The sequence below is a fragment of the Haliotis rubra genome, unplaced genomic scaffold (genome assembly GCF_003918875.1).
Source record: "Haliotis rubra isolate DU_JTF1 unplaced genomic scaffold, ASM391887v1 Scf274, whole genome shotgun sequence".
Taxonomy (NCBI): domain Eukaryota; kingdom Metazoa; phylum Mollusca; class Gastropoda; order Lepetellida; family Haliotidae; genus Haliotis; species Haliotis rubra.
The window spans coordinates 1110932-1255110 of record NW_025766825.1 but is presented as its reverse complement, the minus strand read 5'-3'; the positions used below and the strand labels follow the sequence as shown (position 1 = coordinate 1255110).

The following is a 144179-nucleotide window of genomic DNA, read 5'->3' as shown; positions in this document are numbered from 1 at the left end:
AGATTCTGTTGTACAACTTTGGCACGCTTAAAATCGCTGTGGAATTCCTTGCTTTCATCATGAGTCTTCTCATGCATCACCAGAGGATCATCCGATAAATAAATATGTGCAAAAGTACACAATAAAATTCCATCATGAAGAGCCTCCACATTAATCAAACCCCGACCTCCAGAATTGATTGGCATATATAAACGGTTAAGAGAGGAACGAGGGTGGTGGGCTCTGTTATCAGACATGATCCTTCTGATCAGGCGGTCAAGACTCTGGATGTCTTGTTTCGTCCAGTCAACTACTCCAAAGGAATAGGAGAGGACAGGCACAGCAAAAGTATTGGTGGCTTTGACCTTGTTACGAGCATTTAGCTCTGAGCTCCAGATTTTCTTTAAACGAGATTTGTACTCGGCCCGAAGTTTTTCTTGAATTTGGGCATTCTGTAGCTTGTCTCGAACTTGCATTCCAAGATAGGTGTAGGCCTCATCTTCCACAAGATGCTCAATAACTCTTTCCCCCTGTAACTTGACCGATCCACCATTAACTACCTTGCCACGTTTCAAATGGAGAGTATTACATTTGTCAAGTCCAAATGTCATGCCAATATCATTAGAAAAGGATTCGACAAGGAGAACCTGTTCTTTCAAATTGGTATCTCCTTTGGCAAGGAGCTCGATGTCATCCATGTAAAGGAGATGAGTAAGTGGTGTTGGGGATCTGTGCTGAGGAGGTCCGGGATGGTAACCCAGCTCTCTGTTGAGCAAAAAGCTCAAAGGATTTAGAGACAAACAAAAAAGCAAAGGACTGAAGGAGTCCCCCTGGAAAATTCTCCTTCTGATTGGAATAGATTCCGAAGTCCGCACCTGCCCTTGCGAGTACATCTCAAGTTGAGTCGACCAGCAACTCATTAAAGATTTGAGTAAATCAAGTAGTCACTCCGGGAGGTCTTATTATTATTATTGTTATATTATATTTATTATTCCGCCGATTTTTTTACCAAATCACACAGATGCGCACCGAGGTGTAGATATTCCCCTTAAAAATCTCTAGGCTCTAGGTCCAATAGCAAAGGGGAGATAATTCAAATTAATTCCAAAATTTCAGTTTGACAGCAAATATCTCAAGAACTAATTGTTCCAACACTTCCAAATCTCTTGTACAGATGCACAATCGAATTCCCAACAATTTTGCAGTTATATTTGTTTTCAGTTTTGGGCCATGTTTTTCAGTAGAATTCTGAGTAGTTTGCTCCCGAAATGTGCAAATTCTGCACAAAAAGTGCCAGTATGGTAGATGAAGGCTTGGTAATTCCAGAACACTAATTGTTATGACCGTAGACCCAAGAACAACTGAGATACAGCCTTTTAAAGAGGGAACTTTTTCTTCTCCAGAACTTGACCACCGCGACCCCGGCTGTATTTGGAAGATCCGCTCGCCTGTCAAAAACGTGTTCTGGCTCCGTTTTGGACGATGATTTCTCAGATATCCTCAGATACAATAGATAGAACTAAAGCCGAGGAGCCCTCATCGTTGCCTGCAACTCTATTTACACCATGTGTTTACGACCACCAACAAACAGTGGTCTTACCATGTGTTCGTTAAATTGTGAATGGCGCCATTTTGCCATCATCATTTTTCTACCCATGACTGCGGCAGCGTGTTTGATAAGCCAGAAACAGATTCAGCATCCTTGCCTTGGCAGTTGGATGTCTTATAAATTGTCACTGCACCTAAAATACACATTATCAATACATCCCAAATACACTATGTCGAATTTAATAGTATTCTCCGGATATGCTAAAACACATCAGTTGTCGATGCTGTCGTAGCACAAGTTAAAATATGGAATTGAATCAGACACCATTATTGTCACTGGTTCGTCAAGTTTGGAACTGTCTTCCACATGTCTGTCATTACATGTTTTAAATGCCTGCTCGGTAGCATAACCACCAACGGTTGCAAACACATCAGATGTCGATCATGTCCTAGTACAAGTTAAAATATGGAATTGACATCATTATTGTCACAGATTCGTCAAGTTTGGAAATGTCTTCCAAATGTCTGCCATAGTTCATATCATCAAACATATTTGCAGTGATAATTTTGAAACGCCTTCGCAGAAAGTGCCTACTTGACGTTACCAAAAGCCAACGGCATATGACTCGACAAAATATAAACGTATTTGGAAATTGAAGTCTTAAACGTTTGGCAAACGTTTTGTCTATCTGAATCATTATGTCTATTGCGAATGTATAACAAATGCAGCGGCTTGAATAGTCTCGTATATGTATGTGTATGCATGTTACTGCATTTGTGCTTGCGTTGAAATTCCTACTACTTAAAGAGTCAGATATGGGGAGCACAGCCAGTTCATACTCCTTACTTTTGTATCTTGTCCATACGCATGAATGTTATCAATGGGAAATGTACATACTTCTAGACATGTATTTATTATTTATTATCATTCTGCAAACTACTGACTTGACCTTATCATTTGATTGATGTGACATTTCATTACTATTTTTAAAACGGGCCATGAATACTGTAGAGGTACAGTCCATAATGAATCAGTGCATGTCGACTGGAAGAACTGGTGCTGACAACACGGGGGGGACACACTGTTATAGATAAAGTGACCATATTTATTGTGAGTTTTTAGCTAGTTTGCAGAGGAAGCGTCTTTACATTTGGACGTGGTGTTTCTCTGGCATCACTTCATGATGAAGTGTCTAGGTGACAGAGGGTCCATGCTTCTGACATTAGCAACATATATTGCATTGTCAACGTGCTGGAAGTGCAACTTTTTTGAAAAAGGTAACTGGAAATACAATTCTGTCACAATTGGGAACATTGGTTTTAAGTTGTGCCAGATAAGATGTATTGAAATAGGATGCTGTTTGAGTTTTGAATACGGCTTGGAACATCTAAGTTGCCACCTACTCACCACTGAACCAAGGAATATCAAGAAGAAGGCAGGCTACACATTTCATCGTAAGAATCATGCTGACGTAAGTTAAACACATGTTCTTCTATTGGAATTATATATAATTATTTATTTTAGTAAATGACGTGGAATTATGTTAATGGGTACACTTTTTTATTTTTAGAAACATAATTTCATCAATACAAGATTATGAATTTGCAATGTTTGTTTTTTTCGCATGCACTTTTAGACACAGTGTGTACTGTGTTAATTTAAGGAATTGTAAATAGGACATTATAGGAATTGTAAATATAAATGACCCGTAAATATCTGGGTTAGACTTGGTCTTCAGCAACGACACCTACATAACAATATGAACAATACTCGCGATTTATATACGTTCCAAATTGACGAGGATATCCAAACACACACATACAAAAACAATATATGTTTACAGGCACTCTCACATGAACTGCATACAAATCGGATGTATTTCAGCGTTATCCACACCATATGTTCAGGCACATAGGAAACATGGCCTTCCTTCATATAGTATTCCCAGAAATGATTGAGAAAGCTGTTTCGGCAAATATCTAATACATGTCTATAGACTATACACATTTTACGTTAAAAGAATATGTTGAGATATGATTCTCTTACAGTCTTTTCAGGATTTTGTGAGACCTTCTTGCCCTGCAATACACAAATAATGCGCCAAGGTACACTACCGATCAGATTTTGTAGGAAATCGTGTGACAGCGTATCCCAATATTCGACCACCTCTTAAAGAATCAGATAATCACACCCTTCTCAAAATCATCTAGAACAAGCTGTCTTTCGTCATATGCTGTCAAATCTGTCATGTCAACAAGGGAAGCCGTCTGCTACATCAGGACAGATAACTCTCTAATGTAATAAGGGTCATTATTAAGCTTTCAAGAGTTCCTTACTACATAATGTAACACCAATCATAAAATTCTATTACCAGTAATAGGAAACAAAAGACATTCTCATTATAATCATACAGTTTTTGTACTTCTCACCAAAGGTTCCGACCAGCCCTTGTTTAGTCAATCCTTGCAGTTTCAAGTATCGATGTGTAGTGGCACTATCTGGAAAAGCAGTTTGTGTTACAGGTAAATATCTCATTCTATTGATGATGTTGAGAACCATTGTTCGGATTCCTCGAAACTATGAAAGCCAAACAGTGCCACTTTGGTAGCAGAACTAAAGTATTGTCGAAGGAAATTTTTCGTTATTTCATTTTTTGTTAATATTTTCGAAATATTAATTCTTTTATAAAATGTGATATTTTTTAGAAAACTCGTAGATTTGACGGTTCTTCTAAACTCCACGTTTCAATAGAGTTCTCGGAACTTTGTAAATTCAGTTATTTTCTCGTAATTTCAATTATTGTCTCATCAGTCCAAGTGTTTTTATCAAAACTTGAAATTTTGTGCAAATTATTGAAAAACTATCGGTAAAACAACTATGAGTGGGTCACTACATCCAGTGATGACACCCGGTGTTTGTCAAAATGGTTGCTCGTCCTTTAGCATCCGCCACAATTTTCAGTAAATGCAAGTATTTTTTATTGGTCGCCATACTCATGGACACTCCTACCATACTAAATTGGTCTGTGAAGAAATGGTCTTGGTCAGACAATCCAGTAATCAGTACCATGACCAGTGATCCATGTTTTCGTGGAACGACACCATGCTATCAAAGAATTCCTTCCATCACAAACCTCCAAGGCAAAGTGTTATATAGACGTCCGGTTATTCTTTTTATATAATTGTCATTCATTCATTCATTCATTCATTCATTCAGATGGAAGGCAGTTCTCTCCTCAACGATACATACCAGATCAGCTATGTGGCCAGGAGTGGGGGTCGGCTGACCACCAGCTCAATGATGCTTTCTGGGAGGGGGACATGAACATTGTAGAGCGCACCTTGTCAGAAGGACAGATAGACATCAACAGAAGGGACGGGAGGGGGCGGACACCATTGATGGTGGCAGCGTGTGCAGGACACATGGACGTGGTAAAGCTTCTTATCAGCAAAAGAGGTAAAGAGGCACTTGTTGCCAATAACGGTAACAACATTCTCCATATGGCAACATGTGGAGGACATGTGGCGATAGTAAAGTATGTCCTATCACAGAAGATGGTGGACATCAACAGTAGAGGGAAGGACGGGAGGACACCCGTGATGATGGCAGTAGCCAGAGGTCACAAAGATGTGTTTGTCGTTCTTGTTAGTGAAGGAGCTGATTTGTCATTGGGAGATACTAATGGAAAGAACATCCTGCATTACGCCTGTGCTGGGGGGCATGTGGACATGATTAAATATGTCCTTTCACTGAGCAAGGTGGACATAGATAGTACAGCAAACGCCGGTCTCACGCCAGTCATGGTGGCAGCAAGTCTAGGAAACAGAGAAATGTTTGACATACTTATGAGTAAAGCGTGTGATGTGTCACTGGCGACAAGATCAGGTTCCAACATCCTCCATATGGGTTGCTGTGGAGGACATTTGGAGATGGTTAAGTACATTATCTCACAGGATCTTGTGGACATTAACAGTAGGCGTTGGGATAAGAAAACACCACTGCTGATCTCGGCAAAACTGGGGCATGGAGAAATGTTTGAATTTATCGCCAGTAGAGGGGGAAACATGTCAATGATGACAAAAGCAGGCAAGAATAGCCTTCACCTACTCTGTAAGTTTGGCAACATTGAGGTTGTGAAGTTTGTTCTTTCCAAGGACCTTCTGGACATTAACGCCAAGACCAAGAAAGGGGAAACAGCAGCTATGATTGCAAAACGAAGCAGGAACACTCAAGTGTATGACTTTCTCGTGTCACATGGTGGTCAATAGGTAGCCTCATACGAACCATTGCTCCATGATTTGTCATATTGTACCATTAGTGGAGATAAATGTGTCATACACGTTGCCAATGAACATTGCATAGATTGATGCTCATGGTGCTGATCACTGGATTGTCTGGTCGATTATTTATAGACTGATGCCATGCAGCTGGAATATATTGCTGAGCGCGGCATTAACAACAAACATGTGTACCCTCATGTGAACCATTACTCAAAGATTTGCTGTAGTTTACAATCAGTGGAGATAAAAACATTACAAAACGTTTCTTCCTTATAAAGGCCACAGGCCCAAGTACAAAAACTCACAAAATAATAATGATAGTGACAAAATGGTCAGATACACCTTTTAAGCACTTCTTAACCTTAAAGCGTCTTTTACAAACTTTCCTAAGTTAATTAGGATATTCACTTTATCAAATAGAAGGATGTTTCCAGAAATCTTGAGGAATACACTTTTGTCTTAAAATAGAATAAACTTTACATATTAACAGAAAATGGTATTCATCTTTTATACATCCATTCATACATACATTACAAAATCGCTCATCACGAACAATACCGCAACGTCTACCAACGTTTATCATTAAAGGCACTTCCCCAGATCTTAGCAACAATAAATGCCTTCTCTATTCGCGACCCTTTAGAGTGGATAAATAATATTCAACTGTCAATAGAGATTTATATTCTTGAAAGAACCATAACTTATTTGATTCACAAACTTTAGAAAACAAATCTTGCTGGTGGCAATCTTTAACTCTTTGCACAAACTTATTAAGAAATAAAGAACAATTACCAACTTCCTGAGAGATCCAAACAAATCCAAAACCATAAGAAAAAAGTACCATTTTAAACTTCGAAGCCCATGTAACACGATTACAGTCGTCTAAAGATTTACAAAGAAGATAGCTTTGCTTAGGATATCTATGATTAGGCATTGGTAGCAACTTTAAACAATACTGAATACATCTTTTATGACAATCAACAAATAAGCCATATCTACCACATTCATCAAGTGGAGCAACATAAGAGACATAACCACCTACACCAATAACATATTTACAAAACTTACTATGAAAACGCTCGATGCATTCAATTTTTAAATGACCCCACACTTCACTAGAATAGAGTAAGATTGGCTTAATCTAAGCATAAAATATTAAAGAATAAAAAAATTACACGATGCCAATGAACATTCATTCCCTGTTATCTATAGAACCATCCTTCTTCATTAATCGATATGGCAAATATCATAGATTCAGATCGTGCTGTTTGGTTCTGATGACGATAGTTAGTGGAATAACCGGTGAAGATCCGTGTTAGAATTGGTTTTTAACGAGTCATGTTTGTCGTAAAAGGCGACTAACGGGATCGAGTGGCTAGGCTCGCTGATTTGTTTGACACACCGTATCCCATTTGCGTAGTATGATGCTCATGATGTTGATCAGAGAGAGAGAGAGAGAGAGAGAGAGAGAGAGAGAGAGAGAGAGAGAGAGAGAGAGAGAGAGAGAGAGATAGAGATAGAGATAGACATAGAGAGAGAGAGAGAGAGAGAGAGATTATTGACCTATTGTTGTTTTAGGCAAACGTTTGGAAAGTTGAGTGGAATATTGAGTATTGTCGGTTATCATGACAAGGTTAACTCTGACGGAGAGGCATATGGATATTCGGCTACCGCTGCACCCTCACCCATGAACAGGCACGTTTTCAATCTGTGATCACTACGACATGTATGTACGAAGTGCGAAGAATCACAATAGGAAGTGTCTGTGTGTACATTCCTACGTGCCCTATCTTTGCACCTTACAGTCTACTTGGCTGGTTGTCAAATAGGGAGGTGCTCATTACCAAATATTAAAGTGAACCGATTCAGGTGCAGACCTTTTGTCGAGATTCGTCTAAACGCTGTACAGCAAATGTACGAAAGCCTAATAACTCCACTTTTTTAACGCAACATATTTTCTCAGCAACATTTCTCGTTGCTTCGATTATTTTGTCAGTGCTTGGAAGCATTTCCTCTTTATTTCATATCATGAACAACATGAGCATCAATCTACACAACTGGGATACGATTACATGTGTCAACCAAGTCAGCGAGTCTGACCACCTGATCCAGTCAGTCGCCTCTTACGACAAGCAAGGGTTACTGTAGACAAATTCTAAATTCCTAATACAGAGAGAGAAGTCTTGACAAGGCCTCTGCTTGATTGTTGCTGCATTATAAAAGCAGGAAATTGTACACTACTAATTCTTAACATTTACAGTGCTGGACCATTTACATTCTGAACTGATATTGTCAGAAATTAAGCAGGAGATCCTTCCTTAGTCACCAGCTAAAATTCAGAGTTGTATTAATTGGAAACTTTTTATTACCAATAATATGTCTCAATGTTCTGTCCAAAATAAACTGGACCCGTGAAGGTCCGGGTTAGAATGAACCTTCAGTAACCCATGCTTGTCGTAAGAGGATACTAACGGGATCGGGTGGTCAGACTCGCGCACTTGGTTCACACATGTCATTGGTTCCCAATAGCGCAGATCGCTACTCATGCTGTTGATCACTGGACTGTCTGGTCCAGACTCGATTATTTACAGACCACCGCCATATAGCTGGAATATTGCTGAGTGCGGTGTAAAACTAAACTCACTCACTCACCCAAAATAAACTGAATATTTCTGAAGAATTAACCAGCTTGGAATGGTTCATACAACATGTTATTTCATTCGATATGTACTAACAGACTAATGACAAAACACACCCCACCTTGCTTTGTCTCACTTTGCCCTCTCCAGTAGGACATCCTGGCAGACTTGAACACCAGCATGAGCATGGTAACACTGAGCCCTGAGGGGAAAGTGTAAAACTGATCCTCAATCATCATTGACTATGTGACATTGAATATTAACCACCACCATAAATGAAACATGAATCTGATATTTTTGGTTAAAGTGCACCACCCCAAAGGATTCATCAATGTAATACTTTAGTTATTTTACATATAGTGGTACTTTGTATGTATATACGTTTATACACAATAGGATGTAATTAATGTACCATTGTAAACCTAAACATTGTGATAACCAAGAGCTGTCATTGGACCAACAATGTCCATACCCATCTGAACTTCACTTGTTGAATAATATTAACATACTTAGACCAAAAGAATATTATCCCAGTGCATATATACACAAGTATGTAAAAAAAGAAGCGATTCAATTCAAAACAAGTCGATGTTGGAATGAATTAATTATAAAGCAACATGCTAGAGTTTTATTCCTCAGGACATGCATACATTTGGTAGGTAAGACATCATCCTCCACGATTCTCTTTTTGCATGGGGTCTCAGAAGCCTCTGGGTGTGCTTGTCTTTGTCGAGGTGATGGCCTGGGCTTCAAGGGCGTGTTGATTACCGAGACTGGGTCGGGAAAATCCACAGTTGGTCCACGGTCACCTGGCAGGATATTTATAAATCAACTGTAGTTCACACAAGCACTACAACGGCAGTTTAAACCTATGCATAGGTGCACTATTCACACCATGTAACCACTTATACATTTGTGGGGTTTTGTTTTAAGCAATTGCATTAATTAACGATATTTACAATATTCAACTTGTACATTGTATCATATTCATACGAAACTCACCTACGAAAGTGTTTGGAACAAACGTGTGTGCATCGTGATTTTTTGGGCATCAAATCCCTCTCGACCACAGGCTCTCGGCCACCTCAAACATTTCCCCAGTTGACTCTTCGGCTTTGGAAAAGGAATTAAAAAAACACGTTTTCCATCTCATGGCGATCCTTCTATCTGTTATCAGACTTGCAAATTAAGAGTAGTGGTAAGGCATCTTCAGCTTCTCTCGGTATACGCGTCAGACAGCGGTCGTTGCATAGTCAAACACGATAGAAGGTTTGACAGCCGTTTGTTTTGACAGTTTGGCCGCGGTCACGTGGTTTTGCAAAGGAACATCACTCTAAACGAACTTCCGTAAAACTGGAAAATGGTTTATTGGGAAGTTCTATGTTGATGGTCGACAATGAATAACTCTGAAATGGTGATGGTACAATTGTTTCTGGAAAAGGTCATCACACCTCCCCTCCACTCCACCGCCAACAGTTACAAACACATCAGATGTCGATCATGTCCTAGTGCAAGTTAAAATATGGAATTGACATCATTATTGTCACAGATTCGTCAAGTTTGAGAATGTCTTCCACATGTCTGCCATTGTTCATATCATCATATTTGCAGTGATAATTTTGAAACGCCCTTCGCAGAAAGTGCCTATTTGACGTTACCAAAAGCCAACGGCATATGACTCGACATAAAATAAAAGTATTTAAGAATTGAAGTCTTGAACGTTTGGAGAACGTTTTGTCTATTGCGCATGTATAACAAATGAGGCGGTTTGAATAGTCTCATATATGTATGTGTATGTATGTTACTGCATTGGTGCGTGCGTTGAAATTCCTACTACTTAAAGAATCAGTTATGGGGAGCACAGCCAGTTCATATGTGGACTCCTTACTTTGGTATCTTGTCCATACGTATAAATGTGATCAACGGGAAACTTACATATACTTCTAGATATGCATTTATTATTTATTGTCATTCTGCAAACTACTGACTTGACATTATCATTTGATTGATGTGACGTTTCATTGCTATTTTCACAACGAGTCAAGAATACTTCAAAGGTACAGTCCATAATGAATCAGTGCATGTCGCATCAAGTGTGGTTCTTCTTTAGAATGGGAGAGTTGATATTGAGTTTTAGCTGGGAAGAGTGTTTACATTTGGTCGCTGTGCTTCTCTGGCAGCACTTTATGATGAAGTGTCTAGGTGACAGAGGGGCCATGCTTCTGACTTTAGCAACATATATTTCATTGTCAGCGTCCAGGAAGATATAAAGTGCAACGTTTTTGAGAAAAGTGACACGAAATGCCATTCTGTCACAGTTGGGTACATTGGTTTTAAGTTGTGCTAGGTAAAATGTATTGAAATAGGTGGCTGTTTGAGTTTTGAATACGGCTTGGAACATCTAACCTGCCACCTACTCACCACCGAACAGAGGAATATCAAGAAGAAGGCAGGCTACACATTTCATCGTAAGAATCATGCTGACGTTAGTTAAACACACGTTCTTATATGGGAATTATACGTAATTGTTCATAAGCAAATGACGTGGAATTATGTTAATGGGCACACTTTTATGTTTAGAAGCATAATTTCATCTCAATTCAGGATTTTGAATTTGCAATGTTTTTTCGCATGCACTTTTAGACACAGACTGTATTGTATTCATTTAACAATCAAATTTTAGGAATTGTAAATATTGTGACCCGTCATGAAGATCCGGGTTAGAATTGATCTTCAGCAACCCATGCTTGTCGTAAGAGGCAACAAGCGGGATCAGGTGGTCAAGCTTGACGACGTGTTGAAAAAGCCCAAATTCGTTGTTTAGAAATCTGGAATATTGTTGAATGTGACGTTAAACTATTGGTTGTATGGCTTTACAATATGTACATACGGTAGAAAACACTTTTTGTGACATCTACATAATCATATGAAAAATACTCTATAGTTACATGCGTACCAAATTGACGAGCATATCCATACACACACACTGTCACATGAACTGCAAAACATTCGGATGTATTTAAGCTTTATCCACACCATACCTGTTCAAGCATATACACGCTCGTCACGCCGAAGACCCGGGTTCGATTCCCCATATGGGTGTAGCAGAGACATTTTTCATGTTTTTTTTAAAGTCAGTTTGGTTTGTTTGTATAGAACTATTTTATAACTATATAATATAAAATGGTGTTTGAAAAAAGTCATAAAGAGGTCACACAAAATATTGAAGGTTGGTGGTAGTGTTCTAAAGATTGTGGTTTTATGAATATGTCAATCATCTTGACATTTGGTTATGTTTGGTAAGTATTTCAGATGCATTTCATTCATCTGAAACGTTTCTATTATGTTTATGATTCCGAAAAATGCTGGATCAAGAGTATGGTCACCTGACCCTATCTCATAGCTCCCAATTGGCTAATTTAAAATTCCCATAATTCCTATGTACCAATCCGGGTACTCCGGTAAAAATACTTCAGTATATCACAGCACAGTAACAAGGGAACAAGGTCCACTGGTAAATAGACAACATCAAACAGGTCAGTTAAGTACTTTAACATTAAATTAGGTTCAAGTGTAGTTGTTCTTTGATAACTTCATTAAATTAATTCCATTTTAAATGTTATTTTGTAATTTGGTATATAGGGTAATGTTGTAAACTAGCTAAAGTTGGTAAATTACGTTAAAGCCAAAGTTCATGTTGTATTGTAGTATAACTCATGTGAACCAAAGAGCATTGTAAGTACTGTTCTATTTTCACAGCCATTTTCTAAATGTATGTATGTGCAATGGTTTTCTGAGTGTTATGTGAGTGGAGAACAGAAAATATTGGTGAAAGCATTTTCATGTTGCTGAATGTCCTTTATGAGCAACCATTGTGCTCAGCTTTCCCTGTGTATATGCATACAATGGTTTTATGATTACGTCAGTGATGGTAAATGAATTGTCAATGATCTTTGTAATTGGCAGGTCACATATGAACACATGTAACAGCGCAACATGGTCTAATCATTAAGGCTCTATTCTACAAATGGGTAAGATGTATTTTCATATGTCAGTATATTTCTATTTTTTATGTACAACTTTTTGGTAGCCTTGGAGGGTTACCAAATAGTTATCTGGTTGTATGTCATGTTAATTGTGAATTTTTTTGTCTGTCGATGTATGTGTACATATTGTTTTAATTTTTACATTATTTGGGCAAAATGTGTTGTTTGGGAATGAATTTTCTCCTTTGGTGGCACAACCAACGTTGTGCATATAGTTTCATGTGATTGCTATTTCCCTTGACAATTTGTATAGTTTACATGTGTAATTGTTAGACTACATAATTAATTGTGATAAACTAATTGTGATACTTATGTATAAACATTATGTTATGTGTTAACATTTCTAAGAATGTTATGTGTGTTTCAGGCTGATAGAGATATGACTAAAAATTCCCCCTAAACCACACCTCACCCCCTACAGCGAGTCATGTGATTTATGAATATTACTTTTTAAATATGTCCTTTCCCTGAGCAAGGTGGACATAGATAGTACAGCAAACGCCGGTCTCACGTCAGTCATGGTGGCAGCAAGTCTAGGAAACAGAGAAATGTTTGACATACTTATGAGTATAGGGTGTAATGTGTCACTGGCGACAAGATCAGGTTCCAACATCCTCCATGTGGCTTGCCGTTGAGGACATTTGGAGATGGTTAGGTACATTATCATAAAGGATCTGCTGGACATCAACTGGAGGCGAAGGGACAAAATGACACCTTTGCTGATCTCGGCACAACTGGGGCATGGAGAAATGTTTGAATTTATCGTCAGTAGAGGAGGGAACATGTCAATGAAGACAAAAACAGGCAAGAATAGCCTTCACCTACTCTGTAAGTTTGGCAACATTGAGGTTGTGAAGTTTGTTCTTTCCAAGGACCTTCTGGACATTAACACCGAGACCAAGAGAGGGGAAACATCAGCTATGATTGCAAAACGAAGCAGGAACACTCAAGTGTATGACTTTCTCGTGTCACATGGTGGTCGATAGGCAGCCTCATATGAACCATTGCTCCATGACTTGCTAAATTTTACCATCAGTGGAGATAGAATGTGTTATACACGTTGCTAGTGAACATTCAGTCCCTATTAGCTACAGAATTATCCTTCTTTATTAATCAATAAAAATTGTCAAATATCATAGATTGATCTCTTGCTTCTGATGACGGGACATATGCACGTGCAGACGACGCACAGCCAGTGTGGTGGAATAGCAAAGGGAGATAAGTATCGTGCACTCGATTGGTTTCGACAGACTAAGACAGATGAAGATTTACAACATTACAGACACATAAAAGACACATTTATACAGCGCTATAGTCCATACCATCTAGAGGCATGCACAGAGCGCTTTGTTTTTTCAGTAAGACTGAATGAGTTTACTTTTACGCCGCTTTTAGCAATATTCCAGCAATATCACGGCGGGGGACACCAGAAATGGGCTTAACATATTGTGCCCATGTGGGGAATCGAACCCGGGTCTTCGGCGTGACGAGCCAACGCTTTAACCACTAGGCTACCCCACCGCCCCTTTTTCAGTAAGAATTGACAGTGAGATGACAAACGATTATCAGGAGAAAGAGTGTATACCACAAGAACTTCATTAAGGCTTGGTTGAAATCCACAGATAACATTCGCATTAGAAAAAAAAACTATTATCTTACATACAATATAACATAAACATGAAAATAGGAAATACAGGCATTATGTTTTATAAAGAATGGTTTGTAAAAAGGGACCCGTTCCATTAATGATTTTCTAGATACAAATGGACAGTTCATACCATTCGAAACCTTTAAAACCGTTTTTAATTTGATAACAAACTTTCTAACCCACACAGGTTAAACTCTGTTCAAAGGTGCTACCGAAGCCAGCAAATAACAAAATATCTGCTGATGACAGACTGAGAAACATGCAACGTTGGACAACGATATTCGGTTGTGTGCCCACCTGCAGTGTGTCACGTTAGTGTTCAGCATGTTGAATACATCGCATGATAAAGACTGGTATTTCCTCAACGAATGCATACTTTTGATGAAGTGTTTTTGAGCTTGGGGTTCCACGCAAACAATATGCGTTCCCTCACCACCGAGTCTGAGTGGCAGTTGTATTTGTGGCATACCACCCCATGCCCCTGGTCAAGTGCCCCATGTGCTTGACATATACACCACGTACTGTCATGACCAGATATTCCTGTTGGGTCATCCGTGAAGATCCGGGTTAGAATTGATCTTCAGCAACCCATGCTTGTCGTAAGAGGCGACTAACGGGATTGGGTGATCAGACTGGCTGACTTGGTTGACACATGTCATCGTATCCCAATTGCGTAGATCGATAGTCATGCTGTTGATCACTGGATTGTCTGGTCCAGAATCGATTTTTACAGACCGCTGCCATATAGCTGGAATATTGCCAATACGGCATTAAACAATGAACAAACAAACAAATCTATATGGTCTTGCAGTTTCCCCTCAAAACAAAATATCGCCAACGTTTTTGCATGATACAATCCTAAACTATGATAGCTGTTATAAGAGTGAGTGAGTGAGTGAGTATGGTTTTACGCCGCTTTTAGCAATATTCCAGCAATATCACGGCGGGGGACACCAGAAATGCGCTTCACACATTTTGCCCATGTGGGGATTCGAACCCGGGTCTTCGGCGTGACGACCGAACGCTTTAACCACTAGGCTACCCCACCGCCCCGCTGTGATAAGACAGTTATATGTATTTTATTCATCTCTATGAACGTCGACATGTTTTTGTACTCAGGTCGTGACAGTCACGTTACCCGAATGACCTGAAGTAAATTCTTCATGCAATATTTACAGCCAACGTGACTGAAAGAGCGTAAACGTTTCACGGTGATAATCTGACTGAGGTTTGACGGACAGTTAACTACACATGCAACACGGACTAGTGAGACAGACAGCTAGGCCACCCTATGCTTAAAACCTGCTTTACTAAACAATAAAGGGGCGATGGGGTAGCCTAGTGGTTAACGCGTTCGCTCATCACGCCAAAGACCCGGGTTCGATTCCCCGTTTCTGGTGCCCCGTGATATTGCTGGAATATTGCTAAAAGCGGCATAACACCATTCTGGAGCTTCATTTGTAATGAAAAGTAAGTGTAGTGGGGATGGTGAAGGGAGACTAGAAGAAAGTGAAAATAACCAGCAACACTTTACAAAACATTCTTAAAGAAATCAAGAAATAAAGAATTGCAAAAAAACTAATTCTCCAAGTCCGGTCAGAGGAAAATGACAAACATGATATTCACAATGACGAAGATCAAATGGATTTGAACCCAAGGTGATCAGCTCCAGGAAGACGTTTAACCATCGCTTCATCTTCTAGAAGAGGTAAAAATGTTTTTCACTCTCGAGGTTAGGGATTCTTTGGAAAGGTGACTCGCCTTTGTCAAGAACAAGAAAGTAAGATTATTAGTCACCAACTTCTACATGCCAATCAAACAGATCAAACAGATCGTTTGTCAATAACGTATAGTGCCGTAAGTAGGTCACGGCACTTTGCGAGACTTTACTACTTCCGGTGACAAACAACGTTTTACGGCAATGGCGATAGCACTGTTACAAGGGCATGTGCTGGCTAATCATATTCGACACACGCTGTCTGACTCAGAAAACTATGACATGCAACAGGCTACGAAAACACTTGGACTATGTTGCATGAAAAGCACGTGTATATCTGTCAACGGCTGTGCAGTCAAGCGTGGTAGTACACTTGGTCCAGTCTAGTGAAGTCAGATTTTGCGGTAGCGCAATTCGGAACCAGAACTGGTTCTTGAATACATGCATGTCACCGTAAATCTTGTACCGGAAGTAGCGCCCCGTGAGACGCACGGGCCCTATACGGCAACAAACATAACCAGAAACCATTTTCACGAAGCGTATGAAACTTACCAAAATATAAAATATTACCGCCATCAAAGAAACCGATACGGGGAAAGACAGCTGATACGGACATAATAAATCTCTCCAAACGAAAATAAACAGATACGGAAATCACTTAATATTAAAACAAGCTTGAAATTTACACCGACTCCAAATCAGAACAAAGAACATTTTGTAGACGACTGAGATTTATGGAACATTTTGAAGCTTCTGAAGAGAATGGCACTTTCAACTCCCAGAAAGATAAGACGTCAAGCGTTAGCTATTGATCTAATCGACTCGTGAGAAACAAAAGTAGGTTTAATCCGAAACAAGAGACAAATATCTGGATGAAGTTACAGATACTATCGAGACTTTGCCATTGAATACTTCCAACAGAATAAGACACATTTTATTGTATGTGTAAAGAGAAACACTAACAGGAATTAATAAATGGTCGTTCTATTGTAACCAAAGTAGAGTAGAGTGGTTGTTATGGATATTGTATTTTATAAAACCAACCTTTATGAATTATTACATAACCAGGAATGCTATCGAGAAACTAACCGAGAGGAAAATGCTGTATTTCAGTAAATATAGCTTATAAAACATTATTCTGATAAAAACATTATTCTGATAAAACATTATTCTGATAAAAACATTATTCTGATAAAACATTATTCTAATATGTAAACGATGTCCCCTTCATAATATGAATAGATTAATTTTTCTGAAACAGTTTCACGCATGTAATGTGTTCATATTTTACTGGTATGAAATGTAGGACATCTGGACAGGCTGAATTTATGGCTGCAACGTCACAACTGCAGGTACGTCTATCACGCTGAAGTCAGATATACCGGGTCACCGGCATCACGAACAACATTCATGTCTGTCACGACCACGTGTGGTCATGTACACAGTCGGCTGGGTCAAAGTGTTATCTGTTACGGTTTTTCAAGGTTAATGTTCCGATACTTGTGTAGGGACGGTGGGGTAACCTAGTGGTTTCGGTCAAAGTGGTTCGTGTCGCCGAAGACCCGGGTTCGATTCCCACATGGGTACAATGTGTGAAGCCAATTTCGGTTGTCCCCAACGTGATATTACTTAAATGTTGCCAAAAGCGGGGTAAAAGTAATTAGTGATGCCACACTGGGGTGGGGCTGTAGGGAGGGGGGTGATGTTAGTGATGACAATAATACCAATATTAGCTATTTGAATCGTTTGTTAAACAACTGTTATCCTAAGTTGAATAGAATTCTAAGATTTAAATGTTCAATTGGCAAGGTAAAATTATGAGGATTCGCAATCTTAATTTCACGTTATCTGATTTACTTTTTCGTTTAAAGTGAAATTCATCGGTACGTTTTCACTGCAAACAGATTATATATATTCCGACATCTCCACTTTTCAAACCAATACCTGAGTTCAAACTTGTCGTCAGGTTGTTACACTTGTATCTTCCCAGAAACAATTGTAACCTGCTTTTATTACAAGTGCACGTGACAGTGTGTGTATTTGAAAGGATAGGAGGATAATGCTGGACAAAAGCTGAAATATGACGCCTCAGGCAATTGCATGTGATGTCAAAGCAATATTCAAAACATCGAAATTCAGCCATCAGCATCTAAAAATGGCTCGAAACTGAAACATGTTGTTTTACCGAACAAAGAAGTACCATTGTGTAATATCACAGGGCCGTAATTCTCGAAACGTTCGTATGCCTAAGAATTCTTAACTTTGATCGTAGCCAATGTGTTAAGAATGGGCTTAAGAAGTTCGTAGGGCTACGAACGTTTCGAGAATAGCTAGCCTGGGCCGTGAGACACCTTAATGTGTTTCGAAAACACCCGGTGTCGTCACTGAGTCTCGGTAATCAATTCATGTCATGTTCATCACTTCCGGTTGATTTTCGATGGACTGACGTTTTATATTTTCAAACACGACATTTTCATAAGAAGCCATATTGCCCATCTCTGTCCCGATCCACAAAGCGTTCGTAACGTTACGACTTATCGTAGGAATGACAAGTCTTTAGGGATGATCAACTTCTTTATTTTATGATAAGGACGTTTCACTATAGATACTTATACCGTTTTCCTCATGTTTGAAAAGTGATTAATTCTATTTATCATTTTCACATGAATGTTTCCCTTTAAATGTATCAAAATTAACATCAGAAACTTATTGAAATTTTACATACTGGTATAAGCATCTAAATTATACCGAAACGTAGCTATTGCACAATAAAGAAGTTGATCATCCAAAAAGACTTGTCATTCATTTTGCTTACAGCTTCTAGAATGCCTCTCAAACAGTTCATACGACTTAGTGTAACTCAATCATTTATAGTACTACGAAAGTTTCGTGGATCGGCTCTCTGTTTTGCATGTCCATTATTTTCATCGATGTCGCGTTACCGCTGTTGTTGAACTCATGACCCAGCTCCTTCTATCAATCTACCCAGTTCCCGGCTGACGTCGACACATGTTCTTAAACTGTTACTGACAACGCTGATGACATGTACACCTACATTTAAGCAGTATGCATCTATCAAAGCCAAGTAAAACAGTGTAAATTGCAAACACTTATAAATCGACCCTACAAACAAGCGGGTTAATGAATCATCCCCGACACATTACGTTAGCGAACAACGCACGACTCCGGATCGTTCAGGTGGATACGGAGGCTGGAGAAGAGGATGATTTTGACGGAGACATGTTTCATTTGAATACATGACACGTTTTCATGGCTAACAACTTCTTTTAATTCTTTATACGACGTTTCAGAGCTAATTCTTGCTCCTTCATCATGTGAGCAAGAATAAGCTCTGAAACGTTTAAAGATCTGATGAAGGAGCAAGAATTAGTTCTGAAATGGCGTAAAAAGAGGTGAGGTGAAATGGTGTTTAACGTCGTACTTAAGAATATTTCGTTCATATGACGAATACATGTGTGTGTATGCGTGGCTGCTTGTACTGGCCCAGACTTCGGTTTCATAGTGCTAGCTCACTGAGGTACCATGCCGCAGTGAAGCATGAATACCCCACTCAGACACATTAAACCGACTCCGAGCCGACCTTGTTGTACCCATTAATGCCGAACGCCAGGCAGGGACCAACAAGTACGGAGGCTGAGAATAGAATGGTTGTGTTAAAGACATTTGCTTCCCTTACTGTTTCAGTGTTATAAAGTAATATATAAATAGTGAGTGAGTGAGTGAGTGAGTGAGTGGGTTTTAGTTTTTCCGCCACTTTTAGCAATATCCAAGCAATATCACGACGGGGACACTAAAAATGGGCTTCACACATTGCGCCCATGTGGGAAACCCGGGTCTTCGCCTTGACGAGCGAACGCTTTAACCACTCGTTTTTTAAAGGAAATAAGCTAAGTGCCATAAAGTTTAACATAGACTAAAGTGGAAACAGTATCAAGCATGCGCCAATTAAGTCTTATGTTTTTCTTTCTTTAACACACATAGGTCAAAAGAAGAATCGATATTCTATAACATTACATACCAATTTGAGTGAGTGAGTGAGTGAGGTTCAAATTATTTACAAACTTGAAGGGACATTCTTATAAAAATGTTTACCGATATGTAATTGTGTGAATGAGTGACTAAATGAGTCGGTAATATTTTTTACAAACCTGTAGCTATATTCTGAGTAACCTCAAAATATATCATAATGAATAATCTACGTTCTGTAATGACCTACCCGTGACGATCAGAGTTAGAATTGTTCTTCAGCAACCCATGCGACTAATAGGATCGAGTTGTCGGGCTTGCTGACTTGGTTGACACATGTCATCGTATCCCAAGTGCGCATATCGATGCCACTGATGTTGATTGATCACTGGATTGTCTGGTCCAGACTCGATTTGTTAACAGCCTGTCGTCACACAGCTGAAATATTGCTGAGTGCGGCATTAAACAACAAACAAACAAACAAACAAACTGTGCACCTTACAAATCTCAAGCGAAATACGATGTCGTGGGACACTATCACCCGATATCTTTTTGAGAAAGCCCGTGTGAAAGAAACCCTTTCATAGATCCTTTTCATAAAACCCTTGAAAACTCTCATGACAAATATAAAGAATAGTCATTGTGTTTGGGGGGTACAGATATGACAAAATTTAGCAAGACGCTTAAAAGATTCTGTGATGCAGGAAGGTATCAAAGCTAAAGTACTCACGGAAATAGAAATAGAATGGTTTTTGGTGTGTATTTGTTTATTACTCCATTAATAATGTAGTTTTAGCAAATATTTAAATAACTATATTTTTCCCAAATAGGCCTTTTAATTTGGCCCTCTCATTATCATCCAAAATAACATTTTACAGGTGAAAATAACAAAACATTATCAGCAAATTTAGAAACATAACTTACGTCACAATCAACAATGGGTGGTAACAACTACATGCAGCACTGTTTAGACTGGAACATGCATTTGTACGCGCGTTGCCATAGCGATTGTGCAATTGACAATCAAAGCTATGAATGAACTCGTAAATATAGAAAACTTTCAACAAGAGTACAGGCATGAAAAATGTAATGACAAAATCCCTTAATCAATTATTTTGTATATGAATTATGATAAAAGAAATAAAGGATGAATAGTATATGACGTTTTTCATAAAATAAATTATGTACGCAAACCTATGGAGAGTGTATCTCATGTGTATTTATAGCTTGCATGAGGAAGGTACATTTTGACTCAGATGAAATTTCAAGGGGTAAAAATGACACGATTTTTAAACTCATCTATTTCGGATGATTTTACAAAAAATGTTAAAAACCAAAGTTAGGAAAAACGACATCCATAGAATATTTATCAATCAAACATTAGGTGTGTTCAGAACTACGAAATAAACGCCAAAAAAACCAGTTTTGTTTCCGTGAGTACTTAAAGTAGTACGCCTCGGTTGAGTTCAAGAATTGTATCAAAATCCTTTACCACATCTAACACGTTTATCCAGTCCGAACCGTGTCACTCCAACATGTAACTACAGGGATGAGAGCCAAAGCATGGATGTTATTTATGACCATGGACAGTCAAACGGATGGTCCGGTGACACGTACCTACTAATTCACAATAATATACGCTGACCAAAGTGTTGTTGTCGACTTACTGCACAGAGCAAACCCGCCTTTATGGGGATCTAGTTAGACCGTGGCCAGTGATTAATCTTCTCCATGAAGCATGCATGTCCTCCCTGACATCAGTGTGTTCGCCATTAAGGCGAGTTTATAAGGCAGCATGTCATACCTGGTGAGCTATCATTTCTGACAGGTGTCCATCAAGCTGCTGTATATATTCGTGGTCTGGAGGAAACAATCCAGACTGGAATCTCAGCACCATGGGGCCCTCACTTGCACCCCTCCTCATCCTCGCTGTCATCTCTTGTGTTTGTAAGTTGCTTTCCTTCTTCTTTTTCACAGACCATCTCAGTTTATCAATGTCTCATCAGCTCTCTTCTGTTATCCTCTGTATCCATATCCATTAATAGTTTTAAGCCATTTGATTTTATTTGAATCCTGAATGGTTTTGCTGAAATCGAGGGTTTTTTTAACGAAGCAGACAGAGAATGCTCTATTTCATTGTGGTGTTAAATGCATTTAAAACCAACATGTGCATTGGTTTTTTTTTTTTCCTTTTGTTCTTAGGTTTAAAAACAAAATTGTAAATCAAAGCTGCTTTACTAAAATCATGGTTTTTTTGTACGAAACAGACTCTATAGACAGAGAACCATTTTTCTTTGTGATGTTTGGCGTATTTAAAACCAACACAACTTTTCATGAGCATTAATTTCGTTAATCCATTGTAAATCAATTTTCTTTGCTAAAATCATGGGTTTTTTCCTAAACAGACTCTTTAGACATAGAAAGCTCTATTTCATTGTGATGTTAGAAGCATTTAAAACAAACATGAGCATTGTTTTCTCCTTTTTGTCTTTAGATTTAAACGTAAAATATTTTTCAATTTTTTTATCGTATTCTAGAAGTTAGTTTTAAGCCATTTGATTTCGTTTAATCCATTGTAAATCAAAGTTTTCACGAAACTGACCCTATAAACATAGAAAGTTTTATTTCATTGTTGGAATCATTTAAAACCAACATGAGCATTGTGTTTATTCCCTTTGTTCTTTGATTTGAAGGTAATATAATTTTAATTGTTTGATCGGCATTCTAGAGTTTAGTTTTAAGCTATTGTATTTTCATTTAACCACTTGTAAATCAATTTTGATTTCACGAAACTGACTCTATAGACATAGAAAGTCAGTTTTCATTGTGATGTTAGAAGCATTTGAAACCAAAACAGCTTCACAGGAGCATTGTTTCTTCTTTGTTCGTAGATTTAAAAAGCAATTTCTTAATTGTTTAATCAGCATTCTAGAAGTTAGCAAGTCAGTTATAAGCATTCGACTCTATGGAGAGCTTGAAAGCTGTGTAAGAATGTACACCGAATCATCGCTGCCTGCAGTAAACAAGAACTTTGTTTATCCTTAAAGTTGAATGCTTTTTAAAAATATTTTTTGTTTTAGTTCATTTTATGAGCTAATGTTGTGTTTGTCATCGTTATGGCAGCAAATTCTGAGATTTTCAAATGTTCAAGTTTTATAACCAGGCAGGTGTTATGTAACTAATCACCAAGGATTATCTGATGATCAGTTGTTCACCCGAGGCTAAATGTCGAGAAAGGCGTCAATCACCGCCGTGTGGCTGCACCACCTTATGCAGGTTATCAATGTCATCCTAGGACTCGTGCTGTTTCTATAGCTGTAAATGTCACTGTCTTTTCGAACGGCACGCGATGTTCTTTACACCCAGTATGACAGTGTGTGCTTTTGTAAGCTGAGGAGATGATGAGGACTCTGTTTTTGTCTGTAACTTAAGAGAAGTCGAGAACCACGCGATGTTCTTTACACCCAGTATGACAGAGTGTGCTTTTGTAAGCTGAGGAAATGATAAGGACTCTGTTTTGGTCTGTAACTTAAGAGAAGCCGAGAACCACGCGATGTTCCTTACACCCATTATGACAGAGTGTGCTTTTATAAGCTGAGGAAATGATCAGGACTCTGTTTTGGTCTGTAACTGAAGAGAAGTCGAGAACCACGCGATGTTCTTTACACCCATTATGAAAGAGTTTGCTTTTGTAAGCTAAGGAAGTGATAAGGACTCTGTTTCTGTCTGTAACTGAAGAGAAGTCAAGAACCACGCGATGTCCTTTACAACCAGTATGACAGAGTGTGCTTTTGTAAGCTGAGGAGATGATGAGGACTCTGTTTTGGTCTGTAACTTAAGAGAAGCCGAGAACCACGCGATGTTCTTTACACCCAGTCTGATAGAGTGTGCTTTTGTAAGCTGAGGAAATGATAAGAACTCTGTTTTGGTCTGTAACTTGAGAGAAGTCGAGAACCACGCGATGTTCTTTACACCCATTATGACAGAGTGTGCTTTTGTAAGCTGAGAAAGTGATAAGGACTCTGTTTTTGTCTGTAACTTAAGAGAAGTCAAGAACCACGAGACGTTCTATACACCCAGTATGACAGAGTGTGCTTTTGTAAGCTGAGGAAATGATAAGGACTCTGTTTTTGTCCGTAACTTAAGAGAAGCCGAGAACCAAGCGATATGTTTTACACCCATTATGACAGAGTTTGTTTTTGTAAGCTGAGGAAATGATAAGGACTCTGTTTTTGTCTGTAAGTTAATAGAAGCTGAGAACCATTCAATTCTTTCATAATACTATTGTTAATCTGTCATAGCATAACTTTAAGGACCACCCTACTCTTTCATAAAACAATAGTCAATATGTTGTGGCGAAGAATTTGAAAATAAAATCAATTCTTTCATTCTAATTTAGTTAATCAGCCGTGGCATAAAGGTTAAGGCCATCCGATTGTTTCATATTCACTTAGTTCGTCTGTAGTGGCATTAAGTTAAGGAACGCCTGATTCTTCATATTACTGAAGTTGATCTGTCATGACATAATGTTTGGGAAAGGCCGATTCTTTCATATTCCTTTAGTTTATCTATAGTGGCATCAAACGCACAATGTTACACATTTTCGACAATATTTTGGCCGATATGGTACATAAGCACTCATATAGCTTAAGCACTCATCTTTTGGCCTATATGATACAGAAGCACTCATATGGGGCATAAGCACTCATATAGCTTCCTGTTGATGCAATGAAATACTTATTACCCCGTACGACGTGACTGAAATCGATAATTGAAACTTCGAAACGAACACCTTCCAAACAGAGAACACTTGCCATATTTGTCCAGTGCACAGATGGGATAAGATATCTTGGTCTCTGTTATTGGCGGCTTGTGTCAGCAGATATGAACTTCTTCTTGCGGCGAAGTCCTGGGTCCCGATCCACAAAGCGTTCGTAACGTTACGACCTGTCGTAACTCTGTATCACGAATGTCGTAGCGCCAAGGACGTTTCTTTGGATCAGGACCATGGTTGATAAGATTTGTACTTGTTCCACATAATGTTGTGGTAAGGGAAAGTGCACACTACTAAAACAACCATTAGAAGCTAATGACAGGAAGAAATTATTAAAGAAACAAGAGCCTAAAGGTGCGTCTACAAAATCAGCTGTGACTGTAACAACGCCTATGTGGATGGAGTTCTCGTCAAATAAACGCTAGAATGTCAGGCCACATAACATCTACCGCTAAACTGGACAGAAAATCACACCACATAAGTAATTGTGGAAAAGAAGTATTCGAGTGAATGAATTGGGTTGTGTCAATGATTGTCAAATGAGTGTGTCTGTCGCAAAGAGATCAACTGAATGACCAAATCTTATGGACATTTAACTGCATGTGAATACTTTTGAGTAGTTGACGTTTGACAAAGTATGTATAAATTTTAATGATGGACGTTCCACAATGTACGGGGAGGTGGGGTAGCCAAGTGGTTGGAGCGTTCGCTCGTCACGCCCCAAAGCCGGGCTCGAATCTCCACGTGGGTACAATGTGTGAAGCAATTTCCGATGACCCGTGATATTACTGGTATATTGCTAAACGTAAAACGTAAAACCATATTCACCCACTATTTGATTTATGTATCACAGCTGTCTTTTAAATCGTAAATGCCCTACATTTTTATAAAGTTTGTATATTTTCTTTAATAAAATGCATTTTTTAAGCATACACTTCCGTCTGCCCTATAGTTAATGTTTGTCGACTACGTGGATCTAGTGATACAAATCGCTGACTTGGTTAGTTTCGTGATACCTGAGTTTAACTGTGACCTTGACATTAATCTCTGGAGTGTCTGGCCCTAACTCCCTTATTTACAGACCGTTACATGGATGGAATGTGGCCGGGAGCGGCGTAAACAACTCGTGCTCATTCTGCAGGGCATGAGTGATGATACTTCTGTTGAAAAGAAGTAAATAGATAACCTATGTCAACGTGTGTAGAAATGTGAACACGTTGCTTTGATCCATCTTCTCCCAAAACCGGCTTTGTAGCTATGTACAGTCACATGGACAGCAAGACGTGGACGGGAGGAAATTAGTCAATGTCACACGAAGTTTCATGTAAAATAATCAAACTGGTTTCACCGAACTGGTTTCACCAGACTGCTCTGCCAGATCGGGGTGCGAGGTAGCCTATGTCACTATTCAGTGGAACCACACAAACGCAAAGAACCCCATGAAGATCTGGGTGTTCAGCAACCCATGCTTGTCGTAAAAGGCGATCGGGCGGTCAGCTCGCTGACTTGGTTGACACATGTCATCTTATCCCACTTGCGTAGACTGACACTCATGTTGTTGATCACTGGATTGCCTGGTCCAGACTCGATCCTACACACACCGTCGCCATGCAGCTGGGATATTGCCGAGTGCGGCGTTAAGCAACAAACCAATAAAACAAACGTAAGCAGTGAATGTTACTATTGCAAACTGTGACTTCAAATGAATTAAGTTTTCGCTATCAGTCTCTGTCTATCAGCTTCTACATGCCTTTCACATTGAGGGAGGGGGAGTGGGGGGGCTATGAGCATAGGTGTATGAGCGTTCGATGTTTCACATGGGTACAGCATGTGAGGACTATTCCAATAGTTACGTTAAACCAATTTCATTCACAAACTATTACTTTGGAAGATGATGAATTTGAATGACAGGAATAAAACGCACGTGAAACACACAAATAGAGATAATGTTAAAATAATTCATCCGTGGAGTTCTTGGTCATTTAAAGCTTTGCAATTCGCTGCGTAGACTTGCATCCATAGAGCAAACCATGAATTTGTGTTTTGTGCGGATAAGACCCGTGATCGTTGTAATCATCTGAGACGTGCAGCTACTTCGGCCATTAAATTCACAAGCTTTAGTAGACATAAAATACTATTTGGGGAAACGTAAAACAATACTGTCTTCGCCTGAATTATTTAATGTGTTAAATGTCAAACATTTTTAGTGTCCAGCATTCCTGGGCACAGATTAAGATGATCAAGGAAGAGATTTATACCACAACCACCTGTCACAGAGACAGATCCAGCCTAGGATTTACCGCTCACATAAATGCCTACCTCCTACATAAAACTCTACCTCTACATAAAAGTGTACCTCCTACATAAAACTCTACCTCTACATAAAAGCTTACTTCCTACATAAAAGTGTACCTCCTACATAAATCTCTACCTCCGACATAAAAGCCTACCTCCTACATAAATGTTTACGTCCTACATAAAAGTCTATCTCCTACATAAAAGTTTGCCTTTACATAAATGTCTACCTCCTACATCCCATGGTCCCTAGTATGGTCATCAGCCTTCAGTTGCTGGTGATCTATAGCCCGGTTTTATATTGTATTGTTGTCTATAGTGATATCTTTTCATGATAGCGTACTAGTTTTAGATTAAGAGCTGTGATATTCTAGTAGTTTTACTGTCCTTCGATGACAGGTTTATATTTGCACAAGTTTATATTGATATGAATTACATTGTTCTCGTCACGATATGGCTGAGATAATGCCGATGTGACGTTAAGTCTTAACTCAATCACTCACTCACCTTCTACATAACAAATTGCTCCTACATAAAAGTCTACCTCCTACATAAATGTTTACCTCCTACATAAAAGTCAATCTCCTACATAATAGTTTACCTCTTACATAAAAATCTACCTCCTACATAACAAATTAACCCTACATAAAAGTCTACCTACTACAAAAACGTTTACTTCCTACATAAAAATCTGCCTCCTACATTACAAATTAACCCTACACTATAGTCTGCCTACAACAAAAAGGTTTACCTCCTACATAAATGTTTACCTCCTACATAAATGTGTACCTACTACAAAAACGTTTACCTCCTACATAAAATCTGCCTCCTACATAAAAGATTACATCCCAAGTTTAGCTCCCCAATTAAAGTTTACGTCACACATAAAGGTTTACCTCCAAAGAACACTTCCCACATTAACGTTTACCTCCCACATACAGGTGTATCTCCATCATACAGGTGTATCTTCCACATACAGGTGTATCTCCCACATACAGGTGTATCTCCCACATACAGGTGTATCTCCAACATACAGGTGTATCTCCCACATACAGGTGTATCTCCATCACATACAGGTGTATCTCCCACATACCCTCCCACATACAGGTGTATCTCCCACATACAGGTGTATCTCCACATACATACAGGTGTATCTCCCACATACAGGTGTATCTCCCACATACAGGTTTGTATCTCCACATACAGGTGTATCTCCCACATACAGGTGTATCTCCCACATACAGGTGTATCTCCCACATACAGGTGTATCTCCCACATACAGGTGTATCTCCCACATACAGGTGTATCTCCCACATACAGGTGTATCTCCTCCCACATACAGGTGTGTATCCTCCCACATACAGGTGGTGTATCTCCCACATACAGGTGTATCTCCCACATACAGGTGTATCTCCCACATACAGGTGTATCTCCCACAGGTGTATCTCCCACATACAGGTCTCCCACATACAGGTGTATCTCCCAGGTGTATCTCCCACAGGTGTATCTCCCATCTCCCAGGTGTATCTCCCACATACAGGTGTATCCATCCCACATACAGGTGTATCTCCCACATACAGGTGTATCTCATACAGGTGTATCTCCCACATACAGGTGTATCTCCCACATACAGGTGTATCTCCCACATACAGGTGTATCTCCCCACATACAGGTGTATCTCCCACATACAGGTGTATCTCCCACTCCCACATACAGGTGTATCTCCCACTACAGGTGTATCTCCCACATACAGGTGTATCTCCCACATACAGGTGTATCTCTCCACACATACAGGTGTATCTCCCACATACAGGTGTATCTCCCACACATACAGGTGTATCTCCCACATACAGGTGTATCTCCCACATACAGTGTATCTCCCACATACAGGTGTATCTCCCACATACAGGTGTATCTCATCCACATACAGGTGTATCTCCCACATACAGGTGTATCTCCATACACATACAGTGTATCTCCCACAGGTGTATCTCCCACATACAGGTGTATCTCCCACATACAGGTGTATCTCCCACATACAGGTGTATCTCCCACATACAGGTGTATCTCCCACATACAGGTGTATCTCCCACATACAGGTGTATCTCCCACATACAGGTGTATCTCCCACATACAGGTGTATCTCCCACATACAGGTGTATCTCCCACATACAGGTGTATCTCCCACATACAGGTGTATCTCCCACATACAGGTGTATCTCCCACATACAGGTGTATCTCCACATACAGGTGTATCTCCCACATACAGGTGTATCTCCCACATACAGGTGTATCTCCCACATACAGGTGTATCTCATATCTCCCAGGGTGTATCTCCCACATACAGGTGTATCTCCCACATACAGGTGTGTATCTCCCACATACAGGTGTATCTCCCACATACAGTGTATCTCCCACATACAGGTGTATCTCCCACATACAGGTGTATCTCACATACAGGTGTATCTCCCATACAGGTGTATCACATACAGGTGTATCTCCCACATACAGGTGTATCTCCCACATACAGGTGTATCTCCCACATACAGGTGTATCTCCCACATACAGGTGTATCTCCCACATACAGGTGTATCTCCCACATACAGGTGTATCTCCCACATACAGGTGTATCTCCCACATACAGGTGTATCTCCCCACACAGGTGTATCAGGTGTATCTCCCACATGTATCTCCCACAGGTGTATCTCCCACATACAGGTGTATCTCCCACATACAGGTGTATCTCCCACACATGTATCTCCCACACAGGTGTATCTCCCACATACAGGTGTATCTCCCACATACAGGTGTATCTCCCACATACAGGTGTATCTCCATATCTCCCACATACAGGTGTATCTCCCACATACAGGTGTATCTCCCACATACAGGTGTATCTCCCACATACAGGTGTATCTCCCACATACAGGTGTATCTCCCACATACAGGTGTATCTCCCACATACAGGTGTATCTCCCACATACAGGTGTATCTCCCACATACAGGTGTATCTCCACACAGGTGTATCTCCCACATACAGGTGTATCTCCCACATACAGGTGTATCTCCCACATACAGGTGTATCTCCCACATACAGGTGTATCTCCCACATACAGGTGTATCTCCCACATACAGGTGTATCTCCCACATACAGGTGTATCTCCCACATACAGGGTGTGTATCTCCCACATACAGGTGTATCTCCCACATACAGGTGTATCTCCCACATACAGGTGTATCTCCCACATACAGGTGTATCTCCCACATACAGGTGTATCTCCCACATACAGGTGTATCTCCCACATACAGGTGTATCTCCCACATAAAAGTTTACCTCCAACATAACAGTTTACCTCGCACATGTAAAATATTTCCCACTTAAAAGTTTACCTCCTACAGTAAAGTTTACTTCCCACGTTAAGTGCATCTGATGCTGAGCACGAGTTAAATTTTATGACTTCTGTTAACACGTTTTTGGCGTGTCGCAAAAACTGCACATGAGAGAAGCTATCATGTCTGAGTGACCATCATGACCATTATGTGTCCACAAATAACTTGTGTTTCCTGGGTCGGAGTAGGTATTAATATAAGTTATAATGTCGTCAAATTTACATTACCGTGACAGGAGATTTGTCACCGGAAAATCCAAGTGCTTTTTCTGTCCGTGTTATACATCACTTCCTATCCCACTTGACACTTTTCTGTCAGGAGAGTACCTTTACGAATTCATAAGGGGTTATTTTTACAAACAGGTTTATAAACATTTACTTGATGTTATATATATATATGTTATATAAGAATAGGTCGTGTGATAAATAACAGTGTCTTGTGGTATGTCCTGGCTGTCCTTTTGCAAAAACAACGTTAACCCTATAAGGGAATACGTTATATGTGCCCCGTTGCCCGAAACTATTTCAGCGCTAAGATACACGCCGCCCCGATACTTTAGCATAGCTAGTGATAATTGTAGCGATAGTATCACTATATTGAAGCAAAACTAAGTAAGTTCTGTGCCTGGCCTTGTTTGGGGCTTTTTTGTTTGTTTGTCAGCTTGCTTGTTTGCTTGTTTGTATTAACGCCGCACTTATATTTAAGCTAATTGTCCGCGGTATGTAAATAATCGAGTCTGGATCAGAGAATAGTGATCAACAGCATGAGCATCTGTCCAGACAGTGGGGATACGATGACACGCATCAATCCATTCAGCAAGTCTGACCAACTAATCACGATAGTCGTTCACTCTTAAAAAATAAGAGATATTTTCTAAAAAATCAATTTAAAGATTTTGAATTAAACTTAAAGTAGCGAGTAAATGCTGGAAATATCATGAACAATACGAGAAAATATTCGCATCAGTGAGAAAATAGTTTTACAACGCAAATGGATCCAAAGAAGTTAACATAAAAAGATCGAAATCTTTAGATTTTTAAATACACTTGACGAAACGAAAAGTTAATCGAAATTACGAAAAAATAATCAAAGAAACGGGAAAATACTCGAACGTTCGAAGAACATTAGCAATTAATAAAACTAACGAGAAACTGGCACCCTCAGGCTTTTGCACTAATGAATATTGTATCTGCAATATGATGATATTTGACTGAAGCTTTGTTTAAAGACAATGCAACTGAATGGAAAGAAATTGCTTTGTGAAGTTCTACTTTGAAATAGTTGGGTTTAACGACGTAACGATCAATGCATTAAAACTGATTAGGAAAACCCGGTGGAGATCAAAGATATTCACTTATTTGCTTAGAAATATTCAGGAAACACACAGAATGGAACATTCAACTGACCTATACCTAAGGGACGTAACTCTGAGAAGCGAATTTATCATTTATTTCCTATGATACTTGAGCGCGTTCTTGCTTTTGATGAAATATATGTTAAGCTTACTGACATGTTCTAAATGCATCTGTTCCATAGAAACTGGGGGAGGTGGGGTATCCTAGGGGTTAAAGCGTTTGCTGTTCACGCCGAAGGCCGGTTTCCATTCCCCATATGGGTACAATGTGTGAAGCCCATTTCTGGTGTCCCCTGCTGTGATCTTGCTGGAATATCACTAAAAGAGGCATAAAACTCTCACTCACTCACCCCATAGAAGTTGAGATATACTGTACATACTGATATGCGGACAACTGTTTATGTAAAATACTTTCTCATACATATAGTTTGGCTTTAACTGAAGCATGAAATATAGCAAGCGCAGCTCTCTGAAGATAGATTATACTTTTTTATGACCGTCATAAATTAAATAAGATTCAGTACCGGAGACAGCCCTGCACGATGTGAAGTGGGTTGGCCATCTGTCTCCCATACATCACGTTGTAACGACACGCTCAAAGCAGCTCAGTAACATTGTTGTACAACACAGACTTTTATGCACTTACATATGTACGGACTACTGGACAATTGTGTAACGACATTTGGATAAGTGAGTGAGTGAGTGAGTTTAGTTTTACGCCGCTTTTAGCAATATTCCAGCTATATCACGGTGGGGGACACCAGAAATGGGCTTCACATATTGTACCCATGTGGGAATCGAACCCGGGTCTTCGGCGTGACGAACGAACGTTTTAACCACTACGCTACCCCACCGCCCCCATTTGGATAAGAAATACCTTGCTCTTTACCCCGGGGGAAGTGGTGGGCGTAGGGTGGGGGCTCAGTTCTTTGAGATCTCGCCATTCGCTATGCAGAGTTGCGTCCCTTGGAGACGCCAGAATCTTATGATTGTTGGTTCGAATCCCGTATGTTTGTACGTCTGTCAGAACCATATCCTTGCTCGTGGGTTTCGGGAAAATGATACACGTGTGAGACCAGCATTACTTCGGGTTTTCTTCCCACATTAAGCAGACACACCGTGGAATACCAGTTGATAACGGCGTTAGACCAAAAGTCACTCGGGGCGGTGGGGTAGCCTGGTGGTTAAAGCGTTCGCTCGTCACGCCAAAGACCCGGTTCGAGTTTCCACATGGGTGAAGTAGATTTCTGGTGTACCCAGCCGTGATAATGCTGGAATATTGTTGAAAGTGCCGTGAAACCCAAACTCACTCACTCACTTACTCATTCACCAAACTCGTTTCACCATATTCACTAGATCACAGTCTCTTGTATACTTATTTCTCCCCGACCGCGTCATACCAAAAGACGTTAAAATTTACTGGTTAGTCCCCCTGCCGTGCATAATGCTGGAATATTGTCCGCTAGTCAATAATGCGTCTGTGAAATTCATGCTTCACTGCGGCATTATATCATTCAGCGTTCAGCCTGGGCTCGTTCACCATACGTCGTCACTGAGATATATTCTCAAGCTCGTTAAACCCATACTTATTTCTCCAATACATGTTAGTTTTAGCTGCAGAACCTGCTTTTGGTCAATAGGGGTAACTGCCATTTCTCAGTCGAAAAGACAATACCCACAAACAATGCCTATAATGGCATTTGAAATGTTTGCAGATTTATTACAATTTAAAATGCAGGCCACCGGTGCCGTGATAAAGTTGGTTGCCAGTCGCATTTATTTCACAATACGTTCATGATTTACAATGAGTTTACGTCGCTTTAGCAATAGTCCACAAATACCACGGGTGAAGACGCCAGAAATGGGCATCACACAATGCACCCACGTAGGAAATCGAACCCGGATCTTGCGAGTGACGGGTGCTGAAACCACTAGGCTAGCCACTGTTATGACTAACAGTAAACAGTGAATGAGTGAGTTAAGTTTTGCGCCTCTTTCAGCATATGCCAGCAATATCACGGCGGGGGACACCAGAAATGGGCCTCACACATAGTACCCATGTGGGGAATCGAACCCGTGAGGAGCGAACGCTTTAACCACTAGGCTACCCCATTGCAAAAACTGTAAACAAAACTATGTCCATTAAGTTACGTGTGATATACAAATGAACAAATGTTTTGGGGTTTTTTCGTTAAGCTATTGGATTAGCAAAAATACGCAGTAAATGTTGATGTACAACTTCACGTCAGTTGGATGTCAAGGAAAGTTGTTTCCTTGGCTGAACCAAACTCAAAAGTTTATTGCGAGAGTAACGTGGGATGTATCAAAAACAAGCCCGAATCGTGACGCTGGGACAAGCTGTGACATTGAATGACCTCGACCTGATGGACGTGACAATGACGGTGACGTGACAGGACAGACTTTTTCTGTCACATCCGTCTTGTCCGCGACGGCTGACAGCTCCATCCGACAGCAACATCACAAGACACGCTTCATCATTATGGTGGCATCGCTGATGCTCTCCAAAATTTATAGCTTTTTTTTTAAAAAAAGGTGTTTAATAACCTTGATTTTGCATATTTTTGATGACATTTTTGCTTCTTCCTTTTTGAAGAGATTTCAGTACTTGATGCTTCGTGACATGTCAGTGAATGTGACTGACGCAAAAAGTATATTTCTATGTAAATTAGTTATAATTTTTAAATACCTCCACGCCTCCCCCAAGACTGTTTATTGCTTCCTGACAATTACATTGTTTCGCTTTCTGTTCCAAACAAACATCAACATCATTCTTTCTCAAACGTGAGCATCACATCGTAATTATTCATCAGAGCTCCTGGAAGCAGCTGTCATGAAGTGTTTCAAGTTCCTCATGTCGTGTTGATTAAGACAGGTGGATCATGTTTATGATAAAGTAGAATGAATAAATTTTTTGAATAAATATTTATATGTTTGTGTTTATTCACGAGATCAGAATATAAGTTATAATCTTCGAAATTATTGTTCCTTGATGCTGATGATGATTTATAACTGGAATATTGCAGGGGTGGAAATAACCCATTGCCCGACGCCCGAGTCCAGCGTTTTTTTTCTGTCGGGCAACCAAATTTGTAAATCACACTGTACCGGTGTCCAGTTGACTTTCCAATGTTAATTATGTTGTTTATTTAAAGAATCAACAAGAAAACGGCCGGTATAGTGGAAAAATCATCAGGGCAAGTGATTTTACATCTGCCACTGTACCGGAGTACACTAGCAATTTTAAAGTTATTTCCACCCCTGATATTGCTGAGTGCGGCGTTAAACATCCAACCACCTTTTCGTATGAACAAGTGTTACATGTGTATTTCTCTGTTCCAGGTGGTCAGAATGCCCCACCCTCAGGTAAGTTAACCCTTAACCACACCAACAGTTAATTAACAACACAGTACGAATATACCCAAGCTGCCTCCCCCACCAATAACATTGGACTTAACACTGGGAATGTAAGACATGCACACGATTCCTAGAATTTCTTACTAAAGCTTACCTTGACGTCTACCTTGTGCATCATCGGGGTAACAACTGGTTTCATATTAGATAGTTGTAATGTACATTCATATTATTTGTAAAAACACATTCTTACCCTGTCACTCAGCTATGGGGACCGCCAAGTGAATCCGAAGCACGCATACAGATTGCTTGCAATTTCAAAATTTTAAGGGGGTGGTGGGGTAGCCTAGTGGTTAAAGCGTACGTTGTCACGCCGAAAACCCGGGCTCGATTCCCCACATGGGTACATTGTGTGAAGCCCCTTTCTGGTGTCCCCCACCATGGTATTGCTGGAATATTGCTAAAAGCGGCGTAAAACCATACTCACTCACTCAAAATTTGAGGACGACAATGGCTGCTATATAGTATGTCATATGCTGTATTAATTCATAAGCAATAGCACACTTACTATTCCCACCCCCCAGGTGTAGGTCCCTCCATTATGATTTCGAGATGTAGCTACTTGAAATACACCAAGCTGTAGGTAGATATATACTGATGTACAAAAGAAAGTACACTCCTGGTGTTTTGAGACTATTAACACAACGTAAATATTTTGCTAGCAATGTTCCAATTGGGTACGATATCTATGGTGTTATTGCAACACGTACACAATGTTTGTGACTTGTGAGTCGCAATCAAAACACTTTTTTGAATATTATGCTGTTTTCACGAAAACATTTTACCAAAGCAGCAGGTGTGTACTTTCTTTTGAACGTCAGTTTAGACCCTGAGAACAACAGAAGCCACATCAGGGTGACACTAGAGTTACAATATATGCTGCGGATGTATTTGTACATGGTGCATGTTATGTCCACGTGCGCTGCGCATGTATCCCTGAATGCGCGTGTATATTACGATCTTGCATAATCTACACATATACTTACTTTGTCACCTGCAACATTATATAATTCTTCAATGATACTTCACACCAACATATACGTGCACAAACTGTCACATTGCAATACTCAGTCTGTGAAGGTATGTTCTAATTATTCCCTTTTACACCAAACTTATTGTTTAAATACTTTGGTCCAGAACAAAATTAATTGCAAAACTCAATTACAATCTTAAAGTTAACATGTTAACTGAATGTCTTTAACATTTGATGTTCATTTATTTTTCGAGAGCAAATGTTAAACTGTACTTTTCAAACCTCAAGCTTATAAGTTACCGATTTATAAATATAAGATGTTCATATGGATATTTGCATATTATTTGCCCATGTATCACTGCGTGTACTTGCATGCTATTTGCACCTGCATTAGGTTTGTTGCACGTGGTCATTGCACCTACTTTCCCTAACACTGTTTCCAACCATTTCCCACTGCCTGTTTTCTCTCTCTTCCATAACCACATGTAGTCAGCGCGCCGCCTTTCTGTGCTTCCTATTTATCGCGTTTTCTTTGTCTCCTAATATTGTGGAGTTTATAATCCGCGCATCACCATCTCTTTGTTCCTGGCACCAATGGTTGTCTCTGCATGTCTCTCATACATATATCCTGGCGTTTATTCTCCACACTATTCCCTAACGCGCTGAGCGAGCATGTCTAAACTTGGACATTAACCTGTTATATGAGTGCTGGGATGTAACACCATATATTCCCTACCTCTGCGTTATCGGACTAATCAGATGCGAACTGGTCCTATGGAATATGTTGATTCCAACAGGTGGCAGCACCAACTCAATGCCTGGTCTAAGTCGGTACCTGGAACAGCTCAGATTGGCAGCGCAGTTGCAGGCAGGTCGAATGGCAAGCCAGTCAGGAAATACCAACCCGACAGGACAGAGCCAGACTCCACCAGTGTCGAGCATGGGTACGTCGGGGATGATGCCTGCGAATGGAGGAATGTCCAACGGTGGCATGACCATGGGAATGCCTTCAAATGGAGGAATGTCCATGGGAGGGATGCCTTCAAATGGAGGAATGCCCATGGGAGGGATGCCTTCAAATGGAGGAATGCCCATGGGAGGGATGCCTTCAAATGGAGGAATGCCGATGGGAGGAATGCCTTCAAATGGAGGAATGCCGATGGGAGGAATGCCTTCAAATGGAGGAATGCCGATGGGAGGGATGTCCTTTCAAGGAATGCCAACTGGTAATGGAATGTCAATGGGAATGGGACCCAATAGCAGAATGTCCATGGCAGGAATGTCCCCTATGGGCAGAGGAGGAATGTCCATGGGAAGAATGTCAATGCCGGCTGGATCGCCAGGGGGCGGCATGGCATCTTTTCTAAGCAGCATGAGAGGGACCGGGGCTCCAGGTATGGGAAGACCAATGACGCAAAACTCGCGGCTGATGATGCAGATGACGCTGTATGAGAGGAAGAGGACCTTGCTGAAGAACATCATCAAGCTGTACGAGAACCACGGCTGTATTGACCCAGTCCAGAAGCTGCCCGATGGTACCATATCGTCCATGGCAATGAGCGCAGGATGCGCTAACAGTCCTATTGCTAACTTCACCTGCTCCCGCTATGCAGTCAACAAGTTAGGTGCGACGAATGTTCTTGCCCAGAGTGCAATGCCGGCTATGCAACAGAGCATGTATGTAACTCGACTTCAAGGACTTAGTCCCTACAACATGTTTAATGACTATCTCGTGGGAAGGAGCCCACGTGGTCAGATGAATCCTGCTATCTTCCGGATGGTCAATGGGCCAGAGGGACTTGGAACTGGTCCAGCGTTTAGCGGGGAGCGTCTTGATATGATCAAGAACACAAGGATGAGGCTCCTTCCCTACCAGTGCCAGGACATCGGGGCCGGAAACCTGCAGATGGGCATCTGCTGTCCGGGACCAGGTGAGCTTTATCTTTTGAGGGGGATCACATAGAGGGACGCCTTCAGCAATATGTTAGCAATATCACTGCGGGGGGCACCAGAAATAGCCTCACACATTGCACCCATGTGCGGAATCGAACCCGGGTCTTCGGCGTTACGAGCAAACGCTTTAACCACTAGGTTACCCCACCACCCTTGGTGAGACTAATGTCTTTTGTCTCTGAATGAAGAATTCTAGCATGTTTTGTTCACAAAACCATCCAGCATCGCAGTTATCTTTCCCTTTTCAGGGAATTATTTTCAAGCGTCTTGAAAGTATTAGGAGAGCAACTTGCAGTATACTGATGGTTTTGATTGATAGGCTAACTTGAGTCTTGCCTATTACTGAAGACCAATTCTAACCCGGATCCTCACGGGTACATACGTAGAGCTGGGCGGTGGGGGTAAACCGCCCATTTCTGGTGTCCCCGCCGTGATATTGTTGGAATATTGCTAAAAGCGGCGTAAATCTAAACTCACTCACTCACTCACATACGTACGGCAAAAGAGGATTACCCTTGCTTTGAACACCCCGAGACAGCACTTGTTGTCTTTCATTCATCTAAGCATGGGTTACTGGAGATCAATTCTAACCCGGATCTTCACGGGTAAAATTTATGTAGAAATGATACACATAAGGATGACATTTTTTGATGGATGTCAACTTCTTTATTATGAGGAATACGTTTCAGAGTATATGCCTACTCCTTCATCATGTGAATGAAGGAATGAAGTTAATTTGTTCAGAATCTGTATCAGGGAACAATATGCAGGGTACTGATATGACGTAGAATATGATTGATATAGGTACTGTTTAACCTGAAAAACGCTATGTTTCAGTGTCATTTGACCCTCAGCTTGAGATGCTGGTGTTGTCGGACCTCGTTCATACATAGAAGGGTCAACAGCACCATCGACGGCGACAGGAACGCCACCGGAACCAGGGGACATATACGAACACTGTGGACATCTACAACTTGTGTATATATACGAACACTGTGGACATTTTAACTGCGCATAACTGAACAGTGCTCAAGAAAAGTTCTTCTTGATTTAATAAATTAATAACCCGAACTTCAATCTGACGCTTCGAATCCAGATGGTCTATGTTTGGTTGGTATTAATACAGTCATGTCCTACACAAAGTGCTTCCCCATAATGCTGGTGTCATTTCCTAAGTTCTTCTGATAAACCAAAGAGTGTGTAGTATATCCAACAATGCAAAATGTAGGTATATCATATTTTGTGATATGTGTATGTGTGATAGACTGAATAGAGGTCTTCAAGAGCCAGTGCGAGAAACACTAGTACATGCGGATGACATGCAGGCTACCAACACGCTTGTAGAAACACAGCTTAAAGTTCTACTCAAGATTCATTTAAACATGTATGTCTATCATGTTTAGAAAGAATGTTTTATTTCTCTATTCAGATTTTGTGAATAAATCATGTGAAGTATTTACCTTGCTATGTTAGATGTATTTGTGAATACTGTGTCTTCTTTTGTCAAAAATGAAAAACCCAAGCACGCACGCACGCACACGCGCACACACACGCTCGCACGCACGCATGGACATATGTACATTCACGTTATTTCGGAGGTTATAGTTAGTGTGGCGTGACACGACCACGGGCATAAAAGGTTCTCTAAGTCAACAAGTCATGGATCCGAGAACCATAGCTCTTGATAATTATTATTCACGTACACACTCATCCATACAATAATTAATGCAACATACCGACCCTGAATGGACAACTAACAGGACAGAACAGGCTGGCCACCAAAAGGGCTGTTCGAGCGCCCTCGCATTGTCGTCCTTACCACAAATAGCCGAATCCGCCACAGTGCGCGACAGTAAACAGAGAATGGGAATAATTAGGTTCTGCTTTCGCCCAATGGTTTGACCGACTGTACGACGCAGCACACCGCTCGGCAGAGTTGTACACCTTAGCTGCAGAGTTATATTCCTTAGCTGCAGAGTTATATCCCTTACTGCAGACTAACTTCCCTTAGCTGCAGAGTAACATCCCTTAGCTGCAGAGTTACATCCCTTAGCTGCAGAGTTACATCCCTTAGCTGCAGAGTTACATTACTTAGTTGCAGAGTTACATACCTTAGTTGCAGAGCTTCATTCCTTAGCCGCTGAGTTACATACCATAATGCAGAGTTGCATACCTTGCTGCAGAATTACATCCCTTAATGCAGAGTTACATCCCTTAGCTGTGTCAGGATGCACTGATATGTCCCATGTTACTATCTGTTCTAAAAGGCGCTGGTTACAACCCGCCATTGCATGAGAAAAGTGTATTTCTGGATGCCACATCGGGTAACAACACTTAATTTTTATGAAAATTGTGTGAGCGGTGCTTGTTACATTTTTATGCAGCAACAGCTATATTATAACCTACCATACACAATGAAGTTACCCTTCAAGTAGAAATTAGTAAATATTTAGATTCTATGTATGTTGTGTAGATTTCTCAAAAGCATTTGATTCAATACAGAGACAAAACATGTGGCATATTGTTAGTAAGCATGGTCTTGCTTTACTCTTCAGGGAGATTGAGAGTAAAGAACCAAACATGTTGGAGAAAAAGGCATTCTGTTGTTATTTATCTATGTGATATTTATGACTGAACACCTGTACTATTTTAGACATTTTGTGTGTGTGTATATATATATATATTCAGATGATTGTCATGCTGGTGTTACACAAGATTGTTTCATAAGCCCCTTTCTGTTTACATTTTCCATTAACGTACTGGCATCTGAAATCAACTGTTCACGCTTTAATGGTTTTCAAGTATAACCAGGTCTTAAATTGAAATCTTTACTTTGCCGTTTGCTGACAATGTATAGCTTTTGTCAAAGTTAGTGATTGTCAACAAATGCAAATTAATACTTGAGAAAACTGATGTAATACTTGGGCCTCAAATGTCAACCTTGGCAATCTAAGAACATAATGTTTTTTGTTATGAAAGGATCAAATTCGTCTGCGTGACGAGTCTGTATCATATCGTCACTAGTAGACAAAATAGACATATAGATCCACTACTCTTGAAGTCGTTACAAGTCCTACCAGTACCTTCACTAATATTTTAAATTTGTAGAGGGAAATTTCAGCTAATGAAACCAAATTTGCAACATTTAAACAGTGTAGGGATTTTTGGGTTACATAGAATTTCTTACTCAAGCCTTCATTGAACTGAAGTATTTTTACACAAAGTTAACCAGCCACAGATAACTTTTTTACAGACTGTTGCAAGAATGAGTGATGATTAAATAGCCATAATCGAATTTAACAAATGTTCTTTCAGAACTTAAGACATTCCATTGTCACTCTTTCGGTCACACAGACAGCTGTTAGTCACACAGATATCTTACACATAACATTAGTTCGTGTCCAGTTTTCAATTCCTCAAAACTCAAACTTAGTATACTTCCTTTTGTCACTCGGTATTATTTGTGGTGTTTGGCACAGATATCTTACGTACTACATCATATCGTTAGAACAGAATGAGTTTTGTCTTCATGTTATATGTGAAATGCACATGGTAAATTTAGAGAACAAGCATGCTATAGTGTAAGGGATAACAAACAAGAGAAAGCATGTGTTTAAACAAATAATGTTTGAAAAATTGTGTTTACATACATTAATGATGAATATCCTAATAGCACTGTTGCATGGACTGTGTGGACAAACGCCCCATGATATACACTTTTCAACAAGTGTGTCTGGAGTGACCATATAATATGGACACATCAAGTGACGAATGGCATCACTGGATCAGCGTATACGACGTTGGTTATTTCAATGTTCTGGAAACAAAGTAACTATAAATAGTGAATATCACTACAGTATTTCGATGTCAAACTTATAAACACCAGTCGACAAAAGTCGTAGAGGCCTGCTGAGGAAATTTAACTTAAATCGACGTATGTGCCTCACAAGTAAAAATATCAACCATAATCGCTCTACCAACTTCTATAATTTTAACAGTAAAAGGGTTGAGTTGAAAAGGCTCAGCTAACCAGTTTCATAAACTGAGACATAAATAAGTGATATGTTAGATGACGGTCCATTAGTCTGCAAAGCTTTGGGATGCAAATCCATTATGGCTTGATTTTATCAAAGCAACATCCTAAACCCGACACAAAGACGTTATCCTTCTCTTTTTCATGCGAAGAATTATTCCTATATCTATCATTATCTATTACCACTAAACATACAGTTCAATGACCCTTGGGCTAATCAAAGGGAGTTCCTATATACATCATTATTGTTATAAATCATTAAACGAACAGGTCTCAGACCCTTGAAAAAAATCGGAGGCATCTCCTATACTGGACATTGTAACTAGTCATACCATTCTTCCCCTTCAGGAACTCCTCAGGCAGCTTCTGCAGGTGGTGCGCAGGGAACCGTGTCCTCCAGCAATGGACCCCAACCAAACAATCAAATATTTTCTCAGACCCCCCTTTACTCTCCCGATGCCTTATGCTCAAACAATGAAGAATGCTTTCCAACAATTAGCAAAACGGTTTCCTCCATCGGGACCCGTCGGTCCTAATTCAAGTCCATTTGGGGCTAGATCGAATCCTGCTGGTGGCTTTTCGGGTTCTAACGGAGCCAGTGGAAGTCCTTTCGGTACATTTCAACAACGTCAATGGCCTCCAAATATGCAGGCGCCATACAACATGATCCAGCCTAGACAACAGACTCGATTCCCTCAGCAATTCAATCCTTATTCCCAGCCTATGAATTTCAATAACGGTTTTGGGGGACCACTTGGGCAGTTTAATCAAATGCAGCAACGACAGCAAAGACAACAACATCAGCAACCAGCGCCCATGGTCAACCCAGCGTTCGCTCAGATGGAGCTCAAAGGAAAGGAGAAGCTCATGACCAACCTCATGAGCTACTACAAGAGTAACTTCGGCTGCGTTGAGGCCATGAAACACACCCCCAACATGATGCGGTTAGCAACAGCAGCGCAGTTCTCCAGTGGATGCACTGCCGCAGCAAATGACACCTGTCGGTTGGTCAACATGAAGAAACACCCCAACACTCTCATCGTCAATCGCTTCATGGGACAGAGTCAGCAGCAGATTCTACAGTTCCTGAACAATCTTAATCCCTTCACCGCCTTGTCGCAGAACACGGGTCCCAACGCTGGGATGGGTGGAAATATGGGTGGTATGAATAGTCAAATGGGTGGTATGGGTAGAATGGGAGGTCCTATGGGTGGTATGGGTAGAATGGGAGGTCCTATGGGTGGTATGGGAGGACCTATGGGAGGTCCTATGGGTGGCGGTATGGGAGGTCCTATGGGTGGTGGGATGGGAGGTCCCATGGGTGGCATGGGAGGTCCTATGGGCGGTATGGGAGGTGGTATGGGTGGGTGGGATGGGAGGTGGTATGGGTGGGATGGGAGGAGGTGGTATGGGAGGTCCTATGGGTGGCATGGGAGGTCGTATGGGCGGTATGGGAGGTGGTATGGGTGGGATGGGAGGTGGTATGGGAGGTCCTATGGGTGGCGGGATGGGAGGTGCTATGGGTGCTATGGGTGGCGGTATGGGTGGGATGGGAGGTGGTATGGGTGGGATGGGAGGCGGTATGGGTGGGATGGGAGGGGGTATGGGTGGGATGGGAGGTGCTCTGGGTGGAATGTTTGGTATGGGAGGCGGTATGGGTACGGGAAGCTCACCGAACCCAATGGCAGGTTTTATGGGCATGATGGGGGGACGCGGTGGAAGGATGGGTCGGATGGGAAGGGGCATGATGATGAGTGAAATGGCTGGAACAGAACTATCAGACTTGAGAGAGCAGTTACTTCCCTTCCAGTGCCAGGAAGTGGGGATTTCAACCTCGATGACTCTTGGCATGTGCTGCCCCGGACCAGGTAAGTTTGCCAGTCATTCATTGTAGTGATTGAAACCAACACAATCAGGTCACACCCATGTGGGGTGATCGCTTAGGTACTAAAAGTGAGTGAATGAGTGAGTGAGTGAGTGAGTTTAGCTTTACGCCGCGTTTAGCAATACTCCAGCAATATCATGGTGGGGGGTACTAAAACAGTACTTTGTAAGCAGCCATTGCAGGTCAACAGAGGACCTAATGACGACTCTTATTATCAGACTCTGGCTTGCTTTGCTGGACGCGCTATGACGTTTTTCGCTCATGATAGAAATCCATTTAAACGAAATTTCATTCATTTCCACCGCAAATAAAGGGTCAAAAGGTTTCACAATATGTGTCTGTATTTACGTCTAAGTTGAATTATTTAAGGTAAATGTTCAGCCATGCAACGTCATCACTTTTATACAGCCTTACGCTGACACACATCCCACTAACTTTCTTACACATGTATGGCGGAGTGAAAAAATAGCACCGTACACAGGAATGACCACAAAAGAATGTGCACATATGTATACCTTGATACCAGTTTTACGTTACAGGACCCTATAGAGGCGGTGGGGTAGCCTAGGTGTTAAAGCGTTCGCTCGTCACGCCGAAGACCCGGGTTCATCTCCCCACAATGTATGAAGCCCATTTCTGGTGTCCCCCACCGTGATATTCCTGGAATACTGCTAAAATCGGCGCAAAACCCAACTCACTCACTCGTTAGATTTCCACTAAAAATGAAGAAAGTCTCAGGGCTCTTTTTCATTATATTAATGTCAATATCATATGTCAGTGGGGATTATCTGAACTTAAAGCAGATCCAAAAACGTCATTCAGACGCCAAAGCTTGTGGGACAGAAAGCTGAAACGATTATTGCATGAGTGTTGTTTTAAGACACTTTTAACAATAGTCCAGCAATGTCGCGACAGGGGTACCCAGAAATGGGATTCATACAGGTGCATTCAAACATGGGGTACCGTCATTAAAAAGTCGCTTCGCACAGTCAAGCAATCAATCTTTATTTCATACTGAAAGGCCACAGGCCTGTAGTACAAAACAATCATTTATGTGTGGAAAGGAATCAATTCTTTCTGAGAATAAAAGCTTTGTGATGAACTTTCTAAATGTGTTTTACTTGAATTATTCATCAATGATATAAACTTATGAGTTTCAGGTTGTACATAATATATCTATTTCTTAACGACAAGTATGCTGGGCACACACATAAGAAATTAAATTCACCTTCGACACCATTTAAGTTGCACTTTTGACAGATTCTGGTTTTTTTCTTAATTCCTTGGTATCTCCCAGTTTCAATATATAAATCATGCGCAGGACAGCAGAATCTCGCCAGTGAAGATCTACAAATCCTTATGGTCAAAACTGAAATATAATGTTGTGTATATATGGAATCTTTTATCATTTAGTAGTGAAAGCATTTATTAGATGAGAGACTGGATGACGAATTTTGAAAGAATATGTCTTTAAGTATCAAATACATATTTTCTGCTTAACAGTTATATTCTCGTGTCCGTCATGAATGTCTTATGCAATGTATGTTTCTGACTTTGCAGTGGACATCTCCCCAACGGCACAGGCAAGTCTGAACGCAATAGCTCAGTAGACACCTGTGTCGTCCAAGTCTCGCAGTACACGAGATTCAGTGAGAGATTGCGAGAGTTCGTGCTGGTGTAATGGCGGAGCTTGTGCAGTGAGCAACGGATACACCTGAAGTGCTGTACAGATAGGGAGACAAGTTAACAGATTTCGAAGTGTCGACTTCGACACATCCAGAGCACGTTTGAGTTCTCTTCGGGCAGATATCGGTACCGGATGTAGAAATTAGCATAGAACAAATATTCTTACAATTGCACGATTTACCTGAAAATAAACTTTGAAATGACTTTGCTTGTTGAATATATTGAAATTGGCCTGGGTAGATTATCTGCAGGCTGCATTTAAATAGCTCGAATGTTGCGCGGTTGTCGTTGGGCTTGTGGCGTGGCTTTGGTTACAGGTGATTTTGTTTTCCATGTCATATATGCACATAAAAGCGACAAGACCCTTTCCATGTCCATAACAAAACTCTGCTAAACGCAGACTCCATTGTATAATTCCGGCTATATGATGAGCATGTGTTATGAATCACTATATAATAGTAATGATACCAAGATGAGCGTATCCTGCCCCGACAAGGGGACGTTATTTGTTGCACACTGCTAGCTACATGTTAAATAAGACTCTGTAACACAAGTGCTTGGTTCTATTTTAGGAACCCCAAATTCAGTTTGTCCAGTGTTTTACTCATTAGCTATCACCGTAATGGCTTGACGTGTGAGTGAGTGAGTTTAGTTTTACGCCGCAATCAGCAATATTCCCGCTATATGGCGGCGGTCTGTAAATAATCGAGTCTGGACCAGACAATCCAGTGATCAACAGCTTGAGCATCGATCTGCGCAAATGGGAACCGATGACATGCGTCAACTAAGTCAGCGAGCCTGACCACCCGATCCCGTTAGTCGCTTTTTACGAGCTTGACGTGTGAAGTTGGTCACAATACCAGTCACTGGATTATCTGGTCCACCGTATGGCAGAGTATTGTTATGTACGAGTGCCCTCTTAACGAACACCGGGTGTGGTCACTGATTTGTCAGTTATGAATTATGAGAAAGGATCATGTTCGTAAGTAGCCTTTGAGGGAAATCAAAGCACAATTTCCATCACAATTTAGCCTTTTGTACCCTATGTTTCGGCAAACAATCCTTATTGGTTGTCGCCTGGTCTGGACACTGAATTTTCGAAATGAATATTTCCTTCATGTGTTGTAGATATAGGATCATGTCAGTAAGATGCCTTTGAAGGAAATCATAGCAAGATGTAGTTCCCTGTTCAGAATACAGCTGCTCGCATTGTTTCTTAGGGGCGGTGGGGTAGCCTAGTGGTTAAAGCGTTCGCTCGTCACGCCGAAGACCCGGGTTCGATTCCCGACATGGGTACAATGCATGAAGCCCATTTCTGGTGTCCCCTGCCGTGATGTTGCTGGAATATTGCTAAAAGCGGCGTAAAACCAAACCCAGTGAATGAGTCAGTCATTGTTTCTTAAAATCCAAGTAAGATCATATACTTCATATTTTCAAATCACTACATTGGCTTCCCATAGCATCTCTTGTTGACTTTAAGGTCCTCTCATTGTCTACAAGTGTCTGCACAATCATGCGCCAGCTTATCTCAGGGATCTCACATCAGAGAATACACCCGAACCACAACTCCTCGTTCCCAGAACCTGCTCCTGATGCGTCTCTTGGGCAGAGACCTATGGTCATGGGTTCGAAAACCGATTTGCCCAGATCATGTTTCTTGGCTTTTTATGCGTGCGTGCGTGTGAGAGGAGGGGTTACATAGACTTGAAGGAACGATAAATTAACCGAACTTAACCAATTAACGAGAAAACACGTAGTTTCCAAATTATAAGCACGGAGAAATAACAAGAAATTTCGCCATGAAAACATGTTCTACCAAAGGGGCACTATTCTGGTATCTTAGACTGGTATTACAGGGTTTCTTCAGTGCCTTGGGGTTTTTCTTCGTCAGCGGAAAGATACTTTCTCGTGTATAGAAAGTATAGCTAGGCTAATATATGTTAGATTATATAATTGTAAGTATAGTTGTCCAAGACTGACTGACTGACTGAGTTTGGTTTTACGCGGCTTTTAGCAATATTCCAGCAATATCACGGCGGGGGACACCAGAAATGGGCTTCACTCATTGTACCCATGTGGGGATTCGAACCCGGGTCTTCGGCGTGACGAGCCAACCCTTTAACCACTAGACTACCCCACCGCCCCAGTTGTCCATGAACATCTAACCTATAGGCTTTTGTATTGTTTCTATGTTATATTGTTGCAAAATCTGTTCAATCATTCAGTATGTGTTACAATGTTAAACCAATAGTTCTCCCAGGTATATAAAAGTAGGGGCGGTGGGGTAGCCTAGTGGTTAAAGCGTTCACTTGTCGCACCGAAGATCCGGGTTCGATTCCCCACATGGGTACAATGTGTGAAGCCCATTATGTGGTTTCCCCCGCCGTGATATTGCTGGAATATTGCTAAAAGCGGCGTAAACCGACTCAGCATCAGCGTACAATGTCACAATGTGTACGAGTACGTAACAACAAAGGATAGACAGGTCAACACTGACCTCTTTATTGCTATATTCGCTGGTATTAAGGTACAGTCAACTCTACCCTGTATTACTCTAATGAAGATTTGATAACAAAATAATGTTAATCATGTAAATATTCCCCACAGCGTGGTCACCAGTGTGCTGCCCAAACGGTTTTCTGTTTTGTTTTATTTTTGTAATACCCACTTGCATTACTCTGGTTATATACCACCTTTCAAAACTTTAGACTCCCTTAAAGCACTCACATGCACTATATGTTATGCTTGTGGATAGATAGATATATATGGATATACATCGAAGATGAATTTTTCCACTTACTTGGGGAAACCAACTGCAAACCTTATGCAGATGGATTGCACGAGGATTATGCATCAAAATACTGAATCGCATGTGCAAATATCGTGCAAAGTTTTGGTGTAAAGTTTTATTAAGAATTCGCCGAGTTTCATCACTTATTGAACTCATGACAATAATCTTTTCAACGTACGAATTTGTTTTACAATTCATCAGGTCATGTGTACACAGTACCTTTAAACAGTATGGAATATTTTGCAAAATTTAGTTTAGAACAGTTGACTGAAATTACTTGATACATTTACACTAGAGAGTCTAAACTTTTGATGTGTCGTATATATGCCGATTTACAGTTGTGACAGAGCCTTGTTCTTTTCACCTCGTCACAGATTATCAAACTCTAAAGACTGTTCGCGTTCATATCTGAATCACCGTCACATTAAAAAAAACACTCACTTTACTCATGTAGGAGAGAGCACGTCCATTTGACATGTGAAAATATGTCGTGGTTTCCCGGTTTCATCATGTTTCTAGCTGTATACACCTTAATCATGTTCGTGGGCTTCTACACAATGGAACCTTAAACATCGGACCTGCATATCTTCCACATCCCTTCAAAATTAATCTGACACACGTCCAAACCTCCAAACCTTCAACATCAATCTACACACGTCCAAACCTCCAACCCTTCAACATCAATCTACACACGTCCAAACCTCCAACCCTTCAACATCAATCTACACACGTCCAAACCTCCAACCCTTCAACATCAATCTACACACGTCCAAACCTCCAACCCTTCAACATCAATCTACACACGTCCAAACCTCCAACCCTTCAACATCAATCTACACACGTCCAAACCTCCAACCCTTCAACATCAATCTACACACGTCCAAACCTCCAACCCTTCAACATCAATCTACACACGTCCAGACCTCCAACCCTTCAACATCAATCTACACACGTCCAAACCTCCAACCCTTCATCATCAATCTACACACGTCCAAACCTCCAACCCTTCAACATCAATCTACACACGTCCAAACCTCCAACCCTTCAACATCAATATACACACGTCCAAACCTCCAACCCTTCATCATCAATTTGACACACTGGGATCCAGCAAGGGCAGCGATAAACCAAACTCACTCATTCGGGTGAGGAGGTTCAAGCTGCCTGGGTAGTGTATGCATCTATTCAGGAGTGGATATAAATCCATACATGATCACTGATTATCAATACTCTGGTTATACTGCTACTGGCCACAGACCAGGATTACTCAACGGTGAAAGACCACGGCTAGCATTGCGTTGACAAACAGGTAAACACAAATAAACATGGACGGCATAGTTGCTGGAGCTTCAGACGTCGACGTGTCTGTTGTCAAGATGTCTCCATGGCGACTGAGTAAGTCCAACACGACTCCATTTGTCCAACCAAACCCGGTCTGAAAGAAAGAAGGATGATACGGAATATACACATGTACTCAACAAAAATGAATGTTAACACAAACTGTCAGTGCTTTTAAAAAGTTATGTACGCACAAAGAACAAAAATATGCTTCTGTGAGTGCATGTATCAAGGTAAATTATGAACGAACAGGCTGTTTTTCAATATCCAGTGGTGTAAGACAGGGCTGTACTTTAAGTCGTTCCCTGTTTATATTCTTTATAAATGAGCATGCAACTGAAGTACAAGATAGTTGCAGTCAGTAAGGAGAAGGAGAGGGAGAGAGAGAGAGAGAGAGAGAGAGAGAATGAGGGAGAGAGGGTACCTGAAGTACTGAAGTACAAGATAGTTGTAGCCATGGGATATTTGTTACACAAATGTACACATGTACTCAACAAACATGAATGTTAACGCAAACATGTGTTACACTGTCAAAGCGATTTTGGCAAGATACCAGGAAGCCATAACTGAATATGTCAAGAACAAGTGAACTTTATTAACGATTAAATACTAATACTCATTTAAATTCATCATCAGAATTATTTTGTACAGTAACTGCCAGCCAACCACTGTCAGCTCCCATTAAAGCTTTTCATTTCTATTTGTATGATGTATTCATGGCTATTTAAGTACAAAGATAGAAAGAAAGCTAGTGTTATATTTTATATTCTCCACTTGCATATAGAAGTATGAATATACATATGTACTCTCTGTAATACCGGTATACCTCTATTGTTGATGAATACCATGCAATTTTAGAATGTCCCTATTTTGATGATTCCAGAAATTCATTAAACCTTACTTTTAAGAAAGGCCAATGTTAAATGGTCAATTGTTTCCAAATGAAATGTTGGTCAACTAAGAAAACTTTGTACTTTTTGTAACACTGTCATGTCCAGGTACAAGACACTGGGAAAGTGAATTATAAAGTCACTTTTTTCTGTAAAATTATGTGAAAATCTAGATGTAAGTCTGTGTAAAAGAAAGTACTATGTACAGCTATATATTATTTGTAGCTTATATGCCTTATACTCAGACTACCAGCCCTGTAACCAAAATATATACACTTGTATAATCACTTTGATCTTTATATGCCGTTGTCTTACGGCCTGAACAGCAATAAAGTTCTGTTCTGTTCTGCCACAAGCGATTTCAGTGCTACAATGATCGTAAGCCTATATCAAAGGATGGTAGCCTAACGCCCACGATCACCACATTATATGCGAAGGTTAACTAAAACCCAGTACCAGCATCGGAGACCTTCAGTATTTTAACAAGAATAACGTCAGGCCTACCAAAGAACACTTTCCCACTGTGCAGAAAAACGCAGAAAAGCCCACATTAATCGTGGAAATAGCAACATAAACACATTACCTCGCTACTGAAACAGTAAAAACGGCAAGGAGAAACTATGAAACTGCAACATTTTTATATCAGCGAACTTTGACTTCTACTGCGCATGCGCATTACGATCCGGGCTTCTTTCCATTTTCCGAGCAACCGTGAATCGCCTCGCGTAGAAAAAGTATTAAATATGTCGAAATGATTGCTGTCAATCGTTTCATACGAATGGAAAGTAATTTAAACAAGTGTGCACACAAATATCATGATGATAAATGCCAAACAACACAATAGAAATACTTAAAAAGGAATGTAACTTTTGTCCAAGCTGGAAACTGTCAACATGCGGTCGAGACTTCCTCTTCCATGTGCGCATGCGCAAAATCGAAGTTGCGGGCTACTCGTTTAAAGTTGCCTTCGAGTTAATGTTTATGGCTATTTTCTACGATTTCTGCGTTTTTCTGCACAATGGGAAAGTTTTCTTTGGTAGGCCTGAACGTGGTCGATTTTACAGCATTAACTCCACACTCCTGCTCTTTGTTACCCGTGATGGTTCGGGTTAGAATATTGATCTTCAGTAACCCATGCTTGTCGTAAGAGGCGACTAACGGGATCGGGTGGTCAGGCTCGCTGACTTGGTTGACACATGTCATCGGTTCCCAATTGCGCAAATCGATGCTTATGCTGCTGATCACTGGATTGTCTGTCAGGACGCGATTTTTTACAAACCGCCGCCATATAGCTGGACTATTGCTGAGTGCGGCGTAAAACTAAACGCACTCACTCATGTTCTTTGTGCGTTCAATCATTACTCCAGTCACCGGTTCAGTGCACATTCATACTACAGTCTCAGCTACATCTCATCCTTCCTGGTACCCAGTCGCTGCCGAAGGAAGAGCACCAAACCCGTACCTGACTGTCGTATTCTCCTCCTCCTCCGCGTCTCCCGACGTTGTCCACATCGTACTGCAGAGAAATAAGAGTATTTTATTCCTTGAACTATGTTACCACATGTCAACTGTCCTTGAACTATGTAACCACATGTCAACTGTCTGAACTATGTAACCACAATGTCTTTACCACATGATATGGCGTAACCACATGTCAACTGTCTGAACTATGTTACCACTGTCAACTGTCTGAACTATGTTACCACTCATCATCTGTCTGAACTATGTACCACTTGTCAACTGTCTGAACTATGTTACCACTTGTCAACTGTCTGAACTATGTTACCACTTGTCAACCGTCTCAACTATGTTACCACTTGTCAACTGTCCGTAAAATAAAGGCTTACTTCAAATGCTTGATATGGCGATGGTGTAGGTTAGTACAATGTAGTTAATTTGTTCGCTCATCACGCTGAAGACCTGGGTTCGATTTCCTACATTGGTACCTTGTGTGAAGCTCATGTCTGGTGTCCCTCATGCTGATATGATGCTAAAACATGGTAAAACATATTCATTCGCTAAAACGTTCGTTATGGTAATGTTATGTGTGTATTCGGGGAGGGGTGTGTCTGGTGTGGTGGGGGGTTAGGGTAGTAGATGTGTAAGAGTATTTCATAAATTGCAAAAATAGATTTTATTGCTTTGAGGTCGAAGTCGAGGTTGAGAACCGACAGTATCACTATTGGAGAATAGCTGGTAGATTGTGTCTGTCTGTGTGTGTGTGTGTGTGTGTGTGTGTGTGTGTGTCTCTCTCTCTCTCTCTCTGTGTGTGTGTGTGTGTGTGTGTGTGTGTGTGTGTGTGTCTCTGTGTGTGTGTGTGTGTGTGTGTGTGTGTGTGTGTGTGTGTGTGTGTGGTGGGGTTTGTAGGTGTTGGGGGTTCATTCCTGATAATAACTGCACTAACCACCCGCTTGCCACAGTGGTTCGCATTATGTCTGTTCAATTAGGAGATAATCCTATTGTGTTTACTAAATGAAACATTTAGCAGCGTTCAACCAACTATAATCACTTCCAAAATGTAAACACAATAGGATTATCTCCATTCTACCATGACATATGCGACATGAATAAAACGCGTTTTAATTATGCACTCATTACCCTTGCGTAGTGTTTTGACAGGAGTAGACTACGACGCTTAGAAACTGGACATTATTACGTTTACATACTCATACCTTCGGTACTTAGAGTTACTTTGGGTGATTGTTCAGTCATTTCATGTTGGAACCGGACTGGGTCAATATTTCCCTCCATATCCGATCCAAACACATCAAAGAAAGCGCCGATGTCAAACGTAACAGTTTCAGACGACATGTTTGTTTACCTTTGTAAGGGTTGATGAGTGCAAAATATTCCTACGTGCAGTGAACCGGCTCTCAGAAGTGGTTATTGAAAAATATTCACTTCTAATTTGTTAGTAACAGCCAATCAAAATCTAACATACTTAAATGTCATGGTAGAATGAGGTGAAGTGAAATTGGGTTTAACGTCGTACTTGAGAATATATCGCTCATATGACGACGTCATGGTAGAATGGAGGATAGAGTTGTCCTTGACAGTCAATCACTACAGACAGATTTCATTTATAAGGACAGTGCAATGGCTGAGGTCTTGTCTTAGGGACCGTTCATAATTTATGGCTAGGGGAGGTGATGATGACAATGTGGATTAGCATGTACAATGTGAAAAATAAAATAAATTTTTTTTTAATAATTTATGTACAAAATAAGTGACCCCCTGCATGTCATTTACAATATCAATGACCCCCCCCCTCAACCTATAATTTCTAAGCATAATTTAAAACATAATTTATGTACAAAATTGATGACCCCCAAGTATGTGTGTACAAAATTGATGACCCCCTAGCTCGCCAGAACAAAATGGGTGAACCCCCTTATAATCATCATCACCCACCTCCCCCACAACCAAAAACACACACACACACAAGCCATAAATTATGAACGGTCCCTTACCATACCGAATCCCCAGATCAGGGACAACTGGCTTGTTTAATGACTAAAACATTCATACCTTCTCAAACATGTGTCGGGTATTTTTCCAGCCAAGCCAGTTTGTGTAAACCCAGCGCTGGGCGAGTTCTATAGCCAAAGCTTTTGATTGCTTGCGTCTGCCTTCAGCTAATGATGTAATAATGACGTGTTGTAATGGCGGCCACGCATTGGGCAGATCCCACTGTTGGCCGGTGTTTGATAGAGAGGTGGGAACACCGCCTTCGTATTGTAGTACGTTTTGTGCCTGAAAAGATAGATATTATTAGCTGAGCGCGTTCCTTATCATAATTATCATATACTGAGAGAAACAAATAAAGGAACACAATAAAATTCAAGTGCTCTTTAAATATTTTCCAGTTTTCATCAGCTTTGAATAGCGCTGAGGGAGGAAATCTGAGGACAAATAAAGGAACACTGCCATGCAATGGTATTCTCTTATTGCTTCCTTCAGTATATATCAGGAATCACACTTGCATTGTGAGAGACTTTGGCAACTAAAACACCAAACGTTTTATCCTTAATATATATGACACATATACAAGTCAGAAGTGGGGACTTGAAATCAATATGAAGAAAACGAATGTTGTTGTATTCCGAAACGGTGGAATTGTGAGCAGAAGGGAAAAGTGGCACAGCTCAGATGTTAAAACGGTAAGCTATTATAGCTACCTTGGTGTTCTGTATTCATCATCATGAAGTGGTCAAAAGCATGTCAAACTATCACCCTCAAAACTAGTAAAGTAAGTTTCTCCATGTATATTAAGCATAATTCCTTCACAGGGGGGGGGGGGAGGGGCATGGTATTTTCAATGCAAAGAAAAGGTAATAACTACATACTTCAAATCAAATTATGTCTAAATGTTGTCGAGCATGCAAATGTTTATCTGTACCTTTACCCAAAGAGTCCGTGATATATATTCCCAGGTCTGGTATGACTCACTTTGCACATCCACATTCTTAAAGAAATACTCGACTTTCAAGTCATTATAACAGCTTGAACTATACCTTACAACGCTAAGTGAGTGAGTGAGTTTACTTTTACGCCACAATCAGCAATATTACAGCTATATGGCGGCGGTCTGTAAATAATTGAGTCTGGACCAGACAATCCAGTGATAAACAGCATGAGCATCGATCTGCGCAATTGGGAACCGATGACATGTGTCAACCAAGTCAGCGAGCCTGACCAGCCGATCCCGTTAGTCGCCTGTTATGACAAGCATGGGTTACGGAAAATCAATATTCTAACCATATGTGCATACAGCCACTGGTGACCAAAGTAATGACGTATATCCTGGGAATCATGTAGGAAGCAGAAGTACCGTAAGTCACCTTGATTCCCAGGAAGGTGGTCTAACTTTGGTCACTACTGGTCAATAGCCTAGTTTTAATTGATGGATGATAATTTCTGACAAAATAATATTTTACTACCTAAACTGCGATCCTAAACTTACTTGGGAAGTGGGGTATCCTAGTGGTTAAAGCGCTCGCTCGTCACGCCGAAGACCCAGGTTCAATTCAAACCGAAACATGAGTCTCATTAACCTATTCAGACAATGACCTACTTTTCAGCCGATCCGAATTTTCTCGTGTGAAAGTGAACATAGACAGCACAAACAACTATGGTTACACTGAATTCCAATTCTTTGTTTTATAAGAAAATGGTATTTAGAAATGAATGTTAATTTTAAATTTTAGTAACATCGTATTTCTGTATTTTATGGCGAGGTGTAGGCAGCATGGCCTTAACTAAGACGGTCACAGACTGCCCCTGTTTGATAAGGTCGTAAAATGATTCACAATGTATCTGGCTCACTGGTTACACCTGTTATGTGTTTTTTGCGCTTATTTATGTAACACACAATGCGATCGATATAATATCAAGTCCGTACCAGACCGCCAAACTTTTCTAGCGGGAAAGCCTCGTTTTGAGATTTCCACTATAACCAGGTTTCCGTTTGTCAGAGCTTGCTGTACGATAGAGCACGCTGCACGACGTGTTTGCAAGGATTAGAAGGATCGTAGTGTTGCAATATACAAGTGATTAGATGTATCAGATAATGCTGAATAATAATTATGTATCCAGTTAAATGAATTGGTTAGTACTGGTTATTGTACTAAGTTGCGCAATAGGACGGGACCCAGTGAACAGGAAACGAGACTGTTGTGTAATCAATGTTTTGACTTGCCCACATTGTTACAATGTGTGAAGTCCATTTCTGGTGTCCCCGGTGTGATAAGTCCATTTCTGGTGTCCCCGGTGTGATATTGTTGGAATGTTGAAAAAAAGCGGCGCAAAACTAAACTCACTCATTCCTGAACTTACTGTTTACTGTCCTTTGTAGACAGACATTTGAATACAACCAACTTGTTCTCATCCTGACATGGCTGCAACATTGCCGATGCGATGTAAAACTTTCCCTCTCTCACTTAGCACTATTACGAATTGTTAAGATATCGATACTATACCTGTAGGTAACTCACGACCTTCTCCTCCATCATCTCGCGCTCTGCATCGGTGTTGCCATAGCAACCAGCATACATAGGAAATACATTGGACGGGAAAAAGTAGTCTCTCAGAGATTGGTCAGGAATGTAGTAATCCTGCCAGACGCCTTTTTTCTGATTCCACAACACTTCTTTTATAGCATCTTTCCGCCGTTCATATCTTTCAGAGTAGTACCTGGATTTTACACTGTTTCCTGAACAGATAAAGTGTAGATTAAACCAGAATTGGTCACTAGATTAAGGTACAAAACACTATGAATCATACTCCAGATGCTACTAGACAGTTTCTCAAAGCTTCCTTGATACGTGTGAGTGAGTGTGTGAGTTTAGTTTTACGCCGCACTCAGCAATATTACAGCTATATGGCGGCGGTCTTCAAATAATCAAGGCCGGACCAGACAATCCAGTGAGCATGAGCATGAGCATGGATCTGCGTAATTGGGAACCGATAACATGTGTCAACCAAGTCAGCGAGCCTGACAACCCGATCCCGTTAGTCGTCTCTAACGACAAGCATGGGTTGCTGAAGATCAATATTCTAACCCGGACCTTCACGGGTGTCTTGATACTTGCATTTCTCTGAATCACAACATCTATTTAACAGAATCAGTATTTGAGTTACCTTCCGATCACTTGTGAGAAAGAAGCGTTATCAAAAAGATATTTTCTGTCGAAGATTCCATACCTACGAAAGCCTAATGCTGCCATTTTTGTAGCGTAAAGTCATTTCTTTTTCGTTGCTTCGATTATTTTGTCAGTGCTTGGAAGAATTGTTTTCGATATATTTTAATTATGTTCTCGTTACTTCAGTTATTTTGTCGTTATTTTGAAAAGTGTCTTGTTGCTAAGATTATTCTTTCGTTGCTTCATTTGTTTTTTAAGAAGCCTTTCAAGTTCTCGGAAGAAACTTGAAGTAACGAGAAAATACAGGAAACTCGAAGCTTTAGACAGAAACAACGACAAAATAATTTAAGCAACGAGAAAGTTCGGCGAAAAAAATATGTTAAGTGGCAGCATTGGGGTTTTGTGCATACTAGTCGGTCCAATCAGAATGCGATATACAGTGATGGGGGGAGTATCTAGTATATTGACAGCAAGCTACCTGTAATGTTATAGAAGCGCGCCAGGAGTCTCTCATTCCTGCAAAGGATGCTGTTGAGGTCTACAGGAATAATGTCTGTGATAACAGTAGTGTTAAGCCTCATGTTAGTCTCGTCTTCACGCGAGAACCAGCGGCTACTAAAATCCCAGCCACTCTCAGCTGCTGAAGCTAGGTTCGTGTAGATGCCGGACGCTTGCTCTGTAACATAGAACTGGGATGCTGAGATTGGTTCATAACTCAAAAATATTCTAGCTATAAGATGGTGGTCAGTATTGATTCGAGTCGGGATCAGATAATCCAGTGATTAATAGTGTGAGCAGCAATCCACGCCCATGGGTTACAGGTAGAGAAATGCAATTTTTTCGAAGGGTGCCAGAGGGCATGAGACAGAAAATGTAGGTGTGCCTTTGTGAGAAACTTGAGAGCTTGATTTCCTAAATGCTGCCAATAGTTCAGCTTCCGTTGTCCGGGTCACAAACATCATCCACGACGGCATATGCTGTTACGCGTACTGGTATTCAAAATGGCCACACCCATGTTAAGGTGTGAGATTGAGATGGGTCCAAAAATGTTTTTTGAATGATTTCAGTTGGTTAAATTTAAACATTTCCAATGAATAAATAATGGTGAATATTTATTTTAATTTAGAACTTCAACATTTCAATACTCAACATAGAATGTTCTGATATTCAGTTGTCTCCCTTGCTTACCTTCAGTTGTCTCCCCTGCTGTTTCCACGTCCTCGGCGTAAGACTCTGGTCTGAGTAAAGGAGAAAATGTATATCAAACATTGGAATATTTGAGCGACAAACCAATCAAAAAATACTTTAAGCAGAATCCATTTTACGATTCTGACAACATCATGGTTTTTAACTCTCCTTCCGCAAATGCGGCGGTGGGGTAGCACATGGTTAAAGCGTTCGGTCGTCACGCCGAAGACCCGGGTTCGATTCCCCACATGGGTACAATGTGTGGAGCCCATTTCTGGTGTCACACGACGTGATATTGCTGGAATAGTGCTAAAAGCGGTGTAAAACTAAATTCATTCACTCACTCCATCCGCAAATAAGTGAGCGCATCGTGTCTCACCGAAAGCCCCTGTCACAAACACATACAGAGGCAAGTAAATATTAATAAACGCGGGAAGGTATGCTACAAGTCAGATAAGGAATTATATCTGTCATGATTTGTCTGCTCCCATTTGTCTGTAAAACATTTTATACAGCTCTACTGGACCTGGTATACTGTAACTAGGGCTGCGCAATATAACCGGTTTACCGGTATTTACCGGTTCAGACGTGAAAATGATACGTATTGCAATACGCTGATCGAAAACCGGTATTTTGACTTGCATTCGAAAAACTTCGTAACACTCGGAAATCTTCGGATAATTAAAAGTTGTTATTAAAGCTTAATCAAGCATAGTGATTTTGTTGTGTTTTTCTTCTATAAATCAAGCAGTAACTGGATTATAAATACATGCTTTCGCATCGCAATATATCGCAATATGAAAGTTCTCTGCAGTACCCCCTTTAACTGTAACCCCCATCAAAGAACGTTGTGAATATTTGCAATTTGTCTAGTCACCTGTCGGAAACTGCCCTTTAGCATAGTATATGTGATATGACTCTCTAATCGCCAGTTACGAAACATGTTAGCTACACACTCAAGTTTAAAACAACATGACCGTTGTGTATGTATATTCATCGTTATGCAGGCTAATGAGCATTAATCTACGCAAATGGGAACCGATGACATTTGTCAACCAAATCAGCGAGCCTGACAACCCGGTCATGTTAGTCCCCTCTTACGACAAGCATGGGATACTGAAGATCAATTCTAACCCAGATCTTCACGGGTCCCTACTGATGGTGTACACTACGTGTCATTGCTGGAATGTTGCAACTATCAGCTGGCAGGGAGGGTGACCAAATACACCTGAATATTCTGCGTAGTTTCGAACTTGATATTAGGCAGTTGCTGTGGCCTTGTGGATAAAGCGTTCGCTCGCAAAGCCGTAGACACGGGTTCGATTCCCCATATGGGTACAATGAGTGAAGCCCATTTCTGGTGTCCCCCGTTGTGATATTGCGGGAATAATACTAAAAGCGGCGTAACATCAAACTCACTCACTCACTCAATTTCAATACCTGGGAGTGTTGGTGACGGTGTTATACAGGTTCAAGGTGTGAGTCTGGCCGTTCACTTGAACCTCCACGCTCCTATTGGTCATCCAGAACTGGTATTCCCTCTCCAAGGGACCTAGGGATCGAACCAGGGCGTCCCTATCCTTACTCACATCATAGTAGCTCTCTACCATCCACGCCAGGACAGGCGGCTGGGACCGCTTCTGGTAGTACACCCGGAAACCGTTGGGGACAAAACTGTATCTGTAGAATGCAAACATAAAGGTTTAACTTACCACGGCACGGAAGTTTGGCACACGGACTGAAGGTTCATACCAAAACATAAATTGATATCGGGAAGAATAAGTATATCCCTGTCTAGGAAATAGGGTCAATGACCAAGAAGGTGTCAGCATCGAATCGAAAATTGTCTCTGAAGAAGATTTAACCCGATATACCCGACGACGACGATTGGGGCGATGATGATGGTGTTGGTGTTGGTGGGAGTGATTATGATGATGATGATGATGATGATGATGATGATGATGATGATGATGATGATGATGATTACCTGTCAATGATGAAGAAGAAGTTCTCCAGCATGCCACTGACTGTCTGAGTCATCTCACAACGGAGAAGTCCGTGCACCACCCACAGCGAGTCCCTGGCAACATAGTACACCTTGTCACGTGATGTTTGCTTATTTGTTTGTTCATAAGTAAAACAGTCGAAGGTAACCTCTGTTGCTATCACCAGCTCGGACATATTCAAGTGAGTGAGTGAGTATGGTTTTACGCCGCCTTAGCAATATTCCAGCAATATCACGGCGGTCGGTGTACCCATGTGCGAAATCGAACCCGGGTCTTCGGCGTGACGAGCGAACGCTTTAACCACTAGACTACCCCCGGACATATTCAAGCCATGTGACGGTGGTTTGTGAGTAATCGTGTCTGATTCAGACAAACCAAGGATTGATATTATGAGCAGTATGGCATGTCGTCTTTAACACACCATCACTAGGTCACATTGCCTTACACCTCGCCCCCAACAGTACTTGAAACATTCTTACCTGGATACTCACGGCGCTTGACATACATAGATAATGTTTTTCTCACCCTCTCGCTTGTTTATCAGTAGGCATTTTAATGTCACCTTAGTTACAATGTTGTTCGTACACTGATCCAGGTGTTATAAATATCAAACCAGATAGCTGCCAAAGAAACCATCAGACAAAACTGTTTGGTGTTTTGTGCCCCAAAGTATAGAGAACATGTTACGTGAAAGTGATAATGATATATTAAGCAGGTTTATAACGGAATTCATGATTAAAATCAAACTGATTTACATGCTAAGTGAGTGAGTGAGTTTAGTTTTACGTTTTTAGCAATATTTCAGCAATATCACGGCGGGGGACACCAGGGCTTCACACATTGTACCCATGTGGGGAATCGAACCCGGGTCTTCGGCGTGACGAGCGAACGCTTTAACCACTAGACTACCCCACCGTCCACATGTTAAGTTAATCACACACTTCTATCTTGCATTTCATCGTACGGTTAGCTGCAAGTCTCCTAAAATAGATTCAATTTCAATACTAACACACACACACATTACTGCCACCACCACCCCAACAAATAAATAAATAAACGAACAAACAAACAAACAAACAAATAAATAAATAATATATAAAACGACCCTGCTCCCAAATTTCTTCCACTCTTCCCCAAACACCTTACTGCGCAATCTAGTGAGAGGTTACCTTGAAATGCACACATACCAATGCACATGCATATACATATACATATGAACATATTCACATACATCCTAACACACAAATACAAACACACACACACACACACACACACACGGAGATACGCAAATAATAATCACATCCATGCTAACACACACACATACATTCACACACACACAGATACTTACCCATAGCCACATTTAAAACATATTCACATACCCATCAGCGCACACACATCCATGCATACAGTAACACCCATATATTCACACATACACATACATGTGCTCACATATATTGACACACCCATTTACACAATACCACACAAAATCACTTATTACCCGCGTGGTCAACGTATGGGTAGGTGCATACTAATCTCGTACCTCACAGGAGTGTCGTATCGCGCTGACCTGTGTCGTAACGACTTGACCTGAGATTCTGACGATTTGATTGGATAACCGATGACCTTTCAACTAGGTCACGTTGTGACGAAACTACTTTTTCAATCATAACAAACACGTGAATTCATTCATTCTACAACTTATATGCATTGTGGGAATGTAAACATTGCGAACGTTGCCAGGTCGCTGTTTAATTGTGAGTCGAACTGAGGTATTATAAGCGTCGAAAAACATAAACGCAATGTTTCCACCAGTGATGTTTGCCGAATGAAGCAACTGCAAACTAAGAGATGGGGTGCTACGGAGTAGTTTGATGTAACAGGCTGTACGAGGCGATGACAACTGACATGCATCGTGACGTCGGTTACCAAGGGGACAGACGAGCAAGGCGTAGTGACGTCAATACAGTGTGACGTCATGCAAAAAGTGTACTACAGAACAAATATTCTTCCGCAACCTCTTTATGAAACCGGTTTCGGTTTGAAACCATAAAATAACAAAAATGTGCCATTTTGTCAATTTAAAGCATGTAAGACGTGAGTAATAAATATAATACCACACTCGGTCTCATAACATACGAATTATACGAAACTTGTGACCTTCCTATGGTTTCTGACCTCGCTTTCGCTCGGTCAGATACCATAGGAAGGACACTCGTTTCGTATAATTCGTATGTAATGAGACCTCGTGTAGTATTCTCTATACACAACATACACACACACCGACACAAACACATTTACACATCCATAGACATCCATTCGAAATATATTCACAAACCTACCAGCACAGACACATTCATGCAAACACACACACGCACACATTCATGTACATGCCACACACACACGTACACACACATACGCACGCGCGCGCACGCATGCACACACACACACACACACACATCCTACCAGTAGTAAGTCTCCCTGAAGCGACCGCCGGGGATGATGAAGGGGTTCTCCACGTACAGCAGGGAGTAACGTTCCTGGTTGTCCCTGACGTCGTTCTTTATCTGCAGCAGCACAAGGTGGACATGTTCAGAACGTGGAGTCCTGATTGGCCGGTAACAGAACGCTGCTTTGAGCTAAACGATATCATTAATATCTGCATGGGTTTGGGGGTTTGTTTCTATGTATTTATTTCATCTTGTTATGTTCATATAACAGTTGAAGACTCCTCTGACTGACTGACTGAGTTTGGTTTTACGCCGCTTTTAGCAATATTCCAGCAACATCACGGCGGGGGACACCAGAAATGGGCTTCACACATTGTACCCATGTGGGGATTCGAACCCGGGTCTTCGGCGTGACGAGTCAACGCTTTAACCACTAGGCTACCCCACCGCCCCTGAAGACTCCCCTGAATGCCATGTAGAAGATGGTGTGATGAATACGCCAACAAAATCAACAGGGAAAGTTCTATGGATATACCATTTCTGTATAAAAATATAATCGACGTTTCTTTGTAGATGTCTGCATTAATCACCTGCTCGTTAACAATGTTTGTATCTACACCAAAACGTTGCTTATATTATAATAAACAAGTTGTATATCCATAGTACTTTCACAGTTGTTAAATCTGTGAAGATTGTGTTGGCGTTTTTATGAAAGGATTGACAAATTGAATACGCACATGTAAACATTGGACCAGTTTGGAATAAACGTCAAAATGATCTTGGAAGTAAGTTCTTCCTGTGACCAATCACAAGAGAGTACTGTTGAAGTATTATTACCTTCCTGCCCAGCTGTTCCCAAATCCCACACAGGGACTTGCCGAACTGCTTCAAGTTGTTGTCTTTAACATCCGCCAGAAAGGCCGGGCTAGAATATAGAGAGTGGAAATATGGCTCAGTATAGCATATTGTATAGATGTCGGATATGTCTTAATCTGTGGTCGCTGCTGGCCGGAATTATGAAAGGCGGAAGTGGATAGTTATATCTGGAATGGCCTTCTCGACGCTATTCTGTATAGAGCAATGGTATTTAGTGTCAAAAATTGAATCACGTCTTCGGGAGATGTCTTTGGTTCCATTGAAACGCTTGGAATATCTAGTTTTCCAAAACACAATTTAGCCAGACTTGAAAGTGTCACCATGGTAACATTGTCACCTACTTCTCAACATGGTAACACTGTCACGTACTTCTCAACATGGTAACATTGTCACGTACTTCTCAACATGGTAACATTGTCACGTACTTCTCAACATGGTAACACTGTCACGTACTGATCAACATTGTAACATTGTCACCTACTTCTCAACATGGTAACATTGTCACGTACTTCTCAACATGGTAACATTGTCACGTACTTCTCAACATGGTAACATTGTCACGTACTTCTCAACATGGTAACATTGTCACGTACTTCTCAACATGGTAACATTGTCACGTACTTCTCAACATGGTAACACTGTCACGTACTGATCAACATTGTAACATTGTCACCTACGTTTCAACATGGTAACATTGTCACGTACTTCTCAACGTGGTAACACTGTCACGTACTGATCAACATTGTAACATTGTCACCTACGTTTCAACATGGTAACATTGTCACGTACTTCTCAACATGGTAACACTGTCACGTACTGATCAACATTGTAACATTGTCACCTACGTTTCAACATGGTAACATTGTCACGTACTTCTCAACGTGGTAACACTGTCACGTACTGATCAACATTGTAACATTGTCACCTACGTTTCAACATGATAACATTGTCACGTACTTCTCAACATGGTAACACTGTCACGTACTGATCAACATTGTAACATTGTCACCTACGTTTCAACATGGTAACATTGTCACGTACTTCTCAACATGGTAACACTGTCACGTACTTCTCAACATGGTAACATTGTCACGTACTTCTCAACATGGTAACACTGTCACGTACTTCTCAACATGGTAACATTGTCACGTACTGATCAACATGGTAACACTGTCACGTACTTCTCAACATGGTAACATTGTCACGTACTTCTCAACATGGTAACACTGTCACGTATTGATCAACATTGTAACATTGTCACCTACTTCTCAACATGGTAACATTGTCACGTACTTCTCAACATGGTAACATTGTCACGTACTTCTCAACATGGTAACACTGTCACGTACTTCTCAACATGGTAACATTGTCACGTACTTCTCAACGTGGTAACACTGTCACGTACTGATCAACATTGTAACATTGTCACCTACGTTTCAACATGGTAACATTGTCACGTACTTCTCAACGTGGTAACACTGTCACGTACTGATCAACATTGTAACATTGTCACCTACGTTTCAACATGGTAACACTGTCACGTACTTCTCAACATGGTAACACTGTCACGTACTGATCAACATTGTAACATTGTCACCTACGTTTCAACATGGTAACATTGTCACGTACTTCTCAACGTGGTAACACTGTCACGATACTTCTCAACGTTGTAACATTGTCACCTACTTCTCAACATGATAACATTGTCACGCCTACTGTCACGTACTTCTCAACATGGTAACATTGTCACGTACTGATCAACATTGTAACATTGTCACCTACTTTCAACATGTAACACCACTTCTCAACATGGTAACACTGTCACATGGAACATTGTCCCTACGTTTCAACTTCTCAACATTGTCATTTGAACGAGGTAACATAATGACCTACTTCTCAACATGATAACTGGACATCCCGATATGCTGGGAGTTGTAACATTGTCACATTCTTCTCGACATGGTAACATTCTCGCCTACTGTTCAACACAATAACATAGTCACGTACTTTTCGACATAGTCTCCGGGTGTCCACTCCTCGAACTCTGTCCCCGGACCTTCGAAGTATTGATCTACGAAAGCCTGGATCTGGGAGTTGTTGGACGGAGCGTTTGCCAGCGTAGTATTGAAGGCTCGCAACACTGTTACTGGAAGAACAATCATAGTGGTCAGTGCCTCAAATCGGCGGGAGACAGTAGTCAGACTCAACCGGGAGGAAGTTAATGATGATTTTTTTTAAGCATTTAATTTTTATTTTTGATTCTCCATACATCCAGGTCATACAGTTCATTACATAATTCGTACAATGATTTCTTGGGTAGACAATAATTATACACAAATTTGGAGTGAGTTAGTATGGTCTTACGCCGCTTTTAGCAATATTCCAGCAACATCACGGCGGGGGACACCAGAAATGGGCTTCACACATTGCACCCATGTGGGGAATCGAACCCGGGTCTTCGGCGTGCCAAATAAACGCACGGACGCTAGGCTCTCCCACCGAACTAAATTAAGTTTGGATTGTTATACTGAACAGGTTTGGAGATATAAGAAATACTGAACTGATTGGGAGATAAAATATATACTGAACTGATTGGGAGATAAAATATATACTGAACTGATTGGGAGATAATATATATAGTATTTTACTGAACTGATTGGGAGATAAAATATATACTGAACTGATTGGGAGATAATAGATATTATTACCTGGCTACTTGTGTGTGATTACAATTAACCCATCCTTCGCTCACCTCAATCCAAAGCCCCATGCTCTCACTCAAACTGTATTCTGTTACCAATAATACCTGGGTCCTCCTTCAAGTTCATGTCCACGAATGTCTTGGAGTCTCTGTAGATCCGTGCCATCTGCACCTTGTCCAGCAGTTGGCCCCGGCAGTAGATCTGGCTGCAAGACAAGCAATTGCAGGGAGTCACCAGTATCTAAACAGGGGATTCCATAGCTGCTGATTTGTGTTTGGTACGTCAGGTAGCAAAGCTGTAGCAGTTGTATAATGTAGTAGGAGCAGTGGTAGTGGTAGTATATGTAGTAGTTGTAGTAGCAGTTGTAGCAGCAGTAGAAGTGGCACCAGAACTAACAGTAGTAACAGCAGAGCTAAAATAGTAATAGTAGCAATAGTAGCAATAGTACCAGTAGTAACTTCAGTAGTAGTTGCAGCAGAACATTTAGTAGTAATAGTAGCAAGAGTAGCAGTAGCAGCTATGCAGCAGAACAAGTAGTAGTAATAATAGATAAATAGTCGTAATAGTAGCACTGGTAGCGGGAGTAGTAGCAGTAGCTGCAGTAATAGTTACGCAACAGAACAAGTAGTAGAAATAGTAGCAGTAGTAGAAGTAACAGTAGTAGTTGCAGCAGGACTAGTAGTAATATTAGTACTAATAGTAGCACTAGTAGTAGTAGTAGTAACAGTAGGACTAGTAGAAGTAGTGGTATTTGTTGTAGTCGCAGAGGCAGTAGTAGTTGTTGTAGCAGCAGCAGTAGTAGTAGTAGCAGCAGCAGCACTGGTGGTAAAAGCAGCCATATCAGTAGTAGTAGTAGTAGTAGTAACACTAGTAGCACTAGTAGCAGTAGTAGTAGCAGTAGGACCAGTAGAAGTAGTGGTAATTGTTGTAGTCGCAGCAAGTAGTAGTAGCAGCGGCAGTAGTAGTAGTAGTAGTAGTAGTAGTAGCAGCAGCAGCACTGGTGGTAAAATCAGCAACAACAGTAGTAGTAGTAGCACTAGTAGCAGTAGTAGCAGCATCAGTAGTAGTAGCAGCAGTAGTAGTAGTAGCACTAGTAGCAGTAGTAGCAGTGAGTAGCAGCAGCAGTAGTAGTAGTAGTAGTAGCAGCAGTAGTAGTAGTAGCACTAGTAGCAGTAGTAGCAGTAGTAGCAGCAGCAGTAGTAGTAGTAGTAGTAGTAGTAGCAGCAGTAGTAGTAGTAGTAGCAGTAGTAATCAGTTACCTGTCACAAGGATAAATGCCTTCGACGTCACCTGCCGATGGCTGCACCATACATAAGACTGCTACAATTGAGGACACCGTCAGGGACGTCCACATCCTCACCATCATCCTGGAAAAAGTTGCATCCACAGTGCCATACATACTGTCTACACTGTAATGTAACACCACTGTTCAATCGCTGCCGGGTGTAAATGCTGAGAGATGCGAACTACAGATCAAATACGAGCAAGTGGGGATACACAGCAAGACGATACAGGCGTGTCACTATCAGGGACACTTACATTACTTAAACCCTCTGAAAGATGTAACAAGTACAACCAAACCAAAGGCGTTTTTATTGCAAACTTCAAAATCTGAACACTGGAATGAAAGTGTGCGATTGACACTGATAGTACGCCATTCACCTGTTATTCAGCAACCGTTGGGAGTGACGCTATAACATTCCTGACTACCTTGCACAGAGCTATTGATTGTCACACATTCATATGTATGTGTCACGAAATTCAGACCCTAACACCTATAGTTACACCTTGTTCACTGTGTGTTATATCCTTGTCATTTAAAACCTTAACCTAGAACATGAACCTTTGTTGTTGAATTTAAAGGCATATTGACAGGTTGTAGAACATGTTGTACCTATTGTACAGCGTTGTACATATTGTAGCCCGTTAGTATTGTACAGTGTTATGCATGTTGTATTGTACAGTAACATATGCTGTACATATTGTACAGTGTTGTACATATTGTACAGTGTTGTACATATTGTACAGCGTTGTACATATTGTACAGCGGTCTGTAAATAATCGAGTCTGGACCAGACCATACAGTGATCAACAGCATAAGCATCCATCTACGTAATTGGGATACGATGACATGTCAACCAAGTCAGCGAGCCTGACCACCCGATCCCGTTAATCGACTCTTACGACAAACATGGGTTGCCTGAAGATCTGGGTCCCGTTCCTCAAAGCGATCGTAGCGCTACGACAGTCGTAAGTCTATGTTAAAGTATGGGAGTTACGATCACTTTAGCGCTACGATCGCTTTGAGGAACGGGGCCCAGTTCTAACCTTCTTCACGGGTTCTACGGGGTGAAAGTATTGTCTACGTGGATGTATTGAGAACGTCATCAAGCATTAATTTGCAGAATTTCTGCACCAGAATACGGCCATGCCATATTGATAATGCTTAAAATATTCGTAGTACGTTATCTGAAATAGGGTCAGTGCATTCAGATGATGGCGTGTGGTCATGTGCATAGAGTTCAAGTCCCAATCAGTTGAAGTTAGGCAACGTTAGGCGCGGAGAGTCTTTGGATGAGTGACCGTGTGTGACAGCTTGACTCCTGAGAGTTTCTAGAACTTCTGTCCAGCACCACAACGAAGCACGTGTGACACATGTGGTCTCGACTTAGAAAAGTGAGTTTGTTCAAAATTGCATCTGTTCACCCAGCAGAAAATGGGTACCCGGTGAAAAAGTTATTAACCTTCTAGCGCCTAACAGGAAGCTTGGTTTATCCGGGGTGATTATGATCACATTGTGTGCTTTCAGCATGATATCTAGCCTGGAAAAGGCGCGTTATAAATATTTTCAGTATTATATTTAACAGTATAGGTGTATTAGTCATGGTGGTGGCGAACCAAGATAATAACCACACACGATCGCAGCTTTCTGACGTGCCAATGAGAAGCGAATCCACACCGCGAATCTCAAACCCTAAGGCGACTGAATCAAGCTACGTTTTCCATGAAATTTAATGTTTTTGTTTTATTTTACTCCAACTCCTACAAAGTAACACATGTTATATACTCATGCCATTAATGGTTGTCACCCCCCTCCCCACCCCAACCCAATACACACCCCACATCCCCATCCCACACCCCCTCTCCAATATAAAAAATTGAAGGGGGTGACAACCAGTATTGGCATGAGTGTATTTGGGATTACACTTTCTTGGTAAAGTACAGATTCTAGTACTTTTGTTGGATTTAGTGCCACCCGGGATTCGAACCCACACCTTCAGAGTCAGGCACCTAATCGCCAGAACACAAAGTCAGACGTCTTGACCGCTATAAACTCAGGTTTGGGGGGCAAATTCTCTGTATAGTTTGTGCCAGGCAAAAATGTAATCTCGGTCAAGAGTATATTATCTGACTCAAGGACGGTGGTTACACGACCCTCGCAATGTTATTATTTGGGATAACGTGTGAAGAAATGCCACGACTCATATTGACATAACTACATCCTCTGTTTGCTTTCACCTACACAGGTAAGTTCAAGGGACCCAATTTAATATCGTCGGAGTGTGCCAACGCATGAAGACATAGGTCATGCGATAAACCTACTACAACCGTTAACCGTTGACTTCAGCTTTATGTCAAAGTCGGTAAATATATGTATGGTGTTACCGCGTTCACAGTGTGTTGGGTTTTCGACAAAAAACTAGGACTTCCCACTTTGTAAGGCGAGATACCATGAAGATCCGGTTCGAAATTGATCTTAAGTAACCCATGCTTGTCGTAAGAGGCGACTAACGGGAAGGGATGGTCAGACTCGCTAACTTGGTTGACACATGTCATCGCATCCCAATTGCGTAGATCGATGCTTATGTTGTTGATCACTAGATTGCCTGGTCCAGACTCGATTATTTACAGCCAGCCGCCATATAGTTGGAATTTTGCTGAGTGTGGTGCAGTTGGGATACGATGACCAAGTCAGCGAGCCTGACCACCAGATCCCGTTAGTCGCCTCTTACGACACGCATTGGTTGTTGCCGACCTATTCTAACCAGGGTCTTCCCGGGTCACAACAGCGTGTAACGACGACTGACATATTTCACTAACGACCTTCCACTATCCGGGTAGACGATGTATTCACAAAGGAGAACATATTCGTCAACGTTCCAAACACAAGTTGGTCAGGCTTTACGCCACTTTCAGCAAACTTTCAACAAGGGAAAAAACAGAAAAAGGCTTAACACATTGTGCCAATGTAGGAAACCGAACGAGTGAATATCTTAACCAGTTGGCTACCCCTAAAATACACGAAAATAACGAGTAATTAAACGTCATCTAGGGTGAAAAAAACAGGTTGTGAATGAAGTCAACATCTTTAATTGATTGGGCTCAAGTAATGAGGTAAAAATTGGTTGTGAATGAAGTCAACATCTTTAATTGATTGATCTCAAGTAATGAGGGAATAAAATGGTTGTGAATGAAGTCAACATCTTTAATTGACTGGTCTCAAGTAATGAGGTAAAAAAATAACAGGTTGTGAATCGAGCCAACATCTTTAATTGATTGGCCTCAACTGATAAGGTCAGAAAAGACAGGTTGTGATTGAAGTGAACATCTTTAATTGATTGGCCTCAGCTAATAAGGTCAGAAAAAAACAGTTGGGAATGAAATCAACATCTTTAATTGATTGGTCTCAATTAATAAGGCCAGGGTCTTTTTGCTTTCGGTTTGGGTATTTGGGGCCGAAAAACTCGGTCGGTAATCTGAAATATGCAATATTATCGATTTCCTCACATGATCCGTTATAATTCATATTTTTGTCAGTTTTCAATTATATATAACGTTTTTGAATAATAAGTTTATATTGATAGCGTCAGAAACTGGGTTGTTTTTTAACCGTTTACTTATTTCTGGCTTATAAAACACGTTGCGTTTTGTTTTCTCGTTCTATTCGTTGGAAGTTTCACAAACTATCTGACCTAATTCGATTCTCTTGTCTATTTTCTTTCAAATGAATTATCCTCACCGAGCATACGTTACTGACGAGACAGACAACACTCGGGAGGTAGTTTTTGTGTGTACAGTAAAACGACCCTCCATGTAAGGTCAATGGCTGACCGACAATGTATGTGACACTGACCCACAATCTCTCTTGTGTTGCCTTTTTTCACAAGAACTCACAATAATTCTATTTCCTTCAGAGACCGTAATGAATTTACTGGACTGATATGAATACTGTGCACGTTTCGAGACCAGGAAAATTAAATATATAAATCCTATAAACAGGTATATTATTTACCAAACATTCGATAGAAACCATACCACATATCATATCACCCTTCTATGAAATGCACATTGACGTGGCACTAAAAGCACTCACCTGTGTAAGGATTCTTTCTCCCCTCTCTCTGCTGCTAGATGTGAACAAACGACATTCTCACCTGCGTAATGACTCTATCTCCCCCGCTGTGCTGCTAGATGTGAACAAACTATACTCTCACCTGTGTAATGAATCTATCTCCCCTCTCTGTGCTCCTAGGTGTGAACATACGATACACTCACCTGTGTAATGACTCTATCTCCCCTCGCTGTGTTCCTAGGTGTGAACAAACGATACACTCACCTGTGTAATGACTCTATCTGCCCTCGCTGTGCTGCTAGGTGTGAACAAACGATACACTCACCTGTCTAATGACACTGTCTCCCCTCGCTGTGCTTCTAGGTGTAAACAAGTGATACACTCACCTGTGAAATGACTCTGTCTCCCCTCGCTGTGTTCCTAGGTGTGAACAAGCGATACACTCACCTGTGTTCCTAGGTGTGAACAAGCGATACACTCACCTGAGTTTAGATTCTATCTCCCTTCGCGGTGCAATGTGTGAACAAACAATACACACACCTGTCTAATGACACTGTCTCCCCTCGCTGTGCTGCTAGGTGTGAACAAGTGATACACTCACCTGTGTAATGATTCTGTCTCCCCTCGCTGTGCTGCTAGATGTGAAAAAATGATACTCTCACCTGTGTAATGACTCTATCTCGCTGTGCTGAGATTCGCTGTATCTTCCCCCGCTGTGCTGCTAGGTGTGAACAAACTATACTCTCACCTGTGTAATGATTCTGTCTCCCCTCGCTGTGCTGCTAGATGTGAACAAACTATACTCTCACCTGTGTAATGATTCTGTCTCCCCTCACTGTGCTGCTAGATGTGAACAAACAATACACACACCTGTCTAATGACTCTATCTCCCCTCGATGTGCCTGGTGTGAACAAACGATACGCTCACCTGTGTAATGACTCTATCTCGCTGTGCCTGGTGTGAACAAACGATACACTCACCTGTGTAATGACTCTATCTCGCTGTGCTGCTAGGTGTGAACAAACGATATATTTACCTGTGTAATGACTCTATCTCCCCTCGCTGTGCTGCTAGATGTGAACAAACGATACACTCACCTGTGTGATGACTCTATCTCGCTGTGCCTGGTGTGAACAAACGATACACTCACCTGTGTAATGACTCTATCTCGCTGTGCTGCTAGGTGTGAACAAGTGATACACTCACCTGTGTAATGACTCTATCTCGCTGTGCCTGGTGTGAACAAGTGATACACTCACCTGTGTAATGACTCTATCTCCCCTCGCTGTGCCTGGTGTGAACAAACGATACACTCACCTGTGTAATGACTCTATCTCGCTGTGCTGCTAGGTGTGAACAAGTGATACACACACCTGTGTAATGACTCTGTCTCCCCTCGCTTTGCCTGGTGTGAACAAACGATACACTCACCTGTGTAATGACTCTGTCTCCCCTCGCTTTGCCTGGTGTGAACAAACGATACACTCACCTGTGTAATGACTCTATCTCCCCTCGCTGTGCCTGGTGTGAACAAACGATACACTCACCTGTGTAATGACTCTGTCTCCCCTCGCTTTGCCTGGTGTGAACAAACGATACACTCACCTGTGTAATGACTCTATCTCGCTGTGCCTGGTGTGAACAAGTGATACACACACCTGTGTAATGACTCTATCTCGCTGTGCTGAGTGTGAACAAGCGATATATTTACCTGTGTAACGACTCTATCTCCCCTCACAGAGCAGAATACATGTCTGTGCTCATTATCCATGATCACGGATGTGTCAGAAGTTGAAGAACTCGTGTCATCAAACAGTCAGCTTTATTTTAATCTGATGCAATTACCAGAGCGCGACAAGTGTACGCAGTCCGTCTGTACGGAACATGCACTCTGTGTGTATTAAACAGTTATGCAATCCTAAAAAATTATGTCGCATCATCTATTGCGTTGCACGCATGAACAGTGGGCTGTATTGTCTGTCTAGTAAATGAATATGATATTGCAATTTGAATACGCATAGTTTAATGACTCACTCTCTACACGGAAGGCCTTCACAATGTCAACGAGTGCATATTTCGTAATTATATGTTGCGTTTAATTCCTGTTTATACTCAAGAACCAATATAGGGATCACGGCCATGCTTGCCTGTAGTATACAGTGTTTATACTCATGAACCAATATAGGGATCACCGCCATGCTTGTCTGTATTATACAGTGTTTATACTCTTGAACCAATATAGGGATCACTGCCATACTTGTCTGTAGCATACAGTGTTTATACTCTTGAACCAATATAGGGATCACTGCCATGCTAGTCTGTAGTGTACAGTGTTTATACTCATGAACCAATATAGGGATCACCGCCATGTTAGTCTGTAGCATACAGTGTTTATACTCTTGAACCAATATAAGGATCACCGCCATGCTTGTCTGTAGTGTACAGTGTTTATACTCTTGAGGAAATATAGGGATCACCGCCATGCTTGTCTGTAGTATACAGTGTGTATACTCATGAGGAAATATAGGGATCCCTGCTATGCTTGTCTGTAGTATCCAGTGTTTATACTCTTGAACCAATATAGGGATCACTGCCATGCTAGTCTGTAGTGTACAGTGTTTATACTCTTGAACCAATATAGGGATCACTGCCATGCTAGTCTGTAGTGTACAGTGTTTATACTCTTGAACCAATATAGGGATCACTGCCATGCTAGTCTGTAGTGTACAGTGTTTATACTCTTGAACCAATATAGGGATCACTGCCATGCTAGTCTGTAGTGTACAGTGTTTATACTCTTGAACCAATATAGGGATCACTGCCATGCTAGTCTGTAGTATCCAGTGTTTATACTCTTGAACCAATATAGGGATCACTGCCATGCTAGTCTGTAGTGTACAGTGTTTATACTCTTGAACCAATATAGGGATCACTGCCATGCTAGTCTGTAGTATACAGTGTTTATACTCTTGAACCAATATAGGGATCACCGCCATGCTTGTCTGTAGTGTACAGTGTTTATAGTTTATACTCTTGAACCAATATTGATGTCACAGCTGTGCTGGTCTGTAGTATACAGTGTTTATAATGTTGAACCAACATAGGGATCACTGCCATGCTAGTCTGTAGTATACAGTGTTTATACTCTTGAACCAATATAGGGATCACCGCCATGCTTGTCTGTAGTGTACAGTGTTTATAGTTTATACTCTTGAACCAATATTGATGTCACAGCTGTGCTGGTCTGTAGTATACAGTGTTTATAATGTTGAACCAATATAGGGATCATATCTGTGTTTGTCTGTATTGCACAGTGCTTCTATTCTTGAAATAGTATAGAGATCAACGCTGCGTTTGACTGAAGTATACAGTACTTCTGGCAGATGGTGGATACCTCGTCTGCAGCTCATACTTGTGGTGTAGTTGATGCAGCATCAGTAATAACAGAGTACGATTGTTGTGGGATAATTGTGCAACATCCGCAGTATAATTTCGATGCAACTATTGTATGACTCTTCTGTAACTAAGGTTTGCTGTAACTAAGGTTTGCTGTAACTAAGGTTTGGTAACTAAGGTTTGCTGTAACTAAGGTTTGCTGTAACTAAGGTTTGCTGTAACTAAGGTTTGCTGTAACTAAGGTTTAAGGTTTGCTGTAACTAAGGTTTGCTGTAACTAAGGTTTGCTGTAACTAAGGTTTAAGGTTTGCTGTAACTAAGGTTTGCTGTAACTAAGGTTTGCTGTAACTAAGGTTTGCTGTAACTAAGGTTTAAGGTTTGCTGTAACTAAGGTTTGCTGTAACTAAGGTTTGCTGTAACTAAGGTTTGCTGTAACTAAGGTTTGCTGTAACTAAGGTTTGCTGTAACTAAGGTTTAAGGTTTGCTGTAACTAAGGTTTGCTGTAACTAAGGTTTGCTGTAACTAAGGTTTAAGGTTTGCTGTAACTAAGGTTTGCTGTAACTAAGGTTTGCTGTAACTAAGGTTTGCTGTAACTAAGGTTTAAGGTTTGCTGTAACTAAGGTTTGCTGTAACTAAGGTTTGCTGTAACTAAGGTTTGCTGTAACTAAGGTTTGCTGTAACTAAGGTTTGCTGTAACTAAGGTTTGCTTTTGGTTGCAGCTGTTGAACAACTATTGGATGGCTTTATGGAACAGCTGGGGTACTGCGGACAATTAGTCCTGGTTTGTTGTAGTATAGCTTTTCTGTATATACTACCCATCAAAAGATTAGACTCACTAGTGTAAATGTAGGCACTTACTTCAGTCAACTGTCCTAAACTAGATTTTGCAAAATATTCCATACTGATGTATTGTAAAACAAATTCGTAACGTTGAAAAGATTATTGTCATGAGTTCAATGAATGATGAAACTGAAACTTGACGAATTCTTAGGAAAACTTAAAACGCAGCTGTTCACATGCACGATATTTACACATACTTTTCAGCAATTTGATGCATGATCCTCGTGCAATTTATCTGCATAAGGTTTGCAGTTGGTTCCCTCAAGTTAGTCGAGAAATTCATCTTCGATGTAACCATATGTATATGCATAACATATAGTGAGTGCTTTAAGTGAGTCTAAACTTTTGATAGGTAGTATAGTTGTGATATATCTTTAAACGTTTTTGGATCTGTATAGCTGCACCGTAGTGTAGAGTGAGTGAGTGACTGACTGACTGAGTTTGGTTTTACGCCGCTTTTAGCAATATTCCAGCAACATCACAGCGGGGGACACCAGAAATGGGCTTCACACATTGTACCCATGTGGGGATTAGAACCCAGGTCTTCGGCGTGACCAGCCAATGCTTTAACCACTAGGCTACCCCACCGCCCCGAGTGAGTGAGTGAGTGAGTGAGTGAGTGAGTGAGTGAGTGAGTGAGTGAGTGAGTGAGTGAGTGAGTGAGTGAGTGAGTGAGTGAGTGAGTGAGTGAGTGAGTGAGTGAGTGAGTGAGAGAGAGATTTAGTATGTTCAGGATCTAGTCACAGTTGTATATTTGCCTTATAGATGTTGAAAGGTTTTGTGGCCTTTACTTCATACAGCTGTGCTACAGCTGTGCTACAGCTATGATATTCCTGTAACACACTAGTAGTTGTGATACCCCAGGTAACATACAGTCTACACCCTCTAAATATCAGGTAAAGACATGATCTATTATGTATAATTTATTTCATATAAATATTCACAATTACATAACAGTCTGTTACAACTTACAAAAACATAATTTCTTGGACGGAGTGGATACAAAACCGGAATGAAAACATCAACAATAATGCTTTGAAACTGATTAATAATTAAAAAAACAGTTAACAGAATGGTAAAACTCCATGTTTCAGGAATATGAAGTCAACACACCAAGGAATATGGTGCTTGTGTGTTACATGGTACTTGTCAGTAGGATCAACCTCCTTCAGTGAACAGATGACACAGGAGCACACACACAGAGTGAGTGAGTGAGTATGGCTTTACACCGCTTTTAGCAATATTCCAGCAACATCACAGCGGGAGACACCAGAAATGGGCTTCACACGATGTACCCAGCACACACAAAGACAGGCATCACATATCATGTACAGCATCTAGGTTAGGTTACACTGATGGGTGTAAGAGAACACACTAAGTGTCCAGCGAAATATAATACTGTCTGTTTTGGCTTGTATGAACTAGGATCAAAGAGTGCCACTTGGGATGTCGCTTTTACCAGAGTTGGTGCTTCAGTACAACCAGTTTATATAGACAAAACTAAACATATTATGAATATAAACCATTTCTCACATGCTACTGTGATTTAAGTTGAATCATTTGATCAAAGATGTTTCCATGAAAATTGTTATCAGTTATTCTTCATTTAACCTCTGTGAATGACAAAGTGAATGAAAAGTCTGAAGATCAAAGAGTCATTTTATTGTCCTGCAAAACAGATAAGATCTGTAAAACTTCAAGACGATGGCAAATATTCAAAGATATGTCAGATGATGAGGTTCCCGAGAAAACCAGTAGATCATGTTCCAAGGGTCGCTTGTGGCTGCAAATGGACAGGAGAGTGCTGCTGTCAGTGGTTGATGCTGTGTAGGTTGGGGGGACTCTGGGGCAGCGGGGGGCTGGGCCGGGGGTAGAATGTGACCTCCTTTCCTGGAAAGCAGCATGATCTCCTCCTTCAGGGCGTCGATCTCCTGGGCCTGCAGCTGCACCAGCTGGATGAGGCGCTGCTTCTCGTTGAGGTCAGCCTTGCGCTGGCCTGTGTACTCCTCACCCTGTGAATACACACATCGTAATAATAAGAAGAAGTAGAAGAGTGAGTAAGTGAGTTTAGTTTTACGTCACACTCAGCAATATTCCAGCTATATGGCGGCAGTCTGTAAATAATCGAGTCTGGACCAGACAATAAAAATTCTGAGATTTAAAAGTTCAATTGGCAGGGTAAAATTATGAGGATTCGCAATCTTAATTTCACTTTATTTGATTTAATTTTTTGTTTAAAGAGAACTTCATCGGTACGTTTTCACTGCAAACAGACTATAGAAAGTGGTCAAATGTAACATATGTTATGTCTTAAGACTATGTTAGAGTATGAGAGTTACGATCATCGTAGCACTAAAATGACTTTGTGCAAGTAGGCCCAGACGATCAGACTCAGTGACCTGCCAGATGCATGTCATCCAGTGTGGATTGCCATTCACAGAAACACTGGATTGTCTGGTCCAGACTGTCATTTACGAACCACCCATTCTAGTGACACACCAGAAAACCTTTCACATCATATATGGTGAGTGAGTATGGTTTTACATCGCTTTTAGCAGTATTCCAGCAATATGATGGAGTGGACACCAGAAATGGGCATCACACATTGTTCCTATTTGGGGAATCAAACCGGGACAGCATGACAAGCGAACGCTTTAACCACTAGGCTACCCCACCCCACCAATCATGTAACTACAACACTACACATCATGCACACAGTAATGAAGAGTACAGCTATCTACTGTCAGTCCTTCAGGGACCACAACACAGGTGAACAAGGGGGAGACAACTGCTTACCAAGTTCTTCTGGCGAGAGTCCAGTGATGACTCAAAGTCCTTCTTCTCTGTCATCAGCATGTTCAGCTGCTCCAGGCGGTTTGTGTTGTCTCGGATCAATTCTGTGATTCGACTGCGCTTCTCAGCTATCAGTTTCTGAAAGTGATCATAATTAGTTATCTTCTGTCAAATTTGCAAATCACCATTTCCATAATTGACTGAAAACATTATTGAAATCTTGACTTCTATGCTTGTGGAGGGAGGATCAGTGACAATGGGACAAGGATATATATGTTTCTCATAAATAATGTATTAGATTTTTGTGGGGTGGGGAAGGGAGTATGCAACATCCTGGACCTCCCTGAATCACCTGTACTGATGGCATCTCAGAGAGATAGCTGCTGCTCAGTTGGAAGGACTGAGGTAAGATTTAAACCATCAGCCCCCAGATCCCCAGCCCCCCAGCCCCACCCACCCTTCTCTCGTGCATATCAAAGCCCAGTGATACAGATGCTCTGTGAGATGGGTAGAGAATTCACCTCCTATCAGAACCCACCTTTATCCCCTGTACTACTCACTAGCTGCTTGGTGGGTGGGGCAGGGAATGGATTGAAGCAGTAAGTAATGAAATCATCATGACCTTATATCCCCCTAGACCTAGTACTCACATCCCAGTGAGACAGCTGCTTGGTGGGTGGGGCAGGGAATGGATTGAAACTGTAAGTAATGAAATCATCATGACCCTATATCCCCCTAGACCTAGTACTCACATCCCAGTGAGACAGCTGCTTGGTGGGTAGGGCAGGGAATGGATTGAAGCAGTAAGTAATGAAATCATCATGACCGTATATCCCCCTAGACCTAGTACTCACATCCCAGTGAGACAGCTGCTGGGTGGGTGGGGCAGGGAATGGATTGAAACCGTAAGTAATGAAATCATCATGACCTTATATCACCCTAGACCTAGTACTCAGATCCCAGTGAGACAGCTGCTGGGTGGGTGGGGCAGGGAATGGATTGAAACCGTAAGTAATGAAATCATCATGACCTTATATCACCCTAGACCTAGTACTCACATCCCAGTGAGACAGCTGCTGGGTGGGTGGGGCAGGGAATGGATTGAAACCGTAAGTAATGAAATCATCATGACCCTGTATCCCCCTAGACCTAGTACTCACATCCCAGTGAGACAGCTGCTTGGTGGGTGGGGCAGGGAATGGATTGAAACCGTAAGTAATGAAATCATCATGACCCTGTATCCCCCTAGACCTAGTACTCACATCTCAGTGAGACAGCTGCTTGGTGGGTGGGGCAGGGAATGGATTGAAACCGTAAGTAATGAAATCAAAATGACCTTGTCTCACATCCCAGTGAGACAGCTGCTGGGTGGGTGGGGCAGGGAATGGATTGAAACCGTAAGTAATGAAATCATCATGACCTTATATCCCCCTAGACCTAGTACTCACATCCCAGTGAGACAGCTGCTTGGTGGGTGGGGCAGGGAATGGATTGAAACCGTAAGTAATGAAATCATCATGGCCGTATATCCCCCTAGACCTAGTACTCACATCTCAGTGAGACAGCTGCTTGGTGGGTGGGGCAGGGAATGGATTGAAACCGTAAGTAATGAAATCAAAATGACCTAGTACTCACATCTCAGTGAGACAGCCGCTTGGTGGGTGGGGCAGGGAATGGATTGAAACCGTAAGTAATGAAATCAAAATGACCTTGTCTCACATCCCAGTGAGACAGCTGCTTGGTGGGTGGGGCAGGAAATGGATTGAAACCGTAAGTAATGAAATCATCATGACCTTATATCCCCCTAGACCTAGTACTCACATCCCAGTGAGACAGCTGTTGGGTGGGTGGGGCAGGGAATGGATTAAAACCGTAAGTAATGAAATCATCATGACCGTATATCCCCCCCAGTGAGACAGCTCCCCTGTGAGAGGGGGTAGAGTATTCATATCCCACCAGGACCCCACTATATCCCCCTAGACCTAGTACTCACATCCCATTGAGTCAGCTCCTCGGCACACTGTATCTCGGTGATGTGGCACTTCTCCTTCAGTTCCTCGATGTTGCGGTTCACAGTGACCGTCTCCAGTTTCTCCAGGTCCACGATGCGGCCAAACTTGCTGACCATCATCTGGTTGCACGTCTCGTCCATCTCCACAATCTTCTGCTCGAACACCTTGCGGTCCTTGATGAGCTGCACATGCTTCCGTCGGGACTCCCTGAGACAGAGAACCTCGTGTCATGCTTACACTTCAACAATCGTCGGGACTCCCTGAGACAGAGAACCTGGTGTCATGCTTACACTTCAACAATCGTCGGGACTCCCTGAGACAGAGAACCTCGTGTCATGCTTACACTTCAACAATCGTCCCCGGGACTCCCTGAGACAGAGAACCTGGTGTCATGCTTACACTTCAACAATCGTCGGGACTCCCTGAGACAGAGAACCTCGTGTCATGCTTACACTTCAACAATCGTCGGGACTCCCTGAGACAGAGAACCTCGTGTCATGCTTACACTTCAACAATCGTCGGGACTCCCTGAGACAGAGAACCTCGTGTCATGCTTACACTTCAACAATCGTCGGACTCCTAGAGACAGAGAACCTCGTGTCATGCTTCACACTTCAACAATCGTCGGGACTCCTGAGACAGAGAACTGCGTGTCATGCTTACACTTCAACAATCGTCGGGACTCCCTGAGACAGAGAACCTCGTGTCATGCTTACACTTCAACAATCGTCGGGACTCCCTGAGACAGAGAACCTCGTGTCATGCTTACACTTCAACAATCGTCGGGACTCCCTGAGACAGAGAACCTCGTGTCATGCTTACACTTCAACAATCGTCGGGACTCCCTGAGACAGAGAACCTCGTGTCATGCTTACACTTCAACAATCACTATGCTTCGGCCGGGACTCCTGAGACAGAGAACCTCGTGTCATGCTTACACTTCAACAATCGTCCGGGACTCCTGAGACAGAGAACCTCGTGTCATGCTTACACTTCAACAATCGCCGGGGACTCCTGAGACAGAGAACCTCGTGTCATGCTTACACTTCAACAATCGTCCGGGACTCCCTGAGACAGAGAACCTCGTGTCATGCTTACACTTCAACAATCGTTCGGGACTCCCTGAGACAGAGAACCTCGCTGTCATGCTTACACTTCAACAATCGCCGGATTCCCTGAGACAGAGAACCTCGTGTCATGCTTACACTTCAACAATCGTCGGGACTCCCTGAGACAGAGAACCTCGTGTCATGCTTACACTTCAACAATCGTCGGGACTCCCTGAGACAGAGAACCTCGTGTCATGCTTACACTTCAACAATCGTCGGGACTCCCTGAGACAGAGAACCTCGTGTCATGCTTACACTTCAACAATCGTCGGGACTCCCTGAGACAGAGAACCTTGTGTCATGCTTACACTTCAACAATCGTCGGGACTCCCTGAGACAGAGAACCTTGTGTCATGCTTACACTTCAACAATCGTCGGGACTCCCTGAGACAGAGAACCTCGTGTCATGCTTATACTTCAACAATCCTCACACTGTTGTCGGTATTACATGTGAGACTGGTCGGTTGGTTGTTGTTTAACGCCGCACTCAGCAATATTCCAGCTATATGGGGGCGGTCTGTAAATAATCAAGTCTGGACCAGACAATCCAGTGATCAACAGCATGAGCATCAATGTACGCATCTGGGATATGATGACATGTGTCAACCAAGTCAGCGAGCCTGACCACCCAATTCCTTTAGTCGCCTCTTAGGACAAGCATGGGTTACTGAAGACCAATTCTAACCCAGATCTTCACGGGTCATGTGACTTGTAAACCAGAAGTGAGTGAATGAGTGAGTTTAGTTTTATGTTGCTTACAGCACTACTCCAGCAATATCATGGTGGGGGATACCAGATAACAGCATTACACACTGTACCCATGTGGGCAATCAATCATGGGTCTTCATGCTATATAAACCTGAAGCGTGCTTCTCACTATATATTAAGCATCTCTTGTTTTCCCCGAATAACCGCATTTGAGGTTTTTGTTTGCAAGTAAGACCTCTTCCCAGGTTTTACTTTTTGTAATTATTTTTTCCAATATTTACTGACGGGTAAAATATTCCAACATATAAAAATATTACAAATGAGTCAGGATAAGGTAAAATGAGTCTTCACCAAATTGTCAAACAATTGTCATCTTCATTATATAACCATGTGTAAGTACATATAAATGCTTCCAGTTGTACATGTTCCTTTATTTATTTTGATGAGTATATAAGGAGTGTGTACTAACTTCATCTGTTTCTTCTGCAGGAACTTCTCGTGCTCCAGCTCCTTGATGCGTTGCTGTAGACGGACAACGCCATTGGACTCGAACACCAGGGTCTGACTCAGGTCCTGGGGCAGCACGTTATTCACCATGTACTGGATCTGGTTGAGCTTCAGTGTCACCACCACATCAAGCTCGTTCAGCTTCTGCTGCTTCTCAAGCTGGAGATAGACAGAGGACAGTCACATATATATTGAGATAGCAGTTGTATGTAAAGAGGGAGCCAGATATACAGCCCTAAATAGAGGCTTGTCAGGTAAGCGGTCAGAGAGTTGAAAATAGATACATTATAGTCAGTGAACAATCAAATACAGTCACAGAACTATCAGATAACAATCAGAGGCAATCAGAGAACTATCAGTGAGAGAACAATCAGAGGCAATCAGAGAACTATCAGTGAGATAACAATCAGAGGCAATCAGAGAACTATCAGCAAGAGAACAATCAGAGGCAATCAGAGAACAATCAGAGGCAATCAGAGAACAATCAGAGGCAATCAGAGAACTATCAGTGAGAGAACAATCAGAGGCAATCAGAGAACTATCAGTGAGATAACAATCAGAGGCAATCAGAGAACTATCAGTGAGATAACAATCAGAGAACAATCAGAGGCAATCAGAGAACTATCAGCGAGAGAACAATCAGAGGCAATCAGAGAACTATCAGTGAGATAACAATCAGAGGCAATCAGAGAACAATCAGACGAGAACAATCAGAGGCAATCAGAGAACTATCAGACGAGAACAATCAGAGGCAATCAGAGAACAATCAGAGGCAATCAGAGAACAATCAGAGGCAATCAGAGAACTATCATTGAGAGAACAATCAGAGGCAATCAGAGAACTATCAGAGGCAATCAGATAACAATCAGGCAGATAACAATCAGGCAGATAACAATCAGAGTCAATTAGGGAACTATCAGAGGCAATCAGGTAACAACCAGTCAATTTGGTGAAAATGATAGCAAGAGATATGGGACTATTCATAATTTATGGTAAGGGGGTGATGATGATTTTAAAGGGGTGGCGGGTGTCACCCATTTTGTTCTGAGGAGGTAAGGGTGGTCATCAATTTTGTACACATGTACTAGGAGTGCTATTGTTGATTTTGTACATGACATGCAGGTGTGTGTGTGTGTGTGTGTGTGTGTGTGTGTGGGGAAGTTTTTTTCGCTTACTTTGTACATAACTTTTAGAGGGGGTCATTCACATTGTACTTGCTTCTCCATAAAAATCATTATCATCCCCCCTAGCCATAAATTATGAACGGTCCCTAAACTAGGGCCAGAAGACTGAAAATCTCCCAACCTGGAAGGCCTCAAGATCATTTTGTGCTGTCTTGAGGGCAGCGTCAATGACCCTGGCCTTTTTGTTGAGACCCTCCAGCTCCTTCTTCATAGTGTCCTGGTTCTTCTTCTCCTCAGCCAATGCTTCCTCCAGGTCCAGCCTCTTCTCTCGCAGCTGGCATGTGTTGTCATACAGCGTCTATAACAAAAGTCACACCTCAGGTTTAATCCAGAACCAGATAAACACAGTGCATCCCCCACACCTACTGGCTAGGCTGATGAGACACAAGCAAAGTAATCAACCCTATTTGTCACGTCTAATGACTAGTGCAGATTTTAGGTCTATTTTGACATAGAGCATCTATATTTACCAAGAAGTCTAACAGTGGAACACTGGTGTGCTACTATCTGAGTGAGTTTAGTTTTATGCCGCTTTTAGCAATATCACGGCGAGGAAACAACAGAAATGGGCTTCACACATTTGTTACTATAAGGAGGTGTTCATAATCAGGGCCCCATTTCAAAAAGCTCTCGTTAGCCTAAGATCTCGTAGCATTCATACCTCAACTGTTACAGTATAGGAGGTACAAATGCTACGAGAAAGTTACGAAATCTTAGGCTTACGAGAGCTTAGTAAAACGGGGCCCTGGTGTTTTACTGGTACTGACCTGGTCACAGCCAGGAGGACACACATCCAGGTCAAATCCCCCAGCTTCCTCGTCAGACTCCTCATCTGACTCCTCCCAGTCGGACTCATCATCAGAGTCCTCGTCACTGTCCTCGTCAGAACCTAGACACAGATGTAAGCTGGTGACACATTGATCTGTATTGCTGAGACAGGCGTCATACAGCATGTTATATATCAAATCAAAAACTTTTATTCCCTATAAAGGCCATAGGCCCAAGAACAAAAACTCACAAAATAATAATGCAAGTGACCAAATGGTTAGATACACCTTTTAAGCACTTCTTAACCTTAAAGCTTCTTTTTACAAATTTTGCTAAGTTAATTAGGGTATTCACTTTGTCACAACATAATAACATGTTAAATTTATAAATAGAGGGATGTTTCCAGAAGTTTTCAGGAATATACTTTTGTCTTAAAATGGAATAAACTTTACATATTAACAGAAAATGGTATTCATCTTCTATACATCCATTCATACATAAATTACAAAATCATTCATCGCAAACAATACCACAACGTCTACCAATGTTAATCATTAAAGGCAATTCCCCCAGATCTTAGCAAAAATAAAAGCCTTCTATATTCGCGACCCTTTATATATATCTCTTCAGGATGAAGCACAGTGAGTGAACCTATATCATATATTCCATTCCTGTAATGTACCAGTAGACCTATCACATATATCACATAATGGGGATACACTCATGAGTGGGCAGATACATGGGCAGAGTTCATGTCCAACTTAACTGCTTGACATGACAGTGCAAGGATTGCCTACAGCATTGTTTAACATATACCATTATTCTTGGAATGTTAGTATTATGGGTACAATATTACACACGGACAGCCAGACTTACTGTGCATCATCTCATCACTATCATCAGTCTGGTACAGAAGCCGGATTTGTTGTAACATAAACTATGGTAGTAAGTGAGTGAGTGAATGCATGGGTTTAGTTTAATGCCGCTTTTAGCAATATTCCAGCAATATCACGGAAATCGGATTCACATATTGTACTCATATGGAAAATCAAACCCAGGTCCGGCGTGACCAGAAAACGCCTTAACCGCAAGGCTTTCCACCACTCACTATGGTCGTAAACAAACTAAAAGGACCACTAATTTCTGTTTACTATAGCTGTAGTTTGTTAAACAGATTTCAACTAATCGATGTTTGTTACAAACATGGTTTCCTGCATACCGTCACCCTCAGCAGTCTTCTTCTTGGTCCTCTTGATCTTCTTCTTGAACACCTTGGTGAGGTAGTCAGCAAACTTGTTGTTGTCTCCAAGGGAGGTGACGAAGGTGGCATGCAGCGTTCTCTCTTTCTCCTGCAGCTTCTCAATGTCCTTCTTCTTCGCATCCATCTTCCCTTGCACCTCCAGGATCTGACAGCAACAAGTGGGAGTGAGTGAGTGAGTGAGTGAGTTTGGTTTTACGCCGCTTTTAGCAATATTCCAGCAATATCACGACGGGGAACACCAGAAATGGCTTCACACATTAACCCATGTTGTATTCAACCTGGTGGGGAATCGAGAACGCTTTAACCATTAAGCTACCCCACGAAGTAACAAGTGAGAAGGGGACATACATACAATATATGGACAGGGTTTTACCTCGACTCACAACACAAACATTATTAGTTTTAGGTGTCCTTGCAGGCAATATGGGAGTCCTTGAAGCAACGGTGGGTCTGACATGAATTATTGATCATTAGGGGTGGGCGATAATACCGGTTAACCGGTATATCGCAATTCGAACTTCACAATACGATATATTGCAGTACACTTTTTGCGAACCGGTTCACCCGATACGATCGGCAATTTCCGTGAACATGTAAAATTTTCGTGATGTAAAAAATACTAACAACATTATATTTCCTTTATATTATTATACGTCAATAATTTGGGGAATGTTTATTGGTCATGCAATTGCATTTGCATGACTATTAAACCATATAAATAAAAACAGTACATCGAGTGCCGGTACCGAACAGAACAAAATGGCGGGCGCCGCTGCAGACGCTTTTTCCAAACTTTAGAGCGAAGTCTTCAATTTGGAAACATTTTCAATTTGATCTCTTGTACAATCATATCTGAGTCCTGACAGTGAACAGTGGCATTGTTTCAAAAGGAAGGAAACAACGTGTTTCACTTCCACAATATATTGCAATACGAAAATTTTGGCAATGCCCAACCCTATTGATCATATGAACTGGTTGATGAAATCATGCACGTATTTGCTCTGAAAGAAACAACCATGGTCCTGGTACTGCTAAGGGAGATAATGTTGGGGCACAGAGGACCACTTGACTGTACATAACCTGAACCAAACACACTGTTTAGACCATACATACCTTGTTCTGCATCTCCAGCTTCTCCTGCTGTTTGCCGGTGACCTTGGCTGCCAGGACATCCTCACTCTTCTCATACTCCTTCAGAAGGACCAGCTCCTCAAATAGTGTCACCTGTCTGTAATGGATAACACAAGCATACGGTGACATGGCTTATACTACATTGATACCAGCATCTGAGTGAGTGAGTGAGTTTAGTTTTACGCCGCACTCAGCAATATCCCAGCTATATTGCGGCGGTCTGTAAATAATAGAGTCTGGACCAGACAATCCAGTGATCACCAGCATGTGCATCGATCTGTGCAATTGGGAACCGATGACATGTGTCAACCAAGTCAGCAAAACTGACCACCCAATCCCATTAGTCGCCTCTTACGACAAGCATAGTCGCCTTTTATGGCAAGCACATGGGTTGCTGAAGACCTATTCTACCCCGGATCTTCACGGGTCACCAGCATCTGAAGGACCAGCTCTTTGAACAGTTTCACCTGTCAGTCACAGAAAACATGGTGTCAACATTTGGGTACAGCGACATGGTCCTAGCTTCTCTGACTGTACTCAAGTGAAAGATAAAAGAGTTTATACTTTTAACTAGGGGTGACCATTGAGGGGGAAACAGCTATTGTGATAGCGATAGTCTATTGCAACATACTATTGCGATAGCGATAGGCTATTGTGACCAACTATTGCAATGCTATTGCAATAGGTTTTTTTCTCCTTGTTTGCCGCCATGTTTCTTTATGAGATAACAGGGGCAGATAACCCTAAATCAAAGTGAACAAATCTGGTACTTACTATATTTTGCGCTGCGAATTTATCAACTGAAGTCAATTACTTAACTATTGATACTCACACATACTGTCGATGCATCGATAGCTTTTCATTTCTACCATCGATTAATTGCTATCGGAGACTCAACAATTGCAATCAATCGATAGTTTGATGCACAGCTACAGCACTACTTTCAACCACTCAGACTCTTCAACTTCATGACACAGTGGTTAGAAAAATAGACAAGATCCTTTTAGCAATACCAGCAATATCATGGCGGGGACACCAGAAATGGGCAAAATACTGTGAGTAATTGGGTTTTCACTTTTAGCAATATTCCAGCAATATCAGGGGACACCAGAAATGGGCTTCACACATTGTACCCATGTGGGTAATCGAACCTGGATCTTCGGCATGACAAGCAAACGCTTTAACCACTAGGCTACCCACTGCCGTCAGTATTACAAGAAATCCCGGATGAGGATGGAGGGTTGAAGGGCAGAAAACAAATGGCTTCTCTGACTGAACTCATGTGGGAGAATCGAACCCGGATCTTCGGCATGACAAGCAAACGCTTTAACCACTAGGCTACCAACCACCCTCAGTATTACAAGAAATCCCGGATGAGGATAGAGGGTTGAAGGGCAGACAACAAATGGCTTCTCTGACTGAACTCATGTGGGAGAATCGAACCCGGATCTTCGGCATGACAAGCAAACGCTTTAACCACTAGGCTACCCATCGCCCTCAGTATTACAAGAAATCCCGGATGAGGATGGAGGGTTGAAGGGCATACAATAAATGGCCTCTCTGACTGAACTCATGTAGGAGATAAACAGTTTATACGTTTAACCACTCAGACTCTCCATCACCTTTCAACCTCATGACTCAGTGGAGAGAAGAATACACAGATCCACTCACCTAAGATCAGCATTCTTCATGACAATGTCCAGCTCAAACTTGTCATGTCGGAGGAGACGGAGCTCAGCATCAAAGTTCTTCACAAGCTCCTCTATCTTGTTGAGGAGATCATCCTGCTCGTATGTAAGTCTGAAACATGCAGCAACTTGCCAGAGATCCAGATCAAGCTACATGGAACATGTCTGTAGTCTGACCGCCACAGTAATCACATCCTGAAGGACTCGAAAACTGAGATCATAATATAAGGATGCAATCTATGTGTGATAAAGACATTGCTGGAGGACTTCTACTTTCAACTGGATATGAAAAGTGCTTAACAAATGTTTAAAAATACCATAACCATTTACTTCTGGGTTGAACAATTAGATCATAATGGCATACCTATTATCACTTTTGTCACCTTCCTTGAGGTGAGTGAGTGAGTGAGTATGGTTTTATGCCGCTTTTAGCAATATTCCAGCAATAACACGGCGGGGGACACCAGAAATGGACTTCACACATTGTACCCATGTGGGGAATCGAACCCGGGTCTTCGACAAGCGAACGCTTTAACCACTAGGCTACCCCATCTCCCCTCCTTGAGGTGAATATACAAGTACTGGTTCATAGATATACTGTATCAGTATATTGAACTACCCTGCCTTACACAGCTATACCTAACTGTCTTGGCCCCAATTTCTCGAAACCAACTTAAGTCTGAGTTTTGACTTAAGTTAGAGTTTTTACTCAAATTTGAGAAAACACAGAAAAATGCATTTCCCAGAATAAACTGAAATCAATATTAAACTCAAACATAGTGGACAATTTGTGTTTGGTAGATAGATTACTTAAGTTGTTTGGGCTTTTTTATTTAAAAAATGCAGTTGAGTTAAAAATTCAGCTGTTTCAAATTGTCAAACTCAGTTTGAAATTTGAGTAAAAACTTAAATTTGTTTCGAGAAATCGGGGCCTGGGTATCTTACCTGATCTCTTCTATCTGCCTGATCTGCTGCTCCAGGGGAGACAACTCTTCCTCTCCCTCCGTGCCAGCGCTGACTGTGGATGCCTCAGTTTTCGGAGCACTGAGCAGAGAAGACTGCTTGGTTGCTGGAGGCGGGGAAATACGATGGTGTGTGGTCGAGGTGGGTGCCTATGGTCAGGACAGACACGTCAGGATAAAGCATGATAAACGGAATTCTAAGTCTATGTGGATACAACCACACACACACACACACACAATAATAATAATGATAAGGCCACTTATATAGAGCTGAAATCCATGCCACAGTAGACATGCTCTTCAACAACATGATGGACATTATTACATCGAATAACCCTTACTGGCTTTGAGGTGCAAGAAGGTTAATAGTCATATGACTTATCCCACCGGGTACCCATTCACTGCTGGGTGAACAGAGACAGAGGCAATTTTACATAAATTCACTTGCCCACGGTGAGGCCCATGAGCTTCATTGTGGGGCAGACAGGAGTCCTAGAAACTCTCAGGAGTCAAGCTGCCAAACAGGGTCACCCATCCAAGGACTCTCTGTGACCAATGATGCCTAACTTTGTGAGCTGGGCTCTATGCACAAGACCATACATCACTACACGCTGCTGTGCAACAATCTTCAGAATGACCCTACTTCACCTCAGCTAAAGCGATCCACAATGAGACCACACAACAATCAGCTGTATCACCTACCTTCTGCTCTCCACCACCACCGCCGCCACCGAAGCCTCCAAAGCCAGCACCGAATCCGCTCCCTCCTGCCTTATTCTTCTGCTCTGCTAATCTCTGGGACTCCATGTCCTTCTTGAACTGCAGTAGTGTCTCTCGTGTATACTCCATGCGCCTGAACAAACAGTACACCGTTCATCCAACACTTATTGTATGATTAAACACCAATAATTTTACTACATATTGGGTAGTATATCATTATTGATGAAATGTTTCCCAAGAAATGATATAAAATTAAGTGAATGAATCAAGTCCTGAGAGTTTGTTGAAACTCACGGTGCTGAAAAACCTGCTTGAAACATCTATGTGAACCTAGATATGATCAGATTCCTGGTTTCACAACACACGGCGAACCACATGCCAACACATAACAGATTCCCCCAACCCCGTCATATCTGTTAATTCGTAATAAGTGTGTTTGTTCTTAACGGAGTTTACTGCACACAATAGAAGGCAGCTCTGCCGTCTGAGCCCCTCATGACCTCATGACCTTGTGACCTAGAAAGTTGTATGATGACCTACTTCTCAGGGAGCTCCTCCATGTGCATTTCAGGGATGGCGGGGATTGGTTGGTGTCTATCTGGGGAAAGGCGAGTCTGGACATTGTGAAGCTGGTGCACGTGGTTGTGGATGTCCTCGATGATGCGGATCTTCTTGTCCCTCAATGCCAGCAGCTTGACGTTGAAGTTGTACTTGTGCTCATGGATCTAGAGCAACAGAATGACAATCTCAATGACAAACTCAACACTTCACACACAATATATTTTTCAAACAGCATTATATTGGTCCGGTCAGCTTTGAATTTAACACTTGTGTTTATATTGTGTAAAATATGAAATACAGTGCTTGCCAGATTTTTCCTCTGGTTTTCATATCTTCAGAGGGGGATCTACTCCTAGGGGTTAAAGAGTTGGTGCACCATACCAGAGATCCATATTCGATACCCCACATGACCACAATGTGTGAAACCCATTCATTCATGAGTGATTGAGTTGAGTTTTACGCCACTTTTAGCAATATTCCAGCAATATCACGGCGGGGGACACCAGAAATGGCCTTCACACATTGTACCCATGTGGGGAATCAAACCAGAGTCTTCAGCGTGACGAGCGAGTGCTTTAACCACTAGGCTACCCCACCGCCCCAAAACACATTGACGTATGACACTGCTGGAATATTACTAAAAGTGGCATAAAACCTAACTGATTCGCTTATTTCGTCAGGGTACATAAAGTAAATAAAAAATGCCGACTTCCTACAACTTGGGCAGCAATACACACATACTTCACCAGCTCCAACCAAGTGAAGGACAAGACACAGTTCATATACTGACCAGGTCTTTGAGTACGAGTAGTCTCCCCCTGGCTTTCTCCACGTTCATGCGGAGGTGGTCCGGCACTACATAGTCGGGGGCAGTCTTCAGCTTGTAGTCACCCATGTTCTCCTTGGCTTCCTTGATGCCCGACACGTCCGCTGGGTCCTCGTAGTCATCGTCAGGCTTCTGGATGTACAGGTCCTCCCACTGTTGACATTCATGGATTAATGTCATACAGAGATAGGTGCCATATACACTTAAATGTCATAAACAGCCTTATGTCATACACATTAAAATGTCATATACAAGTTTTTTGTCATACAGAGGTAGGTGTCATATACACTTAAATGCCATGAATAATGTCATAAACAGCCTTATGTCATACACATTAAAATGTCATATACAGGGTTTTTTGTCATACAGAGGTAGGTGTCATATACACTTAAATGTCATAAACAATGTCATAAAGAGCTTAAGGTCATAAACATTAAAATGGCATACACAGGTTTATGTCATACACAGGCTAATGGGGTTCAAAACAAAATAGGACACTTGTCAATCATCTTGAACACAAAAGAAGAGAGCCTCAAATCGCTTCTTACTTTCCCATGCCTACCTTGTGTCTTAAAATCTGGAACATTACCTCAGAAATGAGGTAAAACAATGTATTAACATATTTGAATTCACACATTTTAGCTGCAACACTACATTGTTGGACAAGTGGTTGTCAAACATTGTTCATTCTTTATTTCCAGACTAAGGTCATCACTAACATTGTTCATCGTGGTATATCTCCAGACTAAGGTCATCACTGACATTGTTCATCGTGATATATCTCCAGACTAAGGACATCACTGACATTGTTCATCGTGATATATCTCCAGACTAAGGATATCACTGACATTGTTCATCATGGCTTGTTTCCAGACTAAGGTCATCACTCACCTGTGCCCTCCTGGCCGCACGTTTCTTCTTCTTCTCCTCAACCTTCTTGAGGGCCTTTGTGATCCTCTCTCCCATGCTGCCCTTCAGGGAGGTCACCACCTTCGCCCCCATCGACTCATCCGTCTTCTCACCACTGCCGTCTCCGCTGTCTTCACCCCGATGTTGGCCTGCACGAGGAACAGATAGATTCTAATAAACTATGGAAAGGCTTGACTTCTGATGTTTCATAGCATTCTCAGCTTCATCATAACAGCCTGTTTCACAACAGAATAATGTCTTCAACAATAGTTAATGCTTTCTCATGTGAAGTGACATGGGGTTTCACTTTATGTATGTGGTGTGTGTGTAACTGCATGTATATTTTTCATTCAATATCTAAATTAGCTTTCAGGAAAATACAATAATGGTGCTTTTTATGTACACATACTTTTTGTATATTCTAGATTTGAAGAATCTTACACAAGTTACAGTTGTATATTTGCTTAGTTTATTACAAAATAAGGGAAATTGTATAAACTTAACTGCAAAATCAAACATTATAATCAGTACAACAACAGTCAAACAGTGTCCAATATCACAATTTACAGATGCCCAAACTTCATGAAATTACAAGAAATATTTGTTCCCATCATTTAACTACAGCAGAATCGTAATGGACAGTACAAGCAGGAACTGACCAGTAGCCAGGTCCCGAGTGGGGTCCCTGGTCAGGTCGTCCTTGGTGTAGTGGAGTGTGCGGCGACGCTCAAAGTCGGCCTTCAGCTGGTAGAAGTCATCCGAGAGTTTGTTGGCACGGAAGCTGGAGACCTCATGGGGGGTGAGGAACGCCTTTAGTACAATCCTATCACACTCCACAACGTCTTTGAACCTGGGCACACAGCAGGCAGCATGTTAACACCATGTCAAGAATATCCATATACAGATGAAATATTTTAAAGCAATTTCAAAACCTAATATTTGTGAACCTAATCCATCAAGTTGACCACCCAGTTTTGTTAATTGCCTCTTTCAAAGAGTGTTAAATCTATCAGGAACTATGGGTTGCTGAAGACCAATTCTAAATGGATCTTCACGGATACTAACCAGCTGTTGAATAGATATAAATAACTAAAAATTAATTTCCCTTTTTTCCCCCAGCTTGCATGTTAATTTCAAAATTCCTGCGACAATGACAGATAAAGGAGTACTATTCCATGAAAATTACCTTCCACAGTGATGTGGTATTCAAATCAGCTGTTTCAATCAGAAGTGGTTAATTATGATTTGAGACCTCCAACTGACAAATCATGATCAATGACTGTTCAAATTCAGGGTACAACATGTGACTGAGCTAACCTAACCAATGAGTAGTGAGTGAGTGAGTTTAGTTTTTAGCAACATTCCAGCAATATCACAGCAGGGGACACCAGAAATGGGCTTCACACATTGTACCCATGTGGGGAATCGGACCCAGGTCTTCGCAGTGACAAGCGAACATTTCAACCACTAGGCTACACGATCCACCCTCTTTGAGTGTAAATGACAGTATGCCTACCTCTTGCGGAGTTTCTCGAGGGCTATCCGGTGCTTCTCCGACTCCCAGGCCAGTTCCCGACGCACCACTTCAATCTTCTCATTGGTATGTCTTTCCAGCTCGGACTTGATCTCCCGATCCATCTCAAACTCCTGGGAGGGCATACAATGTAACACACAATCCTTGTGTACCGTGTCTTACTCAACAGTAAAAACTCTGTTACTTTGTAATCCTAAAGTCATTAGTTGTCTGCCATTTCCTGACATATGACTGCAGTCTGTTAATATCTAAGTCTAGACGAGATAATCTACTTATTAAGTGTAACATATTACAGTCCCTCCTTGATTCTGTGATCCCGCGGTTGCAGAATAAATCACGGAAATTACCTTTTAATGCAGAAAAACGTCTGGTCCGCAGAAAACGCATTTTCATGCAGAATACCTTCAGAATTTGCCATTTTTTAAAGAGTTTGTTTTGTCATTCCTGATCACACCCATAAAAGTACTGTTTCAGATCATCTTTCTAAATCTAAAAAACATCTTGCAAGAAAAGAAGAACTGCCAGGTGTACCTTGAATGTCATAAAGCTCTAAAACGGTTACAGCTTGGTGTTTAAGAATTTTGAAATTCTTTATCATTTTTTTTTTTCAAGTATTTAACCGCAGAAGTTTTTGCAGAATTTGAAAAGTGGGATGTAGAATTTACTTAAATTTGCCACGGAATTCTCAAAAACTTGCCATGGAACACAGGAGGGGCTGATATTATTTGGAAAGGTATATTCTTTTAGATTGGTGAAGGTTATTTCTTAAATATGTGTGCATGAACAGAAAAAGATAAATGAAATGATGGCTTCTTATTGAGAAAATAATAAGCTTGTAGCAGTTTCTAAAGATGTTAAATATTCCTGACAGTTTTACAGATGACCTGTCACACTACTCACCCCTTTCAGTAGCTGGATGTGTCTGGGGAGGGACTCGTTCTTCTCCAGCACCCCACGGAACTGGCGCCGCAGCTTAGCGATGTTACGTCGCACTTCTCTCTTCTTTTCCTCAGCTTCCTTCATCATCTTGTCATATTCAGATTTCTGCTTTGCATCCTCGATACTATACAGGGAATATAACAGGCATACTGTACAGGTGATATATAACAAGCACACAGTATACGGGATATTAGAGACGAACTGAATATAACAGGCATACTGTACAGGGGGTATAAAAGGCATACTGTACAGAAGATATAACAGGAATATTGTACAGGGAATATAACAGGAATACTGTACAAGGGGTATAACAGGAATACTGTACAGGGAATATAACAGGAATATTGTACACAGAATATAACAGGACATACTGTATAAGCATACAGGTATAACAGGAATACTGTACACAGGATACAACAGGCATACTGTACAGAGGGTATAACAGGAATACTGTACAGAGAATATAACAGGAATACTGTACAGGGGGTATATAACAGGAATACTGTACAGGGGGTATAACAGGAATACTGTACAGGGGTATAACAGGAATACTGTACAGGGAATATAACAGGAATACTGTACAGGGAATATAACAGGAATACTGTACAGGGGGTATAACAGGAATACTGTACAGGGAATATAACAGGAATATTGTACACAGAATATAACAGGAATACTGTACAGGGGGTATAACAGGAATACTGTACAAGGAATATAACAGGAATACTGTACAGAGAATATAACAGGAATACTGTACAGGGAGTATAACAGGAATACTGTACAGGGAATATAACAGGAATACTGTACAGGGAATATAACAGGAATACTGTACAGAGGGTATAACAGGAATACTGTACAGGGGGTATAACAGGAATACTGTACAGGGAAAATATAGACATAATATTGTACAGAGGATAACAACAGGAATACTGTACAGGGGGTATAACAGGAATACTGTACAAGGGGTATAACAGGAATACTGTACAGGGAATATAACAGGAATATTGTACACAGAATATAACAGGAATACTGTACAGGGGGTATAACAGGAATACTGTACAAGGGGTATAACAGGAATACTGTACAGGGAATATAACAGGAATATTGTACACAGAATATAACAGGAATACTGTACAGGGGGTATAACAGGAATACTGTACAAGGTGTATAACAGGAATACTGTACACAGAATATAAAGGGCATCCTGTACAGGGGGTATAAAAGGCATACTCTACAGAGGATATAACAAACATATTGTATAGGGAACATAAAAGGCATACTGCACAGAGGATATATATAACAGGCATACTGTACAGGGAATATAGCAGGAATACTGTACAGGGAAAAGACAGACATACTGTACAGAGGGTACAACAGGCATACTGTATAGAAAATATAAAAGGCATACTGTACAAGGGATATAAAAGGTCCATGTAACAGGTATACTATACAAGCAATGAGCCATGCAAACCAAATTCCACTCACTCACCGACTGCCCTCAACACCCTCCCTTGTCTATCACTCCCCAACATCCCACTTGCAACCATCACAAGCAACCACATCAGTTTCTATCGTAACATCCAGCATCTCACCTGTAGGCATTAGGGTCATCTATGTCATCAATAGCCCGCTCTCTGGCTTCTTGTTTCTGAAAACACAGTCCAGCATCAATAAAACCACAGTTAGTTGGCCCCAATTCCTATCATTCTCAATTAACAGTTAGTGAGTTTAGCTTTACACCACTTTTAGCAATATTCTAACAATATCACGGCAGGGGACACCAGAAATGGGCTTCACACATTGTACCCATGTGGTACCCACGCCTTAACCACTAGGTGACCCTACCGACCCTCTCAATTAACAAATGTACATTCTATTACTAAAACCCAGAATGAACGTCCTACCTTACCTTCATTCTATGCCCAGTTCGAATAATACAACGCTAGAGTTAACCTCCCCTGCTACCCCTTTAACAAACTTTATCTGGGTTTCAAGTTTTCGTCAGTTATTTAAAGAGACTGAAACTACTTCAGCTTGTTTTCATTTCATATAAACTATGGAAATGACTTCAAATGAGACAATTCAAGGAGAAAAAAAAAACTTTTGCAAAAGTATGTTGAAATAGACTATCACTATGGCAACAGTTGTTTCCCCTCAATAGTCACCCCTAGTCATTAGACGTGGGTATTGCAGAGAATTTTCATATTGCGATATATTGCGATGTAACAGCATGTATTGCGATATGTATTGCAATATATTGCACAAAGTATTTATAAAACAAAAAACTACTTATAATCGATTTAATGCTTGATTTATAGAGCAAAAACACAACAAAATCTCTATGCTTGATTAAACTTTAATAACACTTTTTAATCATGATAAAATAAATATGTGAATAATATTTGGCACTAATGAAACAAGGAAATATCTGAAGATTTCCGAGTGTTACGAAGTTTTCCGAATGCAAGTCAAAATACCGGTTTTCGATCAGCGTATTGCAATACGTATCGTTTTCATGTCTGGACCGGTAAATAACGGTAAACCGGTTATATTGCACAGCCCTACTAATCATGATAGAATGGAGATAAAACACCCTGCATTATGGAGGATGAGGTCCAGAATGTGTCTGTAAGGAAGGCTAAGTGAACTGCTCACCCTGGCTGATGGGATCTTGGCCTTGTTCTCAGCAATCTTCTTCACAAGCCTCTCATCATCCATGAAGCCAAACTGGAAGAAGTTGCCATCAGCGCCAACCGACAACAGTGTTGTCCCATCGTGGCTCGTTCTGAGAGCTGTCACATGACCATAGTTGTTGTCATGGATACTCAGTGACCAGTATGGACCCAGGTCGGAGATGTCAAACTTATTTTCCAACTGTTGAACTCGGATCATTCCGTTCTCCATACCGAAGAGAGCTTGTTGGCCAGAGTTGCTGAAAAACAGAAAACACATTGAATAAGTCAAAGGTGTGCAAGTATTATGGGTGATAAACAATATCTCTTCAGAATAAAGTGAGTGAGTGAGTGAGTTTAGTTTTACGCCGAACTCAGCAATATTCAAGCTATATGGCAATGGTCTGCAAATATTCGAGTCTGGACCAGACAATCCAGTGATCAACAGCATGAGCATCAATCTGTGCAATTGGAACCCGATGAAATGTGTCAACCAAGTCAGCGAACCTGACCACCCGATCCCATTAGTCGCCTCTTACGACAAGTATGGGTTACTGAAGGTTCATTCTAACCTGGACCTTCACGAGTGACTTCAGAATAAAACCTGTGAAGCACAACTTTAATAGTACTACATATACAAAAACACAAAATTAATTGTGAGCAAACAATTCAATTCTTAAGTTATAATGAAGAACTGAAAGAAGGGGTAGAAACAGGTCAAAAAGAGGGAGGAAATGTAAAGTGGAACAAACAAATTTAAATATCGCTAGAGGAAGATGAAAAGGAAGCAAAAAGAAAAGGACGGGAAAGAAATAGGAGGAAAAACAAAAATGATAGAAAGGCCTGAGGAAACAAAAGAGGAAAATGAGAGAAAGAAGGGAATGAAGACAGGAAGAGAAAGAGGAAGGGATGACCAGAGTGGAGAATGAGTGAGTGAGTGAGTTTGGGTTTACGCCTCTTGTAGCAATATTCAAGCAATATCATGGCAGAGGACACCAGAAATGGGCTTCACACATTGTACCCAGGTGGGAATCGAACCCGGGTCTTCGGCATGACGAGCAAACGCTTTAACCACTAGGCTACCCCACTGCCCCAGTGGAGAATAAAGTGCGGAAGGGGAAGACCAAAAGGAGAGGAAGGATAGAATGAAGATAGAAAGGGGAAGAACATTGGAGAGGAAGAGAAGGATGAATTATAAAGAAAATGATTGGATGACCAGAAGGAAGAGAGGAACAGATATATTAAGGAACAGGAGAACAAAGAACATAAGGATAAGATGAGGGAGGAAATTGAAAGAGGAGAAAGAAGAAGCATGTTGTTATTGACTAAATGGCTTCACCTATTCAATATATTTGCATGTACACAAAACACCATTCTCCAGAACAGATCAGCCATACAGTTCAAAGCCAGGGCCCCGATCCACAAAGAGTTCGTAGCGCTACGACATTCATAAACCTATGGTAAACTATAGAGTTACGACAGGTCGTAACGTTACGAATGCTTTGTGGATCGGGCCCCAGGTTAATAAGTACTGAGACTTCCATTTAAACTTTTATCTTATTGGAAGACAAATAATAAGACATCTCAGCATAACTTGACACAATAGAGAAGTCATGAGAATCTGTGGATTCCAGAAGTACAACCCATCAAAGGTGTCAAGTGATTTCGCTATAATTTGATTCATAATTTCTCAACTTTGAAAAGTGATCTATTATTCGTTTCATCAGTTTAATTTTTTAAATATATGCATCTAAGCAAGCACATGCTAGATGGCCAGTGGATTCCTGACCCAGAATCAACTGCTAATGTAGCCTGACTAATTGTTTAAAACTACAGACATTGTCCTCCATTTCTAGATTCTAGATATTTTGGATATCAACTTCTTCCTGAAGTGGCTGTCAATCAAACTAAAGTTTACACAGAAATTATCCAGAATTACACTGACTGACTGCCTGAATTTGGTTTTACGTCGCATTGAGCAATATTCCAGCAACATCACGGCGGGGGACACCAGAAATGGGCTTCACACATTGTACCCATGTGGAGATTCGAACCGGGTCTTACGCTGCTTTTTAACCATTAGGCTACCCCACCGCCCCTCCAGAATTACAACTAACAAGAGTTAGTGAGATGGGTTTTACGCTGCTTTTAGCAATATTCCAGCAATATCATGGTGGGGAACACCAGAAATGGGCTTCACACATTGTACCCATGTGTGGCTTCGAACCCGGGTCTTCGGCGTGACGAGTGAACGCTTTAACCACTGGGCTACCCCACCGCCCCACACCTAACATGAAAGATGAATCAAAGATACAGATTCTCACAACTAGAAATTCTACAGAGTGACGAAATGGAGGCAGTATTAGCATGATCAACTTGTTTGGCACGACTACCAATTGTCACTATATAGAAGACAGACAAAGCAAGGTGCCAACCTGAACTCGATGACGGAGACAGGGACATCGTCAGACTCCAGGACAGGGACTGCTCGTATTGGTTCATCCACTAACTGCTCGGCCATCGTAGACTTCTCTGTGTCCGTGAGGAACTTACACTCATACAAGTAGCCCGCATCAAAGCCACCCTGCAGGGGGAAAATAAGATCAAACTTAGTGAGTGAGTGAGTTAAAATTTATCGTCACATTGGCAATATTTCAGCCATATCGTGACGAAGATCAACCTTAATTCATGTGCACTCACCAAGTATGTTAGTCTGAATGCTGAAGACCTCCCTGCTGGGAGTGTGTAGAAGCCTTGCATTATGGGGCTGGGGACATCAGGGATGTACTGAAGTGTGTATAGACAGGACCTACCATAGACAACCAGAAGTAGCCCTCCTGGGAGTAGAAGCCTTGCATTATGGGGCTGGGGACATCTGGGACATGTACTGAAGTGTGTATAGACAGGACCTACCATAGACAACCAGAAGTAGCCCTCCTGGGAGTAGAAGCCTTGCATTATGGGGCTGGGGACATCTGGGACATGTACTGAAGTGTGTATAGACAGGACCTACCATAGACAACCAGAAGTAGCCCTCCTGGGAGTAGAAGCTGGGAGTAGAAGCCTTGCATTATGGGGCTGGGGACATCTGGGACATGTACTGAAGTGTGTATAGACAGGACCTACCATAGACAACCAGAGCCCTCCTGGGAGTAGCCCTCCTGGGAGTAGAAACCTTAGCATTATGGGCTGGGGACATCTGGGATGTACTGAAGTGTGTATAGACAGGACCTACCATAGACAACCAGAAGTAGCCCTCCTGGGAGTAGAAGCCTAGCATTATGGGGCTGGGGACATCTGGGATGTACTGAAGTGTGTATAGACAGGACCTACCATAGACAACCAGAAGTAGCCCTCCTGGGAGTAGAAGCTTTGCATTATGGGGCTGGGGACATCCAGGATGTAGATTCAAGAGTGTATAGACAGAACCTACCATAGACAACCAGAAGCAGCCCTCCTGGGAGTAGAAGCCTTGCATTATGGGGCTGGGGACATCTGGGATGTAAGGATGCCATTCCTCTGCAACAGGCTTCTTTTCTTCCTCTGTGCACATCAAGTCACACATGGTCATTATTCACATAAAGTCATCTCAAGCAGTTGCAGCAAACAGAGTTAAGCTGCAACACTCAAGACACTTCCCCCCTAGCTCCTTTTATTAATCTTGTTAAGGTTTTATGCATCCCCTTTAAAACATAACAAGAATTGTGACCCTATTTATCAAGTCATCTGCAAGAATGTGGACAGTGTAGCAAACTAAAACAAATTAACACAAGCAAACACTGATTTGAATAAAATGTTCAATTGGCATTTTAGAAGTTGACTAGTAATAAGAAAGGCTGACACTTTATGGATGACAACTTCTTTGTTATATTATGATGCGACGTTTCGGTATAGATTCATATACCCTCGTCAAGTAAAAGGGAAATACACCAGCCCAGAACAGACTAATATACATCTAACAGTGAGTGAGTATGGTTTTACGCCACTTATTTAGCAATATTCTAACAATATCATGGTGGAGGACACCAGAATTGGGCTTCACACATTGTGCCCATGTGGGGAATCGTACCCCGGTCTTGGCATGATGAGCCAACGTTTTACACATTGGCTACCCCCATGTGGGGTATTAACAACTAGAAGTGGTGTGAGTGAGTGAGTATGGTTTTACGCTTTTAGCAATATTCCAGCAATATCAAGGGGGGACACCAGAAATGGAGCTTCACACATTGTGCCCATGTGGGGATTCGAACCCGGGTCTTCGACATGGGACATTTAGGCTACCCCATGATTAACAACTAGAAAAGGACATTTGGTTTATGATAATATAATAGAGACGTTGTCATCCATAAAGTGTACTGTCTTTCTCTACTGCTTTGAATGTTATCACAAACAACTGGTGCTGAAACCCAACATCTGCCATCAACACTGAGTGCTCCCTAGACACCTACCTTCTTCATCCCCATGTTCAGACTCCGTCTCCAGGCCTCGCTCTATCCTCTTCCTTCTGTCTTCGTCCTCCTTCTTCTTGCGAGCCTCTTCCTCGATGCGCTTCCTCTCCATCTCCTCTTCATGCTGCAGGAGTGAGTGAGTCACTTGGGTCTCATGCTACTGCCAGAAGGATGAGCTGGTGTTCATATCAGTTGGAACAGTATACCAGTTCTAACTGAGTTTAACATTATTGCTTTTATTATATCAATCTCAACAGCACATCATATTTTCAATCTCAATCTCAATCCCTGGGGATCATACAACTCTTGCAGCCACAAGGTGCACCAAGTTAATGTGGCTTTCCCATCTGAACGAGGTACCCATTCACAGCTGGGTGGACTGGGGCACATAGTCACAGTACCTTGTCAAAGTTTACCACACGTTGTTGTACCCGCAACTAGGTGTTTGCACGTATTCATGTGGCCACCATCTGGTCATATACCAACGGATTCGTGGGTTCTTTTAAGTGCTCAGGGTTGTGTACTGTACACTAGGAGTTGTGACAGCACTGAAAGAGTCTGCACACAAAGGTTTTTACATCTGGTCACAGGTGGGCTCAATCCCAGCACCTAAAACTTGCTGGATCACTAGGCTGGCGCCTCAAGACAGCTCACCCACCACGCCCAAATTTGGTTATTAGCCAATGTTCTGCAACAGTGACAGTACATATTCCAATAAAAGCAGTGCAACTGGAATTGGGCTGGTGCAAGTAGGTTTTATCTTAGGTTGCACCAAGTGCAAGTAAGTTAACATCTCTTAAATCGAGCCCTTACTGATATTCAACATCTTGTTGTCATTATGTCATTAAACAAATAAAAACCCAGTTTGATCCCAGACCAGCTCAATATCAGCCCTGCTGTGTTCTCACCCGAAGCCTGGACTTGATGCTGCGGAAGGTGAATGTCTTCATCTGGAGTCCGGTGATGTGGAAGGAGTGAGAAGTGTCAAACTTGCCCGGTTCCGGAGCCTGGATCTCCACCACCTTGCCCTCTTCACAGAACACCAGCAGCGTTGTCTTGTTCTGCAGCCAGAACAGCAGAGCACGTCAAGCAACCCATCAGGACATAATGAATGTTGTTTTAATCTGTTCCATCTGGATATTAGACTAGAACTTAGTCATTGTACTGAGCAACCTTAGCGCTAAGGTAATTGTAAGAGGATAATAATGGAATAAGCGCAAGGTTGTTTCGAAATCAGCACCATGGGTGCCGTTGTACAAAGCGATCTTAGCACTAAGGTGACCGTAACTCCCATACCTTAACATAGACTTCAGGTGACAGTCGTAGTGCTAAGGTGATTAAGCGTAACTCCCATACCTTAACATAGACTTCAGGTGGTAGTCTTAGCACTAAGGTGACCGTGAACTCCCATACCTTAACATAGACTTCAGGTCGTCTTTTACACTATGGTTGCTTTAGTACAACATCACCCCCAATATCTAAGGAATATTTCAGCACATCAATCATTCATAGCTAATGCTCTTAGCCACTTGATCCATGATATACATAGATATGTTTTGTTTATTGTTTCAGATAGACTTTGCTGAAATAAACTGCATTATTCTTTTTTAGCAAGAAATGTGGACTCCCATACCAGTTAAGGTTGCCAGGAACATTTTGGAGTTGAGGAAGAGGAGTAATGTTTCAAGCATTTTTGGGGGGATGTATAGTGACAGGGATGGATGGATGTCCAGTGACAGAGATGGAGGGATGTCCAGTGACAGGGATGGAGGGATGTACAGTGAAAGGGATGGATGGATGTCCAGTGACAGGGATGGAGGGATGTACAGTGACAGGGATGGATGGATGTACAGTGACAGGGATGGATGGATGTCCAGTGACAGGGATGGATGGATGTACAGTGAAAGGGATGGATGGATGTACAGTGACAGGGATGGATGGATGTACAGTGACAGGGATGGATGGATGTACAGTGACAGGGATGGATGGATGTGACAGGGATGGATGTACAGTGACAGGATGGATGGATGTACAGTGACAGGGATGGATGGATGTACAGTGGACATGGATGGATGTACAGTGAGGAGGGATGGATGGATGTAGTGAAAGGGATGGATGGATGTACAGTGATGAAAGGGATGGATGGATGTACAGTGACAGGGATGGATGGATGTACAGTGACAGGAATTGATGGATGTACAGTGACAGGAATGGATGGATGTACAGTGACAGGGATGGATGGATGTACAGTGAAAGGGATGGATGGATGTACAGTGACAGGGATGGATGGATGTACAGTGACAGGGATGGATGGATGTACAGTGAAAGGGATGGATGGATGTACAGTGACAGGGATGGATGGATGTACAGTGAAAAATGGATGGATGGAGACAGGATGGAGGGATGTACAGAGACATGGGTGGATGGATGTACAGTGACAGACTGCGATGAATGTAAAGTAAAAGTGCAGGATAGATGTACAGAGACACAGACTGATGGACAGTCAGTCTGAGAGCAAGATGGATTGTGTACTCACAAACTTGTCTGGTGACCACTGCATGCTGCGCACCGGCGCTGGGACGGGCACATAGCCGATCGGCTCCAACTCCTTGTTCCCAAAGTTCATGAAGAACACAGTGTTGTCAGCGCCCTGGCGACACAAACAGTAGTCATCTTGTATGCTACATACAGAACGCAAACTAATCAGCACCCTGGCAAGTTAAACAGAAGTCATCTATTTAGTATTTTACAAGGACAATAAATTTCATCAAAATATTGAAATCTGAAATTGCTAAAATAATTCCATGTTGAACATTTCAAAGTCGGCCTTAATTCTCCTACAGTTGAGCACCTACCCCTGAAGCCAACATCTCCCCCTTGCTGTCTATGGCCAGCGCTGTCACTGTGGTCCTGTGGGGCTTGAACACCTGTTTGAGGGCCAACTCACACTCCTCTGACTTGCTGCGATGTCGGGCCGGTTCAGGGAGCTTGTTGACGGTCAGTACTCGGACCACTCCGTCCTCAAAGCCTGCGACCAACGTGCTTCCCTTTGTGTCAACCTGGGGAGAGACAACATGGCCAGATATGGAAGTCAGCAGTACTTCAATGTAAACACAAAGTACAGTGAAACCTGCCAACACTGGCACCTGTCTAATCCGGCACACTGTCATAACCGGATTAAAATTTTGGTCCCGCCATTTTACAACAATATTATGATCATTAAAACATTGTCTAATCCGGCACCTGTCTATTCCGTATTCTGGCACGACTTTCCGGTCCCAACAGGCACTTTTAACTGTAAGTAACACTGTCTAAACTGGCATGGATAAATACACTGGCATTGGTGTTTTTGACTCGTCAGTCACTTTGTGTGTCATGATGGGTTTAGGACATTTTGAAAAAGCGTGATGTTTTGAACAAAGTTTAGTACAGAATAAAGAATAAGTATCTGTCATCAACATTGTTTTAATTTGTTGCACAATTACATAAGATCAAAGGCATTATATAGATGAAGAGATTGACAAGTGTAAATGGCAGCCATGTTGGAAAATGATCGTCACTGTCTAATCCGGCACCCTGTCTAAACCAGCATTTTATTTCAGTCCCGTGGGGTGCTGGTTTAGACAGGTTTCACTGTACTATTCTTTTATCAGGATGTATAATTCAACAGCACCATCAGGATGTTCAATGAGAAGTGAGGCACATAATACCGGTAGTCATGAACTAAGTAGCTACCAACAAATGAATACATACTATCTGAGGGGTCCACAGGAGGCAGCTGCCACTAGCCGTGTAGCGTCCTTCACACACCTGCTTCATCTGGACATAGTCAAACACACGCACAGTGTCTGAAACACACAGTTAAATATCTGATACACTGAGAGAAATATTGCCGTGGCACTATGAAAACATTCTTTGGAGCTGTTCAACTTACTTAAGTCATGCCCATGCAGTTATTATAGTGCAATCCAAGGAGATGGTTTTTGATAGAGATGACCATACCCACTGTATACACAGATATGTTGATGGTGAGATGTCTGATGGGGTAGTGTTAAGGTGGTAATATTTTGCAATGCACAACACGACTCGCAGTCAGTTGAGGTGAGGTGAGGTGAAATGAGGTTTAACGTCGTGCTTGAGAATATTTCGCTCATATGACGACGTGCATGCATGTGTATGTGTATGTGCGGCTGCTTGTACTAGCCCATACTTAAGCTGGTTTTATAGTGCTAGCCCACTGAGATACCATGCCGCAGTGAAGCATGCATACCCCACTCAGACACATTATACTGACTCTGAGCCGACTAGTCCTTGTTGTACCCATTAATGCCGAGCGCCAGGCAGGGACCAACAAGTACCATATTTTAACTTCTTTTTGGTATGATGCGGTCGGGGATCGAACACGCGACCTTCCGCTCTCCAGGCGGACGTTCTAACCACTACACCACGGAGGCGGTCCGCAGTCCGTTGAATGGGAACAAGTACATACAGTTCCAGTTTTTGACTCGCCCCCATTTAGCTTACCGGGTACGTTTCTGTATTAGCACTTTGTTTTGGGTATGAGCCCATCAGCGATAGCTATAATATACTTACTGTCCACGCCAATGGTGGCTGTGAGGTGTGTGATGGGAGAAGTGCTACAGTCAGTGATGGGGCCGGCATGGTATGTCATCAGCTTCTCAGGAGCCTGGGATGTGTGTGAGAAGGACAGGTCCAGCCTCCAGATCCCCCCATTAGCATCCTGCAGGGATACAGCAAGCATGTGGTCAGGGAATTCTCTCGGAACACTCCATGCTTCCAGAAAAACAACTCCAGCTTCACAGCAAGGAACCAGGGTCCCACTGCACAAAGATTCTTCAGCAGTCTGTTTTGGGGCGGTGGGGTAGCCTAGTGGTTAAAGAGTTGGCTCCTCACGCCGAAAACCTAGGTTCAATTCCCAATATTGGTACAATGTGTGAAGCCCTTTTCTGGAGTCAACCGCTGTGATATTGCTGGAATATTGCTAAAAGCAGCTTAAAACTACACTCACTCACTCACTCACTCAAAGAAACCAAGAAACATTACCAAAAGCAAATCTGGGGTTTGAACACATGAACCCAGGTTGTGGCATATCTAAGGGAGGCAACTCTGTACACTGTACATGTTGAGCTGAGCAAACCACCAACCATGGGCCCATGGTCATTGGACTTACCTGTGAGTACCATATGGTGGGTTCATTCTCGTCATCCACTGACTTGACGATGGAGCGGAGCTGGGCATCGGGGTTCACTTGTAGCTCATTCATGGGCTCCATCTCGAACCGTGCCGTGTCATCAGTGGAGTCTGCCGTGTCTATAGACTCAAAGTCCCACATCTGCAACAAGCATGCAGTCCATGCATCTTCGTTTCAACCATGCACCCCTAGGCAGTCCCTCTCACATATGCACTTAAGTTACAGCTTTTTAATTTCAAGATTTAATTTCACAGTAGAATTAAACAATGCTGCGTTAAGTGAAGTTGACTTGGAACGTTGCCTTCTGTAACCATAACAACATTAATAAATGCAAAAAGTTCAACCAGGATGACACCTAAACCAGTTGTACAGGAACACCAGTCCAGCCTGTAAATGCTGCATGACATCTATTCTGACAGATCCAGCATGACATCCACACTGACAAATATATCGTGACACCTTTACTTAAAAATCCAGCATGACATCCACAGACAAATATATCGTGTCACCTTTACTTAAAAATCCAGCATGACATCCACACTGACAAACCCAACAATGACACCTATACTTACAAATCAAGCATGACATCCACAGTGACAAACCCAACAATGACATCTATACTTACAAATCCAGCTTGACAGCCACACTGACAAACCCAACAATGACACCTATACTTACAAATCCAGCATGACATCCACACTGACAAACCCAACAATGACACCTATACTTACAAATCCAGCTTGACAGCCACACTGACAAACCCAACAATGACACCTATACTTACAAATCCAGAATGACATCCACACTGACAAACCCAACAATGACACCTATACTTACAAATCCAGCATGACAGCCACACTGACAAACCCAACAATGACACCTATACTTACAAATCCAGAATGACATCCACACTGACAAACCCAACAATGACACCTATACTTACAAATCCAGCTTGACAGCCACACTGACAAACCCAACAATGACACCTATACATACAAATCCAGAATGACATCCACACTGACAAACCCAACAATGACATCTATACTTACAAATCCAGCATGACAGCTTGACAGTCACAGTGAAAACAGCCACACCCCAACAATGACACCTATACTTACAAATCCAGAATGACATCCACACTGACAAACCCAACAATGACACCTATACTTACAAATCCAGAATGACAGCCACACTGACAAACCCAACAATGACACCTATACTTACAAATCCAGAATGACAGCCACACTGACAAACCCAACAATGACACCTATACTTACAAATCCAGCGCGACAGCCACACTGACAAACCCATGACATCCACACTGACAAACCCAACAATGACACCTATACTTACAAATCCAGCATGACAGCCACACTGACAGACCCAACAATGACACCTATACTTACGAATCCAGCATGACAGCCACACTGACAAACCCAACAATGACACCTATACAAATTTACCTCAACACCTACACTGACAAACCCAACAATCACACCTATACTTACAAATCCAGCATGACAGCCACACTGACTAAAGCAGGATGACACTTACCCTGACAATCCAGCTAGACTACTATCTTAACAAACCCAGCATGACACCTACCCAAAAATCCACCCCCTGATGGCACATGGCACCTACCCAACAATCCATCCCCCTGATGGCACATGACACCTACACCAATGAATCTGTCCCTGATGGCACATGACACCTACCCCAATGAATCTGTCCCTGACACATGACACCTACCCTAATAGATCTGTCCGACACATGACACCTATTCTAATGAATCCATCTCTGATGACACATGACACCTACCCTAATGACATTAATCCATCCCTGATGGCACATGACACCTACCCTAATAAATCTGCCCCTGACACATGACACCTACCCTAATGAATCCATCCCTGATGGCACATGACACCTACCCTAATAAATCTGTCCCTGACACATGACACCTACCCTAATGAATCCATCCCTGATGGCACATGACACCTACCCTAATGAATCCATCCCTGGTGACACATGACACCTACCCAAATGAACCTGTCCCTGATGACACATGACACCTACCCTAATGAATCCGTCCACCCCTATGGTCATCAGCTCTCCCTCATCCAGCAGGATCTGCTGTATGGCACCATGGTGACAGGACCTCTTGTTCTTGCGAACTATCTCCACCTTGATGAGTCCTCCTTCCCACAGCAGCATGTTGCCCCACTCTGTCCCTGACAACACCTTGCCGTCGGGCAGCTCCACGTAGCCATCGATATCCGAGATTTCCGTCTTACCAAATCTCCCCAGCTCTCCCTGTAGCTTCAGGCCAGTGAATGTGTCCGCCATTTTCCAGAACCTAGGAGCAACATAATTATGAGACCAGCCTGGCATATATCATGAACCTAAGCAACCCACACCCTGGGTAATCCACGCCCTGGGTAATCCACACCCTGAGTAATCAACACCCTGAGTTCCACAACCTGAGTATCCACACCCTGAGTAATCTACACCCTGGGTAATCCACACCCTGAGTAATCCACACCCTGAGTAATCTACACCCTGGGTATCCTCAGTAATACTGTCAATCAAACCCTATGCTCATAGTAATTAACCAATCTGTCCATTAGGTACAGATATATTCTTATTACTTGTTCATGATTCACTGTCTCAAACATTTCACAAATTTAGAAAAAAAAATTAACCAAATCTCTGAAGATAAAAAAAAGTCAATATTTAAAAAGTCACGATAAGAAAGTAGCTCATTACATTATGTCCTTGTGTTAAGGGTTATCGGACACTTAAGAACATCCATTGTTGTCTCCATTATCACATGAACAGTTGTGAAACATGTCACTAACTTGTGAAACATAACTTTATCCTAAACCCAAGCCAAGATTCAAGAGTTTACAATGTCTGTAAACTTTCAAACACCTATGATCTGAGGACATAACAAAGTAGTACTTCTTTCGTTAGATGTTTATAATTTGACCCTAATGATCATAATTAGGGATTAAACATGTTTTTGCAATTTTTGTCGTTCCTATCAGTGAGTGAGTCTAGTTTAACGCTGCAATATTCCAGTAATATCACGGCAGGGAACACCAGAAATAGGCTTCACAAACAGTAACCATGTGGGGAATCGAACCCAGGTCTTTGGCATGACGAGCAAACACTTTAACCACTACACTACCCAACTGCCCCTCCTTCCTATCAACTACAGCTACAACTGACACAAAGGCAGCTTCGGGTAAGTATTCCCCACCTGATGTGTCCTGTTCCAGCTGTGGTGAGCTGTCCCTCCAGCTCTGTGGAGAACGTTGCCCGGAACACCTCCTGGGAGAACGCCTTGGATCGCAGCATGGTCTTCTCTTGCTTCCAGTTCCACACAGTCAGCATGAAGTCTGGCTCTCCACCAACGGAGGTCAGCAGCTCGCCATCAGAGCTGCAATATGAGGTAGCTTGTCATCACAACACTGTCACACTACAGGTTGCAGTATCACACACACAGCCTTCAAACAATAGAGGACACTATATCACACGTCACACACCAATGTCATTATATCACACATCACCATCCCTTCAACACAGACCACTGTCACCATATCACACACCAACATCACCATATCACACACCACCATCACAATATCACACACCAATGTCACCATATCACATACCAACATCACCATATCACACACCAACATCACCATATCACACACCATCATCACCATATCACACACCAACATCACCATATCACACACCAACATCACCATATCACACACCAACATCACCATATCACACACCAACATCACCATATCACACACCAATGTCACCATATCACATACCAACATCACCATATCACACACCAACATCACCATATCACACACCATCATCACCATATCACACACCAACATCACCATATCACACACCAACATCACCATATCACACACCAACATCACCATATCACACACCAACATCAACATCACCATATCACACACCATCATCATTATATCACACACCATCATCACCATCATCACCATCATCACCATATCACACACCATCATCACCATATCACACACCAACATCACCATATCACACATCAACATTACCATATCACACACCAACATCACCATATCACACATCAACATCACCATATCACACACCATCATCACTATATCACACACCATCATCACCATATCACACACCAACATCACCATATCACACACCAACATCACCATATCACACACCATCATCACCATATCACACACCATCATCACCATATCACACACCACACTCACCACCCTAGAGGACAGTATCATCAATTACACACATGGCCTCCACCCATCACAGAATAACTGTCCTGCATGGTTTACCAGAAGTGTTTGACATTTGTCAAGTTGCCAGTCTGCCAATATCTCCATGGATGAAGAAGCTAAAGTAAAACACACAAACAAAATCAAGCTGTACCTGAAGTCTAGAGAGGAATAGGACCTCTCCGTGCCCCCACGCAGGATCCGGTACAGCTTAAGAGAAGGGAACTCAAAGATGTTGATGTTGGGACCATCACCCTTCTCTGCTGCAGCAAAGTACTTCCTGCTGGGATGAACCTGAAGTCACAACAGTCAGCATGAATGTTGTTTTACATCACACCAAAATTATACCACTATCACAAACAATAAAATCAATAAATAATTGAGTCTGGACCTGGCACACCAGTGACAGAAGGCGTGAGCAATACCTGAAGCCATCTGGATCTTTTGTCATAGCTTATATACTTCAAGATCTATATATATCAGAATTGACCTAACCTATACGGAAAGACATATAGAATAACAAACTGACATTCACGTGATATTAATCAATCTAGGAATGTTGAAGTGACATGATGGCCCGCTAGCCCGTGGCTAGTAAAAATCCAGTTGGGCCAGTAAATCTCCACAGTCATTGGCCTGACTGGCTAGTGAATTTTCTTTGGGTCATTTTGTAAATGCATCACTCTCTCTGACTTGTCAAGTTATAATACAATTTTTAATCATGCAAGATCAATATGGCTTGATAAAAATGTTCATCATATTTGCAGCTTAATGATAAAACCTGTGTCATGCCAACAATATCTTATTCTCATACATTTTTCAGGGTCGGATACAGCTTTTTAAGAAAGGGGGTGCATACTATTGAGAAAAGGGAGGATGCACATTTCATTTTCACTCGAGTTTCAATGGTCATTTAATAAACTTTCAGGACAAAAGGGGTGTATGCGCACCCCTGCACCCAACTTCTGGATCCGCATATGTTTTTGTAATCTTTTGCTTCGTTTCTACCTTCAGATTTTGGGCTAGTGAATTATTTTGTGGGCTTGTAACTTTCAGGCATAGCTAGCCCGACTGGCCAGCAAAATTAGACTATTCACACACTGCCTGCCAGCCTGACCATCCATTACAGTTTAGCCACTTCTTTCTGGGTGTGACCTCTTCCTGCTTCATGCTAGTAATTGCTGCTGCTGTCACTTACTGCCAATGCACCAATGCCGCCCCCGCTGGTGCTGCGGATGTAGCGCTGTTCCTTGGTGTTGATGTCCAGCAACTGGACCAGGTTACCCGCGATGAAGATCAACGTATTGGAGTCGAGCATGAACAGATTGGCACGGCGACAACAGTCGTAACCAAATGAATGTCTGTATGAGGGTCAAGGGTCACAACAAATTTGATGGAGTTTGAAACAGTTCTTCAGGGGCTTTTCTTGGCATTAAGGGGATATCTTTTCATCAGCACAAACTGTCACTATAATGAAGGTGCATCACAATACTATCTTTGTCAGAATCAAATGGCATCAGTGAAGCTGGGTAGATCTGCTTTCTGTGAGTGAGTGAGTGAGTGAGTATAGTTTTACGCCGCACTCAGCAATATTACAGCTACATGGCGGCGGTCTGTAAATAATCGAGTCTGGACCAGACAATCCAGTGATCAACAACATGAGCATCGATCTGCGCAATTGGGAACCGATGACATGTGTCAACCAAGTCAGCAAACCTGACCACCCGATCCCATTAGTCGCCTCTTACGACAAGCATGGGTTACTGAAGATCAATTTTCTAACCCGGACCTTCATGGGTCTACTTTCTCTACTGTACACACTCAAGACACTGGTCATTGCTGTCTACAACCCCTACCTGTGAGTGAGTGAGGAAGGTTTTACACAGCTTTGAGTAATATTCCAGCAGTATCACAGTGGGGGACACCAGAAATGGACTTCACACATTATTCCCATGCAAGTGTTGAAAGCATGATCTTGAATGATAAACTGAACGTCTTCCTCAAGTCTTATGATCTGACATATGTATCACATGCAGACTTGTCGATAAAAATGTCAATCTAAGCATAATTTAAAATATTTTATGTTCAAAATTGCTGACAGTACATTTGTACAAAATTGATGACCCCCCTTGCTCCCCAGAACAAAATGGGTGTCCACCCCTTAAAATCATCATCACCCCCCAAGCTATAAATTATGAATGGTCCCTCAGCACTAGGCTACCCAACGGTCCAAGAAACAGATGAATCACAGTATGCATTAAATCAAAAGAGTCAACATACAAATAACCCAGAAGAAGAGTCTTTTTCACAATAGAACTGTCTGTAGTTTCTCTCACAAGCTACCCGACAATACATGCTAAGCCAGTATTTCCAAGGATACTGTAGAGTGAGCAAGTCTTCTGGGAGGCCCGAGTCTTGGGTCACCTTGGCCTTGGAAACTTGTTCCTCAAAGTTGTAGTAGAAATCTTCAGGGATGAGGAGTTCCTGTTCTTTAGGATCTGTGTCCTGCTCACCTACACACACATACCAGATAGTTGCACAAGCTATCTAACAGACACAACCTGTTTGCCTCAATTGATCATGCAGAAAGGCTTTGTTTGTTTGTTTGTTTGTTTGTTTGTTTGTTTGTTTGTTTGTTTGGTGTTTAATGCCTCACCTAGCAATACTTACAGACCAATTCTGAATCGGGTCTTCACTTAAGTAGGGTCGGGTATGTGTCCTGACTGGGATAACAAGGACCCTTGACACTCACAGGTTAACAAAATACAATGGCTCAAACTAGTGACAACATATTACATTTTTAGAGCTCACTATGGGATTCACTAAAATTACTTTCTGTCTTACAGGTTCCACAAGACCTATTAATTGGAAATTATTGCTTTTACTCATAAACTTGTCAATACTCATTACTCCATTCACAGAATTAAACAACTGTTCTTGGTGAAACCCGATTTGCATGCTGATGTCAATCAAATGGCCCATTTTTGATATTCTCAGTCACATTCCTACCTTCTTCACCCTCAAGTGCATTCTGGGATTGGTCAGCTTCCTCACCCTCTGCATTCTGATTGCTGTCACCTGCAGCCTCTCCATCCTCAGTTACCTCCCCTGTCTTGGCAGTCTGGTCTGTTGTCTCATCTGATTTTGCTTCCTCTTGAGTTGCCTCCCCTTCTTTCGCTTCCTCACTCTGTTCCAGAGGTTTATCCCCAGACCCATCCCCAGTCTGCTCAGGTGGCTTCTCAGAAGATTGCTCATCCAGCTGACCCTTTTCCTGGGTCTCCTGCTGGGCCTCAGCAGGTGCTTGTCCTTCCGTCTGGGGAGGACTTATTTCAGCTGTTGCTTCCTGCTGAGCTCCAGTGTCATTAGCAGCTGCCTCACTTGTTTCTTTCTGATCATCACCAGTAGTTTCTTTCTGATCTTCACCTGCTGTTTCTTTCTGATCTTCACCTGCTGTTTCTTTCTGATCTTCACCTGCTGTTTCTTTCTGATCTTCACCTGTGGTTTCTTTCTGATCTTCACCTGCGGTTTCTTTTTGATCCTCGGATGTTATTTCTTTCTGGCCATCAGTAGTGGTGTCTGTCTTGGGTTCGTCCTGACCCTTGGGCTCAGTTTCCTGTTGGGACACCTCAGGATCCTGAGCAGTTGTTGCCTCTTCAGATTTCTGTTGTCCTACTTCTGGGGCTCCTTCTTCCTGTTTAGCTTCACTTTGTTCTGCTTGTTCCTCAACGTTCACTGTACCTTCACCCGTCGTAGCTCCTCCTGAACACATAAGAATTCATGTTATACAATAACCACTCCATTTTGCAGGGTGAAGGAAGGTACAAGTGTTTAACTGTACAACACTCATCTCATTATACAGCCTGGTAAGTCAAAATAAAACATGGGTAAACGCACATGTCAGACAACTGACTAAGTTATGATTGCTGTGTAAGGCTGCTTTTAAAATACAACTAGCAAACTGTCAAGTACTGCTGTCAATTGAGTGAGTGAGTTTAGTTTTACTAGACATACCCATTATTCAGCACATCATCAGCAATATTCCAGCTTTGACGGTTATGGCGACTGTATCTGTAAATAATCGAGTCTGGACCAGACAATCCAGTGATCAACAGCATGAGCATCGATCTGCGCAATTGGGAACCGATGACATGTGTCAACCAAGTCAGCGAAACTGACCACCCGATCCCGTTAGTCGCCTCTTACGACAAGATAGTCGCCTTTTTATGGCAAGCACATGGGTTGCTGAAGACCTATTCTACCCCAGATCTTCACGGGTAGATTCTCAAGTAAAATGCAGTGACATCATGTTGCTATATAGCTCTACACTGGGTCTATATTTGGCATGATGGGGGTTATAAAGCAACTATTCTGAGGAAGAGAGGATATAAAATCATTAGTTTTCAGATACAACAGTCCTTCGAGGTGTTTGTTACCAGCATCCTACTGTCAGTCGACATGAGTGAGTGAGTGAGTTTGGTTTTACGCCCTTTTAGCAATATTCCAGCAATATCACGGCGGGGACACCAGATATGTGCTTCACATATTGTACCCATGTGGGGAATCGAACCCGAGCGTGACGAGGGAATGATTTAACCACTAGGCTACCCCACCACCCCCATGTCAGTAGCCAGTAAAGCATCATTGTCAGATAAGGTAAGTCCTTCCTGGATTCCGTGGTTGCAGAATCAATCGCGAAAATTACTTTTTTATGCAGAAAATCGTATGGTCCGCGGAAAACGCATTTTCATGCAGAATATCTGCAGAATTTGCCATTTCTCTGCCGCGGAATTTACTTATTTTTAAAGTTGAATCAAGATTGACTATCAGCCGAAATGAAAAGTGGGGGTAAATGTCAAAAGTATGATTGGTTACACAAAAACGAACTAAGGCATTTGTTATAACCATGTTTTCAAAATATTCACAAAAAAAGATGATTTATTCATAAGGTAATATTTTCTTCAGCACCTTACAATAATATTATTTAAATTTGACAATACAGTTATGTTCACAAAATCAATCTTTTTGAAGATTGAAATTGCATTATTTTGGGTGTTTTTTCAAGTTCTTTACTGCAGAAATTTTTGCAGAATTTTGAAAAATGGGATGCAGAATTAACTTAAATTTGCCGCGGAATTCTTAAAAATTTGTCACAGAATCCAGGAGGGACTGGCTTAGTAATGGACACAACTGGTGGCAGGCTGTCTATTGGACATGTCACATGGAAATCAATTCCATGCTTAGACTTGCTGACTGATTTCAAACTGTATAGAGATGTTCATTCATGCTACAGAAACAGATCTAGGTACATCAGTATGTGTACATATTTATTCTGACACAGGGATGTAGTGTCTGATACTAGTTATGGGTACATTGCAGTATATACTGTTAAACACCTAGTAGTGGCAGTGTTTGCAATACTATAATTTGCCAGTTGGCCATCAGGGCCTGGCACCTGCCGCCTGCAGGCTTTAAAATCTACAGACCCTGAATGAAATCTGCAGGCCCATTTTGTTAAAGTCAAACTAACAAAAACAAAATAGACTACACTGTACACAGTTTCAAACTGATTTTACAAAATCAATTAGCAAAGCCTATGGCGCAGAGGGACGTTCCTATTTGAAACTACCGGCCCGATACAATAACAACTAGCCCTGGGCCTCCGGGCCATTGATTAATGCGAACGCTGGGTGTTGGGCCCTGTTTCACAAAACTATCGTAGCACTACGACTGTCGTAAGTCGATGTTACAGTAATAGAGGTACGACAGACGTAGCACTACGACTGTCGTAAGTCGATGTTACAGTAATAGAGGTACGACAGACGTAGCACTACGACTGTCGTAAGTCGATGTTACAGTAATAGAGGTACGACAGACGTAGCACTACGACTGTCGTAAGTCGATGTTACAGTAATAGAGGTACGACAGACGTAGCACTACGACTGTCGTAAGTCGATGTTACAGTAATAGAGGTACGACAGACGTAGCACTACGACTGTCGTAAGTCGATGTTACAGTAATAGAGGTACGACAGACGTAGCACTACGACTGTCGTAAGTCGATGTTACAGTAATAGAGGTACGACAGACGTAGCACTACGACTGTCGTAAGTCGATGTTACAGTAATAGAGGTACGACAGACGTAGCACTATGACCGTCGTAAGTCGATGTTACAGTAATAGAGGTACAACAGTCGTAGCGCTACGACGGTCGTAAGTCGATTTTACAGTAATAGAGGTACGACAGACGTAGCACTACGATAGTTTTGTGAAACAGGGCCCTGGACCACATATCTGTTACACCCTAAAGGCTATATAACCTACTCAGCCAATGTAACTGTCTGCTTTACTGCAATTTGAGATGTATACCAGTGATGTTGCAACCACAGTGAGCATTATGATTAAGTCAGCTATGTTAAACTTGCTTGAGTCAGGCAAGGCATTCTGAATCCCTGCACTAGCAATAGCGGGAGGAGGAGAAAGTGGGGTATGGAGATGGAGAGATGGAGTGGAGAGAGAGAAAGTAAGCATGTACATGTTTAAGAGGTAATTAGAAGATAGGCTAGGCTTCATAATGATATTTTGGACAGAGGGAGGAAGAGACAAGAGAGAGAAAAGAGATAAAAAGAGCAAGAAAGAGGGAAAATAAGCATATACATGTTATATACGGTGGTAACTAGTAGAAAGGCTAGACTATATAATGATATTTTCACCTGCTTGTATCCCTGCCCCGCTCGGGGGTCGACTGGTGTTGGCACCTTGCTCAGACACTAGGTATATAACACACAGAATATCAGCAGGTGAAACACAACAATTTCACAGCTTACTGATCTCAATAAAAATATATGTCAAGTGGGACAAATTCAAATTTGAATTACAGTCAAATCCCGATGAGTCGAATCGCTGGGGACCAAGTAATAAATTCTATGATTACACAATGCCATTTAGAAAGTGGTCAAATGTAACATGTGTTATATTTGGGATTACACTTTCTTAGTAAAGTACAAATTCTAGTACTTTTTGAGTTGAGCCCCATCCGGGATTCGAACTCACACCCTCAGAGTCAGGCACCCAATCGCCAGCACACAAAGTCAGCCGCCTAACCCACTCAGCTACCGCGACTTCCACAAAAATGGAAGTCGGACAACTGGAGCCGTGCCAATTAACACTTATCAGAGGGGTACACAAAGCCCGCAGTCTAGACTACCAGTTGTCCGACTTCCATTTTTGTGGAAGTCATGTAGCTGAGTGGGTTAGGCGGCTGACTTTGTGTGCTGGCTTATTGGGTGCCTGACTCTGAGGGTGTGAGTTCGAATCCCGGATGGGGCTCAACTCAAAAGTACTAGAATTTGTACTTTACTAAGAAAGTGTAATCCCAAATATAACACATGTTACATTTGACCACTTTCTAAATGGCATTGTGTAATCATAGCTTTCGGCCGTGGGAGCCGTGCCAATTAACACTTATCAGAGGGGTACACAAAGCCCGCAGTATAGACTACCAGTTGTCCGACTTCCATTTTGTGGAAGTCGCGTAGCTGAGTGGGTTAGGCGGCTGACTTTGTGTGCTGGCGATTGGGTGCCTGACTCTGAGGGTGTGAGTTCGAATCGGATGGGGCTCAACTCAAAAAGTACTAGAATTTGTACTTTACTAAGAAAGTGTAATCCCAAATATAACACATGTTACATTTGACCACTTTCTAAATGGCATTGTGTAATCATAGCTTTCGGCCGTGGGAGCCGTGCCAATTAACACTTATCAGAGGGGTACACAAAGCCCGCAGTCTAGACTACCAGTTGTCCGACTTCCATTTTTGTGGAAGTCGCGGTAGCTGAGTGGGTTAGGCGGCTGACTTTGTGTGCTGGCGATTGGGTGCCTGACTCTGAGGGTGTGAGTTCGAATCCCGGATGGGGCTCAACTCAAAAAGTACTAGAATTTGTACTTTACTAAGAAAGTGTAATCCCAAATATAACACATGTTACAAGTAATAAATTCGTCTTATCGATGTATTCAAGACAAAGGTATGTCTAAGAAGGTAGAAAAAAGATGATCCAGTCCTAATTCCTCCACCTAAGCATTTGTTTACCTAATGATTTCCATATCACTAATAGGGGCAACTTATCAGTTCCAGTCTGATTAGCACAGACAGTGATGTCAGTAAAATCACTAATCTGCCTTTTGAACTCACCCGTCAATGGCGGAAAGGTGTGAGCCGCGCTGCTTTGTTAATTGGATCAGTTTGCTACACCAATCAACTTCTCATTGACTGACTTCGGCTTATGTATACAAGATTGCTGTTGTTTGAATCTCATGGGACCAAATTTCCTTCTCGAGTCATCGTGTGTATTTATGAGAAGAATTTGTGTAACCGGTATTCAAATGATGACAACTATAACAGGGAATGGTCGGGACCGACAGGTACTTCGAGTTATGCATAATATTCGAGACACCGGCATTCGACTCATCGGGATTTGACTGCAATTATAAAAACTTGGAAATTTTTAATCATCAAAAAATCAAGAAGGGTATCTAATAGTCATACCTTCAACAGGGGCATCGCCTGTGTCTTGAGTTGTCTCCCCTTGACCAGGTTCTGAAAACACACAACCATATTAATATGTCTCTGTAGAAATCTCTCATCACTTACAAGACACCTGGTTATGAATGTTAGTGAAACATAAAACACATAGGTCACAGTAGAACAATTCACAATTAACACTACACTAAAGCACGCAGCAGGTCATGGCTAGTTACACTTACAACATGATGGATCGTTACAACAGTTACGATGATGTTTCTACTGGTGATATTGCAGTGTGCAACACTGTGACAGTAGTACATGGATATACAAGTATATATGACTGAGTTAGAGACTCACACACAGCTATATATGGATTAATTCATCAGTTACGATGGTGTTTCTACTGGTGATATTGCAGTGAGCAACACTGTGACAGTAGTACATGGATATACAAGTATATATGACCGAGTTAGAGACTCACACACAGCTATATATGGATTAATTCATCAGTTACAATGGTGTTTCTACTGGTGATATTGCAGTGAGCAACACTGTGACAGTAGTACATGGATATACAAGTATATATGACCGAGTTAGAGACTCACACACAGCTATATATGGATTAATTCATCAGTAAAGATGATGATTCTACTGGTGTTCTTGATTACAGCAATACATGGAGGTTAGAAGGTCACACACAGCTATACTAGTATATGGATTAAGGTGAACTTCTCTATACAGGCACGTAGCAAGCCAATTTTTTCGTGTAAGCCCGATAGGTTACAAAGCTTTATATTTAGATAGTATTGAGGGCTTGCCCAGCCTTTTTAGCAACAATCATGGGTAAGGCCGGGCTTTTTTTATTACGGTAACTACGCCCCTGCTATATATCTACAAGTGTCCTGACATTGTGTAGATTTACAGAATATACAGCAGCCCATTAGTATATGAATAGTGAGTGAGTATATGAATATGTATGACTGGGTTAAACAGTACACGACTGTATAGTGATAGCAGCTGTAACCAATGCAGGGGTAAGAAACATATATGGTTTGGTCTCACAAAGTTCAAATTTATGTCCAACATGAAAAACATTGCATACATCTCAACCATTTTGTAGGGCTGCAAAAGATATTGACAAAAAACAGAGAGGCATGAAGATGAAAGTTATTTACCTTCAAGTTTTTTATTATGTGATATTTAGAGATAAAACTGACAAAAAATGTCTCATCTTAAGTTGACTGTTACCAATTTTCATCTAATTCCTCTTTCATTATTTTCATATTGTCTTTAAGAAATTTCCTTTCAAAACCAAAACACATTAAGAACTAATCCATTTTGGGGGTTTTCAAAAAGTTACTAGAAATATACATATCCTAAACTTTGGAGTTGATATTGTTACCAAATTTAAAAGCATGTTACTATTGTATTTTAAATACATACAAATTATCTCAATAAACTGTCATTACCTGTTGAATCTGTAAGACAACACTGTTACACCGTAACTAGAATATCCAAACTATAAGTACAGGGAGGTACTAAACAGTATCCTACTGTAACACGACAAGCATAGGAGAGTTGTGCTTCTTAAAACACTAGGGTATACATGTTCTCTCACTAAGTGTCAATAACATTACTGTCTTTGAACGGCATTTAGAATTGATCTACATACAGGCGGAAATTCAGGGAAAAATTCATCCATAAATTTTCACCTTTAATAAAATTACTGATTTCATGATACTTTCATTTAGGGTGCAATATCAGTTCTTAATTACCAGCTTACATATCAATGTAAAGATAAAAATTATGACACAAAGCTATTACAAAACTAACAACCTGTGAAACTTTCATTCAAAAACATAATTTGTCTGTTGTAATCTGGGCCCAAAACATAATTGATTCTACCAGCCCAAACTTTGCCACTCGATGCTATTTACCAGAACATTAATTGTAATAAAGTCACTGAACAGCATGTAGAAGTGATACACATAAAAAGTGAGAATTTATGGATGTCAACATCTTTATTTTGAGGTACACGGCATCGAACATGACCTGATTAAGGAGTAAGAATCTACTCTGAAACATCATGTTCCTCAAAATATAGAAGCTGACATCCATAAATTGTTGCCTTTATGTATTATTATATATTTCTTTCAATTGTTTATCATTCCTCGAAGGAGGGGATGAATATACTCAAAACTTTGAGTTCCTCATAATAAAGCAGTTGACGCATAAACTTTACTCGACTCAGGGCTTCAAACTATAAGCACAGACTGTTATTGAACGTATCGCTCAATATTAGAAACTCAGTGAGAGATTAACGTTAATCAATCTGTGGGTATATGGATGTTAGTTATACAGGTTAGAACCTCAGAAAGAGTAAAAGGTCACACAGTGAACAAATCATACTATACTGAACAGCAAAAGAAACGCAAGTTTCGAAAAAATGAAATTTCAAGAAGGTAAGCGTTCATGTTTATGGATCGTTCATGGTAAAGTGACGTAATGATCCCAGATGAGATGATGTCATACAATTTGACGTCCATACGAAACATTCGCTCAAACACACCATCAGTGCAGCAAAACCATAATTTTAGCACATGCGTCGACGGTTCTGGATGGGAAGCATGCATTTCACTCTGAGGTATCCTTTATAAAGGTTTGTGTCAAAAAACAGTTCAGTATTGACGTTCGGAGGTGTACACGCGACACAAACGATGCCTAGACTAATGGCTGAGCAGAGGGGAATGGCCATTGGAAAGTTGCACGGAGGTAGCTCTGCAACCGCTGTAGCTAGACAATTGGGCTGACATCTTACCACCATTACACAACTTTCTCAACGTCATGAGTAAACCGGGGTTGCTGCTGATCGTCCCCATACCGGACAGCTACGAGTGACAACTCATACGTAAGATCGGTTCATCCGAGTCACTCATCTAAAGAACCGAACTCAAGCAGAAACAGTAACAGCAGCCTTAGTTCTTGGGTCAAGTGGAGCAGTGTCCAGCAATACGATTAGGCGTCGTCTTCGGGCTGCTGGAATCCACTGCCGACGGTCATATGTGGGGCCAGTTTTGACAGGTCAACAACGCCAGCAGCCCTCAAACAGCAAGGGTGTTGATGGATCATCTGGCTCAGAACAATGTTAACATTTTTCCATGGCCGTCTCTTTCCCGGATATGGCTCCCTTTGAACATTCTGGGACGAAATTGGACAGAGGATTGGGGCAGGTAGACAGCCACTCACACTTGCACAATTGGAATACAGATTGGTGTTTGAGCGGAACCAGTTGCCTCAGGCAGTCTTTCAGACTCTAGTGAAGTCAATGAGGCTACGTTGTACGGCCTGTGTGCAAGCTCCTAAAGAGAGACTGTCACTTTTTGCGTTCAGGGGTATCTCCATTTGACGGACTGTGATCAATTTGAACTTATTGCAATTCAATGACAACAGCAACTTTTAACTGTTAAATTGACAGTGTTTTCTATAGAATAAATGATTAGACATGATTTTGGTTGTCTTCTATTAAAAAACTTGACAAAAAGCCAGGCTTGCGTTACTTTTGCTGTACAGTATATTATACAGAAGAGGATTAATATGGGATGAAACATGCAAATCACCGACACATTTATCAAACAAACATTGCAAAGAAGCCATAACCAACATACAAAAGAGGATTATTATAAATATTCATGCAAATCATCAACATATCATTGGTTGAGGTTCAAAGAGTTGCTGGAGGTGCCAACACGAGGCAGCCAGAATCGTGGAGACAGAGGGGGGGTGGATCACACGCTATATACCTAACGACCGAGGTTCAGCTGGTGGGGCGCGCTGTTATCTACAGCTTTCCCTGTCCCATAGTCTTCAGCTACAGCTGCACTGTCTACAGCTGCCATGACCCCCAACTGACTTGATTCGGGGTCATCTGTGTTAGCCCTGTTTGTTCCAGCTGTTGAAATAGTGTCTGTGTCTTTTCGATCCTTAGGCATGGCTACATCAGAGTCAGCTGGTTTGCTTGCATCCTCTTCCTCCTTTTGATTTGATGCTGATTTCTCTTCTATATCACCTTTGTCATTTTTTCCAGCACCAATGTCTGATTGTACAACATTTCCAGTAACCCCTTCATCGAGCCCTGCAGGTTGACTGGGGGACTGTGTAGCTTCTCCCTGTTTGAGGCTCAAACCACTAGCATCAGCATCTTCATTTGTAGACTTCTTCATCTCAACATCAGCATCAACTGTCAGCTCCTCCTGAGACTTGCCTGTATCCGTATCAGCCCTCCCTTCATCTTTGGTTTCCTCAGGACCTGGAGTTTCTCGGTCGAAGTCAGCATCAGCTGGGGCATCATGGCCATGCTTCAGCTTGTATCGCCTCAGTGCTTCCTCCTTGAGATGGATGGTGGCTTCCTTCAGATTACGTGACTTCCTCCCCACAGTTGGGGTAGACCTAGACTCATCAGGGGTAGCTGAAGTGGGTCATGAATACACTCAACAAAAGTCTGGCATTATGATCACGTTTCTAAACTAAACTGCAATTCTATAAAAGCATGTTGATTATTGAATCATATTAATATTAATAACAGAATATATTGATAGATTTGGATTAACAGCAATATTAATATTACTATGAAAGTATGAGATTCGAATAGAAACCAAGCAGTTGGTCAGTTCAAAGCCATCAAACAATATTTGCAGATATTTGGGTATTTTGTACACATGAAAATTATACAATCATAAATTATCAAACAACAATCTGATGTAATTACAGAATGCGACCCTATGAATCTTTTGTGATGGAGAAATGTCATCTAGGAATTCCACCACCTCTGTAACTATGCAGTACTGTAACTGTACCCAGAAAAATGCATTCCTGTCTCAAACTCAAAGTCGACTGCAAAAGCTGTTTCATGACATAACAGCCAAACAAATATTATTACTGTATAATTAGCTTTGCGCCAAAACAAAATGACTGAATCAGTTGATATAAGCTGGATAATAGTTATTTTCCATGACAGCCAGGGAACGGTAGGATTATCACACAGGTACTTGGCACCCTGATAGTATGTATCACATCATATCACAGTACTTTGAACATAAGGGTTTCCTGCATGCTTGCAATATACTCTAGTCATTGTTAGTATTTCTGAAACAAGTACTGATGCTGGTCATGGGAAGCGCAGTTGACTTTAATTGTTGAAGACCCATAAATGGCAGCCATGCAGTAGACCAAATTGGTAAACTTATTTTCTAACCCTATGATTTCACAAAATTCAAAAACGTGAAGCCACAACATTTTGACAGGATGTGTTCAAAATCAACGCTACTTGATGCTGCTGCTAGATGGTGTCCCCTGGCTTTTTACAATCTTTCTACCATCATACCCATTCTGTTTTATAAAGAATTACTCATTATTAGATTTGTTTCAGTTATGCTCAATATTTTTTCACTAAATGTGATCTGTTTTCTTATTATTATTTTTTTTTAGGTGAACATTATGCATGTGAGACTCACTGACAATCGCTTGTCTATTTAAATAGAGCTCAGTAAACATTCAAACTGCAGAAAATACATTTGTCAGTGTTCGAAATTAAGCATAAAGGCCATAGAGGCTTTGCCACAGCCTAGTGTTAAGTTAATAAATGCTAAGTAATTGTATAACATGGTACATCATTTCAAACTGCATAATTTTTAAGTGAGAGTTAGGTACAGGCAGGTGTTTGTGTGTGATCGAAAACAGAACAAAAACAATCATCTAACATTTTCGGCATTGTACTCTTCGACAGTCAGTACTAATGCCAGATGATTACCACCAAAATTGGCAATTAAAACGACATAACATAAAATTTATAGTGCATAAGCCATACAATATTACCATTATTGGTATCTCCAGCAGAAGTAGCTTGTTCCTCTTCGCCGTCCATCGTGATGTGATGTCGGTTGCTAGGGTTCACAGCGCATGTCAGAAGACAGGGGAGGCAACCCAGATGAAACGTGAAGTGAACGCACCTGCATACCAGTATAAAATATACTCTTCGCTGCTAAGGACATTAACAGCTATTCTGTGATTTCCGTTTCTGATTCAATCAGTTTAGAAATTATAAGCCGAGTAGCCTGTATGACTTTATATGATTACTTTTGGTTTTATACATAATCCAAAAGGATATTCTCTTTTAATGCATGGCGGTCATAGTGGGCGCTGAACATTTATCTTTAAATATTCGTAAAAGTTCATATTTCTATCAGTTCATCAGTTACCTGGAACATCATTGGTTTAAGCATACCCCTTCTTTAACCTCAGGAATAACATACTGTCTCTTGTCTGACCTGGATGAGTATCACTATATTCAGAGCTCCAGATAAGATTTAGCTCATGTGGGTACTGTACCCACTGTATTTTTTTTGAGTGGGTATTATGAATGTTGAGTGGGTATTTCATTTTCCGTTACCCACTGCTTTCAAATATGTGCGTATTTCAGTCATTTTACTCACCTAAGTATTATGTCATTGAGTAAGTTTACTAAGCAGGTATGTTCTGAGTTATGTCATACCTAATCAAAACCAACTTAAATATAATAGAAATGATTTCATACAAAATCACTCATCCTATATGTCTATAATCGAAGACTGTATCCTTGACTCCAAAGCATGGATGTTACAAAGGAAGCTGAGATTAAATGACAGTAAGACCGAGGTTTTGCTGTGTGGATCACCCAGTAGCACTGCTAAGGTGGATGTGTCTTCGTTGGTAGTGGGTAATGAGAAAGTTCCTTTCAGTGATTCCGTGAAAGACCTTGGTGTTTTTCTAGACTCAAATTTATCCATGGAAACACACGTAAACTCTGTTTGTAAGTCATGCTATTTTCATCTCAGAAATATTGCTTCCATTCGTGATATTCTGACATTTGATGCAGCTCACCACCTAGTTCGTTCACTTGTTCTCTCACGTTTGGATTATTGCTGCAGTCTTCTTGTAAATATCCGCCAAGATCTATTGTCCAAGCTCCAGAGGATTCAGAACTCTGCGGCGCGATTGATTTGCGAGTCAACAAGCGCAGTCACATTACACCATTGCTGATACGCTTACATTGGCTGCCCACGAAACAGAGAATAGAATATAAAATCCTCACTCTCGCTTTCAAGTGCCTCCATGACAAAGCTCAATCTATCTGAAAGATCTCCTCAGTGAATATGTCCCACCACGGCTTTTAAGATCAAGTTCTAATTGTCAGTTGAATGTCCCCAAGGTCAGATTAAAGTCATATGGACATAGACAGTTCTCTTACACAGCTCTCCCCCTTTTCTGGAACTCACTGCCTCTTCACATCCGACAAGCCGCGTCCGTGGAATCTTTCCAGTCCCAACTGAAAACTTTCCTTTTTAAACAAGCTTATGAACTTTAATCCTTTCTTCAGATCACTCTATCTTTTAGCGCCTAGAGAAATTGCCTTGCAGTTTGATTTGTGCGCTATACAAGAACACTTATTATTATTATTATTATTATACTGACAGTACAACACTAGTCCTATACTAACAGTACAACTTGATAGCAATCCATGTCTTTTTCATTACGCAAGCGATTTATATAAATATATTTCGTACGCATTTGTTTTAAACATTTTGCGTATCTAACATTTTAAATGCGTAATTGGTACGCAACAATTATTTTTCAATGCGTAATTGGAAATTTTCTATGCGTATTTTACCCGGATACGCAGCTTATCTGGGCCTCTGAGTGACTATATGCACGTGTTTATTTTCAAGAAAAACATTTTTGGAGGAAGATTCGCAGATGTTTAATAACTTTATACAGACAGAGATATAAAAAAGATTTGGGTAAACATAATTGTTTAGAGAGTCTCCAAAGAGCAACTTCAGGCCTCACTTGACGGACAATTAATGTTCAACGGATGATGAGAAAAAGACACATGATATGACTTTCTTCGTATTTAGTAATAGCAAGACAAAGTTATATCAATCTTCAAACCTTGTACACGTAAAATCGAGAGCTTTTCTTAAGAAAATCCCCGTGCAATTGTGAAGAAAATCCCTAGGACCTGGGAAATTCTGTAGAAAATCCCTGGGATTTCTTGGAGAAAATTAAAACTGCCTGTAGAGGTTTACCCGGTAAAAGGATAACCTGGCGAGACAATAGAGTGACGTCAGAGGAGGTTTATACAATTATATGATCCGTTGGAATTACATTTCATTACCTTGAAAGAGCCGAATGTGCACAGCACGCAAGCAAATCAGCCCAATAATCTTAATAGCTTTTGGTAATCATGTGAAAAAGTGTGGAAGCCGGCAGATTACAGTTTTCCCAGCATACAAACCCAGAGTACTGTATATGGCATAACGTTTCACATACATTTCTACTGTGTGTCTATTGTTTCACATACATTTTTACTCTGTGTTTCTATTGTTTCACATACATTTCTACTGTGTGTCTATTGTTTCACATACATTTTTACTCTGTGTCTATTGTTTCACATACATTTCTACTGTGTGTGTCTATTGTTTCACATACATTTCTACTCTGTGTCTATTGTTTTACATACATTTCTACTGTGTGTGTCTATTGTTTCACATACATTTCTACTGTGTGTGTCTATTGTTTCACATATATTTCTACTCTGTGTCTATTGTTTCACATACATTTCTACTCTGTGTCTATTGTTTCATATACATTTCTACTCTGTGTCTATTGTTTCAAATACAATTCTACTGTGTGTCTATTGTTTCACATACATTTCTACTCTGTGTCTATTGTTTCAAATACAATTCTACTGTGTGTCTATTGTTTCACATACATTTCTACTCTGTATCTATTGTTTTACATACATTTCTACTCTGTGTGTCTATTGTTTCACATATATTTCTGCTCTGTGTCTGTTGTTTCACATACATTTCTACTCTGTGTCTATTGTTTCACATACATTTCGTCTATTGTTTCACGTACATTTTTACAGTATATGTCTATTGTTTCACATACATTTCACCTGTGTGTCTATTGTTTCACATACATTTTTACATTATATGTCTGTTGTTTCACATACTTTTCTACCGTGTGTCTATTGCTTCACATACATTTCGTCTATTGTTTCACATACATTTTTACAGTATATGTCTAGTGTTTTTCTCATACATTTCTACTCTGTGTGTCTATTGTTTCACATACAGTTTTACAGTATATGTCTAGTGTTTCACATACATTACTACTCTGTGTGTCTATTGTTTCACATACATTTTTACAGTATATGTCTATTGTTTCACATACATTTTTACAGTATATGTCTAGTATTTCACATACATTTCTACTCTGTGTGTCTATTGTTTCACATACATTTTTACAGTATATGTCTATTGTTTCACATACATTTCTACAGTATATGTCTAGTGTTTCACATACATTTCTACTGTATTACTGTATATGTCTAGTGTTTCACATACATTTATATTATATATTGTACAATGCTTAGCGTAATGTTTGTCTCCTCATTGCTGAACACCATCTCATCATGTCGGTTTCCATGGTAATCTTTCTATAATAACGCAATTTCTGACATCATTGCAGTTAAGGATAACAGTCACGTCATAGTTATTTGAAGAAAAAAACAGGAAAAACAACAGGAATACAGTTTGTAATGATTTTTTCTGTATTATACACGACATACATTTAACTGACAACCAGCGTATAAAGTAGACTATTTATTGAACAGTGGTGAGCCTACACGAGCAATGGGCGTGTCGTGTGTCATATGGTCCACAAAAATATAAATAAATATTGTGAAACGTGTTTTGATAATACCCTGCAAGTGATGAACCCGTCAACATCCACTGAACCGTCTTCGTTAGGGCTATACAGTTTTTTTAGAAAGAGGAGGATGGGGTGGTGGGGATGTGGGGTGTGTGGGGTTTGCACGCTTCATTTTCACCCGTTTCTCACTAGAGTTTCAATGGTCATTTAATAAACTTTCAGGACAAAATCACCCTGCACCCCACCCCCACCCCTCTGGATCCGCCTATGTACGATGTCTCTGGTGTTTTGGCCACACGGACACAATGTTTGTGAGGCACAACTAAGCACTTGCCAAAATATTCACGTTGGCTTTTTGGAGCGAAGTCCCCAAAAGTCTGATGTGTGCTTTCTTTCGTACGTCAGTTTAGATAAACACATGTCCATTCATATAATTCAACAAATACAATTTACACGTTCATGTTGCCTGTTGGCTCTTCAGCGTGATGGGCGAACCCATAACCCAGTAGGCTACCCAATCGCCTCGGGTATTAAAGAGGATCTGGTGGTCAGACGGTTTGGCTTTGTTTATTGGATGTCACTTTACACGATGGCATGGGGCAATGGTTATCATATCAACTCTGGTTTCTTGTTTCAAGCTTTGTGCATGCCGTCAAAGTATGGCTGAATATTGCAGAATGCGGCATTAAATAACATTCGTTCATTCTTTTTCAACAATTATTGTACACAATTTCAAAGTGGATGGACAGATAAAAATATACTGATTACAAAATGAAAGTTCACATCTTGTGCTTACTAGTAATTTTAGAAAACTAGCCAAAATATTTTGTTGTTTGGTTGAAAATACACACAAAACAAAAGGTGAGACCTTTCTTTTGTACTTCAGTTTATAACGAAAATAGGCATTCAAAAGGAAGCCTTTAACTTGTGTATACGAACAATGTAAGACATACTTGAAACACCGACATACTTATAGGTGATCCAACATACTGACTGTAAATCTGTGGTTCATTCACTCAAACTGTATAGCAACCGATATGTAGACCTATTACAAAGTCATATGGCCATTGATTTCGTCAGATCAGTATGTGGGAATTTGCCGTGAAGATCGAGGTCTATGAGAATCCTTCATATCAATGAAGTATGTATACATTTATGTGCACGCGCCCTCATCCCCTTCAGAGAAACCTGAAACGAAATATATACAGTCAAATCCCGATGAGTCGAATGCCGGTGTCTCGAATATTATGCATAACTCGAAGTACCTGTCGGTCCCGACCATTCCCTGTTATAGTTGTCACCATTTGAATACCGGTTACACGAATTCGTCTCATAAATACACACGATGACTCGAGAAGGAAATTTGGTCATATGAGATTCAAACAACAGCAATCTTGTTAGACTAAGGCTTAGTCTCTGAATACATATAATTTTGATAATAACAAACAAGCCCATATATATTGAAAAGGAGCCCTAGGGAGACCAGAGATTCTGAACCTGAGGAATCTAGACTTGCTTTATATAGGGCTTGAGCACTGCAGAGAGGGCTTGGCAGTAGGGGAAATAATGTGGTTCAGGGACTGTGAGACAGACTACAATCTTGTATACATAAGCCGAAGTCAGTCAATGAGAAGTTGACTGACTATGGATAATAGAACTGTGTATTGGCCAATAAATCATATGGCAATATATTGCGATTCTTGTACCTGTATGACGTAATGCCATATATTGTGAGCTTCAGTGTTTGACAGTGAGTGACCATGATTGTACACGTAGAGCCTATTTTGTTCATTCTTAAAAGCAGACTAAACTCAAACCCCTATATGTTACTAAACTCCGGTTAGAATTGGTCTTCAGTAACCCATGCTTGTCGTAAAAGGCGACTAACGGGACCAAGCGGTTACGCTCGCTCGTATCCCAATTGCGCAGATTGATATTCATGCTTTTGATCACTTGATTGTCTGGTCCAGACTCCATCATTTACAGACCGTCGCCATATAGCTGGAATATTGCTGAGCGTGGCATAAAACAACAAACCAAACCAAAACTAAGTTGAACACAGGGTTTAGTCCAAGTCATGTAACTGTCATGTAAACATATTGAAGTCAGGAGACCACGTGGCACGCACCTGTTATACAGGGGAGACCCCCTTGTTGATGCTTCTGATGAGAGCAACCGAAAACACCGCCTCCAGAGCCTGAAAACAACACTTGCAGGGCTTAGTAAACGGATATGTATACAATGAAATCCCGTTAAACCGGACGGTACCGTTCCCAGTGAAGTCAAAGTTACCACGGGAAAGGACGTATTATTTTATAATAACCACGGGATGAAACGTGTTACGTCAATATTAATACAGGACAAGACGTGTTTCGTCAATATTACCACAGGACAAGACGTGTTAGGTCATTATTACCACATGACAAGACGTGTTACGTCATTATTACCACAGGACAAGACGTGTTTCGTTAATATTACCACAGGACAAGACGTGTTAGGTCATTATTACCACATGACAAGACGTGTTACGCCATTATTACCACAGGACAAGACCTGTTTCGTTATATTACCACAGGACAAGACGTGTTACGTCATTATTATCACTAGACAAGACGTGTTTCGTCAATATTACCTCAGGACAAGACGTGTTACGCCATTATTACCACAGGACAAGACGTGTTACGTCATTATTACCACAGGACAAGACGTGTTACGTTATTATTACCACATGACAAGACGTGTCACGTCATTATTACCACAGGATAGGACTTGTTACGTCAATATTACCAGAGGACAAGACGTGTTACGTCAATATCACCCGAGGACAATACTTGTTACGTCATTATCATCACCCAACAAGACGTGTTACGTCATTATTACCACAGGACAATACTTGTTACGTCATTATTATCACAAGACAAGACCTGTTACGTCATTTCTACCACAGGACGTGACATATTACGTGAGACTTACCAGTAGTACAATGATGACCACAATGCCGATGACGCCAAATTTCTTGTTGTTATTGACCTCGTCTAGAATTTTGTCATAACAACCCTGAAACATAGATATAAGAAATTGGGGTTACAGAAAATATACACTGTTTTAACTGTACTATCGAAACATGCAGTCGAGCACCGTTGTCTCGATATTCATGGGACCAAGAAAAAATACCGAGTAATCCGAACTTCGAGACATCCATATAGAGTTAAAAGAGCTTGAATAATGATAAATTATGAAGGATTTTGCCGGAACCGATATTTATATCGAGACTACCGAGATATCGAGTTATCAGAGTTTGACACAACGGTGCTCTACTGTATGATGTCAGATTTGTTGGTTGACATGTAAAGCATTATATTTTGGGACTTCATAGCTCATAGTATACTGAAAACTGAAAACTGACTAGGTCCTTGGTTTAACCCCTGTATACCACGTACCAGGCAGAGCAGCAACAAGTACCATGATTAAGACGGCAAAGCGCGGTCATCGAATCAAACCCCCGACCTTCCACTCTTCAAATAGACGTTCCAGCCACTAGATCACGGACCGGTTAGAATTGGTCTAATGGTATTGGCTGGCCAGGATCCTTGACTCAGTTGTCGCGTGTCAGCGTATCCCAAATGCGTAGATCGATGCTCAAGATATCATTCACTGGATTTTCATATCCAGAATGTGAGTGAGTGTGTGAGTTTTACTCCGCTTTTAGCAATATTCCAGCAATATCACGGCGGGGGACACCAGAAATGGGCTTCACATGTTGTACCCATGTGGAGAATCGAACCCGGGTTTTCGGCGTGGCAAGAGGACGCTTTAACCACTAGGCTACCCCCAGGCCTCCCTATCCAGAATCAATTATTTACAAATCGACATAGTAACCGTTTCCACTAGTCCAGATCGCTGACTTTATTGAGGCATTTCATCGTATCCCAAATGCAAACATCGACACTCTTATTGTCGGTCACTCGATTAAGAAGTGACTAACCGCAGTGGTGTTCCGATGATCGAAAATATTCGAAAATCGATCGAAAGAAGGATTAAAAATGATTATCGATTGTAAAAAAACATATTTTCGATTGATTGGAATTTTGATTTGAATGAAGTAAACTAACCATTAAATTTGACGAATATTCACGAACAAACATCCGCTCAACAGTGTAAAGCTATGCGCATTGTAAAATTTTAACCACTTTTACAGTTTAATTACAATTGCAGTGTCTTACTTGCATGCATGCATTTCATTGCATGACAGTATAAGTTTAAAAAACTTTAATTCGAAAAAGAAAACTGGGGAAAAAACCCTAAACTTGGTGATTACATTAAAAATGTATATATTCCGATTATAATCGATAATCGTTCGCCACAGGTCCTACCATAATCGATTGTGGATTTGGTTTCCGATTCCCAACACTAACTTACTGTATCAGCTATAGTCTGTTTGCAGTACCGATGAATTTCACTTTAAACAAAAAGGTAAATCAAATAAAGTGAAATTATGACTGCGAATCCTCATAATTTTGCCTTGCCAAGTGAACATTTAAATCTCAGAATATATACATTGTAGGACAAAAGTTGGCTTGGTTTGTTTTACAAGGGGGTGAGCACTGTAGATGGAACAGTGAAACAAATGCACGTGCGGTTCGTGATGAGCGTTAACTTAGACCAACTCTACATGTACCGGTGTTTCATTTAATGTGCATACCCCCTTATAATACAAACCAATAATAGCGATTTGAAACTATGATCGTTTGTTAAACAACTTTTATCCTAAGTTGAATAAAATTCTGAGATTTAAATGTTCACTTGGCAAGGTAAATATATGAGGATTCGCAATCTTAATTTCATCTTATTCGATTTACTTTTTTGTTTAAATTGACATTCATCGGTACGTTTTCAATGCAAACAGACTACAGTCCAGATCGCTGACCCCAAAATACGTAGACTGACTGACTGACTGACTGACTGAGTTTGATTTTACGCCGCTTTTAGCAATATTCCAGCAACATCACGGCGGTGGACACCAGAAATGGGCTTCACACATTGTACCCATGTGGGGATTCGAACCCGGGTCTTCGGCGTGACGGGCCAACGCTTTAACCATTAGGCTACCCCTCCGCCCCCCAAATACGTAGATCGCTGCTCATGATATCAATCACTGGATTTTTGCTAAGTGTGGTGTTACACAACAAACAAACAAACGCCTGACCATGGAGACGGTCTAAAAGTGAGTGAGAGAATTTTACGCCGCTTTTAACAAATACCAGCAATATCACGGCGGGGGACACCAGAAATGGGCTCCACACATTGTACCGATGTGTGGAATCGAACCCAGGTCTTTGGCATGACGAGCAAACGCTTTAACCACTACACTACCTCACTGTCCCTCCTTCCTATCAACTACAGCTACAACTGACACAAAGGAAGCTTCAGGTAAGTATTCCCAACCTGATGTGTCCTGTTCCAGCTGTGGTGAGATTCGGCGTGACGTCATATGAGCGAAATATTCTCAAGCACGACGTTAAACCCAATTCTACCACCACCACCACAACTGACACAAAGGAAGCTTCAGGTAAGTATTCCCAACCTGATGTGTCCTGTTCCAGCTGTGGTGAGATTCGGCGTGACGTCATATGAGCGAAATATTCTCAAGCACGACGTTAAACCCAATTCTACCACCACCACCACAACTGACACAAAGGAAGCTTCAGGTAAGTATTCCTAACCTGATGTGTCCTGTTCCAGCTGTGGTGAGATTCGGCGTGACGTCATATGAGCCGAATATTCTCAAGCACGACGTTAAACCCAATTCTACCACCACCACAACAACAGACACAAAGGCAGCTTCAGGTAAATATTCCCCACCTGATGTGTCCTGTCCCAGCTTCGGCGTGACGAACGAAGGCTTTAACCACTAGACCAACCCACCGCCCCGTCTAAAAGAGAAAGGTACTTACCCTTGTATTTGTCTTGTTTGTGTCATACTCAGACCCAGACCCAGGTTGTTTCCGGGCGCATGAGAGGTCGTTGGCCTTGAGGTAGCTGTGGACACAACATGCCGGCGTGACGTCAATGTGGTACGTTCCCCCGGTCTTTAGGTTGTAGTTCGTCCACGGCGCCGTGTGGTCAAAGTCGTCAGGTCCAGCCATGCCGCAGCAGTTCAACTGGCGAAACAACACCACGTCACTGACGTCGTCAACAGTGAAACGTTTCCAACCATTGGTGAGGGAGGGAGGGGGTGAAGTGGGTGGGTTGGTGTTAGGGTAGGGGGGTTGGAGGGGATGGTGGTTTGTGGTACAGATGTAGACTGCCGTACAAAGGATTGTATGCTACCCCCATGTTTATTTGTGGCTTAAAATTTAAAAAATCAGAGGATTGCTATTCGATGGCGGAGTATTTTATTCCGGTACCTCAGTTTCGCCGCTCTTAGCAATATTCCAGCAATATCGGGGCGGTGGGGTAGCCTAATGGTTAAAGCGTTGGCTCGTCAATCCCCACATGGGCATTTTCTGGTGTCCCCCGCCGTGATGTTGCTGGAATATTGCTAAAAGCGGCGTAAAACCAAACTCAGTCAGTCAGTCCAGCAATATCGTGGTGGGCGACACCAGAAATGGGCTTCACATATTTTATCCAAATGGGGAATCGAACCCGGGTCTTCAGCGTTACGAGCGAAGGCATTAACCACTAGGCTACCCGATCGCCCCTCAATATTAACGCTGCAGGTGGAAATAATTTTTATTCAACACTCTGTCTTTGCAAATAGCCAATCACTCTAGATACTAGTGACAGAGTGAGTGAGTGAGGTTAGTTTTACGCCGGTTTAAGCTATATTCCAGCAATATCACGGCGGGGGACACCAGAAATGGGCTTCACATATTGTATCTATGTGGGGAATCGAACCCGGGTCTTCACTAGTGATTGAACTAAGAGTCGGTAATGATATATAGTCTATGGTTCGTAATGGCATATAGCATCGTCGTTGGTGATGTCAATTTACTTACAGAGTAGCAGAGGATGTTGACAAGGAGGGAGAAGACGTCCTTCTTTTGTGGTCCAGTGTAGTCATCGTGCACCTTTTGTTTGAACTCGTTCTTGATCTTTGTATGCAACTGGAAACATGCGGAGATGTACAAAAATGTGCACGCATATGCATCAGTTAGCACAGACGCACACGCACACGCACACGCACAGGCACACACACGCCAGCACTAACACAACGCACACTGACCACCTTGTTACCATGCCTGCAGTGAGTGAGTGAGTTACATTTTACGTCACAAGGGCAAAACATGCCTTCAAACACACACATACTTTGTTGCCTCCCTTACATGTTCCAGGATCAAGTGATCATTGTAGGAATTCCTATGGTTTTCACCAGACTACTGACGTAGACTACCAACGTCACAGCGAGCACCCGTAAACACACATGGCCACCCCACGCACGCACGCACACACATATAGATAGATAGATAGATAGATAGATAGACAGATAGATAGATAGATAGATAGATATTTAGACACTTACTCAGTCACTCACACATTAACACGCATCATACTTACACACACACATACCCACACATAAACACACGCATGCACTCACACATTAACACATGCATGTGCTCACAAATACTGACACACATAAGCACACATACTCAAAACACACGCATGCCAACAGACAAAGCAGGCTTTGGCACAAACACGCACTTGCACGCACGCACGCACGCACACACACAAGGGTTCATTGCTGTAAGTAACATCACTTCCCTAACATCTAAACTGCGGCAAGGTATCTCAGTGGGCTAGCACTATAAAACCAGCTCAAGTCTGGGCTAGTACAAGCAGCCACACATACACCGCATGAACGTCGTCATATGAGCGAAATATTCTCAAGTACGACGTTAAACTCCATTTCCCCTCACTTCACCTAAAATCGATTTAATAACTTAAACACAAAAACGTTAAAACATTATGAGTGATTCCAAATTGTACCATGTATCTACAAGTACACAAAGTCAATTATACCGAACCAGGTTAATATTGTTTGTACGAGCATGCTAGAGAGGTGATATAAGACCATATAGCCTACCGGCGAATCAGGGTTGAAGAAGAGGCCTCCCACAGTGGCCACAGAGAGGATGAGGATGATGACGAGGACGCAGAACTGCAGCAACAAAAACGGGATAACGTTAATACTCTGCTGAGGATCTACACGCCACGTACAGAAGGATCTGCACCCCATCCGAAAAACAATTTACACCCCATTCTCAGAAGAATCTACACCCCGTCCCCAGACGAATCTACGTTCTTCGGAGAATCATCGGCATCAAATCCATAGAATATTTTACACCCCATATCCAGAAGACACTATACCATATAATCATAAGGATCTACACCCATCAACAGAAGGATATACCAACAAGCCCAAAAGGATCAACACCCTTCAAAAGAAGGATTACACCCTTCAACAGAAGGATCTACACATCAGCCTAGAAGGATATACACCCCTTCAGCAGAAGGATCTAGTCACCAGCCCAGAAGAATCTACACCAATCAACAGAAGGATCTACACACCAGCCCAGAAGATTCTATACCATTCCATAAAAGAATTTACCCACCAGCCCAGAAGAATCTATACCAATCGACAGAAGGATCTACCAACAAGCCCAAAAGAATCAACACCCTTCAAAAGAAGGATCTACACACAAGCCCCAAAGGATCTACATCCCTTCAACAGAAGGATCTACCCACCAGCCCAGAAGATTCTACACCATTCAACAGGAGAATCTACCACCAGCCCAGAAGAATCTATACCCATCGACAGAAGGATCTACTCACCAGCCCAGAAGGATCTACACTCATCAACAGAAGGATCTACGCACCAGCCCAGAAGGAGCTACACCGTTCAACAGAAGGATGCACACATCAGCCCAGAAGAATGTACAACCTTGAACAGAAGGATCTACCCACCAGCGCAAAAGGATCTACATACTTCAACAGAAGGATCTACCCAAACCCAAAAGGATCTACACCTCTTCAACAGAAGGATCTACCCACCAGCCCAAAAGGATCTACATACTTCAACAGGAGGATCTACCCACCAACCCAAAAGGATCTACATACTTCAACAGAAGGATCTAGATCTCTTCAACAGAAGGATGTACACACCAGTCCCAGGAAGAATCTACCCATCAGCCCCTAAAGATCTTCACCCGTAAACACGAGGATCGACACACCAGCCCAGAAGGATCTACCCCATTCAAGAGAAGGATGTACTCACCAGCCCAAGGAATACCCTAATCTTATAGCAGGCCCCGCAACACGCCAGAAAGGACACACTGAACAACACAACCCCGAAGATGAGGACGGACATGCCCAGCTCGTCCAGCAGGGGGACGGTGTCGAGTTCGGAGGAGCCGTCGGGCAGCTGGAAGTGAGTGATGCCCTTCACCCCCTCAAACAGGAACTGCATGAGGACACCGGGGAAGAACTTGAGGATCACTCCAACCACCACTAGCACCAGTGACAGCAGCTGTGAACAGTGAACGTTGATGTTCAACATCATCATTACAATCATACTCAGTGACACTATAGGAATCGATGGGGTAGCCCAGTGGGTGAAGCGTTCGCTCATCACGCCGACACGCCTGCCACCTGTTCTGTACATTACTAAGCTATGATATTCAGTGTTCAAGTACCTTGGGTACATATATGTAGTACCTTATCTAATACTGGTCCCTTTATGGCTACTGGGGCCGACGGAGTAGCCTAGTGGTTAAAATGTTCGCTCGTCACGCCAAGGTCCGGGTTCGATTCCCCACGTGGGTACAATGTGTGATTATGTCTGTCAGAACTATATTCGGCAAAGTGATGCAGGTTGTGTTTAAGCTGACTCACTAAAGACCAGGGTTCGATTCCCCACATGGGTACAATGGGTCAAACCCATTTCTGGTGTTCCCCACCGTGATATTGCTGAACCATTACTAAAGGCGGAGTAACTTACTATTGGATTCCTAACAATGATCATCATAGTGCTATAAAGAGGTAGCACAATAACAACAGCTGGGGTTCTACTGGATAAAGCGTCTGGTCGGAAAGCGGATAGTAGGCGGTTCGATCACCTGGTAGTGTCATACCAAAACGTGGTATTTGATGTCACCGTGCCTTGCGTTCGGCCTTAAAGGATAAAACAAGGACTTTATCGACCGGGACATATAACTACACACACACACACACAAGTCGCTATATTCACGCTAACAAATGCAAGCAAGCTTTCGAATTTGACTTACCTTTGTAAATACTTCAAGCTAGCCAAGGTAAGACACAAGAGGAACATGTGCTGAGCTTGTACTTAAGTTTGCAACCATAATTTCGACATGTCAAAATTCGACACAAGGGTGTCAGACTATATCTTCACTTCATCCCATTAAGAATAACAACAATGCCATCGCTTAACAGTTGCCCTCCGTATAATCTGACCCTGTACAAATTCAGCAGCAGGCTTAATGATGGTTCCTTGTTCAAATGTCGCTTGTTTATTGTTTAACGCCGCACTCAGCAATATTCCAGCTATATGGCAGCAGTCTGTAAAGAATCGAGTCGGGACCAGACAAGCCAGTGATCAGCAGCATGAGTATCGACCTACGCAACTGGAATACGATGACATGTGTCAACCAAGTCAGGAAGCCTGACCACCCGATCCCGTTAGTCGCCTCTTATGACAAGCATCGGCTACTGAACCCGGATCTTCTCAAAGATTCAGTGTAGCAAGACGATTCGGACTCAGGTCCGTTCTTGTATTGTCTGAGACTGTTTCCAACAGACTTTCGGTTGCCGTGGCGGTTGATATGCTGAGTGAAACCCCAAAATTGGACCAGTGTTTGATAGTTCGACGTAAAATGCGACGTACGATCCGCTCGAAAGCACTTATCTCTAACTTAGCACTGAATGTCTGGAGCTTATAATATTTAGTTAAAGAGCTTTTCAAGCATGGTCTCAAAATCAGGCTCGAACCGGAGTTCTGGCAGGGAATGACTCCATGGTGTGTATCGGGATACAACGAAAATGTGCCTGGATGACCGAGGATGTTCTGTGTCCGGCACATACCCAGATATTCCCCTGACCACCAGCACTAAACTTACAGGAAATTCACAGTCATACATATTCAACCACATTTAGTGAAAGTGTGGGATTTCACTGTCCACGTGGATTTTCACTAGACTAAGGCTTACAGGCAAGCTTAGCTTTCAGTTAAAAATGGCATGAGTATGTGAGATCCTTTCCAGATAGATAACCATTTCTAGGCCACAAAACACATTTGGTGCAAATGAATATTTATGTAATATTCGGAATGTGTTCAACGCTGGAATCAACCATCTTTAGCTCTATAGCGACCGTTTGTACATAATTGGAACTGGATAAGGCACCCCGCGATTCATATCATGAGCCTACATCGACCCTGTCCACCCGATCCACTTCGTCGGTTGGGGAGTGAGCGTTCTCCGACGTGGAGAGACGATTTTTTTATTATCACTGCTACACAGAAGATGGATGTTATTATACAATTTACGTCAATTAATAACTAAATTTACAGGAAATCAAAGGCACGGGTTTTCCTGTAAGTTCCTGTTTCTATTTGGCGTCAAAAACGTCAAACATCAGATTTCAAACTGGGTCAGCAACTTCGTTCATCCTCTTCGACTCCAGACACCTGTTGCACCATCAACATCACAGCCTCCTTCCGTAACGGTACATTTTCATAAACAGTTATTCGGTACTTACCACGAAAATAATGTTCAACAGAACCAAAAGACATTGTCCAACGCTTGAAAAGAACCCCATGTCGTGTTTCGTGGGTTAACACACCTCAGTCTGGTTCATCAGGTGACGGCGGGAACTACTGTTATCTGCGCATTGTAAGCGCGCATGGTGGTGATAAAGATACCCCCAATCAAGCATCTGTGATCTACATTACAAGGACCCGTATGATTTATCACACAGCTTACAAGTCGATATGGTAGTATCATATTACCGTGGTATGTTAGTTCAGCGTTGTCTGAATCTGTTCGTAAGTATATCAGTAGGAAACAATCTATTTTTAGCTCTTACATCTGCTAATGACAGTTTTTCGTAAGTATGTAAGGAGAAATCAATTTATATTTAGCTCTTACTTCTGCTAATTACAGTTAACGGTACTTGAGTCATAATCAAGGACACTCTACTCAATTTTTAACAGACCCACTTGAAGATCCAGGCTAGAACTTATCTCCGTCATACTAATAGTATGATTGTCATAAGAGGCGACTAACGGGATCGGGTGGTCAGGCTTCCTGACTTGGTTGACACATGTCATCGTATATAAATTGCGTAGATCGATGCTCATGATGTTTATCACTGGATTGTCTGATCCAGATCGATTATTTACAGACCGCCACCATATAGCTGGAATATTGCAGAGTGGGGCGTTATACAAACACACTTTTAACGGGCATAATCGATATGTCCTTTATTTTATATAAAATATATTTGACATGTTTGAAAATCACTTTTCCTTCCCTTAGAGAGATAAAAATATCCCTGGAGTGGAGCAGCATATAACAGTAAAGTAATTTAATAAATAGGTCAGATAATAATATGAGTTGATATCCAATACCGCTGAATGCTGACATTCCTTATCCATGAAAAGTATTGTGATACTGTGGTGTGGTAAGATGCCCGCCCTCTATGTACAGACAGACACGGCGATTACTGACCAGATCGAGTTCTAAGGCCCCGTTTCGTTTACTGATCAAAGTTTAACATGGAATTGCGACATCTTGTTTCGTGAATCGGACCCTGATATATGCTGACGTACAAAAGAAAGTATACACCTGGTGGTTTGGCAACAAATACACAATGTTCGTGAAATCACAGTGAAAACACGTTTCAAAAATATTTTCGTCGTTTTGGGGACAATATTCCCAAAGCACCAGAGGCTCCTTTCACGAAGCAACCTTTAGGGGTCTTTAACATTGCACTAAGGTTACCTTAGTGACTTACGATCACCTTAATGCTTTGTGAAAGGAAGCCCAGGGTGCCGTTGAACAAAGCGATCTTAGCGCTAAGTTGACCGTAACTCCCATACTTTAACATAGACTTAAGGTAGCCTTAGTGCTAAGGTTGTTTTGTACAAAGGCACCCAGGTCTATGTCTTTTACGTATAATGTCCCTGATATATCTGTATGATGCGTTTCTCTCTCCTTTTGTCTGTTCTATTTTCTGTTTTATTTGTATTGTCCTTTCTATCCGTATTGTCTGTTTTATTTGTATTGTCTTTCTATCCGTATTGTCTGTTTTATTTGTATTGTCCTTTCTATCCGTATTGTCTGTTTTATTTGTATTGTCCTTTCTATCCGTATTGTCTGTTTTATTTGTATTGTCCTTTCTATCCGTATTGTCTGTTTTATTTGTATTGTCTTTCTATCCGTATTGTCTGTTTTAAATGTATTGTCCTTTCTATCCGTATTGTCTGTTTTATTTGTATTGTCTTTCTATCCGTATTGTCTGTTTTATTTGTATTGTCCTTTCTATCCG

General features: G+C 41.5%; 5 protein-coding genes and 1 long non-coding RNA gene across 13 annotated transcripts; 3 read left to right on the top strand and 3 right to left on the bottom strand.

Moving 5' to 3' along the window:
- Positions 1-5130: 5130 nt before the first annotated feature.
- On the top strand, positions 5131-5796 carry LOC124280816 (ankyrin-1-like). The gene has a single exon (XM_046716797.1). It carries the CDS (start codon positions 5131-5133, stop codon positions 5794-5796), a length of 666 nt encoding a protein of 221 aa, XP_046572753.1.
- A 15836-nt stretch (positions 5797-21632) lies between these two features.
- LOC124280804 lies at positions 21633-39471 on the top strand. Its single transcript, XM_046716784.1, has 4 exons — positions 21633-21792; positions 35019-35042; positions 36861-37994; positions 38854-39471. Exons 1-4 carry the CDS (start codon positions 21741-21743, stop codon positions 38907-38909), a joined length of 1266 nt encoding a protein of 421 aa, XP_046572740.1. The 5' UTR covers positions 21633-21740; the 3' UTR covers positions 38910-39471.
- Positions 39472-49024: 9553 nt separating this feature from the next.
- LOC124280802 (trehalase-like) lies at positions 49025-73668 on the bottom strand. Of its 7 annotated transcripts, XM_046716777.1 has the most exons (15): positions 73565-73639; positions 69244-69321; positions 67759-67866; positions 66604-66704; positions 65805-65943; positions 63759-63846; positions 62938-63038; positions 60456-60548; positions 59909-60148; positions 58469-58518; positions 57759-57956; positions 56618-56850; positions 54168-54392; positions 52102-52155; positions 49025-49846 (listed from the first exon to the last, which is right to left on the bottom strand). In XM_046716777.1, the coding sequence occupies exons 2-15, from the start codon at positions 69309-69311 to the stop codon at positions 49679-49681; spliced, it is 1866 nt and encodes a 621-aa protein (XP_046572733.1). In that variant the 5' UTR covers positions 69312-69321; positions 73565-73639; the 3' UTR covers positions 49025-49678. The 7 variants fall into 7 exon arrangements, with proteins under 7 accessions (XP_046572733.1, XP_046572734.1, XP_046572737.1 ...); XM_046716778.1 differs by lacking the exon at positions 69244-69321 and having other exon boundaries at positions 73565-73668; XM_046716781.1 differs by lacking the exons at positions 69244-69321; positions 73565-73639 and adding an exon at positions 73512-73550.
- A 3330-nt stretch (positions 73669-76998) lies between these two features.
- LOC124280799 (cilia- and flagella-associated protein 44-like) lies at positions 76999-126828 on the bottom strand. 2 transcript variants are annotated; one of them, XM_046716775.1, is made up of 37 exons: positions 126732-126828; positions 120882-120932; positions 119052-119108; positions 115352-116101; positions 114723-114855; positions 113541-113703; positions 112497-112636; positions 111295-111474; positions 110109-110388; positions 108012-108173; positions 107414-107561; positions 106574-106668; positions 105676-105879; positions 105357-105470; positions 103729-103881; positions 102821-102944; positions 101806-101915; positions 100808-100956; positions 98356-98632; positions 97293-97348; positions 95662-95824; positions 94744-94874; positions 93887-94077; positions 93210-93376; positions 92283-92471; positions 91472-91656; positions 90914-91064; positions 90195-90361; positions 89233-89361; positions 87544-87658; positions 86389-86575; positions 85169-85290; positions 84523-84699; positions 83180-83376; positions 80875-81100; positions 78885-79019; positions 76999-78100 (listed from the first exon to the last, which is right to left on the bottom strand). In XM_046716775.1, the coding sequence occupies exons 1-37, from the start codon at positions 126778-126780 to the stop codon at positions 77804-77806; spliced, it is 6324 nt and encodes a 2107-aa protein (XP_046572731.1). In that variant the 5' UTR covers positions 126781-126828; the 3' UTR covers positions 76999-77803. The 2 variants fall into 2 exon arrangements, with proteins under 2 accessions (XP_046572731.1, XP_046572732.1); XM_046716776.1 differs by lacking the exon at positions 119052-119108.
- Positions 119215-120377, top strand: LOC124280800. Its single transcript, XR_006899777.1, has 2 exons — positions 119215-119252; positions 120325-120377. It is a non-coding gene; the product is annotated as an uncharacterized LOC124280800 (long non-coding RNA).
- Positions 126829-131164: 4336 nt separating the features above from the next.
- LOC124280798 (tetraspanin-18-like) lies at positions 131165-142499 on the bottom strand. The gene is made up of 8 exons (XM_046716774.1): positions 142389-142499; positions 139888-140139; positions 138697-138771; positions 137612-137719; positions 136568-136774; positions 133587-133670; positions 132742-132810; positions 131165-131801 (listed from the first exon to the last, which is right to left on the bottom strand). The coding sequence occupies exons 1-7, from the start codon at positions 142446-142448 to the stop codon at positions 132745-132747; spliced, it is 852 nt and encodes a 283-aa protein (XP_046572730.1). The 5' UTR covers positions 142449-142499; the 3' UTR covers positions 131165-131801; positions 132742-132744.
- Positions 142500-144179: the final 1680 nt, after the last annotated feature.

Coding starts and splice junctions, on each gene's coding strand:
- LOC124280798 (XM_046716774.1), bottom strand. CDS start 142,448: ATGGGGTTCTTTTCAAGCGTTGGACAATGTCTTTTGGTTCTGTTGAAC. Junction 137,720..138,696: donor TCTTCAACCCTGATTCGCCG/GTAGGCTATATG, acceptor GCATGTTTCCAG/TTGCATACAAAGATCAAGAA. Junction 136,775..137,611: donor TCAACATCCTCTGCTACTCT/GTAAGTAAATTG, acceptor TTGTTTCGCCAG/TTGAACTGCTGCGGCATGGC.
- LOC124280799 (XM_046716775.1), bottom strand. CDS start 126,780: ATGGACGGCGAAGAGGAACAAGCTACTTCTGCTGGAGATACCAATAAT. Junction 120,933..126,731: donor TGCTGGAGATACCAATAATG/GTAATATTGTAT, acceptor GTGTGTTTTCAG/AACCTGGTCAAGGGGAGACA. Junction 79,020..80,874: donor AGGAGCTGACTCAATGGGAT/GTGAGTACTAGG, acceptor GATCACTTTCAG/AAACTGATAGCTGAGAAGCG.
- LOC124280802 (XM_046716777.1), bottom strand. CDS start 69,311: ATGCTGAAAGCACACAATGTGATCATAATCACCCCGGATAAACCAAGC. Junction 65,944..66,603: donor GAACTTGAAGGAGGACCCAG/GTATTATTGGTA, acceptor TTGTTCTTCCAG/TAACAGTGTTGCGAGCCTTC. Junction 57,957..58,468: donor AGCAGGGGAGACAACTGAAG/GTAAGCAAGGGA, acceptor TCTATGTTACAG/AGCAAGCGTCCGGCATCTAC.
- LOC124280804 (XM_046716784.1), top strand. CDS start 21,741: ATGGGGCCCTCACTTGCACCCCTCCTCATCCTCGCTGTCATCTCTTGT. Junction 35,043..36,860: donor TCAGAATGCCCCACCCTCAG/GTAAGTTAACCC, acceptor TGATTCCAACAG/GTGGCAGCACCAACTCAATG. Junction 37,995..38,853: donor CATCTGCTGTCCGGGACCAG/GTGAGCTTTATC, acceptor GCTATGTTTCAG/TGTCATTTGACCCTCAGCTT.
- LOC124280816 (XM_046716797.1), top strand. CDS start 5,131: ATGGCAGTAGCCAGAGGTCACAAAGATGTGTTTGTCGTTCTTGTTAGT.